Source organism: Miniopterus schreibersii (genome assembly GCF_964146895.1).
Source record: "Miniopterus schreibersii genome assembly, chromosome: 16".
Lineage (NCBI taxonomy): Eukaryota > Metazoa > Chordata > Mammalia > Chiroptera > Miniopteridae > Miniopterus > Miniopterus schreibersii.
In genome coordinates this window covers 4,190,127-4,326,910 of record NC_138116.1, presented here as the reverse complement: position 1 = coordinate 4,326,910, position 136,784 = coordinate 4,190,127, and the positions used below count along the sequence as shown (strand labels likewise).

Sequence of the window (136,784 nt, the reverse complement as noted above, 5' to 3'; positions counted from 1 at the left end):
CTCGGTCCGTAAGAGGAAACCCACGTCCACCAGTTTCTCAGGCCACCCCCCCCCCCCGAGTCTTCCTTGACCCCCTCTCCCTCACTCCCACATCTAATCCGTGAGCATGTCTCAGGTTCACCCGAAACCATCCCGAATCTGCTCATCCCTGGTCTCCACCAAGGAGCCCAGACGCACCATCGGTGGCCTGGGCCCGCCTCCCTCCCCTGTCATCTTGTTGCTCCTGTCCTGTCTCACCTGGGCTCCCCGCACGTTCTCAGCCTCCCTGCCTTAGGCACCTGCCCCCCCTCTCTCTCTGTGCTCCCCCCAATCTGTCCCCCCTCTCACTTCATCTCCCCTCCCCCCCGCCCAGCCTTCGCCCTCAGGTAACGAGGCAATGACAAGTGGAGCAATAACACAAGGCAGTGAGGTGACGGTGACCGTATTTTCTGAGCCTGCTCAAGACAAAGGTCTGAGAAATTCAAGGCGCTGGCAGGGTGACGGCCAACATCTGAGATGCGGGCTGTCGTGAGAGTCCTCGGATGAGTGTCTGAGTGACCGCGGCGCGAATCTAAATGCAGGGACCAGCCAGGGACCAAAGATATTTTGAAATGATGAGGAAGATAATGTTTCTCTCTCAAAAATAATAAAAATGTATACTTGAAAAATCCAAGAAAGCCCGGCCGGCGTGGCTCAGCGGTTGAGTGTTGACCTAGGATCCAGAAGGTCACGGTTCGGTTCCCGGTCAGGGCACAGGCCCGGGTTGCGACCTCGATCCCCCCAGCAGGGGGCGAGCAGGAGGCAGCCGATCAATGACTCTCATCATTGATGTTCCCATCTCTCTCTCTGAAGTCAATAAAAACATATTTTTAAAAATCCAAGAAAAAAAATGTACCAAACAAGCACGATCTAAAAATGAACAAAAGTTTGAGCAAATGATGGAGAACAGAAAACGATAACCTACTTGATTTTGATGTGAGTCTCCTCTCGGTCTCTGTTCAAGGCTTGTGATGTAAGATTCAGAGAGACGCACACCCAAGGCCTCCATCCCGCCGGTTCCCGGGGAGAGCAACGTTCCCGTCACAGTGAAAACGTCGAGGCGCTTTATGCCACCGAGGAGCAGGAAAGGAGAGGGCTCCTCTCCTGGTTCCCTAAGGGGAGTCAGGCGGCCGCTGCGTGAGGGAGACGGAGCCCGGGAAGCTCTCTGGTGACCCCCTGGCACCTGCGTGTCCTGGGGCAGTGCTCCGTGGGGAAGGCAGCGGTTAACTACGCGCTGGCCTCTAAGTTATAGAATATTCAGGGGGGACTGGGCCTGGATCTGAGGGGTGGTCAGCGTCACCCAGAGCTGGACACCGGGACTGTCACTCGGAGACGGACATGATGGCCGTTGGGATGTTGTGTCTCCCCTTTTTGAGAATAGGACGAGGGTATTTGCACCGTTAGCTGCGCCTTGGAAGGTGAACGCGTAAAACTGTTGCTCTCACCCTTCGGTGGCGTCCGGGTAGGTGCCGAAGGCCCGGGTGCCGGGCGCCGCAGGGCTGGGCCGAGTCGGTGTTCCCGCTGCTGCCTCTCGACCCCGCGGCAGCCTCCTCGGCTCTGCTCTGCGACGCTGCGGCTGGGACCCCGCAAACCGTTTTTCCCCTTTGCAGGCTGGCTGCCTGTTGGGGTCTGTGGCTAACGGGACCCGGAGGAACTAGGAGACTGGAGGAAAGAGAAGGGACGTGCTCTTCTTGGCCATGTGGCCTCCACCCCAGAGGCACAGCTCATGCCAATAACCGGGTTTCTGCGGCACAACATCACCATGTGCCTTCAAACGCACCAGCTCTAGTCAGCCAGGGCCCTGAGCAGGGGACTGAGCCCAGCTCCACGTGGCCTCTTCTTCAAGCTTCTGGGGTTGGGCGGACTGTCCCCTTGTTCTGCCAGCCCTGGAAGTGATGGCTTCTTCCCGCCGTTGCGATATCCACGCAACTTCAATGTTCTCTTTCTGCCTTTTTAATCTCCCGACACGCGTTTAGCCCATTCTCTCTATTAAATTCTCTGTTAAAATAACTGATGAGGTTTCTATTTTCCTGACCGGACCTTGGCTCACACTGGCAGACAGCTGTCACTTTTTAGTATAAGCCTCCTATCCAATGGGAATGTTTAACTCTGAGCATGTACCGCCTCTCATTAATCTCTTACAACTCTGTGATATAAACGTCACCAAGTGCAGCGACAGAGTGCCGCGGGGTCATCTGGAAGAACCTCCTTCCGTGTGTCATGGAAGACTTCCTGGAGGAAGTGATGTCTCCGCTGAATTTGAATAATTAATTGGGATTAAGCAGGCAAAGAATGTGGGAGAGGGAGCCAGGCCTAGAGAACAGCACGTTAGAGCAAAGGGGAGGAGGCAACGGGACCTCAAGCTGCACTTTACACTCAAGGAAGAGTTTGGGAGGAGCATCGAGGGTGTGGAGGCCTGAGGCTGGAGGGGTGAGAGGCAGCCAGATCTCGAAGGACCTTGCGACCTTGTTGAAGGGCTGAGACATTTTCCTGAGGACTATGGAGATGGGTAAGGAGGTTTCAGCGGAGGAGGGACACGGTCATATTTGCCGGCAGCAGGCACCCCAATGCCCTTGTGCTGACCTTGAGCACTCTGGCCCTTGCTTTTATCAAGTCCCATCTTCCCCAGGCACTTGCCCAAATCCCAAACCGCCCAGTGTCCCCAGGCACCTGCTCAGAGCGCACCTGTGCTGCTCTCTTCCCCTCGGAAAGCTCCTGAGGACACTAGTTAGTGTGACCGACTAATGCAAAGCGAGGTGCTCACAGACGGAATGGTTCGTCCCTCCTCGGGGTGCTTTCGTTTTCACGGAGACTCAGCAGACAGATATTTACCGAACGGTCCATGACATGCAGGAAACAATGTAAAACTCCGAGGGGTCCTGGCTTGACCTGAATCACTCAGTCTCTGGTGCATGTTGTGGGCAGCAGGTAACTGTCCTCATGGCTGGTTAAACCCCATCAGCATCCATCTCGCCTGCCCCGCGGTGCCCCGGCCCCCCCTCCACTCGGGTGAGCTGAGGCTGTTGCCATCGCCGCCTAAACGGTGTTGCCTCATCGCTGGGGGCTCGAGGGCCGATCGCTGCCTCATGTCCTGTACCCCTAGGTCTTCCCCGTGCCCTGGGGCGCTATCTCCCGCTCTTCGCCACCCTCTGCCCCTCCTCCGATAGCTCATGCTCCACAACCTCCACCCAGGTGGCCTCTTGGGCACCTGGCACTATGCCCGGTGTGAAGGACAGGAGCAGGGGGCATGGGAGAGTGGCCACCATAGAGAAATGGCACGTAGTTTGCACGTCAGTTCAGTGGCCATAGCCCCTCCTTTCAAGAGCGGGGCCTCTCGGCCTGGCTGCCTCTCTTCTCTTCTCTCTCCTGCTGTCCTCTTAGACGGCAGAGGGAAACAGAGAGGAGGCGGGCACAGGAAAGGGGGGAGCCAGAGGAGCAGAGCTCTTTGGCTGGACCCCTCCACAGCGTCCCTCTCACCCCCCGGCATCACCCCTCCGAGTAGGATGCACCGGGACCTCTCCGACCCCCTGGCTCCTCCCAGATCCCTCAGACACCGCAGGAGAGGAGGGTCCTGAAGGAAGAGGCTGAGCCCTGGAGCTGGGAGTCGGAGGCCTAGGCTCCTTCAGCTGATTCATCCGCTCCTCAGCTACGTTCCCTGACCTCATCATTCCCACCTCTAAAATGGGCACGGCCTGGAACCTTTTATCCCCCTAAGATGGTCCATCGCCCCTTCTCCAGACCCCACTTTCCATCCATTAAGAAACACCGACATCTAGTGGTTGCCTGGGGGACCTGCAGCACAGACTCCCGGCCAAGGAGAGGGACTGGCGAAGCAGCTAGAAACAGGGAGACCCCCCCATCCCACACTTCCCTCTGCAATTTCCTTCCCTGTCCCCCTGAAGTACCCTCAGGCCCCTAGACTGCCTGGGAGTTAAGAACCACTGGTGAAACAGCCATGGGTGCTGATTCTTGTTTAAAAAACAGCCCAGAAGCATCCTGGATGGCGAGGGGAGGCCTTGGATAAAACACACCACAGACAATCCACAAAGAAAATCAGAGCAACTGAGTACACGCCCAGATTCCAGCACCACACAGGGGCTCCACCCCCACCGCCACCGCGGGAGGGCCGCAGACAGCGAGATGGACGGAGGCAGCTTCCTGCCAATCACTCATCCGCCAGCCATCCGGGAGCGTGGGCCGCAGGTGCTTACTCAGCACTCCCAGGTGCCCGGCACCACACAGGCAGCTGCCAATGGGGGGGGTGCGCACGCATGTGTGTGCCCTCATGAACGAGGGCTGGGGGCAGGTGTGCACAGGAAGGAGAGGATGGGCACAGCGTGAATCACTGGCAGACATGAGCAGATGAACCATAAGATAATCTAAACTCACGTATTCAACAAATACTTCCCAAACACCCGCTGCGTGCGCCAAGCGCCAGGAGCCGCCTCCCAAGCTGCAGGAGGCTCCCCGCTCCCTGCCACCTGGCAGCTCGCCAGCCAGTTGCCCCCTCACTCCTACCCTCTAACTGATGTACTTTACACAGATGCAAGACAGCTTCCTATCGCCTTCCATCTCTGCATCCCCAGGACCCAGCGCACAGGTGGTGCCTAATGTGTGCTTATTGAAACGGTCAACTCAGCCCAGCCCCCACCCAGAGCGGGAATCCCTTCTATTGCTGTCACTGAGGGTCCCTCACTCCACCTTCCTCGATGCTGCCACTGATGGCTACTCACTATTTCATGTGCTGTTCCTTAATCAGGGCTCTGTGACAAGTGACAGAAACAAAGAGGGGTGAGTGGCCCCCATAACTGTAGAGAAAAAAAAGGTACATTTGGGTGTGGGCAGGACTGGGCTCCAGGACGATGGCACCTGTTTCTCCCCATTTCTCTCATCTGTCTTTCTTAACACCAACCATCACATTCCTGTCGCCTGGGTCTGCTTCTTTCGGTCGCTGGCCTCATCCTGGCTTCCTCTAGGCCGCAGGACGGAGGGAGGTGGCCACAGGCCCCTCCAGGTGTGCATAATCCTAGCTCAAGGTACTAGAGGACTCTCTCTCTCCCTCTCCCCACTGAACATACGCTGCATGAGACCAAGATCTCGGGGATGGCTGTGATGGGGCCCACTCAGATCCCTTGCCCCACCTGGGAACCTTTCCCACAGCCTGGGAGACAGGAAAGGTTGCCCAGGGGACACATGTCGGCCCCTGTAGCCAGGCAGGTGGGGGAAGGACACCATTGGAATCATGCGCAAGGGGGGGTGGGACAGCGGAGTTGCCCAAATGAAGGAGGGTGCATCACCCAAAAGAGGCAGGCAGAGATGCTGTGGAGGTGCAGTGAGTTGAACAGCGTGTCCCAAAACATCGCGTCCACCCAGAACCTCAGAATGTAATCTTATTTGGAAAGAGAGTCTTTGCAAATATAGTTAAGGTAAGGATTGAGCTGATAGCATACTGGGTCAGGGTGGGCCCTAAATCCAATGAGATCGTCCCTCTAAGAGACAGGAAAGGACACACAGACACAGAGGGAAGGAGGCCGTGAGGAGACGGCGGTGACTGGAATGATGCAGCCACAAGCCAAGGGATGCCAGGAGCCTGCAGAGGCTGGAAGGGGCCAGGAAGGATTCTTCCCTCCAGCTTTCGGAGGGAGCGGGGCGTCTGGCCTCCAGAACTGAGAGAGAATCTGTTTCTGTTGTTTTAAACCATCTAGTTTGTGGTCATTTGTTATAGCTGCCTGGGGTTCGGGTGGTTAACTAACAGGAAGCAAGAACAAGAGAGGCCCCCTGTGCCATCCTCTGGGTGGTGGACAGGGCCAGGCAAGGCTGGCAAGCGCCTGCTGAAGAGCCCAGGTCCCTTCCCACAGCCACACACACTGAGTAGGGTTCAGCGGCTGGAGCCACAGGCCAGGCAGCCCGTCCTCAGCTGTGTGTCCCCGGTGCGTACGTGTGTGTGTGACACAGCAGAGACTGAAGGGTCCCAGAGGCTTTCTAGTTTCATGCCCCATCCCACCACCCCAGATGAGTAAACGGAGGCCCAGGGAGGCTCAATAGCCTGCCCCCGTTCAGAGAGTTTAAAGGATTTCTGAAGAAAGGAAGGGATCCTTCAGTAAAATTGATAAATGATTCTATTTCTTTTTTTAAAATCTCATTAATTAGGAAAGACGGGAGCATTTGGTGATCATTGCCGAGAACATCAGAATTGTCAGGAGGCTTCCGGGGAACGTGGAAGCCCTGGGGATACAGCTGCCGTTTTTTTCAGCCTAAAATTATGGCCGGGTCAGGAGGACAATGTAACACCCCACTGGGCCTTCCCGCACCCCGTTTCATTTAGTTGTTGGGAAGTCGGTGCGGCCGCCTGTGGTCTTCTCTGCTCCAGCCTGGAATTTCTATCCTCGAGACACCCCCCTGTCTTTGCTAAGGTTCCCAGAAGCCCCACGTGCCAGCTGCACACCCTCACTGTGGCCTCCCCCTTCCAGCGGGCCAGCGTTGCCCGGGCAGGGATCCTGGGCCAGGAACAGGGCAGCCCCAGGTATGGGGGGGCATGCTCAGGACAGCCCCCAGCCCCGGGAGCAGATGTGAACAGGGTTTATGGAGCCCAGCCCCTGCCTTTGCCCCCGCCCGGCCCGCAGTATCACAGCCCTCCAGGCCCCTCCTAATAGAGATGCAGAACCACAAGCCAGGAGCCACCACAGGCCCATTCGGAGGCTCTGATCTGCCCCCAGCTCCCAGGACTTTGATGTGCTGACTCCTGCCTCCCACCTGGGAAGCTGATGGGGGAGCCCCGCAGATCTGTCCTCTCTCCTCGCTCACAGGCCGGCAGAGTCCAGGCTGCTTTTCAGGCGATTTGGAGACCTCCCTGGGAAACACTTTGAAGCCTCTTCAAAGCCGGAGTCACCAAGTGTCAGCAAGGCCCTGCACCCCTGGGCCACCCCCAATCGCCAAGCCCCACGGACACACGGCCAGCCAAGGCCTAAGGGCCCACACCCCCCGGAGACTGCTGGAGCGACAGCGCAGCTCAGCCCTCAGAGACAAAGCGGGGCTGAGGCCCGTTTCAGGAAAGCACGTCGGTGAGACTTCTGCGGCTGCGGCCAGCTCCCCGTGCCCCCCGCCCCTAGCCACGGCCCCTCCAGAGCAGGAAGGAGAGGTGGTCTTGTCTGTGCAGGGGCTTCTTCCAGGTGACAGTGGGCTTCAAAGGGAACTGCTCCAAGGACTTCCCCAGCCCAGCCGCCCTGGAGCCTGGGGCCAAGGAAACGCGGCTGCTGACCTGACATTGTGGGCAGGTGGCGACCACGTGCTGTGGGAGCCCGGCCTTCCAGCCGAGGGGGAGGCACAGCCTCCGCTCTCCCAGCTCCTCTCCTCTGCTTTAAGCTCGGGCTGCTGAGCCCCTCCCCAGGTGATCTCTGGTTCCTGGGGCCTGGGGAAGGGGCTCAGCTCCTTGATTCCCCCACAGCCAGGCTCAGACTCAGACTCAGGCCTGGTTCCAAACGGGGCCCCTCCCCCTGTGCCTGCCTCATTCCCCCAGATCCTTAGTTAAAAACATGCCAACTGCTCTTTTTCCATTAGCCGGGTAGTTTCACCAGATGCCCGCAGAGCCAGGGCCCCAGGCCTCCTCCTCGCTCCCCACCCCTGCACCCTACAGGTTCCTCCTCCCTGCCTCCCACACCCCACCCCAGACAGCAAAGGCTGGTGCGAGGCTGCTGGGCTAGTCAAGGGGAGGCCCGAGGCGGCCTGGAGCCCTGGAGAGATAACTTGCCCACCTGCCCCCTTAAGAAGCCGAGCCCCCTCCCCACGCTCTGGCCCCGGATTCAGAGTATGGGGCTGAATCTCATCAACAAGAAATTTGAAGCTATTAAAATATAATAAAAGAGAAATTAAATGTAATCGCTCTGTAAATTATAACTAATTGAAACATCAATTGTAATGTTTATGATCTGCACTGGAGTGAGCGAGGCCTTGGAGTCCCAAATGAAAGTTAAATGATGGCGGAAAGTCCTGGAATGCCCTCCCCCACCCCAACCTCTACCCATCCCTCTGGGATGATCTACGGAAAGGACACAAGGAACAGACAAGGAACCAGCGGGCACCGGAGAGGGCTGGAGCCACGGTGGCCCCGCTCAGGACCCAGCTGCTCACCAGGCCCTGGGTCAGAGCACCGTGCTCGGGCCCCGGGCCCCGGCACTGTCTGTCAGTGTGGGGTGCGTCACCCTCCTGGGCAGCCCCACCGAGCCCCACCTGAGCAGATGACCTTCTACACAGTAGCTTGTGGCTGGGACGTTGATGGCAGGTTCCAACCATCATGACCGCGTTTCCAGATTTGTGGAGATCATGGGGGGCTTGCGTGGATCCCGCATCTTACAGTCTCAGGCTGTCCACTGGATCTGAGCTGCTCGACTCTGCCCCCGGCGCCGCCCAGCCTGGCTGGCGAGCACTCCCCGAGCCGGCAAAACGAACGCGGGCCTTCTCGTAACAGCTCGTTCAGTTCCCCAGAAGCCAAAGCTTCTTGGCTTTAGACGCTGGAGGGAGTTCGTCAGCCAGGGGGTCATCTGTCCCCATTGAAGCCTGGAGAAAAGAGCCATGAGAAGCAAAGACTATAAAGCCAATGCCCCCCCCCCACATTCCTGGGTTAAGGAGTGGCAGGGTCCCCCCGGGCTGCATTTGTGGGTCCTGGTTAAATGCCGGGCTTAATGGGTTTATAGGGAAAGCTGTTTTTCAGTGACTAGTAAATGTCTCCCTGGTGACTGCAGCAGAAATCGCTTCAGTGGGACAGTCTCCTTCGCGTGCTCCTGGCCAGCAGGTGGGGAGGGGCTCTGGACGGAGGGACCAGGTCAGGAAGCTGTGGTCCAGGACATCTCTCTGAGGAAGAGGAGGGAAGGAAGGAGAGGCACCTGTCAGCCTGCACGGGGACCACGCTGGGATGACAGTGTCCTGGGAAATTAGGCACCGGCAGCCAGGGCGGAGGTGCCCTTACCTGTGTGGATGCTTTAAGTTGGACTCTTAGGTCATCCAACAAACCCTAACTAGGCAGCTGATAGCAATCAGGTGAAGCCCTGTGTGCCAGGCACTGTGCTAAGTGAAAACAGGTGCTACTGAATGCAAAAAATATTTTTAAACTGTGTGCAACAGACCTCATTACTGTCCCCTCACAAAAGAAGGCACTGTGGTCCCGAGGGTTAAAGAATTCCAGATGAAAGGCACAGAAGGCAAATAAGACACAGTCTCCACCTGGATGAGGCAGATCCAGGGCAGGGCGGGCCAGGCCAAGCTCCAGCCACATCGGTTTTAAGTACATCTTTATTGAATTACAAAGTACATGCATATAATGCACTGACCGTAAGTATAGCTCGGGACGTGTTCACAGAGTGGACAGTGCCACGAGCCAGCTCCCAGGTCAAGAAATAGAACAACCCCCTGGGAACCCGGGAGCCTCCTTTCGTCCTTTCCTGTCACCACCCTTCCAAAGGTGATCATTGTCTGGGCCTCTGTCATCATGTTTTGCCTGAACAACTAGATTTTATCGGGGATGATAAATGCGAAGGGAACCGTATGCATGCAAGAGTCTGGAGGGACGTGCCACGCAGCCGTGGCGTGGAGAGGACTCCAGGAGGAGGTAACGTCTGGCCCGGATTCTGTCGGGTGAACAGGAGTGGAGGCAGGGGGGAAAGGCGTGTGCGTGTGCGTGTGCGAGCTCACCCGAGTGCACTGGTTCCAAATCTCTCTCCTCTGGCTACTGATCTTCTTTCTGTTCTATAAAAAGCGAGTTCACGAAGGACTTGGGGAGCTCAGGGTCTCTCAACCCCCACACTGCTGACATTTTGGCCAGATCATTCGTTGGGGTAGGGCCACCGTGGACACTGTAGCATGCTTAGTGGCATCCCTGGCCTCTACCCACTAGATGTGACACCCAAAACATATCTCCATCCATTTCCCAATGTCCCTGGGGGAGGGGGCAGCCCCGCCCACCACTCATGCAGAACCAGGGGGTTAGCTGATAACATCCAGGTGAGGAAACTGCTTGGGGCGTGATGGGGGACTCTGGCAGAGACTGGCTTAAGTTGTACCTGGAGGCAAGGGGATCAAGTTTAGCTGCCCAGCAACGAGAGGGGACCTTGGAATTCCCTGGGGTGAGCCTCTAGCCAGGGGTAGAATTTGCTCTCTTCCCGGAGATGAGAGGACGCCCCGCTGCTGGGATGGGGTTTCTGCTAAAATGCTCAGCGCCCTGTGCCTGGGCTCCACAGCGGCACCATCCACGGCGCACGGCTGTGAGTGTAAGGAAATCAAGGAGGGGCTGGGGGGAGGGAGGCAATTCAGCCCGAATTGGGAAAGTCCTCCTGTAATTACGAGATTGGAGCATATCCGCTGAGGGGATCAATAATGGGAAATCTAAGTGCCGCTGTTTGCCGAGATTACAGTGTTTGAATCGCTCCATCTCAGATTTTAATTTTCTCTCACTGTCACATCGCCACGCACAGTGCCCGCGGCCCGTCCCCCAGCTTGCGAGGGGCCTGCGGCGAGGCTGGGCCAAGGCGGGCTGGTCCGGGCACACCGACCCTCCGGTGACGCTCCTATTGCTGCGCAGCAAATTGCCACAAACTTAGTGGCCTCAGACAGCACAGTTTATTATCCTGCAGCTTCCCCGGGTCAGGCGTCTGCTCATGGCTCACCGGGGCCTCCGCCCGGGGCCTCGCCAGGCCGCGCTCACGGTGCCGGCTGGGCCCGGGGTCCCCTGAGGCTCAGGGTTCTCTCTCAGACACGCGGTTCTTGGCAGAATCCCTTTCCTCACAGCTGTAGGGTCCGGGCAGCCTGCCCCCTCCAGCCAGCAGGAAGGAGAGTGAATTCCAGGCCCTCTCTCACAAACAGCGCCCCTGATTAGGTCAGGCCCACCAAGATCATTCCTCTTGTGATTAACTTAAACTGTTTAGAGCTCTTAATTACACCTGCAAAATCCCTCGGCCTTTGCCATGTGCTATGTGTTAGAAGCAGTTACAGGTCCCACCTGCACTCGAGGAAAGGGAATTAGGCAGACTTCCCAGACTATGGGAACATAGAGCAAGGCTACCCCCTGTCCAGGGTGCTGACCCACAGGACCAGGCAGGAGTGAGGTCAAGCCAGTCCCTGTTCCCCCCCTCACCCGCTCTGTGTGGGCAGGTAGGATAGCAGTGGTGTGGCATTTAGCTACACACTTCATTTTCATAACGACCTTCCCATCTCCCCTCTCAGTCTTGCTTGTCAGTCTGTGACCATTAAATTCCTCATTAGCAAACGAGATTTGGATGGGCTCATTAAGATGAGGGATGGCCCAAGGTGCTGCTGGCTGGGGGTGAGTTAGAACTCCTTTTCTCCCTCTTAATTAGAAAATAATGCAGCTCCCACTCTGTGCGCCCCTCTCCAGGTCTAATACGAGGCTCAGACAGACCCCTTGGGGTTATTCAGGGGGACAGCTTAAGGGGAGGCCAGGCCACAGTAGACGACAAACAGCATACAGCTGCTGATACACACACACACACACACACACACACACACACACACACACCCCAAAGTCATCCTATCAGGGCCCAGGCTTGTCACTTCATACTGAAGCTCAAACTCTGAATGTGACATTCAAAACCTTGCCCAGCTGTGTCCCAGTCCACCTTTCCAGCCCCCTCTCCTGTCCTCCCCACTTGTCCCCTGCATGCAGGCAATGGCAGATGGCCCGCTGGAACTGGCTCATGCCAACTTGTGGGAGCTGCTTGTTACATAGTCAAAAGCTGACACCACATGGGCAGCTTGAATTTGGCCATGGTGGGGGTATTTACACCACAGGAATTGGAAAATGCTACAATGTAAAAAGTTTTTTGTAAGAAAGCCAAATTTTAAACATTTGCCAGCACACCCCTGTCTAAAGGTCCTAGAGAATGTCACTCACTTATGTAGCTCCCCCTCTTTGAACGTGCTATTCCCTCTGTCAGGTTCTCCTCTGCCTGGTGGAATCCCAGTCATTTGTTGAGGTCCCAGAAAGGAGCCCTGTCTCCTCTTCTGTGTCCTGCACTGTGGGAATCATATGCCCCAACCAGACTTCTACCTTAGGGATCATTCAGCTTCTAAAAATAGAAACCAATTCAAATCAATTACAGAAAAAGGCAGGCATATGGGGGAGGGGGGGAGGGACCTCTAGTGTCCAGGGACAGGAGGTTTAGCTGCTGTCACAGACACTAGGAAGTTGTCCAACAGCTGCTCTTCCTCGGGAGCCACCTGTCTCTGCCCTCTGCTTACACTCACCCATGTGGCTTCCCTGGCAGTGGTGCCCTTGGCCCCTAGTTTGCATGAAATCCCAGACCAATTAGCCACAAACCAGGATCTCTAAGTTCTGATTCCAAACCCAGAGTTGTTCCAGGTTAGTCCAATCATCTGAGGCCATGGGGTGTGGTCACAGGTCATGTAGGGGTGGGAGTCACAGCCACTGCCTCCTCAGCAGGACCCATGGGGCTGGCTCCAGAGGGGTGCTGGGCAGAGCTGGCCTACCGTCCAGGCTGGAGGGCAAGCTCTGTGAGGACAGAAACATGTTCATACATGTTTCCAGACCCCTAGTCCCAGCTCAGAGGAGGTGCTTAATAAATATTTGTAGATTAAATGAATCGTCTCACAGTGTGGGTCCTTCTCTCAGCAACCTGTGACCTTGGTCCCTGAAGAGGGAGGCAAAAGGCTTTGAGGAAGTCACTGAGCATCTTTTCCCTCCAGGTACTAGCTGTGTGACCTTGGGCAAGTAGGTTAACCTCTCTGTTTCTGGGGCCTCATCAGTAAAATGGGGATTGTGATCTTGCCTAATTTGGAGTTGTTGTGAGGATTACAGGAGATGATCTTCGTGGCTTGGCACCTGACACATACTAGGCAGTGGACACAGTGGTAGCTTTTGTCTCTTTTCTATCCTGAAGCCACAGAACAGGGTCCCTCACCGCTCAGCAGCCTTCCTCTCCAGGCTGATGTGACTCCGGTCAGCCACACACAGTGATGCTCTGCGAATCCCACCCAGGCCCCTGCTCCCAGGGGGTTAAACTCAGGGTAGGGCCACTTGGCAATGAGGCAGCCCCTCCTCCCCTGCCCTCGGGGAGGCCTGAGCTGAAGACTTCATCTGCTGTAATTAACGGGCCAACTGCATCAGTCTTGCTCCATTAACAGCAGATCAGCCCGCCAGGCAGGGAAATCAGGAGCAGGAAGGGGAGGGGGAGGTGGACAGGGGCGGGGGTGACCCGGCCGGGGTCCAGCCTGCGGGCCACCACCACCTCCACCCCACCTTCCTTCGCTTCCTGTCCCTCAGCCCCTGCAGCAGACTCCAGAGGCCACAGGCCACATCCAAAGGGAGGAATGACAGGGCCAAGGGATCAGCCCGTGTCACCTGGCCAGGTGCTCAGGGAAGCAGTGGGGCTGTGGAGAAGCGTTCCCTTGGCGGAGCAGGCTGTGGGGAGCAGCCAGACCCCTCCTCCCGGGGAGACCCCCTCCCCTGACACGCAGCCAGGCAGGAGGCTGGTGGGGGCCGCTCTGCCTCGGGCGATGCTGCAGTGTCCCGACAGGGAGCAGGGCGGCTGCCCGGGAGCCTGGGGAGGCTGTGGCCAAGGCTGCTCACCACGGGGCCCCTGCCTTGTTTACAAGCAGGCAGCCGCCTCCCTGTCCTCGGGGCGAGTCTAGATTCGTACAAATTGTCTCCCTGCTCACACCGGAGAAGGAAGCAGGAGGGGCGTGGGAACGCGGGGCTGCGCCCGGCCTCCCACTCCCTGAGCGCGCCCGTGCCCAGGGCAGGTCTGCACACGCACGCGGTGCCTCCCACGCTGGCAGCCCTCGAACCCACGAGCCCGGCTTCCAGGGGCGCAGTCACGAGCTTCTCTTTAATCTCCTCGCCATAGGAGCCATTGCAACACTCCATAATTGCTTTTAGAGGCGTCGATTTAATTGGTAGAGCTTGTCCCGGGCCATGTAACACAGTGAAGCCACCCCTGGCCTGCCTGTTTCTCTGGAAGTACATGCGCGGGCTCACCTGTGCGCGGGCTCACCTGTGCGCGGGATTCGCGCCAGCCAGAGCCCCCCGCCCTCACTGGCTGGCACATTAGCCTGAAGACATTGTCTGGGTTTGAGGGATCAGGGAATGTGGGGGACACTTGGATGATGGACAGGACAGAAGAGAGCCAGCTGGGCCCTGGGGGACTTCTCTGTCTCTGGACCACTAAGGAGACAGACAGGTCACATTAGGTCACAAGGCCACCGGAGTGGAGGTGGGCCCTCAGAGTGGGGGACTGGGTGGACAGGACCTCTTCCGCTCTCTAGGTCCCCGCCTCCACTCTGCTTGGTGCCCCAAGGGTGACGGTCCTGAGCTTGTTGGGTTCAGCCAGTGGGATGCCCCAGCGGGAGATCAGAAGGGCTGAGTGGGACCCCAGAGCCTCCTAAGGCCAGAGCTTCTCTGGACGGAGCAGTTAACAAGGAGCAAAGCACCGCCCCACCCAAAGGCCCCCTACCCCCTCGTGGCAGGCTGTGAGGGTGTCACTTGTTTCATCTTGCCCCCCACCCCCACCCACCACTAACACTGATAACATGAGGGACCTGTCCGCTCTCTCCCCTCCCTCCCGGCCTCCTGCCGGGCAGGGGGAGCCCAGGACCGGGGCACCACTGCTGCCAATAAGGGTCTCCTGTCACTCACACCCAGGACGCTCTCCGAGCCTCATGATTTATGGACTTTAATTTTCCGGGAGCCTCAGTCGTGTCCCTTACTTCCCTCTGGTCTGTCAGGGTGTTTATCTCGCACCCCTCAGCCCGGCCCCCTCCCCTGTTTTTTAATTTGAAGCATCCGTCTGGAGCATCCTGAGACAGGGCGTCTGAGGCCCTGAATGCATTAGGCCGCTGACAGCTCTATTGATTTCCTCTCTCCCGCCGCATAATGCAAGATATGTACAAGCTGATAGGCTGGCCCCTGTCCCTTACTTTGAGGGACTGTGCCCTTTTCCTTTCTCGAACGTCCTCTCACCCTGGCACACCGTTGACAGAGAGGAGGGGTGTTGTCCCTGACACAGGAGGGCTGCTATTCTCGCTGCCCGCCCTGTGCGGTTCTCCTCACTGCAAGGGGCAAGGGAGGGGGACCCATCTCATCAGGAGCAGCGTGGGCACCCTGGCAGCGGCTGATGGGATGAAAGGGGCCATGGAGGGAAGCAGGGGGTCGAGGAGGTGTCATCTCGCCCTGCCTGGGAGAAGACCAGGCAGGCTTTCTGAGGGGTCCCCTCTGCCTGTGTCCCCAAGCTCTGGGGAACTTGCTGAGGACTCCAGCCTACCTTCTCTTCTCCAGGTGGAAACTCCCCAGACCCACTGGCACCTCCGGCCTTGGACTCACGTTCAATCAGCAGTCACAGAGCAAGCTGCTGGGCTAAGCACTTTCTGTGCCTCGTGTCTCCTGGTTTCTCAAAGGCCGCGCAGCCGCAGATGGTTGTGCAGCTGCCCACGGTTGGCACAGAAGGTTGGGAAGGAGATATTAGCACCTCTCCTCAGCAGAGACTGAGGATCGGAGGTGCCGGAGGCTCTATCAAGGTCCCCCAGCCAGACGCAGGATTTGACCCCAAGACGGGCTGTCTCCAGGAACAGTCTTCTTCCCATCCTGCCACAATGCCTCCTCCAGGAAGACCTCCCGGATTGATGCCACCCAGTCTGGTTGCTTCTTTATTCTGGCCCCCCTGGAACAGATACGCTGTGAGTGTTTGCACAGTCAGGCAGGCTGCTCTGTGTGTGCTGGGTGGGTTCTCCCTCTTGTGGGCCAGCATCACTGTTACTTGCTTCTCCTGGGGGATTTCCCTGGGCCCACCCATCCCCAGCCTGGATCGGTCTCCTAGGGCGCCCATCTGATCCCACACATGGCCCTGCGTTACCACTGCCTCCCCCACTGGTCGGGGGGTTCCTGAGAGGGAGACAGAGACTCAGACAGAATCTTCACTCTGCGTCTTCACCACCTACCTGCTCGGGGGCTGGTGCGAAGCCAGAGCAACACAAAGGTGTGGGAAGGACGTGGCTGTGACAAGGGCCACACCTGGCACAGCGCCTGGCCAACAGAGGAGCTCTCTGAAAATGGGTGAATCCGTTTAATCAGCCAATGAGCTGTCTGGGCAGGTGGGCATTTGCTGTCTTACAGACCCCTTAATGGGGGCCAGGGGAGCCACTGCACATTTCCCCCCACTCCTCCCCTCCCCTACTTTCTCCCCCTTCCCCTACCAAAGTCTCCTGCTGGAAAAAGGGGCTCCACCCTGCCAGCCTAGCCCTAACCCCTCAGGGGCACCTGAGGTTCTCCTGCTCTGTGGGGGCTGCAGGAGGGGGTAACCCACCTTCCTTTAGTCTCACCGTCTTGGGTTCCCCCCCAAAAACGCCAGCCCCAGTGCCCACACTCTGCCTTCTTCCCTTCCTCCCCAGCCTTTCCCTTCCCAGTAGCCCAGCTCGGCAAGGAGGACTCCAGACTCTCCCCCTGCTGAAAACCTTCAAGATTTAATAAACAGCTCCCTTCCGAGATGATTAAAGGCCAGCCCTGCCGGTAGCCAAATGCATGGGCCCCTCGGGGGACTCTTGGAGATTAAATGAGATGGTAGATATGAAAGCACCCCGTCAGGTATGAAATGCTATACAAATATTACTTCTAATTTATATAGGCAGCCACAGCCCGAGCTTTGAGAATTCCAGGCAGAAAGGGGCCGCTCGCTGGCCATTTGCAGGCCCGGCCTCGGCGCCGCCCCGTGGCCGCTTTGGGACAGCACACCCAGGGCGCGTGAGGGGGGGTGCTTCCCACGGCTCCCCACATGCCCCGTGCAGCTCCAGCCCTCCGACCCCCTGCTGGGACCCTCCCCCGGGCCCTCGGACAATGGCAGCAGTGATTTCCGCGGCCACCAGTCTCGGCCATCCCAACCCTGCCCCGCACGTCACAGCCCAGTGGCCTGCAGCTGGCGACCTGGGCCGTGCCCTGCCCTGCTCTCGCACCCGGGCTTCACGCCCTGCAGGGTGCGCCCTGCGCCCCTTTGTTTTCCGCGTTGTGGTGTATCAGCGCCACGGGGACCCTTCTGGCAAATGCATCGCCCGGCTCCGCTCACAGAGGCCAGGGCCCCTCGGTCACCAGCCTTCACGGCCACACTGTGACCTTCGACCTTCGGAGCTCACCTTCCCCTGAAAAGGGGGGGGGGCCGGTGTCCCCTGCAGGCTCCTCCCTTCGCTTCTCGGTAGCCACCGTTTATTGTGCAATCCATCCCCCCGGAGAAAGCCTTTGGCACTTGAACAAATTTGCCTCTGTGCTTCGTTGCTCCACGTCTGTGTTCCTTATTGTAGGACGCAAGGGGGTGAACACCTGTCTCCCTGGGGTCTCTGCCAAAAGGAGGCACAGCCCCTCCTGCTGTCCCTGTCCCCTCCTGTAGGGCCTGCAGTGGGAAAAGGCACCAGGCATTCACTCAACAAATATTTCTGTGGACCTACTATGTGGGGGCATGACTTTGTCCAATTTAACCCTCCCTTCTTCCCTCCGTCCCTCCCTCCATCCCTTCCTCCCTCCCCCCCATCTCTCCACCCCATCACTCACTCATTCCTCCATCCCTTCATCAACCAATCCGCCCTTTAGAGAGTGAGCACAGACACTGCATCCAGCTTGAGAATCCTATGGTGTCAGCATTGAGCACCTACTGTGTGTGTGTGTGTGTGTGTGTGTACATATATATATATATATATATATATATATATACATTGCATTTCAAGAACTTGAAATGTGGAAGCCCATTCTCACCTCCAAAGAAAAGTCAGTACAAATGTACGACATTTAACACTGCTCAGTCTGTCGAGAGGTGCGTGAGAGCAGCTCTGCAGGAGTCGGAGGGGAGGGTCATGCCTGAAGGGGACGTGGGAGCTGAGCCCCGGCCGGTGAGCAGGACTTGGTATGAGAGGGACAGCACCGCTCAGACCTGGAGTCAGGAAGCGCCGGGCCCCTTACGAGGCCAATAGATTAGGCTCAAAGGGCGATTGCCTGTGGCGGAATAAAAAAAACGAGAAATGCATCAGCCCGAGATGGAGGAGGGCTGGCACAGCCGGGCGGAGGGTTTGGGAATGTCTCAGCTCAGGACTGAGGCACCCATCATTTTCAGACTGGACCCCAACCTTCAGACAATCTAAAATGTAGCCCCTGCCAAGGAACTTTTCCCACTGTTAACACCCAGATGCGTCCGTAGCTACAGAAACATAGTGTGGCTTCTTTCAAAAGGCTCCCCAGTACAATTGGAGGAGTTCTGGGATCTCCCTGTTGGTTTTTCCTTCCCTGCACCCCAGGGCCCCCCCGGGAAGAGGCTCAGCCCGGGCTTGTCTAACGGAGGGAGATGGGTGGGTCAAGTTCACGGTCAAGTACTCTCTCTTTAAGTGTAATAAACGCACAAGGCGATTACATTCTGTTGTGCGGTTATTAAATTTGTGAGAAACAAATATAATAAAATGCAGACACTTGTAGAGAGGTTAAAAATAAAATAAAAGCAGAGGATGAAAATAAAATCGATAACCACGGCTTTCCCGGAGCCCTCCTGAAGAGACGGTATGTAAGAGTTGAGAGCAATTATGCGCCAAGAAAATAAGATCGGCGTGGGCTGGAGCCAAAGGGCAAAGGGAAGGAGCGCTGCCCTCCCCAAGCTGCCAGCCCACAGTCAAGTACTCAGCACCCTGGGCTCGGGTGCATCTGGGCCTCCTGGGTTTAAGTCCTGGCTTCTCCTCTCCCAGCTCCGACAAGCTCATGGGGCCCGTGGGTATGGGCTAAAATGTTGCTTTTGGAAGCATTTGCTTACTTTTATTGTGCACCAGTTCTTACAAGAATTGGAAGTGGCACGTGGCAAATCTCCCTGAGATGGAAAAGAGGGCCCTGCTCGCTCGTGACAGATTAGATGTCTGTGGAAAAGGAGACCAGAAGGAAACGCGAGGAACCCCCAGAAAGAGGTTCTAAAATATCCATGAGAAGGTCCCTTCATTTAAATGAGAAAAATCTCTGCGTAGACGCCCAATGCACAGGTCGAGTGGTAGTAGTGGATGTAAGTGTTAGGTCTTCAAGCTGCATCTAAAATAAAATCTAGCAAAGCCAAAGGGTTGGGGGTGGAAACGGGAACCGAGTGGAGGAGGGAGGCGGCCCATTACCTTCGTGGAGCTGCACTGTTCATCTCGGCCGCAAGGGGGCAGAAGTGGGAAGGACAAACGCCTACATGATTCTTGACCCTGTGCAGACACCGTCCCCGGTGTTCTCCGGGGGAGGGTTTAACTGCCCGGAAACGGAAGCGTCGTTCTCTTTCGTCCTCTTCGTTTCCAGCCGCTTGCTGTAAGCGCCTGTTTCGCGGTACCCGGGGAATAGGGGGAGAATCTGAGTTAATCCACGGCCGGGTGAAATTTGCGGGCCCCCAGCCTGGGTCGAGGGTGCGAGGAAGGAGGGTGGAGTGCAATGAGGCCGGCATTTCGGGGGGTCGGGGAGGGAAAGCGGGGGTCGCTGTGGGTTCCCGCGCCCTGTTCACTCTAGGTCTGTCCTCCCCGCAGGTGCCCGCCGCACGCTCCCCGCAGCCATGGTGAGTACGGGCCCTGCCTGGGGCCTGCCCCGGGAGGCGCGGGGCCCCGGGGCGGGGGCGGGGGCGCCGTTGCGAGGGTCTCTGTAGGCCCGAGAGGGGCCGGTGGATTTGACCGGCGCCGGAAGATGTCTGACAGGCAGCTCACTCCCCGTTTTCTTTGTATTACAGCCTCGCAAAATTGAGGAAATCAAAGACTTCCTGCTCACCGCGCGGCGGAAGGACGCCAAATGTAAGTGGCCCCTCTGGGGCGCGGGGTGAGGAGCTGGTGGCGGTCGCGTTTGCGTGGAGCGGTCCCCACCCTGGCGCTGCTTCGGGAGCGCCTGCCCCACATGTCAGGCTGGAGGGAGGCCGTTTATTGTTCATTTTGGTTCCCTTGAGCTCATTTTTGTCCCCTTGTGGGTTTGGTTGCTGGAAATCTGGAGACGCGGGTCCCGTAAACCCGGAGTTAGTGCTACAGGTTGGGTTGTGCGCTGAGGACAGACCCTGCTCTCGGGGAGCTTCGTTCACTAAGTAGCTTCACCTGGACCTGCGGTGGTTTCCGGGGCTGTAAATAAAGGGGAAAGAAAGCGACGCACCAGGAACCCGAAACGGCAAGCTTTGGATTGGGGTGCGCCGGCGCCTGGCGCCCGTGGGTGCTCGTTTTTACGCCAGACGTCCGAGGCTGTCCTGCTGTTTCTTTTTTATTGTAGCTGGAGGAGGGTTGGGGGCTTGTGCTTAGTACAAGGTAGATCTTGGGTTCGTGCGTTGTGTTAACCCAGAGGCATCTTTTTCCTGCTCCCTCAAAGCTTCCTTTCCCACTGAGTTGTCACAGAGAGAAAGTGGGGTCACTGTGGGAGTGGGGCAGTGTTGGGCTGAGACCCCGCCCCTCTCTGAGGCTCCGTGTCGGGGTGGGATGAAAGGATGTGGGGGGAGCCTCTCAGTGGGTTCACGGGGGACAGGGAGGGTCCTATCTGTGCCCCTGGGTCCTGAAACAGGCTGCTGCCTTTGATCCTCTGGTAACTTCTATGAAATGGTGACCACCTGTGGGGACAAGCGGCAGCTGTTGGGAATATACAGGCCCGATGACTGTGGGGACCGCAGGTGCCAGTGTGGTTGTGTTGGTATCTGTCATGCAATAAAGAGGAGATGGTCTTCATGTTATTTTTAGTTCAGATCAGGGAATTTGAGGTCGCTGCCTGGTTCAAATCCCAGCTCTATCAGTAGGTAGCTGCCAACAAGTTAAACATGACACCGTTTCCTTGTGTTGAGGGGTGACAGTAGTATGTGTCTCATGGGATTGGTGCAGTCACATCAGATGACCCTTAGAGGCCTTTAGTGCACTGAAGAAATGGCACTAAATCCGTTTGATTCATTTGCGTTTTAATTCTGTTTGGGAGCCTGATTTTAGATTGTCCTATGAAGATAGAGGTTGTACCCTGGACATAATAGGGTGTTCCATAAGTGTTAATATTTTTAATTCTAAAGTGTACGTAACATAAACTTACCGTTTTAAGTGTACATTCTGCTGGTATGAGGTACATTCCCATTGCATCTTCAAAATTTGATCTTGCAAACTGAAACTGTACCATTAAACAGTAACTTCCCATTCTGTCCAACCATAAGTGGAATGCATCATGGTGATGTAGAGTAAACGTCGAGACCCGCATACCTTACAAGTGTTTGTAGGTGTACAGGAGCTGCTAGGGACAGTGCAGCATACTTAGTTTTTTGTTTTGTTTTTTTAAATATGTCTTTATTGATTTCGGGGGGGGAGAGTTGAAACATCAATGATGAGAGAGTAGGGCTGCCTCCTGCACACCCCTACTGGTGATGGAGCCTACAACCTGGGCATGTGCTCTCAACCAGGAATCGAACCTCGATCTCCTGGATCCTAGGTCAATGCTCAACCGCTGAGTCATGCCAGCCGGGTGCATACTTAGCTTTAAGAGGAATGTCAAGGTAGCAAAATAGGGTGGTTTGAATGAATATCCACGTTATGAACCGAGGCAGCCACTGCCATGTGCAGGCCAGAGTCCCCATTCTTCAGCTTCCTGTCCCTTTAGCAGCTGTTGGCAGAAATGGGGTTGTGGGTACAAGTTAACCTTGTGCTGCTGCTGTGATGCACTGAGTGTGTCTGGTCAGGTACGTGGGCTCAGACACTGGAGCCCTTATTTGATCCTTACCATCTGACTTCTGATTGGCTTTCATAGTACAGGGTTCCTGCAAGTGTCTGAGCTGTTTTGAAAGAAGTTGGAATTCGGGGTTTGACGGTCCCTGAAAAGACTGGCCCTCGGAAGCAGTTGTCTTCCAGCAGCTGGAGGAGCTGCAGCCACGTGGAAACACATTGACACTTGTCCGTAACCAGACTCTTGGAAATTTTAAACCGCTGTGGGATTTGAGCTACACTTGGGGCTCTTTATTGAGCGGTGGTCCTGAGAGAGAATTTGGTGGCAGCGAAGAGCCCAGAAGTGGGCTCCGTGTCAATTTTAGGAAACTCATAAACACACACTCACCATGCTTTCCCATCGCCCCAGCATGTGTATCATCTGCAGAGAACAGGTTTCCAGAAGTAGAGTGGTGGCGGGTTCTGATCCCAACAGATATCCCATCTTACCTTATAAACCGGCTTCCATCCCTTCAGAAAATCAGATGGGGACAGAACATTCTAGGATGTGTTCAGTGCACCAGCTGCATTAAAAAGCCAGTAAGGGTAGGCCTCAGGCTCTTGGGTATTAATATATGGGAAAGGCAGATTCCTGACGCTCAGCAGAGGGACAGGATGGGGACAGGCACAGCTGTCCGTGGGTGGGGTCATAAGTGCCACTTTCCGCATATGTGTAAAGTAGGCGGGCTGGTGATGCAATTACTGATTGATTGGTCCCCTTGGTAGCTGTCAAGATCAAGAAGAACAAGGACAACGTGAAGTTCAAAGTGCGGTGCAGCAGGTACCTCTATACCTTGGTCATCACAGACAAAGAGAAGGCCGAGAAGCTGAAGCAGTCCCTGCCCCCAGGTGAGGGACCCTGCACATGGGAGGTGTGCATGTCACCTCGCCATCCCATTTCTTGAATTCTGCCCAAATGGAGGAGAGGCCAGCGGCAAATGTGTCACTGCCTTTCATGCTTCCCTGATGAAGAACAGTAACAGCTCGCTCACTTGGTGCCTAGCTCAGTTCACATTCACCAGGCAGGTACTGGTTTGGATGGTCCCTGTTTCGCAGGCTGGAAACATTGAATACAGTGGGCGGTGAGCATGAGCTAAACAGGGTCCATCCTGGCAGGAGAAGGACCGCACTGTGGAGGAAGCCACCCACAGAGTGCAGAGCGGCTCCAGAGGCCGCCTCCCCACAGTGAAAAGTTAACCAGTACTGCGTGGCTTTGCGAGAATTCCCTGGGACCCATTTATAGAGCTGACAGGTTTTGTTTTTAATCAAACACTAAATATTTTAAGCAAGCCTCCCTGGTGGGCTTAATTTCTGAGCTTTGTGAGCCTCCTTCAGCTTAAGTACAAAATCCAGACAAGCAGCAGTAATTTGCACTGTGTCTTCTGTAACTGACTGGCTTCTGCCTCTTTCGCTCTAGGTTTGGCGGTGAAGGAGCTGAAATGAACCCGACTCGCCGACGTGTATTAAAGTGTTAAAAATTCTTAAAGTGTCTTTGTCTTTGAAGATGGGAAGGAACTGTTCTGGGGTGCTGGCCTCGGGTGGGGTGGGGTGGAGGTCCTGGTGGCAGCCTCCTCGCATCCCTAATCTTGGGCTGTGGTCCCAGTGGACAAAGCCATTCTTGTTTAGCATAAGTTTGAAAATAAGTAGATGGCAGCCCTCAGAAGAGCCAGCTGCTTCATGTCTGCCACACCAAGGCAGGAGGGGAGTTTTATACTGAGACTGTCCCTGAGTGTTGCTTCTGATACAGGAGCTCAGGCAGTGCAAGAGAGATGAATGCAGGTGAAACAACTTGGAGCCGGCCTCAGAGGGGACCTTTAAAGCCGAGAACAAGTGAGTGCTTGTTACCCTGGCAAAGTGGGCCGAGCATTCCAAGGGAGGGAACATCCTGGAAAAAAAGACCTGTCTACAGAATCCAGCTGAGGTTTTAAAGGAGGCACTGGGGTTCCTGCCAGAGGTCCAACCCCGGGCTTCCAGGCAGTGGGGTGGCAGGGGTGTGGATGGAGCGCAGTACTTGAACACGGGCGTAAGGGCCCAAATCCCAGTATGAGGGGCAGTTCAGGTCTCAGCCAGGCTTGATTCCTTGGGGATTAAATCCTGGTTATACCACATGCCAGCCTGCATGATCTTGACACACTACCTCACCTCTGAGCACCCTGACGAGGAAACACTCATTGAGCCTAGAACAAAGCTACTCTTACCGGTGACAAGGCCAGCACAGGTTGTGGGGTCCTGGGCTCTTGGCCGGAAAGTGTCCCAGGCCCAAGGCCGGTTATGTGCTCCGTGGTGGTTGCCAGACTGCCTTTTCCAACACTGCCTCACCTTTCAAATTGTTATGGCAAAATAGCCGTTAATGCCTATTTCAGTGGTTTAATGAAGGGACAAATGAGGTAACACTAAAGATTTAGAAGTGCTCTTGGCACTTAGCAAATCTGGGAGATGGATATGGGGGTTATGTCAGGGTTGACCACAAGGTGGAGACATGCTCAAACAAATGAGCAGTTACCCGGACCCTCACCACACAGTTTACAGGCTGAAGTCCACTCCCAAGTAGCTAAGTGCCTGAGACCCCGTAGATTTTTCTGTAAGAGCTTTAGGGTGCAAAGTAGTTTTTGAATTGGGTCCTGAGGGAGGTGGGTTTTGTTTCCTCTGGGTGGTCAGTGACAGCCCCGGATGGGGCACCTTCTGTGGCTTCAGCCCTCCCCATTCTTTCAGCATTCGGTTTCCAGGAGGGAGGGTGTGGGTGTACCACTTGGGCTTCCTTTGTCCCACACGTTGTCTAGAGACAAGCCCCAGCTCCTAGGAGACACTCTCCATGTCTACAGAAAGCATCCTTTCATGCCAAGATTCTCAGCCCTGAAGTCATTTGGGGCACTTTTTTTTTCCCCCCAGTATATCTATTGATTTCAGGGAGAGAGGAACATCAATGATGAGAGAGTGATCCGCTGCCTCCTGCACACCCCCAACCGGGGATTGAGCCCGCAACCCAGGCATGTGCCCCCCACCGGGAATCGAACTTCAATCTCCTGGATCCTAGGTTGACACTCAACTTCTGAGCCACACCCGGCCAGGCCATTTGAGGCACTGTTTTAAAATTTGCCATGGTTCCAGAGATTATGATTAAGCTGGTCTGAGGCACACGTGTGTTTTAAGCTCTCCGGTGACCAGGGCCAACCCCTGCCTGTTTGAAGTCCACTCAGCTTGGGTGAGCTCATTCTGGTCACAGTGGCCAGTTCGAAAAGGGCAGGGGTGCTGTTCTCACTTCACCTCCCTAACGAGGCCCTGGGAGGTCTGTTCAGCCTCTGCCTCGGCGGCTCACCTGCCTAGGTCAGCAGGCCTCTGGGGAAGCAGCTGGAACACGCTGTCTAGCTGGGTGCAGACCAGCCCAGCAGGTTCGGGTTTTCCACCGCGCCCAAGTGTCGGCACTGATGGCCCCGAGCAAGCGTTTGCAGTTGATGGCTTCCAGTGGGTGCGCAGGCCTTCCCCCTCTCCCACCCACTCCCTCTCCCACCTAGTCCCAGCTCTGGAAAGGCTGCCCTGCCCCCCATTCAAGGTCAATCCGGAGGGCATGACACCCTACCCCTCACCAGGAGGCAGGCCCCTCACACTTGGGGGCCCTGGTCTCGTTTCCTCCTTTCCTTCGTAAGAAAACCCACAGTTCCCAGTTGTGACTAATGTTCCCAGGGAGAAGCTAAGTCCTCATAACTTAACCAGTCCTGTGGGAAGCCTGGCAAGGACCAGCAGCTGTCGCCTTCTGTGCTGTCGACATGGGGGAAGAGGGGACCGATGTCCATGGCACCAGGCTGTGCCCGTCAGGGAGTTCCCAGGGACAGCCCAGGCTGGGGCTGCATGGTCATGCCTGTTATCAGTGCCCACTGAGGCCCCACACAATTGCTCCAAGTCCATTTTCCTCTGCAACCAGCAGTGGCCGCTTCAGAAACCAAAACCCTTACCAGGGCCTGCGGGGCAGTGTGTGATCTGGCTCTTGCCTACCTTTATATTAAAAAATAAAGGTATTTATTATTTTTTTATAAAGGTATTTTTCATAAAGTAAGGCTTTTTGGGGTGTGATTTACAGTGATTTTCACCCTCACTGGTATACAGTTCCATGAATTTTGACAGATACAGCTGTGTAACCACCATTGCAATCGAGTGTTTCCATCGCCCCAGAAAGCCCCTTGCACCCCAGCCACTGATCTGCTCTCTGCAGTTTTCAGTCGTTCCTTCTTGTCACTCCCCTGACTCGGGTTTGCGCTTGCTTGATCCCCCTTCAGTCCCCTTTCCACCACGGTCCCTGATCTCAGTTACTGCCCCTCTGCTCAGCAGCCTCCCTGAGTTCCCCCCTTTCCGGTGGTTGTCCTTCAGCCCTCACCTCATGTCATTCTCCAGGAAACACCCCTGCAACCCGCCCATCCCCCTCCTACAGCCAACAGGGGCCTGTGTGGGATCAAAGGCCCCTCACCTGTTGGACTCCAGACCCCATGCAGACAGGCGCCTGTGTGTTTTAGTCATCACTGTGTCCCCTGGAACACAGGGTGCTCCATCAAAATGTCTCGAATGAAAGAGACCCTATGAGAGAGATGAGTGGCCTCCAGCCTTCTGCGCCCCAGTGCCCCAGCTCTGGGCATGCTCAGATGAGACGGCCCAGTCAAGCTCAGGGAACTGTGACCTAGACTGACAACCACGAGGAGAGACGGTGACACAGGACAGGACTCCTCTCCTGGCCCTGGGTGTCTGACGGCATGGGGCCACTGTGGGCTGTCCACAGGTGTTTGCAGGTGTTTTCAGACTCCAGCATCCACCTAGTTCCTGGAACCAGGAATCTGGGAGTCTCTGCGGGGTCTCCTGTGTCACCAGTGTCTGCCCCTGTCGCTACCACCCCTGAAACTGGCTGCCAGGGCCCAAGCCTCATCCCTTCAGGACCCCTAAACTCCACTCCCCTCTCCCCAACCCCAGGCAGCCCTTTAACCCGCTCTGGACCTGTCCAGCCCCACCCCCACGCCCCACCCCCGCTGGCCCGCTTCCTCTGGTCACACCACAGCTATTTTCAGCTGCAGAGCCCGCCCCTCTCCTGCCTGGGGCCTCTGCAGACCCTCAAAGAACTGGAGAGAAGCGCCTCCGCCTCCGAGACTTTATCAGATCTGCGCTCCCCCTCCGCTTCCTGTGGGCTGACCTTACCCTACTTTTGCTTTTCTCCAAAACATCCCCTAACCTCGCCCTGTGCATCCTTGGGCGTGGACTGTTGCCATCTGCCCGCTGAAGTGCCATTCTCTCCGGGCAAGGGTTTCCCTCTGCTTTTGTTCACGGACTGCACAGTGCTGGCACACAGTAGGTGCTCAGTAAACACGTGCTGCTGATGGCCTCGCGTTCCTTCCCTGGCTCCTCTCCCCTCGGGAGGGCGCGACGGGGGCCCTTCCTCCAGGAGGCCCGCCCTGCTGCGCCTGCCGGGAAGAATCACGCTGCTTTCAGTCCCTAGTGCTCCCCAGGCGACAACTACTGAATGTTGCTCCCTTCTGCCCAAATGTGTCAGTGTACCACCCTCTACAAGCTCGAGGAACGCCGGCCTCGCCTCTCTAGTTCGACGACCGCTAGCTGCACCGGTTCCTTGGGTCGGTGATTTGATAAGCCATTCACGAGAAGCCCGGGGACTTACAGACTATTAAAGACAGATTTGCAGCGTTCCGGGACTGTTTTCACTTCTCCCACCCTTCTCTTCCACGGGGCCAGGACAGATCCCAGACCACAAATGGGTTCTTGGGCTTGCTGCCCCGCAGCCCTGCGCGCCCCAGGGGCGGGGGCCAAGACCGGGGCCGGCCGGGGACCTGGGCGGGGCGAAGCCTGGGGCGGGGCGGGGCGGGGCGGGGCGGGGCCGGGGCGGGGTCTGCGGCGGCGGGCGCGTGCGGGGCCGGGCGGCGGCGGCGGCGGCGGCGGCGGCTACGGCCACGGTGGCCTCGGCGAGCTGGCTCGGTCCGGCCGAGACATGCCGGCCGCCCGCCTGGAGTACACCGCGCCCTGGTGGGTGGTGTGGCTGCACCGGGTCCCGCGCCTCGACCTGCGCCTGCAGCGCGTGGACAGCACCTTCAGCCCCCGCGACGCCAACTACCAGGAGGTGAGTCCGCGCCGCCGCGAGCCGGCCACCCCTTGTCCCCGCGCAGCCTCTCCGACCTCCCTCCTCCGCCGCAGCCCGGCCCTTCACCCCTCTTCCCTTCTCCCCCGGACCCTCAGGCCTCGGCCCTCGGGTTTGGGAACCTCGTGGGCCCGGAAAACTGGAAAGATTGGAGTGGAGCCGGTGGTGGGAGGGGAGGAGGGGCGCGGAAGCTGCCCGCAGGGGTGGGGCTGAGCGCGGGGTGGGAGGGCGCGAGGGCGGGTTGGGGACGTCTGCGCCTGGACCCGGGTCCTTCCTGTGCGCTGGCGGAGGGACTCCCGGAGTTTTCCTTCTTCTGCGGTTTCAGGACAAGCAGTGTCTTCCCGGGGCCGGGCGACCTGGGAGAAGTTTGGGCAGAAACTAACTGGAGCGTCCCCTCCTCCCCCGCGTCTGCCTGCGGGGTGGGAGCCGCTGCCAACACCTCTTCCTGGGCCGCTCCAGGAAGGCGGCTGGGTGGGGGCGGCGGCAGGGGTGCCTTCCCCTGATGCTCTGGAAACCGCAGTGGAAAGAAAGCTGGCCCCGGTCAGCCCGGCCTCGCCAGCGGCCCTGCCCTCCCCCTGCCCCAGCTACAAACACACCCTCTAGACCCTGGATTTTTGGGGTCTTGGCGGGCCACTTCCCTCCTCCTCGCACGTCTGACCTTTCCCTGTTCTGCTGGCCCTGCCCTCTGTGGTCTCTGTACCCCACAGCGGGATGGGTGCTCCCAGCCCAGGCAGAGCTGCGGAATCTCCCAGCCCTCTCAGGTCTGGCCTAGCCCGGGGCACTTCTCTTCGGGGACAAAGATTCTGGCCGGGCTGCCGGGGCAGGGCCCATTTGTTCAGAGCTATGGGCCCTTTTCGGGACTTTGACCCCTGCCGCCTCTGCCTGCGGTGTCAGGTTCTCTGGGCACCAGTTCCCTGTGTGGGGCCAGTCCCGCCCGCTGGAGGCTGAGCCTGGACTCAGCTGCCTGCCTCTTCCTCGCCAGCCAGGCCTTTCTCCCGAAGAGCTGGGGATGGGGATCCTGACCTGCAGAGTGTGCAGGGTAGTTAGTTGACTAGGAATCTAACAATAACTCCTGTGGCCCTCAGGTCCCAGGCCTATAGTGCTGCTCTTTGGGAAGGAGGGAGAATCAGGACCCTCCCTGCCTGGAAAGGGGCAGTTCCTGGGGTTTGCCTGGCTCCCCTCCCTCCTAATCTGTGTTTGCCTGTGGAAGTCAGTGTGCCTGGGAATGCCACTGCCTGGAGACAGCTCCGGGGAGTCTTCTGCAGGCGTGAAGCGAGGCGGATATGATTTCAGAGACAGCTGTGTTGTGTGTGTGTCCCAAACCCTGCACCCAGGATAACCATAGTTTTCTCCTCTTGGCTGGAGGAAATCTAAACTCCTCTCTGGGTCAAGCAGATCTCCAGGTGTCAGGAGGGGGGGGGGGGCACTCCCTCACCCCACAGGCCACCAGAAACAGCACCTGTCTGTCTAGGAGCTGTGGCTAGCACGGCCTGAGCCTGCCCCATCCCCCTTAGTGCTCTGGAAAGGTGGCATTTGAGCCAGAAGGACCCACTCACAGCCCTGCCCCTCTCCTCCCAGGGTTTGGAGCCTGGCACATTGTGCTGGGTATCAGATGACTCCAGAGGGCATCCCCTTCCTGTGGGCCACTGCTTCTGGGCAGCTGGACACCCAGCCCCACCCCCACACTCCTTGTCCCATGTAGGCCTCTTAAGGACACTGAGTGGGAGATGAGTTCGATGTGCTAGGCCAGGATGGGAAGTCTGGCTCTGGGTTATTTAAGGCGGTCCTATTTTGGTAAGTTCCCCTGTTTTCTCCCCACTGTCTCTCCTGGACATCCCCTTTGTTGTGAGCAGCAGCCACAGCCAGTCAGGCAGCAGGCCAGTTAACTCCCTGGACTGGACGCCTTCTGCTGTCTGTCATGTCAGCACCCAGCAAACCTGATGGGAAACAAGCTCTCTGTCAGACCCAGGTGACGCGATGACCAAAGCAGCCAGGGCCTGGGGCTAGGGCTCTGCCATCCGGCTGTCTGAGTCACTGTGTGACTGTGACAGGTGTCTGTACCTCTCTGAGCCTCACTTCCCTCACCTGCAAGTATTAAGTGGGATGTCCCATGTAACATGCTTAGTACATAAAGAGTCCCAGAGCACATAGTAGGACCCAGTGATATAAATCATTACACGGACAGGTGTTGAGGTTCAGCAGTGTGTTCAAGTACGTACCCCACATGGGAAACAGAGGGAAGAAATCTACCAGACCAGAGAAGATTGAAAAACATGCAAAAATTAACAACAACTTGTGGTGCGGGGAGGGGGGTGGTGCGCACCAAAGCCTATGTAGAGATGGGAACGCAGGTGCAGGCCTGGAGGAGTGCTCAGGGGAGGAGATGAGTTGTGTTGTGCAAGGATCTAGAAGGCAAAGGGGCGTCTTAAAAGAGTAGAGGTGACTGAAGAGCAGATCGGTCACCTGGTAAATGGAATATCCTGTGTAAACTCAGTTCCCAAACCTCCCTGAGGAAGCAGGGGCTCCCACTCACTTTCTGGGGCCTTGGGGAGCAATGGAAGCCCCCGATAGAGTGTCCTTCCACTCCTCCACCCCCATGGACTTTCTCAGGTCCTGGGGAGGTCACACTGGACTTAGCAGAGCCAGGTAAGCTGAGCAGGGTGCAGAAGGGAGCCCTGGCCCCTGGGCCCCCAGCTTCACTGCACCGCTGGGAGGTGTCCAGAGGGGAAGCAGCCCAGAACTCCCAGCCTGAGTCTTCCCCCCTTTGACAGGCGAGGAGTGGAGGTGGAGATGATTCCTACCTCGGAGAGGACACAATAAGTTAGTGGCTATAAAGCATGTGGCCCATGCCCGGCTCATCATCGATTGCCACAAGCACTGCTTGGGGAGGAGACCCCGGCTGGCCAGGTGTCCCCTGGACAGAGTTGGGGACAACAGAAAGGGCACCTGGCACCGCCTCCAGCTGTGTCTCCCACTTCACTTTCCTCCTTAAGTTGCCACTGTCACCATTCACTGCCCTCGCTCACGAGGAGCCCAGACACTGGTGAGCGAATGTACTTGAAAGGTACTGATGTCTTAGTGAGCTCCACAGTGCCGTGCAGATGTTCACCACTGCTGCTGTCACCATGCCGGAGCCACGCATGCACTTCCTGTCCTCTTCTGCACCGGTAGTCAGACCGTTCTCTGGGACACGCATAAAGAAGCAGCGATGTTTGTAACTTGATATATTTGGCATGTATATTCATGTCTTAACTTTGGGTGGATCTGCTTATAGACTCCCCAGAGAGTGCCAAGCGTGTGTCCCCAGGCCAGGGGAGGGGCAGAGTTGGGGCTAGACCCAGAGCTACGGGCTCCCCTCACTATCCCTCTTTCCTGACTTGGGGGCAGGTCTCAGGAAGAAAGGCCAGGCAGGGAGCCCCCAGGAAGGATTTGAGAGGAGCCACGGTTGGCATGAGGAAGCGCCATTCATCCAGCCTAAACACTGAGTCATGGTCATCGGACAATCACGATGCACCCCCACCCCCACTCACCCTGGGGGGGGGCAGGGGGAGGGCTGGCTGGGGGAGGCACTTAACCCTTCCCAATCCTGGGCTCCAGCTTCCCTCCCTCTGGCCTCACCCCTAGGTTAGTTCACTCTGTCTCCTAGGGTCTTGGGGTAAAGGGGGCTCAGGCTGTTGCCCCTCCGCTACTAAGCACAGAAGCCCCTTGGCGTCCAGTTCTAGCCTCAGCATTCCCAGAATGCAAATCGGTCCCTGCTGCCCCCAGCCTGGGGCCTGGGTCTCTGCTCTGGGTTTCTCAAACCAGAACTGACCAAAGCCACTTCGATGAGGAGAGCCTGGGACTGAGCCCTGATGTGGGGGCTGTGGGCAAGGTGATGGGGTGGGAAAGGAGGTGGCCGTGGCTGCAGGGCACTGTGGGAGGTGCCGGTGACAGGGTAAATTGTCCTTTCCAGGCTCCGTGAGAGCAAGACTGTGAGCAGAGCTCCTGGCTCCCTCTCCCGTTCCCCCCTCCCGTGCACGTGGGACTCACAGTGCTCCTCAGAGGCAGGAAGATAATTGCCTATTAGAGGGCGGCAGGGACCCAAGGGTGCTGCTGGTTAACCCTCCACTTCCCTCCTCCTCTTCCCCCACCTTCCTTCTTTCGTCTTCCCTTCCCACCTCCTCTCCCAGCCCCTCTGCCCTGTCCCACCCTTGTCCTCCCAGGACCTGGGCGAGTTCCCGAGGTAAACTGCTAACGACGCCCTCCGTGTTTGGGCAGGTTTGGGCTTCCCAGCAAGGCCTCCCCGCTGGATTGCATTTCCGCGACCTAATTGGGACCAGCTGCCCGGCTCGGAGAGGCCCTGCAGCCATGCGCAGGACAGGTTCCCAGGAGGTCAGAGGCCCACGCTGAGCAGGCCCTGGAAGGGCAGGGTGGACCCAGCAGGTGCCCTCGCCCCTGAAAACAGCCCCAGGACTGCAGCCCCAGCCTCTGATTTTCAGAATTGTCCCCTGGTGTTTTTCTCCTGGTTGCCTCCTGCACATGGCTTCTCCCCCCCTTAGACCCAAAGGGCCTGACATCTCGCCCACTCTGCTGATGGCTGCCACCAGCATGGGGGTCCCCAAAACAGCCTCCTGCCCTGACATCCCAGACTGGAGCACTGGGAATTCTGGACCAGGGTCCACTCAGGGCACGTGGGAAGCTGGGTGAGGCTATCACCCCAGGAGCCTGACTTACAGCCAGGTCCAGCCCTGGCTGGCGGCCACCAATCCTGGTGGCATCTGGTGCCCATCTAGCTGCAACAAGAGATTGGAGGGCATGGAGCAGGGCACAGGCCTGACAGAGAGCAGCTCCCTCTGCAGGACCCTGAGGTCCTCGCTGGGCCTGAGACAGCACCTCCTACCCACTTCAGAATCCTGGGCTTTGCTGCTGCCATTGGCATGGTGGGGTCGCTGTCCCGTTCAGGATGTGGTGAGAGGGACTCCATAGGTGCATGTCCTGACATTTCCCCTCCCCTAGCACATGCTGTCTGTTTTCTCTGATGGACCCCGACACCTAGGACTAGGCTCAGAGGAAGCAGATACGCCAGACTGGCCCTCCTGCCTTGTGCGGCTCTGAGCATCTCATCAGACAGGGCCTCGTCTGAGTCTCATCCAGGTGTGTCAGCCACACATCTGGGGGCTGCCCCTCACCTGCTCAGCTGACCGCAGCCCATTCACCGGTTCTCGGGTCCTCCCGACCCAGCCCAGCCCCAGGTCTGGAGCACGAATGGCTGGGCCCTGGTTCCTACACCCATTACCCTGTGGGAGCTCCAGGCCGGAGCAGAGAGCACTTCCCAGCCACTCCCCCCACCCCCCCACGGGGCCAGTGCTGCTGACACCATGCCTCTCCCTCTGCAGTCGCTGCTGTTCCTGGGGCTGGTGGCTGCCGGCTGCCTGGTCCTGAACCTCATCTTCCTCACGGCTTACCTGATCTGTGCATGCTGCTGCAGACGGACCAAGGGGCACAAGTCCTGCTGTGTCACCTGGTCAGCCGTGGTGGCCGGGCTCGTCTGTTGGTGAGTGTCCCCTTGTGCTGGGCCTGACGCTCCACCAGCCCCCAACAAACCCCAAGTGGTTGATTCATCAGCTTTCTGGCCACGTTCTCCTGACTGGGCTCTGAGTACCTCGATCTGAGAGCCTGTCCCTAGGGTGAGTGCTGTCCCTTTCCTTGCCAGGCGACAGGAATCGGGTGCCTGGAGTGGTGATGGGGGCCTCTGTAGTGTGCCCCTTCCCCTGCCCAGCTGTGAGCCTGTCCAGCCTGGCAAGGCCATGCCTGGCAGCCCCACAGGTTGCTCTCTGAGCAGTTTATTGGGTGGCATTCCCAAGCTGAGGGCATTTCTGCTCTCTGAGTCCCTGTCCCCTCCCAGCTGCTGCCTGGAGCCTGTGAGGTCAGAGAAGGCCTGACTCCAGCCCAGATAAATTCCATCTTCTCGCAAGATCAATAGCTCTTACCGCAATCCACGGGGCTTCCTTGCTGCGGATGAAGAAGCGGGCATTTCTAACTGCAGGCAAGAGCCCGCGCTGCCTGGCGTGTCCACACCCACGCTGCCCTGCTGTGACTGGTTGCATTTTTCTTGTTTTTGTACCTGAAGAGGTTTTTCCAAAAGCCTCAGGTCTATCCTGAGACCTCCTGGCAGTGGTCACCCTCAAGGGGTAGAGGCCCTTGTTGCTTAGTGTCCGCTGCATGCAAAAAGCCATAGCAGGAGTGACTCCTGCAGGGGGAGGCAGACAGGACACCGTGGGCCTGGGAGTGAGGACGCTGGGTTCCCATCCCAGGAGGCGCACCTCGTCACTGCAGCTTCCCGGTTAGGGCGCGTTCACCATCCGGTCCTGCCCGCAGTGTCGCAGGGGTGACGAGCGCTGAGCACACAGGTGGGGCCCAGGGCTGGGCGAGACAGGTGGCGGGGCTCAACACGACAACTGTAGATCAGTAAAAATGACTTTGGAGGGTCAGCTCTAATAAGTAATAGTTACCTGCCGCTGAAGGAGAACTCGACACAGGAGTGCAGAGTGCAGGGTGCCCTTGGCATGTTCTGCATGTGACTTGTGCCAGGCAAGAGGGAGCCAGTGGTGAGAAAGACGGGCACCATTTCTGCCTCCTTGCATCTCCCGTGTCCTGGGAAAGGCCCATTGCCAGGCCACACTGACACATGGACTCAGGGTTGGTGCCCTGTACCTTTCACAGGCACTCGAGGTGATTCTGTCCCATGGTCCTTGGACCACTTCCTGAGGAACAGTGAGCTAGGGTCCAGGGCACCTGGAGGGAGGTTTCTATACAGTCTCCTGGGGGACTCCAGCCTGGCTCCTTTGCTGTTTAAAGGAAAAAGGAAAAGCTTACACATACCCCCCCCCCCCAGCCCCAGGATTAATGTTTTGATTGAAAACGCAGGAAGCTTCGTAATGAGTGTTCAGATGGCCCCCACTGGTGGGTCAGAGAAATGCGATAGATGACGGGCGAGATCAGAGATGATTTGTTCAGCCTGGAATGTTGGACTAAAACCAACCAGATGAAACGTCACAGAGATGGGTTTAAAGCTCTAGTTTGGGTTAAAACGGAACAAAAACCAATTCAATGCTGCAGGAGGGAGGAGAGATTGGGCTTTGAGGCAGTTCCCGTGAAGAAGTCCAGGGGTTTGTGGACCACCAGGCCAGCAGGGGGGAGAGGAGGGCTCAGGACATCAGCACCCCCACCCTGCACTCAGAGTTGGTGGACGACCTTGGCTCGGGCACCTCACCCAGGCCACGCTTAAGGGCAATGTTCATCAGTTAGAGTGCAACCTAGAAGACAATGATGTAGACTTGGGGAGCAGAAGAGAAAGGATGACAGGGAGACACATTCAGGTGTCTGACAGGGTGTGTTGCAGAATTGGAGGCTTATTCCTGGCTGCCCCGGAGGACACCCCAGAACCAGTGGGTGCCTGGCTTAAGGAGGTAGGCTTCGGCTCAGTGTAAGAAGGAACTTTCTAAACCTGGAGGTTTTCCATAAGACAGGCTGCCTCATGGGGGCACAGGGACGGAGTGGGAAGGATGGAGAATAGAGGGGGAGTCCCTGACTCTTGGAGATACAAGTGTGGCTTCAGGAGACCTCATTGGTCCCCAAGCCCACCTGTGTCAGTCACCTGGGTAGCTGGCAAAGATACGGGGTCCTGGGCCAACAGTCCTTCAGCCTTCCGAGTCACAGGACTGGAGCAGGAGTATTTCCCTGCTGCCTAAATGCACTGTGCTGTAGAGCTGGGCAGCCAGGCCAGGGACAAGCTCGCTCTGAACCTTCACCTCTGTTCGATAACGGGGGATTTTTAGGGCAGTGAGACTACTCTGTGTGATGCTTAGTGGTGGACACATGTCATACACTTGTCCAAACCCATAGAATGTACAACACCGAGAGCGAACCTAATGTTCATTCTGGACTTTGGGTGATAGTGACGTGTCAGTGTGGGTTCATCGATTATAATAAATGGCCCACACTGGTGGGGCTGTTGACAGTGAGGGAATGGGGGGTGGGGGCAGGAGGTATTCGGGTAATTGAACTTTCCATTCGATTTTGCTGTGAACCTAAACTACTCTTAAAAATAGTACATTAAAAAAGTTCTCTGGTGTCACCTCTAAGTTCATTTGGGGTCTTGCCCATAGTGCTGCCGTGGGCGTTGGTTTCTACGGGAACAGCGAGACCAGCGATGGGGTGTACCAGCTGATCTACTCCCTGGACAACGCGAACCACACCTTCTCTGGGATCGATGTGCTGGTAAGGCTCTGGGCTGCTGGCTGGGCCGGGCGCGGCCCGTGAGGTCAGTGTGATCAGAACAAGGGCCCAAGTCAGATCCCAGCCGGCTTGGCTGGGGGGGGGAGGCTGGACTCCATTTGGGGCTGCAGGTGGTCCTGCCAGGAGCAAACAGGCAGTTTCTGCTCCCCGGGTGGGAGGGGTGGCAGGGGTGTGAGGGCCAAAGGAGGTCCTGGTGGGCTTCAGGGGCCACCGTGGGATCAAATCATATCCACCTTCAGAAGGGCTGACCACTTTCCTACTCGGCCAGGGAGACCTGAACTTGGAAAATGGGCCCCACGGTGTTTCTATGTTCACATTAAGTGCTGTGTGTAGAGTATCGTGGGGTCCAGGAGGTGTCAAGGAGAAAACTCTTCAAAAATAAGTCAGTGCCCCTTGGGGTGGTGAGACTGCCTGGCCCTCGGAGAGGTGTCCTCTGGGCTCTGGCTCCTGGGCGCCGTGGGTTCAGCTGGGGGCTCAGGGTGAAGGATTGTGCTGGGCTGGCCAGAGGAGATGTCGGACTTTTCAGGAACGAAACAGCTACTCTGCTGATCCTTTGGCCCGAGCGACAGAGACTGGGAGGGTGGGGAATCTGGGTTTTCTCAAATGTAGACCTTGGCCCCCAAGTGCACCTCACCTTCGCTGGAAGCACCAGGTGTGTGGGGCTGATTTTTAGGCCACCCCGTGGCAGCCCCGGTGCCCTAGGAGGGCAGCTGTCGGGGAAACTAGTCCTTGGACATCGGGCTGTTCCCCACCCCCTCTGGCCCAGCAGAGGGTGACCTGAACGGGTGGCCTGTTTGTGTCAGAGCCTCAATCGTGAGAGGCAGCCCCCAGCAGAGCCTTTGGACAGTCCTGGCACCCGCTGGAACAGGAGGCTGGAGGAGGAATTGACCTCATTGCCCCTCCGCCCGTAAGCTCCTCTAAGCTTAATCCCCCAGCCCTTTAGGAGGGGCTCTCATTAAAGAGACAGCTAAGCTGTTGATCAGCACCCAGGAGGGCAGGGTACGGTGGCTCTGACCTAGAGAACTTTCTGGGGAGCTGAGGGTCACATACCTGACCAGGGCCCAGCCCTCCTGCAGAGCTTGTCTGTCCACACCTTGTGTCCACTGGGACCCAGCCCTGGGGACTGAGAGCTCTCTGAACACCGGGTTTGGGCAGCTCTGTGGGGTGAGGGAGAAGCGGCCGGGATGGGGAGCTGAGGGCAGCCTCATGGGCTGAATGCAGAGTGGCCAGCGGCAGACCAGGATACACGTGGCCTGCAGGGAGCTCACCCTCTGGGCCCCGCCGCCCTCACGTCTGCCCGGTGGAGAAGGGGCCCCACGGTTACTGCCTCTGGGGTTCTTCTCCCCCTCTCCCGCCATGCACCAGTGTCAGGACTCAGCCCCGAAAGGAGAATGCCCTGCCCAGGGGAGCCCCAGAGCCATGACCTTCACTGGCTGACTTGTGACCATGATGAGGCATGGCCCTTGTCTCCCCGAGGGGTGCAGGAAGAGAGCAAGCCCCAGAGCTGCCCTCATGGGAACATTTGAGTTCCCCATGCCCCTACCCCACGGGGAGGTGAGCTGGGACAAGAGCCCGGGCTGGGCCCACGCACCCGAGTGAGGGATGGACACTCAGGGCCAGGTCTGCACATCCACAGCAGCCCCATGCCTCTAAATGCCCCACATTCCCAAAGGGAAGCATTCTGTGTGTCCCTGGAGGTCCACCCCTCTTCATCTTCACCGTTTCTGGAAAGTGAGGACAGGAACCCCAGGCTTTTGTGGTGACCCAGCCAGCAGGAGCCGCTTCCATCCTGAGGACAACCCCCTCACGCCTCCTCTGGGGTGAAGGCCACATAGCAGATAAATGATGTCAGATAAGATACTGTCGCTGTGAAAAGTGCCTGATAATCTACAAAGTATCCTCCAAATTGGGGTGACTGTGATAATGAGTGTCATTATTGTAATTACTATAATTTTATATACATTACTATAATCACCTTAAAGGAGAGAGGAAGCGGGGGGGGGGGACGGACTTGAGGAACTTGTCAGGTGACACAGAACCACACCAGAGCGAGATGGACCCTCCTGGGTTCCCTTTCCTGGACCAGAAGCCTCACACTTATGCCTCGCTGGAAGGGGGCTGAGGCTCAAGGCTCAAGGCTCAGGCTGGCCTAACCAGGTTCTGAATCAGCTACATGCTCTGATTTGGGGGGGTCATAAAAGGTCATTTGGGAGTGCTGGTGGGTCCTTTCTCTGGATCTAGTGCCCCCCATCTGTGCCCCAATGAAGGGGGCCTGGGCTCCAGTTACTAGGGGATCAGACACACCTCTCACCCCTCGGGGTCTCAGCTTAAAGTAAGGGCCTTGGGTGCTACTGCTCCTGAGAGCTCACTGACTTCAGCTCTCACGTCCTGGGGCCACCGTGATTCCCCCCGGCTCTCACTGGAGCCTGTGGCAGGCCTGTGGGCAGCCCTCAGGTGGGGAAACTGGGGCACGGAGGCTGTATTCCTGTCCCAGTTTGGATGCTAGTACTTCAGAGCAAGAACTAGATCCCAGGTGTCTCGTCTTCGCCTTTCCCTTCAAGGATCTGAGATGGGGCTCCTCCCCCCAAACCTGCCCAGACTCTACCCCTTTGATTCCTAGCGAGTCCACCCTTCTAGAAAACCACACTCATTAAGTAGAGGAGCTTCGTGCCTCCCAGAGGTTGCGTCAGAATCCCATGGAGAGCTTGATAAACCTGGGGTTCTGTGCCCACCCCAGAGGTTCTGATTCTTTTGGTCAGTGGGGCTGAGGATTTGCATTTATAATGAGTTCCCAGCTGCTTACCCTGCTGCTGTTGGTCCAGAATCATATTTCCATCCTAGGGGACAACAGCTTCCACCACCTGCTAACTGGCCTCTAGCCCTGCCCCAGCTTGGGGAGCTGAGCTGCCACCCACGTCCACTGAGCTCGTCTTCCGGGGTGAAGAGCCCTGTTCCACTTCTGGGACATCCCCCCACCCCGTCTCCCTTCCGGGAGCCCTGAACCTCTGTACTGAACCTCTGAAAAACGGGGTGGTGTGGAAAAAGGGGGCGTTGAGAGTAGGTCAGTGTTGTGGTCTTTATTTTTTTTATTCTGTTTCCTACGAGGAGACATCAGGAGGAAAGAGAGGGCCTGGCAGATGTTTCCTGGCTTTTGTTTTTTTCAAGGAGGGATTTAAGAAAACAGAAAAGTTAAAAATGTAGAGCTATGGCCCGGCCCGCATGGCTCAGCGGTTGAGCGTCGACCTATGATCCAGGAGATCACGGTTCAATTCCCGGGTCACGTGCCCGGGTTGTGGGCTTTATCCCCAGTAGGGGCCGTGCAGGAGGCAGCCGATCAATGATTCTCTCATCATTGATGTTTCTATCTCTCGCTCCCTCTCCCTTTCTCTCTCTGAAATCAGTAAAGATTTTTTTTTTTAAATGTAGAGCTATGGATGGGTAAAGTCTCACAGCTCACGTTGACAGATCATTTTTCACAGCCCTTTGCTGTCACGTCTGTGATATAGGAACCTGGAAATACCATACAATACAAGGTTTGCATGTAATGTTAGCATTTAATTACGGTGCCTTAGGATCTATGGCTGCAAACACTTGTCCGTTGATCATATTGAATTCAAAAGGACAGTGTTTCGGAAGGATGTTTAGTTACCGTGTTTACTGCCACGTGGTTTCACACCCCTGCCACGTGAAGCTAAAACTGCCAAATCTCTTAAGTTGTGGGCTACGTCTGCACTCTGCCACCTTGTAGCCTCAACCAGCTTGTGAGAATTAGGAACAAGTCCAAAAACGAACAAGCCGCTGACACTGAAAAAAATAAAACAAAAGGAAACAATGAGGGCTGTTCTCTGTTCTGGAGCCGGGAACTCTCAAGAGCAGCGCAGATGTGAAAGCGCCCAAGGGGAGCCATCTGCTTCTGCGCTGAGCTGCTGTGGGGGGCCCTGCCCCCTCTCCTGTGTCATCTTTACCTTCCTCCCAGGCCTGGGCCTAGCCGCACCCCCCTTCCACTCAGCTGTGCTTGTCTGTTTATCGTGACAGTTTCAGAACATCGCCTCCTCCCCTCCCAGCCAGTGCGGCGCCCGGAGCAGGCCTCGCCCAGGACCGACCTCTGGGCTGTCTGAGCATCTTTCCAATGCCAAGCCCTGCCCGTGTTCCCCCGTGGTAACCAGCCAGCCATTCCGTTGTCCTTCACTCCTACCTTTTTTTGGTTAATCCTCACCTGAGGGTATTTTTTCTGTTGGTTCTAGGGGGGGGGGGGGGGGGGAGAAGGGAGAGGGAGGAAGGGGGGGGGGAGAGAAACATCCATGTGAGAGAGACATCCAGAAATGGGTTGCTTCCCACACGCGCCCTGATCGTAGCCAGGGATCGAAACCTGAAACCCAGGTACCTGCCCTTTACCGGGAATCGAACCCATGACCCTTCAGTCCGAGGGCCGATGCTCTAACCACTGAGCAACCGGCAAGGGCCCCTCTCCACCTTTTAATGGCAAGTTGCTTCCTTTAGGGTCTGCTCAACTCCGGGCTTTTAAGGCCCAGCCAGGGGACTAGAGCCTGTCCGTCCGCCTGCAGGACAGACGTGCGACGGGGCACGAGCACACAGAGAAGGCGCCGGCTTCCCCCAGCGGGGCCTGGCTGTCAGTTCAAAGCCCCCTTGTCCGCCTTCACCCGGCTCGGGAGCCTGAGCTGCCGCCAGCCGGGCAGCGGCCTTTCTCTCGCGAGGCGGTTAGAAATCCCGCGGTGGGAACACACGGCCAGGTAGCAGCAGAGGGACTCTGGCTTAGGCATGTGATTCCTTGCTCGAAGAAAGAATTTGTAATCTAAAAAGTTTTAAGAGAATCTGCAAGGAAGAAACACGGGTATTCATGTGTTTCCCCAGCTGAGTCTGTCTTCAGAGTCAGGGCCTGGATCTTGGAGCCCAGGTCCCGGTTCAGGCCAGATCGGGGCCTGTCCCCTGGATGGAGGGACAAGAGCTGGATGGGTAATGGGGGCCTCTGTCTTCCAGCCTCTGGCTGGGCAGCAGCCTCCTGTGCCCTTCGGGGCTGGGGCCGCGTGTGTGTGAGGTGCCCCCGCTCAAGCCCAGGCCGCCGTCCTCGGCTACTCAGCCCTTCTGCAGTCGGTCCAGGGCGACACCTCTCTGGCTTCCTCCCGCCCCAGGGCCAGATTCCCACCCCCAGCCTCTCCCCAGGTGTCCGGCACCACCCGGAAGATGGAGGAGGACCTGGAGCGGCACCTGGCCAGGCTCAGTGAGATCTTTGCTGCCCAGGGCGATTACCTCCAGACCCTGAAGCTCATGCAGCTGATGGCCCGCAACATCATTGCCCAGCTGTCGGGGGTGCCTGTGTGGACGGAGGTCACAGCCGAGCTGACTGAGCTGGCCGACCAGAGTGGCTATGTGGAGCACTACAGGTGAGGGGCAAGTGGGGGCAGAGCAGGGACAGCAGGGCTGCACCTCTCCCTTCTTTGGAGCCCGCGTCTTGGGGCCCAGGCAGGGAAGTGCCACCACTAGGTCTCCATAAGCCATTAACTGAAGTCAGAGAACATGAGAGCTCCTGGGGACATGTAGACCAGCCTTCTGAGACAGGCGGGCACCGAGGCCCAGGAGAGCCAGTATCCCAGCGCTGGACCTGCCTCAGCCTCCCCACACACTGCGTGGGGCTCCCCGGGGCCAGCATTCTCCCTGGCTGGTGCTGGGTCAAATGAAAGTGGTTTACAGGTTCCTCACCTGCCAAGGTTTCAGGGGCAGGGCACCCTACACCGACACACTCAGCCACAGGGGTGCAGGGGGGCAGGGAGATGATGGCTTCTCCGACTGCACAGAGCCTCCCCTATTGGCAGTCTCATGGCAAGCCCAGAGATGCCCCCAGCTCGAGTGATGGGGCTGCAGCCACCAGCCCCGCCTCGGCCATACTCAGCTGTGCTAACTCATACCCTCTATTTTATGAGGGCCCATTTATGTCTCCCCTCCCTCCCCGTTCCTCAGACCCCATCCCAGGTGAAGACACTGGTCACAGCTCAGCTGACCAGGGACCCCCCTGCCCTCCCCCCACATGCAGGGTCTAGTAGAGGTCACTCTGGGGAGAGCCAGGAAGGGAGGCAGCAGCCTGGGCTCCGGGTGTGTCCTGGCTGAAGGTCAGCTCACACTCATGAAGTGCCCGTCACCGCACCCAGGGCCCGGCACCGAGGAGGTGCGAGGGCGGGACAGATAAATGAATCCTGACCTGCAAGCATCAGCTCTTTGGACCCCCTTCCCCACAATGTGTTGGCTCCTTTTCAAGCCATTTGCAAAGGTCAGGACCTTTAGCCCAACGTTGCACAATTGACTGGGTTTTCTGGATTCATATCCCCTTTATGGGAAAGCCCCACCCAGGCTGAACTGAGCCAGAGACCTCCCTGCCTGGGCTCTCGCCTTTCCCAGGGTAGGAGATGGCAGGGCCCTGCTGACAGGAAACACATGAGGCCCCAGCTCTGGACAGAGCTCCCCATCCCTGCCCTCTGCAGCGCGTCCAGCCCCCAGACTCACGTCCAGCCCCTGCGCTCCCAGGATGTCATGGACATCTGGACTGAAAGGGACCTTGGTTCAACATCCCACCTGCTGGGTGCAACAGTGCCTTTCTCCCAGGTGCCCGATAGAAACTGCCACTTCTAAGGACTGGCTGTGACCCGTGACCCAAAACAGTGGCATCTGATTAGTCCTGTGACAGGAGGGCCATTCATTGCCTGAGCCTTCGAAATCTTTTTGTCATGAGGGGTCAGGGGAGATGGAACGCGGGCGTCCGTTGTGACCCTGTCGTTCTCTCTGAGTGGACCTCGCGGAGGACCATGTACACTTGAGGGCCTAACGTGGGCATTTTGGCAAGAATGAAATGGGTCAGAATTTATATGGCAAAAGGAGCTTATTTTTAAGGTGATTTCATTAAAAATGCGAGGGGAAGGTGGTGCCGACTATTCAGAAGCTATTTCAGTCTGGGTGACTGACAGGGACCCCTAGCACTCCCGTCCCCAACTCCCACCCCTCGTTCAGGGCAGGGCAGCAAAGGCTCCTCCAAGGTTAGCGCCTGTGGCTCCTGAGCACTGCCGATGACCTGTCCCTTGTCCTCACCTCTCCCTGCTTCCTCCCCCTCACTGAGCTGCTCGGGTCTGTCCTTTAGCTAACCAGCCTTAGGCCTGCGTGGGACTGGCCTGCATGGGTCTCCCCCAGACAGCCTCCCCGCCTCAGCTTCCGGACGGTTCTAGAGCATAGCCCCCCAGCCAAGCCAGGATTTTTTAGCACTTTCATACCAGGCCTTCCTAAGTACCGCAGGCCGTGAAAAGCCCGCACCCGCTACCCTCTTGCGGAGGTTTCCCGGATGGGAGTGCAGCTGAGGCGGATGTGGGAGGGGCCGTGGGAGTAGGGCCGAGGCTGCTTCGGAGCCCACGTCTCCGTGGGAAATGCATCCCGGGGTCACCACCCAGCTCCTCTGGGAAAAGGCATCCGTCTGGCAGAGCTGCGTCCGGGAACCCTTACGTCATGAGACGAGGCTACAGGGCGAGGGCTGGAGGCGTGGGGCTGAGGGGTCCCAGGCGGGGAGTCAGAAGTAACCCTAACTTGGTTTCCTGCTGGTGGGGAGAGAGGCAGCAAGGAGAAACCTTTTGGCATGAAAGGTTTCCTGGGGAGTTGGGGATTCCTGGGTCAGGCTCCCCTGCCTTGGGCCACAGTTTTCCAATCCAAATGGGATCCTAACACCAGTTGTTCCCCCGGGTTCCTTCCAGCTCTGACTCTGATTCTAAGAAAACTGGCTCCTTGGTGGCCTTGTCCCATTAGAGGGCGGGCTCTGCACTTTGCCCCAGAGCCCCCAGCTCCTTTTCTGGGCACCGCACCTGCCGTGGGCCTGCCCTGCTCTGTGATCAGGCCCTTTGGGGCCTCCATTCACAAAAGTGGAAAGAACCCAGGAACCCCGTTGTCACTTTCTCCCAGCTCCGTCCCACTTCCTACCCCAAATCCAGACCTGTTACCCCCTTTATGTATCAGGGAAGCAGAAAACCATTGCTGGAGAGGAGGGGTCACCGAATTTATTTGGCTCCTACATCGAGAAAAGTACTGAGCACAAGACTTCCCTTTGGAGACCGGCAGAAGCCCCTTCTCCGCCCCATACCTCCGCTCTGGGCGGCGGGGTAGCGAATGGTCGGTGGGCCTGGAGGCTGCTGTTCTGGCCTCCCCGGTGGGGAGTTTTGCCTGCTCCCCCTGACCGTCCCTCACCCCCCACCCAGGTGGCTTTCCTACCTCCTGCTCTTCATCCTGGACCTGGCCGTCTGCCTCGTCGCCTGCGTGGGACTGGCCAAGCGCTCCAGGTGTCTTCTGGCCTTGTGAGTAGCCCTGCCTGCGGGCCTGGGACAAAGATCTGGGGGAGCATGTGGAGTGGCGGGGCCACCAAGAGAGAGAGATGAGGGCCTGGCCAAGCTCAAGGGATGTGGTGGGGCCACAGCCTGAAGCCACCTTCCACCCTCCTCAGCACCCAGCCAGGAGGGGACAGCAGCCTGGCCTTGTAATCTGGACACTAAGCAATGCCTGAGCATCAGAGCCTCCCACCACCACTAACTGTACCTCCTTAGCTCGCACCCTCTCAGCTCTCTCTGGCCCAGGGACCTATGCCTAGGCACTGGGTTCCTTCTCCCTGTCCCGCAGTCGGCAGGGCCGATGTCAGGGCAGGGACCAGGGAGGGCAAGTTCATGCTGAGAGAAGGGCACTGAAGTTGGTGGGGTGACAGCCGTCATGAGGTCCCCTGCCTGCCAGCCTTTGCCTGGATCCCACCTGGACTGCCTTTCTCCTAGGATGCTGTGCTGTGGGCTACTGGCCGTGATCCTCAGCTGGGCGTCCCTGGCTGCGGACACCACTGCAGCCGTGGTGAGTAGGGGAGGGTTCTGACAAGGACCGTCTGGGGCGGGTGGTACGTCAGTGTGTCTTGCCCAGAGCCCCCGGGGCAGGGTCAGCTTCCAATCTCTGTCCCTAAGCCAGAATCTCAGAACTGGAGGGCATTAGATCTTCCGCACCAGCCCCCTTGCCCTTCAGAGGGGGACACAAGCTCAGAGAAAGGGAGGAGCTTCCCCAAGACCATGGAGCATTTAGAGCCAGAGCCAAATAAGACATCTGGAGCATTTCCCTTTTCCTCCCCACTGCCTGGTCCCACCTGCTTGCTGCTTGTAAGGACATGCACAGATGACCTGGGACTTCTTCGTGGGTTCTAAGAAGTAACTGGGTCTGGCGGGGTTGGCTGGGATCTGGCCTCGGGCTGGAGGAGCCCTCTGGCTTCAGCAGCACACCCTTGGGCACTGGGAATGTGGGGTGTGACATTGAGCTTTCCTCTGTCCCCTTGCCCTTGGACTCACCCAGTCTGCCACATAGCAATTCATGTTTATGGATGTGGTGCCTCAAAGTGTTAAAAACAAAAAAACACAGGGTGGGGGAGCTTCCTGTGTAGGTGTTTTGTCTTTAATAGACCTAAGGTTCGAGTTAAGTTGCGTGCATGAGTCATTCATTCATTCATTCATTTTATTCATTTTATTCATTCATTGCTGGGCTCGGTGGCAGGGGTGCCAGGTGCTGTGCTTGTTCTTGACTGAGTGGGAGCCTGCAGAAGAAAGACTTGTGGGCAGGTGTTTGCAACCCCGTGTGACTAATACAGTGGAGGTGCAGCTAGGGGGATGTCCCTAGCTGATTCAAGGGCCACAGACTAACCCTGTGCCCTGCATCTGTTCTGCCCTAGCTGCCTGGATAGAAAGGAATGGGGCTCCTCCTGGAAGCCCTCTACTCAAACTCATGCCTTGCCCAGTGACCTGGGAGCTGGCAGTTTGCCCCATGGTGCCCAAAGAATGAATGGACCCTGGTGCTGCTTGGCTCCTAGCAGCTTTTGGCAGAGTTTGTCTGGAAGGGAAAGGAGGTGGGCAGCTCCTGTTTGGTTTTCTGCCCCCAGCCATGCAGTGTCCACCTTGGGCAGGAGGGAGAACTGGACAGGCATAAGCTTGCGTCCCAAGGGGGTGCCCTTCAGATACTAAGGCCAGGTTGGATGGCGCATGTCATACTCAAAGGCATGCTGACATCATCGTTGCTGGGAGGGCTGCACATAGTCCAGGAGAGTGGCTGCGGGCCAGAGCTGCCTGGCCCCACCCCTCCTCGGCGACAAGCACAGGAAGCTCAGACACTGCCTCCTGCCGGGAGCCTCTGCCCCTGGAAGCAGCGCAGCATCCCGCGCGCCCCCATAAGCTGCCCTTGGGGAGGCAGCCTCCTCCTGGCTCCTCCTCACCAGGCTCCAGTGTCTGAGGAAACCAGGGCGATTTCATCTCCCAGCTGGGTGCTCCGGAACGCCGGGAGCTGAGAGAAAGGCCATTTCCCTAATTGGTTTAGTCAGGCCCCTGTGTGCCAGCGCCTGTGAATGCGCCTTTGATTCGCAGCAGATCCTGCTGCATTTTAATAGGAAGTGGGGTGAGGAGGAGCCGGGAGGGGGTAGGCAGAGTAGCAAAGGCTACTGTGGGCAGCTTTTTTTTTTTTTTTTTTTGAGAGCTGTGAGTCCAGAGGACTGACACTGCACCCTCCGTCACCCCCCGCCCCCCCCCCCCGCCTTTCCTGTCCCCCAGGGAGGGAAGGGGCCCCAGCAGCTTTGGCTGCACAGCACCACTGACTTGAGGGCAGCTCCCTGGGAACCTGGGCACTCCTTCCCCACAGTGGATTCCTGGGAAGGACACTGACGTTCTCCAGGCCTCACTTTACCGTCTGTAAAATGGGGAGAGTCATAGCCCTTGCCTAGAAGGCTTGTTGGTGGGATGAGATGGGTGGTTAATCCGTGGGAGGCATATAGTAAATGTTCACTAGACAGTAGCCACCATGGGTTACCACATAGTTACTGTCATTATGTGAGGGTCCCAGGCTGACTCCAGACCGTCACCTCTGCTCGCAGGAGCTGCCTGCAGGCTCAGCCCCCAGCTGGGCTGGGCACTGGGTGGCTTTTCCACCCGCCCCGCTGTGCTCGGTGCCCTTTCCCTCCCCACCCTGTCCTCATCTCCACTGGGTGGACGGGGCACACACAGGCTGTGTCCTGGTTGACAGGCAAGGTGAGTCCTCGTGGGAGTGTGAAGAGCAGGCCAGGCCAGAGGGGGGAGGAGGGGACGGACAGGCCACATCTCTAGTGGAGCCTCTGACAGGGCCTCCTGTCCTCATTGGATCCCAAACTTCTTGGGGGTGACCCAGACCAAGACAGTGCCTCCCTCTCTCCCCACTCCCTACCCGGGCTGGCCCCCCTCTCTCTGCCCCTCCAGTGACGGGGTGGGGGAACCCCCGGGCATGCGGGTGCCGTGACTCTGGTGTGCAGTAATGAACCAGTCTGGTTGCTGGTGCATGTTAGTGATTTGTATATAGAGCTGTTCTCCCAGGACCCTGAGCACACGGCCGTGTGTATGTGTGAGCGTAAGTGTGTGTGCACGAGTGTATATGTGCGCAGTGCAGGGTAAGCTCTGGTCCTCTGGCCGACACACACTGGAGCAGGGGTGGCCCCTAGCAGTCGGCCAGCGGACCAGAGCTCACCCTGGCTGCTCTGAGGAGTGGAGGCCCCTTTACCCAGTGCCCACTCTCCCCGTCTTAGGGCACCAGTGACTTCTGCACAGCTCCCGACACCTTCATCCTAAACATCACAGAGGGCCGGCTCAGTAAAGGTAATGGGTTTGTGGGCCTCTGTTATCCGAGCCACCTGGCCCACCAGACTGTGCCTCCGCTTACCTGTTTCAGCCCTGCAGTCCCCCCGTCCCTCCCAAACCCCATGCTTCAGGACCAGCTGGACCTCTGGGCCATTTCTGAGAGCCTGCTTCCTGGGAGAGCTCGGGAGTGGCATGGCCACTGAGGATGGACCAGGGCCCAGTCCCTGGTGAGCTGCCTGACTCCGTCTTTGCCTTGCAGAGGTGACCCGTTACTACCTGTATTGCAATCAGAGCGTCAGCAGCCCCTTCCAGCAGGTATAGCCACCCCACTCAGCCCCTACCCAGCCCGCAGTGCCCTGCGTCAGCATGGTCCCTCTAGACCCCCGGCCCTGGCACCGACCAGGCAGGTGGAGGTGGCCGGTGTCCTTTGCTTCACTGTGATCCTCTGAAGGTGACAGTGCTCTTGGGTAGCATCTTCTAGGTCAGTGTTTCTCACAGGTCAGCGTGTATGATGCCCATGACCCAGGGTGTGGTTATCACGCAGATGCTGTGAAGTAGGTCTGGGGTGGGGCCCAGGCCAGGCCAGTGCTGCTGGTCTGAGGACCACGCTTGGAGTAGCAAGAAGCAAGAGGACCCTGCAGCTCTCAAGGAGCCTGAGGGATGAGGGGAAGATTTCCTGCGGACAGGAAGAGCCATAGTCAGGGATGTGAGTGCAGATGCAGCCAGGGGAGGGGCTGCAGGGGAACAGGTCCTCCACAGCTGGGGGGGGGCGTGGAAGTGCGGGAGTGGAACCTCACAGTGGGGCTGCCGTCTCTCCTGGCCCAGGTGCTGACCGTCTTCCAGCGCTCGCTGACCACCATGCAGATCCAGGTAGCAGGACTGCTGCAGTTTGCTGTGCCCGTCTTCCCCACGGCAGAGGTAAGGCGGTCTCCCCAGCATCCACCCTGGGAGAGGGGGAGCCCCAGGGCTTTGGGGAGCCAGGCTGTGGAGAGGGTTCCCTCCCCACAGTCTGGCTCCTTCCTTTGGCTTTAAAGGCCTCTGTGCACCCGCTGCTGTTTGTGGTTTTATCTGCAAGCCCTGCCCCCGCCGCTCAGTCTCTGCCTCTCTGTCTGTCTTTAGAAGGATCTGCTCAGCATCCAGCTCCTGTTAAACTCCTCAGAGTCCAGCCTTCACCAGCTGACAGCCTTGTTGGATTGCCGAGGGCTGCACAAGGTGCTGGGCTGGCCCTGGGGGCGAGTGGGGGTGGGGACACCCCAGCTGGCCACGTTTTCCCAGAGAAGCCAGGAGAGGCTAGAGGAAAGATTGCCTGGGCATCCCAAGAGATTGCCCAGTGCCTGGGTGCCCCGCAGGCCTGGGGAATGGGGAGGAAGCTGGGCAATGGGAAGGTGGAAGAGGTGCCTGGCTTCTTGATTTTCTCTAGTAGCTGAGACAGGGAGACACAGTGAAAGCACCAGGGACGAGATGGCAGGACTGGGTCAGTTACCTCTAGAACACTGGGGACCCACTGTCCAGACTCCTGGCCATCTGGTCAACCCATCCATCTCCCTGGGTTTCGATCAGACATCCTAATTTCAATGCCAGGGTCACCTCTCCAGGAGTTTGAACTATCAGACACAAATGCAGGGAACACACTGGCAGTATGTGTGCCCCCCTCCCCAAAAGCAATAAGCCAGCGTATGTCAACAGCTTTCACATCCCACGTGGATACAAAGCAGATAGTCGCTAATGCTCATGGCTGCCGCCTATGGAGCACTTGGTTCTATGCTTAGCTTGTTCCATGCACTTTATATTAATATGCCACTTAGTTCTTACATTTATACTATGAAACGCATATCCTTTCGTGGGAAATTTTATAGATAAGTGTGTGTGTGCGTGACTTAGTGAAGATTCCAGGATTGGCGAGTCAAGGCTTGGCTGTTGGGCCCTGGCAGTCTGACTTCAGAGCTGAGAACAGGGGTGTCACCCCTGCCCCCTCTCCCTCCAGCGCCACATCCAGTCCCTCAGGCAGTGCCCGCAGCTATACTCTCAAATGTGCCCTGACCCAGCGCCATCTCAGCCTGTCTCCTGCTGGCCTCTTTCTCTTTCCTGCATGTGCCAGGCTTGTCCCATTTGCCTCACTGCTCAAGGTGCAGTCCATTCCTTCTTGCCGTCCTGGCCTCAGAGTAAATGCCCCTGTCTCTGGCTCCCCCCCAAATCCCCATGACCTGGTCTGTCTTGTTCAGAGCCAACCCTCCCGTGCCTAGCACACAGTAGGTGTTCACAGTGAACCCAAGAAGCCCCACTGTGTTGGGCTCCGGAGCGCGGACCCTTAATGGCTGTACAAGGTGCTGGAGATGTGAAGGGGAGGAGGGTCCAGGCTGAGGGGAGGGGCTTCCAGGGACAAGCTCAGACCTGAGGCTGTGCCCCACTCCCTTCCAACTGCATGTCCCTCTCCTCCAGGACTACCTGGATGCCCTCACTGGCATCTGCTACGATGGCATCGAGGGCTTGCTCTACCTGGGCCTCTTCTCCCTCTTGGCTGCCCTGGCCTTCTCCACTATGATCCGTGCGGGGCTGTTGGCCTGGAAGCACTTCACCACCAGGTGGGCTGCCTGGAGGGGGCTCTTCTCTGACTGAGCCCAGAGCTGACAACCTGAGATAGACAAGAGCAGCAGAGGGCCCAGGCATTCTGTCCCGACAGGCTGCCTGGATTTCTGTGGAAGGTTCCCAGGGAGCCAGGGCAGGAGTGGGTCTGAGGATGGCAACAGCGTCATACCACAGCCTGGCCTCCCTTGCTGGCCCTCTCTTCCTCCACAAGACTTTGTGGTGTGATGTAAATGAGGAGAGCTCTCACTGCTGGGGGGCTGCCCCAGGACAGCAGGAAGCGTAGATTGTGGCACTGTTAGCAGGGCCCTCCAGTCTCACTGAGAAGATAGACAGAAGAAATGGTAGAGCAGACAAGACCCAGGTTAGGGAGGTTCGGTGCACACATGGTCAGCATGGTGGGCTGCCTGGAGGAGATGGATGATGGGCTGAGTGGTCTGTGGGAGGCAAGGCTGAGGACTGTGTTTTAGAGGAAACTCAAGGACACACCTGTGGCCAGAAGGAGGGTCCTGGGAGGAAAGATTGGGAAGCACGCCAGAATCCCACTGCCTTGGAGCCTCCCTCGCCCCTCACGGTGAGCCGTATCCTATGTGTCATTCTAGGGACAGATACTATGACGACATCGATGATGACGACCCCTTCAACCCCCAGGCCCGGCGAATTGCCGCCTACATTCCCCCTCGGGGTCCGCTTCACAGCTTCTGCAGCTACAGCAGCAGCCTGGACAGCCAGACCAGCCTGCAGCCCCCCGCGCAGACTGTCTCCAACGCCCCCGTCTCAGAGTACATGTACGGCAGGCTCCCGGCCTCCCCTCAGCGCCAAGCCCAGGGGGGATGGGTGCGGGTCCAGAGAGCCGAGCGGGGTCCCCTCACAGCAGCCGTGGGACGCTGGCAGGAAGGCCCCCAGGGGCATTTAGTCACGTGACCCCTGCACATCCCCGTGTGCAGAGGGAGAACCCACTGTGGGTGCTGGGCCTCCACAAGCCCTGCAGGGTGGGTCTCCGGGCCGAGAATCTGCATTTCTCCAGGCCGCTCTGCTCCTGGGCCCTGTCCCCATCGGCTGCTTCTTCCCTGGGCCACCCGGAGCGCTCTTCCTGCCCACACTCCTGCTCTATCCATGGTCCGTTCCCATCCCCCCACTCCCGTATGCACACCCATGGGACCCTCCTGTAGAAATCTGAGCCCCTTCCCCATGCCTTCCCCTCCTGAGCTCCTCTCGGCCCCGCAGGAACCAAGCTGTGCTCTTCGGTGGGAACCCACGCTACGAGAACACGCCACTCATCGGAAGAGGCTCCCCTCCTCCCACGGTAACCTGGGCTCCCAAAACGGGTGGGCAGAGGAGTTCTTGAGCCAGGCGTCTGCCGGGGAAGGAGCCTCTGCCTTTACTTGGCAGGACGAGGTGCCTCACCCGCCCTGTCCTGGTAGTTTGGAAGGGACCGTCCAGTTGGCAAACTAGGAGCACTGGCGACCCAGGGACATGGGATCAATGGAGGACCAGGTTGCTCACAGGTGTCCAGCAAGTGCTTTGGGTGAAAACCATAGTGCTGGGCCTGGAGAAGAGAGACGGGACCCAGCCCTGGTTTCCAGGAGGTGTATAATCTACAGGAGGGACACTCAGAAAAGCTACTTTAGTAAGTGCCCCACAGCACTTCGTGACCTGGAAGGAGGAACTGTCCCCACTGCTCTGCGGACCAGGAAAGGTCCTGTGGAGAGTAGATGGCATTGGGCCATACCTTAGAGCAGTGGATCTCGCCCTGGGCGATTATGCCCCCCAAGGGACATTTGGCCACATCTCTTGATATTTTTGGTTGTCATATCTGGAGGTAGTTGCTGCTGGCATCTAGTGGGCGGGGGCCAGGAATGCTGCTAAGCCCCCTACAGCACACATGATGGCTCCTACTATAAAGAATGACCGCCCCCAAGAGTCCCTCATGTTGTGGTTGAGAAACTGCTCTGACCAACCATCTGTCTTTCCCGGCTGAGACCCCCCCTTGCTGTTTTTGTCCAGAGCTCCTCCCCCGCTGTCCTTGATAAACAGCACCTGACCCAGGCTAAGCTCTTGCATCCAGGGTCCTGAGGCCGGGAGACCAAGTGGGTGGAAGCCTGCATTCAGAGTCCGCACCTGTTTTTGTTTTTTTGGTTTTTTATTGATTGTTAAGAGAGAGAGGAAGGGAGAGGGATAGATAGAAACATCGATGAAAGAGAAACAGCTATAGGCTGCCTCCTGCCTGCCCCCTACTGGGGATCAAGCCCACAACCCAGGCTTGTGCCCTGACCAGGAATCAAACCGGTGACCTCTTGGTTCATGGGTCAACGCTCCGCCACTAAGCCACACCAGTCAACCAGCACTTTTGAAACGCCACCTGGCCTCTCTCCAGTTGGAAGCCTCCCCCGTTCCTTTTCCTCACCACCAACTGCTATGGACCCAGGAATGCAGATCGGTTTTAGTATTAATATGAGCACAGATAATTAGGGGAAGGCTGCTGCTGTGAGAAACGAATTACTCAAAGCACCGTGTTGCCAGATAAAAACAATTTTCAGATTACCTTCTGTTTTGAAAGATCCAGGCCACTCTCCCTGCTGTTAGCAGAGACAAAAACTGACCTTATTTGCAAGGCTCAAGGACAGAATCAACCTTCCTCCCAGAATTAAAACCTGCCCAGAAACCCTAATTGCTTTGGCAGAGATGACTGCCCTGCCCCGGGCAAGAACCCCCCCTCGCCCTACCTTCCTACCGTTGCAAGGGGCATGAGGGGACCCAAGAGCCCACAGCATGGAGATGTGGGGACGTGCGCCCCAAATAACACCGCCCAGCTGGCCGGTTTCTGCCCCAGCTCTAACATGGGGTGACCCTGTTCTGACTGTCCCCTCCCCTCTCCCCCGCAGTACTCGCCCAGCATGAGGGCCACCTACCTGTCTGTGGCGGATGAGCCCCTGCGGCACTACCGCAATGAGTTTCCAGCCTAACACTCCAGAGGTTCCTGCCTCCTCCATCTGGTTTGGTTTGTAATGAAGTCACACGAAAGCTGCATTTCTTCAATAGAAGCCAAAGGCCTTTGGGAGCCGTTTGCAGGACTGGAGGCTCCTGATTCCGCAGAGGAGCCGCCGAGGTTTGGGCAGAATCAGCCCGGGCTTGGCCAAGATCCTGACCAAAGCCCCAGGCAGACGGAGGACCCACCACCTGGACCAGCCTCTCCCTCTTCTGGCCTCCTCTCCCCACCAGAAATGACCCCCAGCTGCTCAGCTGTCGGAACTGGGAGCTCACTCCTGCATCCGCCCTCGCCGGTGGGGAATGGCAGTGAGGAGGGGCCAGGTCAGGCTCCAGGGCCCTGTTGCCAGGACTGTGCCTCCTGCGAGCACAGCCCAGAGCCCAAGCAATACTCTCTGACTGTCTTCTGGCTGCACGGATGGGTAGCATTTTCCTGCAGGTGAAGGTGGAAGAGCTGATCAGGAGATGCTTTTAAGGAAGGTGGTGTCCCCAGTGAGACCCGACACTCCAAATCAGTCTCCCAGGGCCTGGTGGCCTCTTTCTGGGCCACAGAGGGAAGGAGCTGGAGAGCTCCTCATATGAGGCTGGTGGCTCCAGGGCCCAGGGACTGCAGCCTGGTGCCTGGTGGCTTCTGCAGTGACACCCAGTGGGAAAGCGGGTGAAAACCTGCCCCGTTCTGCCAGCTCTCCACAGCCCGCCGTCACCTCACCTCCATTCCAGACTCAATGCTGGGAGTTTGTTCACTACCAATAGGACGGTCTCAGGTATTAACAGACACTTTGAAAGCGACTTTAACTCTTTTTTTTCCAGTGTTTTAAATACTTCGATTATCCAAAGACTTGAGCCTCATAGCATATCCAGTTTTTACAATAGATTTGGGGCTCACTCCTTTTCAGATCTTGCTGACACCGGCCCGGTCTTTAAGGATATGGGGTGGGGGAGGGGGGTTTTAAACAAAATAAAGATCAGTGAGACATCCTGTCCTAAGCTGCTGTTGGATGGGAATGTGGGTTCACCCCACGCCGGGGGAGGCCCTTTAAGGGAGGAAGGAAGGGCAAACAGCATGCATGGTCCCGCCCAGGGGAATGGCCCGGTCCTGGGACGGCTTTCCCGTCCCTTTTGTCTTCAAGCAAGCTTGTCAGTAAAGGTTTTAGCAAAGCTGGACAGCTGTGTCTTGATACAAAGAGGCGTCTTCCCTACCTCCCCACCACCCTGTCCCCACCCCGTTGTCCCAGGCCCCCGCACTACCTGCTAGGTGAGAAGGCGCTTGTTAACCAGGAGAAAACAAAGACGCGTCGTTCTGCTCGCCCACAGAGGAGCCAGCGTTAGGGTCTTTGGTGTGGCCAACACTGAAGCCCCCACAGCCTCATGTGCCAATGCTGGGACGGGGTGGCATGGCTTGGGACAAGGACTCTATTTCTGTTTTGGAAGAGCCACCTTCTCATCAAAACACTGACAGCAGAGTAGTTCTCAGCCCCCAGCCAAGCCCCCATGACACAGTGGGGCCCCAGGGCAGCCCCCGCTCTCACCTGCATTAACCTGTGCGAACCAAGCACCACAAACGCACCGTTGTGTGGCCACATCGTGTGCAGATAAAAACTGAGGCGACAAGCTCTTGCTTCTTAATGTTTCCCTGTTGGCGACTAGAGAGTTGTTTTTACTGTGTGTAGACTAAACCATAACCCCTGGGTGTTTCCTGAAGGAGCCAAGGGGGCACACCCCTGCCTGGTACCTGTGCACCTCCCCTGGGGGACAAAATAAACCACTTCTACTAAAATGTGTGCTCAGTGTCTGACTCCCTTGGCTTCAGGAGTAAGGAGGGGATTGAAGGGTCCCTTCTGGCTGGGTTATGTATGGGTCAGAGGCCTTCAAGGCAGATTTCAGTAGCAATTGCAGTGTGAGGATTGAAAGATGTGGCTATGAATGAACGTCACGGGGCCTGTCTCCTAGCTACTTACACTCGGCTAGTCTTTCTCCCAAGTTCCCCGTAAAGGTCATTGCTCTTAATATTGCTAATATAAGTAGCATACATTGGACGCGTGCAGTGTACCAGGGACCATCCCAAGTATTTAAGTGATTTGCTAAACAAACCTCACAATAACTTATGGGGTCACTCATTTTGCAAATAAGCCAACAGAGGCACAGAGAGGGTAGCTCGGAGCGAGTGCCAGAGCCCAGAATGTCAACCCAGAGCCCAAGCTGGGCGCCTCTGCAACACTGTGGGGTGGGGGTGGCGGTCACACAGCAAGCTGCCTCCCCCAGCTACGTTATGGATAGACCTTAAAGACAAGTACTGTATGATTCCACTTCTACAAGGTACCTAGAGTAGTCAAAATCAGAGCCAGAAAGCCAGATTGTGGTTGCCAGGAACTGAGGGAAGGGGAGTGGCGGAGGGGGGACTAGTGTTGGATATACAGTTTCGGTTTTGCAAGATGAAAAGGGTTCTGGAGATGGATAGTGGTGATGGTGTACTAAATGGTGCACTTAAGAAGAGTTTAAGGTGGTAAATTTTGTGTTATGTGTATATACCATACACAAAAAACTTGAAAGGAGGAAAGAGAAGTTGACAGCACTGCGGACAGGTCTGGGGGGTGTCCAGGGCCAGGAGCTGCTCCTAGCAAACAATTTCAGTTGCCAGTTCTGCTGTGATTGGGCGGAGATCTGGGAGACAGCGCAGTTTTTCTGAACTTGATCCCTGTGTATACTCCTAATTCTATGACCTCACGCTGGCTTCCCAGGGCAGCTGAGATGGGCCTGCCAAGGGGTGACGGCTGTTTTGCCAGTGAACAGAGCGGCCTTCAGCGGCAGGCAGCATGCAGGCCTGAGTGAGGGTGGGGGCGGGGAGCCTGTAATAAGTCATTGCAATACTAGGAGAAAGGTGGCTACAGATTTCCTTTCATCTCTTCCCTTTCCCCCCTTTTCTACCCTCTCCACACTTTCCCGCACAGAGAATATGTGGGTGCAGAAGGCCTCAGCCTCCCAGAGCCCTGGGTGGGGGGAGGAGGGTGTCTGATTGTGGTCCCCATTGTCCACTGTGGAGATGATCTGTTTCTACTTCCGGACGCTTTGTCTCCGTCGGATTTGCCCCTGACCACACAGAGCTGGTTCAGCGGGGTTTTCAGAAGTTCCTCCTCCCACCCCCCCACCCCCGTCTGCACCCATCCCTAGGGGCTCAAAGAAGCTGGTGAAAGCAGGCGCCAAAGGGGTGGTGGTGGCAGCAGTCACTTAGGGGCCTGTCTTTGGTTAGTGTGGTTGGGCAAAGTGCCATCTTGGGAATTTTGTTGCCTGGCCCAGTTCAAGGCAGATGGGTAGTGAGAAGTTGGGGAGCTAGGGGGTGGGGATGGGACAGTTGTTTTCTTCCTGTACTTTCACAGTTCCAGAAAACTCTGGGAAGCTGTCCAGGTGTCTTAGCCTCCCTCCCAGGACCCCCCACAAACTGGCAACAGCTGACTTTTGCAAATGCCTCTCTCATTTTCTCCCTGCAGAGGCTGTCAGCTGCAGCCAGACTGATGCACCCTCTGTCCCCCCAAATTCCTTTCTTCCACCACAGACACCCCTCCCTGTCTCACACCATGCTCTCCTTTCCCCTGCAACTCACAACCATTTTTCAAGGCCCAGTTCCAGCCCCACTTCTTGGGCAACGCATCCCTCGTCTGCTCCCACCCAGTCTCTAGCGCCTGCCCTGAGTTTGGGTTAACCCCATCCCCTGCGGTGGGGCAAACAGGGCTGGCATCAGCACGGGGCTGGGCACGCTGCCATTTTATCTCAGCTGACCCTCCCAGTTATCCTAAGTAATTACCATCCCCCCACTTTGCAGAAGAGGAAGGTCGAGCGTTACAAGAGGAAAGTAACTTGCCCAAGGTCATGTGATTAGGAAATGGCCAAGTTAGGATTCAAACCCACATCTTCTAGCCCCAAGTTGATAGGATCTCGCTTCAGGCCTTCCCCCCGAGAGAAGTTCCATTGTATCGATTCATTCATTCCGTGAACCCTCGGTACCTGCTGAGGCCCTGGGCTCTCCAGCCCCTGCTTTCCTTGGTGGCCCTTTGGTCAGACAGGATTCTTACCCGACGGGGCGGGGGAGATGGGCAGCAGAGCGGAGGCTGGGGTTTTCATTCCCACTTAGTGGACGAGGGCCCTGAAGGCGGGGGGCGGTCAAACGACCTGCCAGACCACAAGGAAATCAACAGCAGGGCCCGGGGCTCGGGGCATCGGGGGCACTGACTCCGAACTGGCCTTGTCTGCGGCTCTTGCCCGGCGCCTATCCGCAGACTTGGATGAGCGCCTGCACACGGTCAGCGTCTCCGGTGTTGGGCTAACCTGTTGGTTAACTGCCCCCCTAATTCCCGAGCCCTCCAGAAGAGGGAGCCGGGCACCTCTGCGCTGCAGGCTCCTCGGGACCCGACGTCACGTGCTCCGCGCGCCCCGCCCGGCCGGGGTTGCCAGGCAACGGGGCAACGCCGGGGCTGGGAGCCGTTTCCCGGGCGCTGCAGCCGGCGCCGCGGCCGGAGGAGCCCACCCAGGGTAAGGGCGGGCGCGGGGGGCCGTCCACGGCTGAAGGGGAGAGTGGCGCGGGAAAGCGGGAGCCCCGAGAATAATAATCACCGACAGTGCAAGGAATCCCGGGTGGGGGCGTCCTTCGGGAATCGCTCTGCGGGGTGGGGGGTGCCAGGACTAGCGCGCCTAGGGCGCCCGCCCCGTCTGTCCTCGCTGCCCTCAAGACCCACGAGTTGCAGGACCCTGAAGGTTCGAAACACCTTGCCTCCTGCACCCCTACCTCCTCCCGGTCAGTCGGCCCTGATGCCAGCGGTCTCCTGGAGGGGGCGGGAGACCTCTGAAGGGTTTACAGCTGAATGGGTGGGAAACACAGCCTGGGCTGCGGTGGCAGGAGGGTGGGCAGGTGAGGAGGAGAGCTTGCTGATGAAAATACAGGAAAGGGAACCTGCAGGGACTGAGCACCTACGGGGCGCCAGGGCCTGTAATGCACCATCTCACCTACTCCTCAGGGTTGATCACTGCGTTAGAGCCAGAGGTATCCGGGTCCTGGCTCTGTCTGTCTGGGCTTAACTACTGTGACCTTTGACAAGGTCCTTAATCTCTCCAGGCATCAGTTTCTTCATCTGTAGAATGAGAATTGTGATAACTGTTTTGGCGGCTGTGGCACAAATCAGAGGGTTTCTCAAAGGCCTAACTATGCTGCCTGCTGAGGTCCAGCCTTCTCTCCTCCTCAGGCGGACTCCCAGCCCTTTCCCGGGTGGAGTCATGTGGAGGGAGGAGTTTCCATGGGGGCCCCAGAGAGTGGTGGAGGGTAGAGTCCGATAACCTAGAATGCTGGAACGAAGGAGACTTTGGACAGCCGGGTGGTTGAGTGGGAGACTTTCTAGGGAGGCCTACAGCTCTCAAATCTGTGTGCTGTCAGGTCCGGTGCGGGGCAAAGAACTGAGCCCAACGTAATCACCATTAGTACTTCCTCCTGCCTTGCCATAGGCATTAGCTCAGGAAAAACTGCACCAGTACATAAGGAGGAGCTCTGGAGCCAGGCAGACCAGCTGTACCACTTCCTAGCTGTGTGACAGGGACAAGGCACTCAGGGCACCTCTGAGTGTGGGATTTCCTACAAAGTAAGGTGGAGATTGTATGGTCCACTGCAAAGGGCCATGGCAAGGACTGAGCAAGATAATGCTTAGCACATTGTCATTAATAAATGATGTTTTAAAATGCAGACTCAGCCCGGCCTGCATGCCTCAGTGGTTGAGCATCGACCTATGATCCAGGAGGTCACAGTTTCCTTCCCGGTCAGGGCACAAGGGCACATGCCCGGTTCCAGGCTCAATCAGGGGGCGTGCAGGAGGCAGCCCATCACTGACTCTCTCTCATCATTGACGTTTCTCTCTGAAATCAATAAAAATATATTTTTTTAAAAATTTAGAAAAAAATAAAATGCAGACTCTGGACAAATCTCCTAGTACCCCTGCCCTTAACCAGATTGGGAGCCTGGAGCAGTGTCTGGTGAGGCCCATGGGGCCGGGAAGCAGCCAGGTGGGCCCCTCACCGCACCGCTTCCCTCTGCCCCGCAGCGGCCCGCACCATGGAGATCGTGTACGTGTACGTCAAGAAGCGGAGCGAGTTCGGGAAGCAATGCGACTTCACCGACCGCCAGGCAGAGCTGAACATCGACATCCCGCCCAACCCCGAGCTGGCCGAGCTGTTCGTGGAGCGGAACCCCGTGGACACCGGCATCCAGTGCTCCACCAGCATGTCGGAGCACGAGGTGGGTCCCAACCCAGGCCTGGCCAGGGAAGGTGTGACTTCACCCACCTGGGTGAAATCTGGGTGACTTCACCCACTTGGGAGCCAGTTAGAGTGGCCCAGCGCAGGTGCTGGAAGTGGGGGGCAGGGTCACACCAAGCCCCACCGCGGTGCCCCCCCCCGGCTGGGAGAAGACCGAGCGCCGAGCAGTGTCCAGCCAGGTCAATGTCAATCAAGACGGTCTCTCTCCGGGTGGCTCTGGCCTCTCCTCCAAGACTCTTTCTAGAATAGTTTTAGGCCTTTGGTGCAGGTGGAAGAGGTATTCTGAGGAGGCAGAGTTTTATATCCACAGGGAGCTACCCAGCTGTGAAAAGTCAGGGCTACCCTAGAAAGTCCTGGTCACAGGGGCCTCAGATAAGAGAACTGGGTCATGTCGCTGTTCAAACTCCCGACAAGCTCCCCGCCTACGTGAACCAGGCGGCCAGCTCCTGATTGTGTCGGGAACTGCTGAGAGAAAATTAGATTGACGGCAATAACTCACTTACCGTATCCCAAGTCAACTGAGTGAAAACCACATTTGATTTGATCAAAACACGTGGTGGGTGATTCCGGCAATTCACAGTTCAAGCAAACAGCGCTTCCCATTTTCCCGGGGCTGATTGCTGTCACGGGACCAGGGCAATTTTGTCCACGTGGTAGAGATGGCTGCCACGAAGGCCACACCACGTTAGGGTCTTCTGTCAGCAGCTGTGCCCTGTAAAGGCCTCTAACTCTGGGGAGAGCTTAAAGACGCAGAGGAGGTCGATGACACTCTCATCATTGATGTTCCTATTTCTCTCTCCCTCTCCCTTCCTCTCTCTGAAACCAATTTAAAAAAAAAAACACACAGAAAAAAAGATATTAAAACATTATTTTTTAAAAATGCAAAGGAGAGAGGAATGACTGTTAGTGAGTATGGGATCCCCACTGGGGAGATGGAAAAGTCCGAGAACTACGTAGCAGCGATGATGGCCCCACACTGCGAATCCCTTAACACCACTGGCTTGTACACCTTAAATATTTAAAGTGGCCCTGGCTGGTGTGGCTCAGTTGGTTGGGCGCCGTCCTGAGCACCAAGGGGTCGCTGGTTCAATTCCCGGTCAGGGCACATGCCTGGGTTTCGGGCTCGACCCCCGGTAGGGAGCGTGCAGGAGGCAGCCGATCGACCTTCTGCTCCCTTGTGGATGTTTCTCCCTCTCTCTCCCTTCTTTCCTTTCTCTCTAAAAATCAATTTTAAAATCTTTAAAAATAAATATTTAAAGTGGTAGAATTGATGTGATGTGCATTTTTACCACAATTTTTAAAATGGGGAAAAGTAGAAAGGCGGCAAACTGGTACATTTAAGGGGTAAAACTCCCCCTGTCCCCCCCCCGCGTGCCACGGAGAATGGGGAAGGCAGACCCGCCCCCTTCGCTGCTTCTGTTTCCATTCCCTGGACGGCGCCGGAGGAGGGGCCCGAGGGCCTGCTCGCTTCCTTCTCCTTTGGCACCTCACAGAACAGATGGCGGGGTTCAGACAAGGTCAGAAGGGGGTCTTCCATGGCCGCTGGAAGCTGCCACCTCCACACACTAGCCCTTTCCTGGTTGCCTGTGGCCCCCTGAGGACAGCGACCGCCTTCCTGGTACCCGAAAGCAGCGTGGCTTTGGCCAGAGGACACCCCGTTGGTCCATCCCGAGCGCCGGGGCTCCGGATCCTGGTTTGCAGAAGTGGCGGGACACTCACACCAGGGCCGGGCGCTCTCAGGGGGCTCTCTGTTCAGGCCAACACGGAGCGGTTCGAGATGGAGACCCGGGGTGTCAACCACGTTGAGGGGGGCTGGCCCAAGGACGTGAACCCCCTGGAGCTGGAGCAGACGATCCGCTTCCGGAAGAAGGTGGAGAAAGACGAAAACTACATCAACACCATCATGCAGCTGGGCTTGGTAAGGCGCCCCTCGGCCCAGCGCTCGGACCCATGCCCGGCTCCCGTGGCCGCTCGGGGGAGACCACCAGCTGCTGTAAGGAGCCTTCTCTCTGGCAGCAGGCAGACAGGTCCACCACAGCAGACCAGAGGGGGCGGTGGGGAGGTGTTTTAGGGGGAGTCTGAAAAGTGGCCCCTTTGGGCAAAGAGAACCCCAAAGAAATCCACCCACCAGCTACCTACCAGTAGGGAACATTCTTTTCATTCAGCACGTTGGGGCCGAGCTTCCCACCTGTGCCAGGCGCAGTGGAGATTGTGAAAATGGAGCTCACACACACCCAGCTCCAGAGAGCTTGCAGCCCACCAGAGGGCAAAGACGAATACAGAGATGTCACCGCAGAGCGTAGGAAGGAATGCTGCAAGAGAAGGGCTGACTTGCCATTTTGCCCCATAGTGAGAGAGAGAGTCCATTTCCTGCTGAAGGGATCAGGGAAGGCTTCCTGGAAGAGGTGGCACTTGAGCACAGCCCTCTCCATGATGGACATTTGGAATAACGGGGAGGGCTTTCTGGGTGAAGGAACCAGAGATGGGCGCTGCATATGAGACATGACTACTTCTGTTTGGCTGGAGCAGTTTCTTCACCAAGGGAGCCTTTCTAGACACTCTTTTCCTAATTGCCTCCCCCCATGAAATGTCAATGCCATAGGTGTGCTAAAAAGTAGTCGTATTTTACCACTAAGAACCAATTTCCACCCTATTGGGGGTGATGCTTCCCCACTGAGACTGCGTGGGCTGGACGGTGGGAAAGGACCACTAGACATTGGCTCTCCCAGACTTCATCGCAGCCCCAGCCTGCAGGGCCCTCCCTTTGCTGCTAAGAACCCCACCCCGGCGTGTGCCCCCCAGATCATGGAACACTGCATCAAGCAGAACAACGCCATCGACATCTACCAGGAGTATTTTGATGATGAAGACGCCGTGGAAGTGATGGAAGAGGCCCCTTCAGCTAAAACCATCAATGTTTTCAGGTATTTCTGTGGTTAGGCAGGTGCTGGCCAACTGCCGTCACCTCTGTGGGCGGGCATTTCCAAATATGACTCCTTGCCAGCCCTCTGTGCTCCACGCTTGATGAAAGGCAGAGCAATAAAGCGCCCCGCAGCCAAGTGGTCTCCTGCCCCGGGGGCGGGCCTGGCGGGTGGAAAGGGGGCGCAGAGCCTGGCGAGGGGTGGAGCGAAAATGCAAAGCTGTGCACGGGAAGTAAGTTCAAAGTGCAGAGCACCCGTGATCCAGCCGCACTCTGGGCAGTAGGACCCTTGTCCCTCACCCTCAGGAGGGTGTACCTGGGAGGAACTGGTGAGGACAGCAATTGGAAAAGAGGAATTTATCGCATAGATACACGTGCGTGTGAAATCACTGCGTGTAGAGATTCACTGCAGCCAGGCCCCATTTATAAGGGCACTAATCCCATCATGAGGGCCCCACCCTCATGACCTAATCACATCCCCAAGGCCCCTCCTTAATACCATCACTTTGGAGATTAGGTTTCTACATATGAATTTGGGGCAAGGAGGGGGAGGCACAAACCTTCAGCCCATAGCACACCCCAAGTCCATAGTTCAGGCTCACTCTGTGTTGTACATTTCATGGGTTTTTCCAAAATTGTCATACAGAATATTCTCACTGCCCTAAAAATCACCTGTGTCTCACCTGTTCATTCCTTTCTCCCCAAACCTTTGGCAGTGACTGATTTTTTTACTGTCTCCATGGTTTTGCCTTTCCCAGAATGTCATAGTTGGAGTCATATAGTATCTAGCCTTATCCAGTTGACATCTCTCACTTAGTAATGCTCAGTACTTTTCCCCTGTGTCTTTCCTTTTTAACGCTGAATAATATTCCAGTGTGTGAATGGATCACAGTTTATCCATTCACCTACTAAAGGGCATTTTGGTTGGCTTCAAGTTTTAAGAATTAAGAATAAAGCTGCTGTAAACATCCATGTGCAGGTTTTTGTGCAGACATAAGTTTTCGACTCATTTGGGCAAAGAGCAGGATTGCTAAATTCCCCACGCTCCTGTTTATTTTGATATTAATGGAAAATTGAGCCTCAGGCACAGAACGTTCAGCAAGTGGAAACAGCAGACTGGAATTTAAGATTTTGTTTCCACTGTGTTCATTTTTGTTATTAGCTTTTATTTATGGCTGGTGGGATTGGTTTTTCAATTAAGGGAGTCCTATCAATTTTGTTTTAAAAATAAATTTCTCTGAGTAAATGCTTACGCTTAAATATGTTTGAACATTTTCAAGAAAAGATTCTGTAAATAAGAAATTTGGGGAGCCGTGCACTCCAGCTTTCTGCCCTTCGCTGCCCCCTAAAGGGATCCCCAGGATATCAAGCGGTCAGCCACACACCTGTCCTGGCACCCCGACGGGAACAGAAAGTTGGCAGTGGCTTATTCTTGCTTGAATTTTCAACGGGCACCTGAGGGCATGAGCCATGAATCGTACATCTGGGACCTGGGTAAGAATCAGAAAGCCCAGTAGCCAGGGGAGGCTGAGGGGGAGGACTATAGGGACAGCAGGCGGGGTCCCCCACAGGGAGTAGCCGGGCACCAGGGGAAGCCTCTCATTCCATCCTGTCTTGCCGGTGGAAAGGGAGCTTTATTGCTCTGCCCTTTATCAAGCATGGATGGAATGAGAGGTTCAGATTTGTGATCAGGGCACTCAAGACCAGACCCCACTAAGTCCCAATTCTGCACCCCTGGAGAGCATGTCAGATAGAAAGAATCCCAGCAGGCAGAGGAGGGACCCAAGAGGGAGGGGGGGGCCTCACCTCTGCCCCACCTTTCCAGGTGCTTGTCCTTAATTCACGGCCAGTAGGGCCAGTGTGTCCCCCCAGGAGCACAGACCACTGTGCTCACTCCAGGGGCAAAGCCTGGCAGGCGGGCGTCAGGCTCTCGGACATCCCTTGTTGTCGTTGTGAAAATGGAAGCCACTGTTAGTAGGGTAGGTGCCCAGCGCAGAACCCAGCACTCTGCTCTCTCGAGCAGCTCAAGGTGTTGTGGGGGTGGCCCATCGATACCCCCAGAATACAGGCACGAAAACTGCAGAAGTCAGGGGGCGCTGACTTCATGTAAAAACCTTAGGGTCAAACCTGGGAAATGGACTCAAATTTAATTACACACACACACACACACACACACAAAATTCTGATTCCCCCAAACAAAACCATTAGAAGAGCACCCAGCGCCAGAGGTTGCCGCCTAGAGAAAGGCTTCCAGCTCCCCATCCCATAGAAGGGGTTGAACTGTTTGGCCCTGTCCTTTGCTTTCGAGGAGGCCTGGTGGGATGTATAGAGATTTTTCTGCTTTTTAGAAAACCCCAACAGGCCCGAGACTGTCCTGAAGCCGTCATCGCCTCTTGTCACCTTGGAGTACAACCCCAAAGATTCCCACGTGCTCCTGGGAGGCTGCTACAATGGGCAGATCGGTAAGAGAGACCCTGCCTTTGTAACCGGTCAAGCTCGGAGTCAAGTCAAATACAGGCAACCCTGCAAGTGGGGTCTTCCGGGGAGCACCAGGCAGCTCAAAGAATGACAGTTCTCCGGACAGGAGACTTGATGGAGCTCCAGCCCCACTCCGCTGCCTCCTGGGGCTGCCAGGCCACCAGTTTCCACCAGGAGGACAGGGTGCTATTTCCCAGGGCTGCCATGGGGTGGAGAGTGTAGGGTCTTAAGTAGGGGAAATTAAAATGCAGCAAAGCTCACTGTTCTTACAAGAGGGAGCTGTTTTTGAATCAACCCTTCCTGGATTGCTGCCAGCCTTCATTTGCCTAATTTCCAGAGTTCTGAAAAAGCTGTGATGGATTTGCTAGTTTTCTCATTGCTTTTATGGAGGAAAAGATTTTCAGAGGTCCTTACGCCACTGCTTTTGCTGATTGCACCCCAGAAAACTGAGTCTTTTGATTGCTAGTGAGATTGGAAGAAACCGGCCCACATGGGCTCTGACCACCCCTGCCCGCCCTCCAGCTCTGGTCCTGGCGCAGCCAGCTGCTCACCCCGCCCTGTCTGCACCCCAAGCCAGACTCAGGCATGGAAAGGGCCCCCCGCCCCCCTACCTTCACAGGCTCTGACCCTCCCTTCCTGCGGGAGCAGGGGCCGGATGGCTGGGTAGGCTCTCCTCAGACGGGGGCCAGGCTGCCTCTTGGCGCTGAGGCCCCTGGTCTCCCTCTCAGACCTGCCGCCTCCGTCCTGGGGCATCTGCCAGGTCGGGGAATAGACGTGGCTCCCATACACCTCCCGGCCACATTACCTGAGTGCCAGGGCTCTGACAGATGGCGCAGGACCGCTCTGCCATGTTTTATTCAGGAGCCTGCCTTACACATTATTCATAACCCCTCACGGTGGCTTTCCTCGTGCCCGCTCATGCCAGCCAGGCCCTGGGCTCTGCCGTCCCTAAGGCGACCTCAGCGGTCCCACCCTGGAGCTTGGCTCCCTCCCTCCCAGGCTCCTCCTCAATCTTATTCCCTCTCACCTCCTCCAGGAAGCTTTCCTTGACCACCCTCGTGTGTCCCCCACCAGAGAAATTACATCATGGGCTGTATTTGCAGGTCCCCTTCCTGCCTCCCAGGGACAGTGCTTGTGCTATTTCCAGTGGCTTTTCCAAGGCCCAGGGTGGTGCTGGACATGTGGCAGGGGCTCAGCAGAATGAATGACGCGTGCACCTGGGGGTCTTTCCACAAAGATCATGTGGGGGCTTCAGGGGCTGGCAGGAAACTCAGGCTGGTTTGAACCCATTCTTGACTCTAGGAAACCAATACCTGCCAAACCAAGAGGAGTGGCATCCCTCTACCCCTGCTCCCTACACCAAGAACCAAAGCCTGTGCCCGGTTCACCTCCCCTCATTTTCCTCCCCACCAGCCTGTTGGGACACCCGGAAGGGCAGTTTGGTGGCTGAGCTGTCCACCATTGAGTTCAGCCACCGAGACCCCGTGTATGGCACTATCTGGCTGCAGTCGAAGACGGGCACTGAGTGCTTCTCGGCTTCCACAGACGGGCAGGTACAGAAGCAAACACGTGTCTTCTTCGCCCTCTCTTTGCACACCTCACACGTGGATCCACACTTGATATTTTTCATTCACCTTACCTAGGAGATGATTTCATAGTTCATGAAGCCCTGCCCGGTGCCTATTAAGGACTGCATCGGGGATGCCATAATTTATTGAAGAGGATTTTAATATTTTGTTGTTATAAAAAAATATAGTAAAGAGTGTATTTGTATACACACTATTGCCACATGTGCAGGTACATCGACAGTGGGATTTCTGGATCAAATGTATGTGCACTTATAACATTGCTACGTTATAAGTTTTGCCATAGTGTGAGGAGCCTTTAAGAATACAGATGTTGGGGCCCACACCTGGCGATTCTGATTCAGTAGGTCTGGGGTGAGGGCCCAGCATCTGGATTTTATGACGCTTGCCCATGACTCTGACGACCAGACAGGTTTGGGACTAGACACTAGAGCAGTCATGCTCAAAGCATGTTTGCCCCTGTGGGTTGCTGGTAGCCTCTGTCACACGCCCGTTTCACAGCCATGACTGACGCCATGCAGTTGGAGGAGGTGAGGGAGACATAAGCCAGGAGAGTCACAAGACCTCAGGTCTCACAGTTGCCCGTCTTGCCATCAGGTCATGTGGTGGGATATACGAAAGCTTAGCGAGCCCACCGAGGTAGTGATCATGGACATCACCAGAAAGGAGCAGTTGGAAAATGCCTTGGGGGCCATCTCCCTGGAGTTCGAGTCTACTTTGGTGAGTGTCCCTTCCTCTCCCTCCCCCTACTTCTATCGCCAGGGCAGCTGGGGCCAAGCGCAGGCCGTGGCTGGTGTATCAGGTGCTGCGTTCCCGGGGCTGCTGCTTACCTTGCGCCCTGCTCGGCTCCAAGGAGCATCATCCTGGACCTGGGTGGTCTTTACAGTAACTTTCCAGCAGGGGGCAGAAGAGCTTCTTGAGGAAGGAGGCCATTCTCATTCCCTAATTACGGAATTCGGTAACTGAGAAGGAACCGTAAAGAAATACCAAAGGTGAACAGTAATGTGAATTTGTCAGAGGAGGGAAGCTTCTAGAAGCAGGAACTGAAGACTCCCTCCAAAGTAAAAACAACCCCAGCTTTCTCAGATGGCTCTTGGCTGGGGCTGGTTCCTGGTTTCTGCCTCAACTGAAGCCCAGGCCTGGCTCCCCCTTGGAGCCGTCACTGGTTTGCTTTCCGTTCCTGTGACGTCTTTTCCAGGCCCTGGAGAGGTGGGGGGTGCTCGGGTCTGACCCCCTGCCCTGGGAGTCCTCACCCAGGCTGGTGGGTGAATGCTGATGGGGTGAAGTGAAAGTCAGTTAACCTGGCCCTCAACACTGGGCATGGAGGTCAGGGTGGGAGGACACGGGAAAGCATGGTGTCCTGGAACCGAGGATGTCTAGGCCAAGTGCCGCCACTAGTCCCCACCTCCCCCGTGCCTGTCACTGAGCACACTTGGAGCCAGACACGGGTAACTGTGGTAGGGGATGAGCTTGCGTGATCAGCTGTGACGATCTTGGGAGGTGACGTGGTCATCCCTGGTCGCTTGCCGTGGAGCATGAAGCTAGGGCCGCAGCTGCTGTGCTCCGAGGCCCAGGGGCCGCCCCAGCCCCACCAGGTCTGAGCCGGAGACACGGTGGCCGTCCAGGTCTGGTCTCTCATCCCGCCTACCGCTTGTAGGGGCCTGTAGTTTACTTTGTTACTTTTCCTGGGCCTCTCGAGCTGTGTCTCTTCATTTTCCTTTCACCCCCAGCTTGTAGCCCCGTTATTTTTTTAATTGTAGTAAAAAACACCTGGCATAAAATTTACCATTTTATCCATTTTTAAGTGTACATTTCAGTAGTGTTACATTCACACTGTTGTGCAACGGATCCCCAGAACTTTTTCATCTTGCAGAACTGAAACTCTCCACTCCTATGGCCCCTCCCCCACCCCTCCTTCCTGTCGCCACAAAGTTGACTCCTCCCTGGACCTCACTTAAGTGGACTCAGGGTATTTGGCCCTTTGTGACTGGCTTATTTCACTTAGCACAATGAACTCGGGTGCACAGTGCAGCCCAGTTTTGCAGAGAGTAGCTGGAGCCGGGGGGCTCTTCCAGGCTCAAGTTTTACATCATTCAATCCATTACTTTGTCTGTAAACCGACATTCGGGATCTTGATGACAAAATGCCTCCTGGACACAATGGCGCCGCATGAAGGGGCCCTCAAGAAGGGTGGGGTCCGCTGAAGGTGGGAAGAGTGGGGGCAGCTCCCTAGGAGCAGGTGGGACGCAGCCGAGCAGAGGCTTAACCCGACGGTCCGCCCCGGGGGCCGCTCGCCGTGCCAGCTAAACCCCAGGCTGATGTTTACGGAGCCTTTTACCCCCGTGTCACCCCCTACCAGCCAACCAAGTTCATGGTGGGCACCGAGCAAGGCATCATCATCTCCTGCAACCGCAAGGCCAAGGCGTCGGCCGAGAAGATAGTGTGCACCTTTCCCGGCCACCACGGCCCGGTCTACGCGCTCCAGAGAAACCCGTTCTACCCGAAGAACTTCCTGACCGTGGGCGACTGGACCGCCCGCATCTGGTCGGAGGAGAGCCGAGAGTCGTCCATCATGTGGACCAAGTGAGGGGGGAGCCTGGGGTGGGAGCGGGCCACAGGGGGTGGAGGGGTCAGAGGGGCCCAGCGCAGCCCGGGAGCCACCGGGCCTTTGTGTCCACAAACGCCTGACGGACGCTGGGAAGTGGCCCGCCTCAGCCATTCCGCAAAGGAGCACGCTTCAGGCCGCCGGGGTTGGTGAGAATGACAGCGACCGGTTCGCTTTGGTGACCCTCACGACAACCCTAGGGGAAGGCAGCGTTGCTCTCCGGTCACCTCACTGTTCGTGAGGGAACCGAGCTGCAGGGAGGCAGAGCCGCTTGTGCCCCAGCTGGGGACCACCTTCGTTTCCGCGTTCACATGTTGGGGGGCGCTGGGTTGCTTTCAGCTGAGCTGCTGCGCGAAGGTGCCGGGAGCTGGGGTGCAGTGCAGCCCGGCCTTGCGGGGAGCAGCTGGAGCTGGGGGCTCTTCTAGACGCGTGTTTTACATTGTTCATTCCTGCAAGCAGACATCCAGGATCTGTAGGGCAGAATGCCACGTGGACACGGTTTTTTGAGGAACATCCACGCTACTTTCCAAGCGGCTACGCCAGTTTCCATTCAGCCATCAAAGGTTCCCTGGTCCCCTGTCCGCACCAGCACGTAGCTTTCGCTTTTCCAGCAACAGCCATTATAGCAGGCAGGGCACTGTCTCCTTGCGGTTTGGGTTCGCCTTTCCCTGCTGCTTAGTGATGCTGAGCACCTTTCCGGGGACCTGCCCGCCATCTGTATGTCTCTTTTTGGAGAGATGTCTGCTCAGGTCCTTTGCCCATTTTTAAATTGGGTAACTGGGTTCATTTTGTTTTATTTTGCTATTGAGTCGTATGGGTTTCTTATATGTTTTAGATATTAACCCCTTATTAGATAAGTGGTTTGCAAATACTTTCTCCCATTCCGCAGGTTGTCTTTTTATTTTGCTGACTATCTCCTTTGTTGTGCAGAGGCTTTTTAGTTTGCTGTTGTCCCACTTATTTGTTTTTGCTTTTGTTTCCTATGCTTTTGGTGTCATATCCAAAAATTCCCTGCCGAGACCAATGTCAAGGAACTTTTTCCCTGCGTTTTCTTCTAGGAGTTTTATAGTTTCGGTCATAAATTTAAGTCTTCAATCCACCCATTTCAAGTTGATTTTTGTGCCTGGTGTAAGATAAAGGTTTGATTTCATTCTTTGCTGCAGAAATCTTTGAGAATCTAGATCAAACTGAGTATCAAGTAGAACACTCTCCTGGTCTCAGTATTAGCAGCTTTTCTGGGCACATCCTTCCTCTATCTCCTTCCTGTGAGTCCTGCGCCGGGGCACTGGACCCAGATCCAGCAATACACGCCTGTTCCCTGCAGTTAGCTGTGGAGACATGCTAGGGGCCAGACCATGGGGGGGCCAACCCAGAGCCCTTTAGGCTGCCTCCTGTGAGCTGTGGGTGGGCGAGGTTGGCATGGCTAGAAGGCAGACACAAGGAAGAACTTCCTGGCCAACGATGAGACCCTGCAGCCCAGGAGGGGCTGGGTGAGCAGAGCTGTGGCTCGGCAGCCTCTCTGTCCCTCTGGACCACAGTGGTCCCTGACCAGTGGCCCCGGCTCCCCACAGGTACCACATGGCATACCTCACCGATGGCGCCTGGAGCCCCGTAAGGCCGGCAGTTTTCTTCACCACCAAGATGGACGGGACCCTGGACATCTGGGACTTTGTGTTCAAGCAGTGTGACCCTGCCCTCAGCCTGAAGGTCATGCACGCCCCCTCCCCAGGCATCCAGGCCCTCTGGCCGTGGGGGTGGGGATGAGTGTGAGGATGAAGGGGGGGTGCAAGGTGGAAGATGAAGCTGGGGGTGGGGTCAAAGGGTCCCGACAGCCAGTCTCCAAGTGTGAACTTTATCCCGTGGTCGGGGTCACCGAGGGTGTTTGAATGGGGCCAATTGGCTCAGCCCCCCCAGGAGCCAGGTAGTCAGACAAAGGCTCACTTGGCTCCACTCTCCTTCTCTCTCCTCCACGCGGGTCTGTGGGGCCTCCCAGCAGGTGTGCGACGAGGCCCTCTTCTGCCTCCGGGTGCAGGACAACGGCTGTTTCATCGCCTGTGGCTCGCAGCTGGGGACGACCACACTGCTGGAGGTGTCGCAGGGGCTGTGCACCCTTCAAAGGAATGAGAAGAACACGGCTTCCTCTGTAAGTGCCAGGGCTGAGGGGCACTATAGCCCGTGTCCTGACCTGGCCCCTGCAGAGCAGGCTGGTCCTGAAACACGAATGGCCACTCCCCTCGCCTCCCGGGAAATGGGTGGACATCCTGGGGAGACAGTGTGCTGTCCTGAAACAGGAGCTGTAAATGGGTTGGGGGTGTCTGAATCCTCCCTGGCTTCACCACCAAGTAGCTAAGTGGCCTTGGGCAAGTCTCTCTACTGCTCCAGCTTCAGTTTTCCAGCTGTTGATCAAAGTGGTTTGACTAGTTTCAGACAATATATATTTTTTGCAGCAGAACCTATCAAGTGAAGGCCTAGGAGACTGCCACTAGAGGAGACAGATGGCAGGGGACTGCCTGGGGACGGGGCAATGGCAGGCAGCCCTGGAGGCACACCACGGGGCACGCGATGCTGAAACCCCTCGTGCTGAGACCTGGGAGAGCCTCCTGGCCGTGCCTGGGACTGTCCCACCTTTGAGCTGGCCTCTCACGGGCCCAGGGCCACCGTGTTGTACAAATCCAGGGGGCGTCCCTCACACTGTCATCTTGGACTCCTTAGAATTGAGTAACTTGTGATCCCAGCTCCCACCTTCCGATCCCAGTGCTTAGCCCTCTGTTCTCGCCGTGGCCCCGCGTACACCTCCCTCCCGGGGCGGCTGTGAGTGGAGCCAGGAGAGCCCACTCTGGCCCCTGTGCTGGGAGCCCTGGCTGCCACCCTCTTCCCACGGTCCCCTCCGCCCCTGGTGTCCCAGGTGTTTGAGCGGGAGACCCGGCGCGAGAAGATCCTGGAGGCGAGGCACCGGGAGATGCGGCTGAAGGAGAAGGGCCGCGCCGAGGGCAAGGAGGAGGAGCCCCGGGAGGAGGAGCCCGCCGTCAACCTGGAGGAGCTGGTGGCCAAGGCCGAGGAGGAGTTCTTCGACATCATCTTCTCCGAGCTGAGGAAGAAGGAGGCGGAAGCCCTGAGGAAGAAGCCCACGACCGTACGGGCCTCGGGTGGGGCCCTGTGGGTGGGTGGGGGGCACGCACCTGGCTTCCGCCTGTTTGCTGACCTCCTGGGTGCCCTCGAGCAAGGTGGGCCTGGATCCGTCCATCGGGCAGATGGGAGGCGTTACTGCTTCCTCCAGGGGAATCCTAGGTCCCCAAGTGGACTCGGCCTCCTGAGGGCAGGGGCTGTGCTCCCTGCGTGTAGGGATCCTCCTGTCGCCACCGCCGCGGGCGCCTGGAACATGCTCCTGACCAGCTGAATGAGCATGGGGGCTGAGGGGGGTCAGATAAGAGCGGGCCTGGAGGCCCGTGAGGAGGGGGCTGTGGCATCCTGGGCGGGGAGGACCTTCTGGTGTCAGGGGTGTGACCTGTGCTGCACTCATGTACCCATGCCCTGGCTCTCAAGCACTTTCTTTTTTTTCTTTTTTTAAAATATGTTTTTATTGATTTCAGAGAGAGGAAGTGAGGGATAGAAACATCAATGATGAGAGAGTCATTGATCGGCTGCCTCCCACACGCCCCCTACTGGGGATCGAGCCTGAAATTCCAGGCATGTGCCCTGACTGGGAATCAAACCAGCGACCTCTTGGTGCATGGGACAACACTCAACCAACCGGGTCACACCAGCCAGGCCTGAGCAGCTTTATTTTCACACTTATCTGTGTGATACAGGTGGGGCGGGGTGATCCCTCCACTTATTGCAGAGGCGAGACTGGACCCGTAGCCCAAGGCTCCCCCACGCACCACCTCTGGGCTCCCCGCCCTCTGGAAGGCGATGCCCACGTTGGCCACCTCCCACAGCAGTGCAGTGTGGCTCACAGGCACCATTCTTGGTGCCGGAGGTCCCAGAAGGTGCTCTCCTGGCAGCTTGAGCACGCTAGATGAAGAAGCTGGGCCTCAGGAGGGACTACAGCGCACAGACCTTGGACCCTCCCTGTCTCGCCCCCTCCCCACCTCTGACTCTCCCCTGGTCTCTGCACTTGGCCAGCAATTCTGGGGGCAGAGCTTAGAAAGCACGGCCGGGCCCTTACACCCGTTATCTCCACCCCCAGCCACAGCCCTGTAAGAAATACAGGGGAGTGGACCCAGGGCGCCCAGGAGGAGCTAGCCGAGGTCCCCAGGCAGCAAGCTGCAAAGCAGGACTTGTACCTGAGCCTGTCGGATGCCCCCTGCTGTCCCCATTGCCCACACCCGCTGGCTCTGAGCACCCTCCAGGCCCTCGTGGCCGCGGCTCCGGCACCCAGGCCTCGGCCAGCTGGCTGCTTTGGGCCTCAGGGGGTCGGCTCCCCGGGCTGGGCAGCAGGGGAGGCCCGGCCCCCCCCAACGATTCTCTGCTGTCCTTCTCCGGCAGAAACAAAAGCACAGGGAGGAGGAAGACGGAGAGGGCGAGGGCGAGGGCGAAGAGGAGGCGGAGGGCGAAGCGCGCCCGGGAGAGACTCGCGCCTGAGGTCAGCCCGTCCACAGCGCCCCCACCTGCGCAAGGACGCCTCTGTCTCCCACCTCTCGGCACTGCCCTGCTTTTACAAGTGGGGGGCTGAGCCCTTTCTTAGAGCGTCACTGTGGGGGGGGGCAGGGAAGCTAAGGGGCCCTGACCCAGCCCCCACGCCCCAGAAATCGCCAGCCCACACTGCGTCACTGAGCCAGGTCCCCAGCGACCCCTTGCGGGGAGGGAAGGGGCAGGGCAGGGCTCATCCCTGGCCCAGCCACCGTGGCCAACTCCACCTCAGGTCTGACACAGCCTTGCAGCGGGCCCTGCATGTCCCCTCCAGCTTCTCAAGAGCCTTCCCGTCCGTCAGTTTCCTTCATAAGCTGGCGCAGCCTCCCCTGAGCTCAGCAAGGCCAAGGCGGGGCCTCAGGCAGGCCCGGGGTGGGGGCTCCCTTCCTTCCTGACCCTCCTGAAGTCTGTCCCTTCTCAGCAAGGTCCCCGGGCCTGTTTACCTCCAGGAGGGTGCGAACAGATCCACGAGACTCGAGCTTAGTTATTCTCGTGCCCTGCAACCTTTCTGTGATCTTAATTCTTATAAATTAAATTAATAACAGTGCTGACACTTAGTGTTTGTTTTGCATCCTGCACTGAGAGCTTCTCGTGTTATTCTTTACAGGCCCCCAGAAGGTTTGCCCTCTGATTATCCACAGAGGAAGACCAGGGTCCTGGGAGGGGGGGGCAGGTCACTCCGTCACCCGGGGGCCAGGCCCTGGGCTGCCCTGAAACCGCGACACAGCAGAGCATTCGGTGACCATCGCCAGAAATGTCACAGGCAAGAGGCACTTCAGAGCCAGCCTTGTCCCCGGCCACCATTCATTCTGTGGCTGTCAGGTGGTTCCTTTTAAAAAGGCCTGTGTCAAGAATCTTACTGATTCTTGAAGAGACCCAGGGTCAGCGGTTCTTGTGTCCACATGTCATGTGTCCCTCGCTGTACAGTCTCCTGTGATGGGCTCCTCACTGTATGAGGACACAGGGAGCCCCGGAGATGTCAGAGAGCAACGGTTTCAATGGGGGGCCGATTTTGCCACCATGGACACTCGGCAGTGTCCGGGGACATGTTGGACTGACATGACTGGTTGTAGGAAGCTGCTGGCATCCGGTGGGTAGGAGCCAGGGATGCTGCTCACAGTCCCACCGTGCACAGGACAGGCCCCACGACAAAGAATGAAAGTAAGGAAGGCCGCAGGCAGGGAGCACAGCAAGAAGTGGCCATGACATTGCCCAGGTGACAGTGATGGAGCCTGAGGGTATGGCCACGAGATGACAAGGAGGAGAAATGCCCGCAGAGGTAGAACCTCCAGAATTTGAATGTAGAGGGTAAGGGGAAAGAAGTGAAAATGACTCAGATGTGGGGCTCGAGGGGACAGGGGTGTCATGGGCAAGAGCACAGAAGTCAAGCAGAGAAAAGAATTTGAGAATAAAGATGACTTGTGATGAGCCTCCAGGAAAGATGAGATGGGACCTCTTGCTTAGAAGCTTCTCTTACCGCCCTGGGCCACACTGGGTGGGGTTTGTGCACATGGAGGGACAGGAAAGAAAGGGGAAAATACCTTTAGTCCAACTGGCCAGGGGAGCCTGGGCCTGACTGGAATAGATTAGATTCAGGGCCTGAAATGTAGGTCAGGAGGGCGTTTTCTACCAAACGACACATCTTCAACTTACCCGATGCTCATTGTAGCAGCCTGTTTGCAAACCAGCCAGCCGGGGTGTGCAGCCTCGGGGCAGCCTGGGGTGGAGAGCAGGACAAAACCTTGGGACCCACTCTCCCCCTACCCCAGGAGTGTTTGGTTTCCACCAAGCTTCACTTGCTTTATCTATTTATCAAATCCCAGGCCACGGGCTGGCTTTCTGTGTTGCTTATTAATAACTATAACACAAGCTCTTTGGGGCAGCTGGGGAAGCCAGTCCCAGGGCACCAGCTGGCATTGCGCTCTGCCTCTGGATGCGCTCCAGGCCGTCTGAGACATCCCCCAGGGGAGGAGCGCTCCCTTCCCCAGCTCCTTCCATGGGAAGGGAACCCACGGACTCCCCTCGCCCAGTCTCTGCAGGGGGGGCTGTCCGGCTCAGCTTCAGTGGGGGGCAGGAGAAGACAAGAAAGATGGACCCTCAGAAGCAGGAGGAGCTGCACCATCACCCAGGAAACTAAGGCCCCGAGGGGGCAGGAACACTGGCTCCAGGTAGTGTGGAGAGTTGGATGCAGAGCTGGGACTAGGATCCTGTTTTCCAGGGGCCTCCTGAGGCCAGAAATCTTTCCACTATGCTCCCTAATTGTGCAACTGCTATTGTGCTCACCACAAATGGAGGCTGCAGCCTGACCTACACTTTCTTGCACAGCATTGTGGCTCTTCCTGCAGGCGGGGAGCCAGAGGGCACACAGACCCAGCCGTCTTGACCTAGATTCTGCGTTTCACCATGGGGCCTTGTTAGCCAGCAGGGTACTCTGAGGCGAGCTCTTAGGTGACACATCCCTAGTAATATAGGTGCTCCCTCCACCACTCGGGTGTGCGGCCTGGGCAAAGGGGCCACTGTTTACCCCCTCTGTCATCGGAGACAGGGATCAGACAGGCCGGAGACACCAGGCACAGCCACGGTGCAAGCAGCGCCCATGGAAACACGAGGCAGCCACCCGCCGCCCTGGAGATGCCAAGAGACGGACGGACAGAAGGACAGGCGGGCAGGCTCGCCCGCAGACGGCAGAGGCGCGAGGGGCGGGGAGCGCCGCCGCCCAGCAGGACGCCCCCTAGAGGGCAGTGGGAGAGGGGCCGCGAGCGAGCGAGCGAGGGCGCGCGGGGGGGCGCCCGGAGCTACCAAACCGACACGGCGGCGCCGGGCGGACGCAGGGCCGCGCCGAGGGCCGCAGGGACGCAGCGCCGGGCACTCGCTGGGAAAGCGGCTCAGGCTCGAGAGGCTCCCCGGCGGAGGCGGCCGACGCTCGGCCCCAGCACGGGAGGGGCGGGGGCGCCGGGGGCGCCGGGGGCGGGAGGCTCCGTCGGGGCCCTCCCCTCGCCCCGCCTCCCCGTGGGCGCCCTTGGCCGCGGGCGCGTTGTTGGTTTCGGGTTGTCAGGCAGCGGCGGCACCGGCGAGGCTGCGGGGGACCCGGTGACGGTGGGGGTGCGGCTCGGCCATGCCCGCTATCGCGGCCTGAGCCCCTCCATCCCCGCAGGCATGAAGGACAGTGGGGACTCCAAGGACCAGCAACTCATGGTGAGACTCCCAGCAGCCGCCTCCCCGACCCCACCTGTGGCCCAGACTCCCATCGCACCCCCACAGCACAGCCCTCCCCACGCCGCACCTAAAGAACACTCGGGGTCAGGGAACGTGACTGTCCAGAGCAACTTCCCCCCAGTCCTGGATGTCAAGGAGGAGGGCTTCATGGCCACCCTGCTGAGGCCCCCTCCACACCTTCCTACCAGGGGGCCCCGTGCCCAAAGCTTGTGCAGATGGGTCTCTGGGGGAAGACTTCTCTCCCACCCAGAAACACCAGGGCAGGCTTGATCCACCTGCCCTGAGGAGGGAGATGCCAGTTGCCTGGTGAACCAAGGGGTGCCCCACCCAGTGGAGTCAGGAGTTTAAAGGGCCTCCAGGTGCCAGAGGAGCCGGCATGGGGTTGGGAGTGGCTGGTTATTGGGTTGCAACAAAGATGCTGTCCAAGTCCGGACTCTAAATATTTCAGAGACTGGAAGCTGCTGAGATGGCCCCCGGAGCCCTGGGGTCTGGAGCAGATGAAGAGGTGTGAGGAGGGGCAATAGGGGAGAGAGGGTCAGGTAGAGACTAAAGAATCTCCTGATCATCAGAGGTGCCCGGATCAGAGTGATGAGGGGGAAGGCTCAGTGACCCCAAGGCCACGGCCCCCTCCCTGACTTCTGAGATCTGGGAATGGGCCTTTGTTACCAGCAGGTGGGTGGCAATGTAACTGGAGGGTAATGCCGCCCCCAGACACCCCGCCTCTGTAGGGCGAGCTCACTGCTTCAAAGAGGAGCCTGGGCCCCCGCCCTCAAGCAAGCCCCAGCTCTGGAATGTCCTCTCTGGCTGTGTGGAATGTGTATCTTTGAAAATGGCTTGACTGGCATGTGTGGTGTGCCCCCACCGAGGGGGGGTCTTTCCCTCCCAGCAGTGGAGGTTGGCTGAGGAGTCCGGTGCAGATGCTCTGACAGGTAGTGGAGTCCCTCTGAGAGTGAGGTTACACCCACGCACCCGGCAGGCACTTCCCCTTGGGCAGCAGAAGCGTGGCCGACCCCATTCTTTTGGGGAGGCTCATGCAGAGTGAAGACCCACCGTCTCTCAGTGGCTGGAGAACAGAGAGAGTAGGGGGTGCCGAGGCGCTGTCCTGGGATAGGAATGTGGACACAGGTCTAGGATGAGAGGGGACGTTCCCCGGCCCCCGGCCCCATCCTGCCAGGCTCAGTGCCACACCTTTGGTTGGTTCCCCGTTCACGATGCATAGACAGGCTGCCCCAGTGCCGAGGGCTCCATGTCCAAAGCCCAAGGGAGCTGCAGATGCTTAATTTGGGCATGTGGTTGATGCAGCCCGTAGGAGCAGACAGCTCTCTGCCGCGGGGATCACCCTGAGCCACGGGCTCCTGGGGAAATTCACAGACTCAGACATCGCCCACATTCTTTGGACCTCCTGCCCTTGACCCAGGTGGCTGCCCTAAACCACTGAGTTTTCCTTATGACGAAAGAGGCCTGGGATGGCTGGACAGAGAACCCAGGGGGCTTGCCCAAGTGGAATCCCGGGGTCCTCTCCTTCTCTCTGTGGCCCAGAACAGCCCTCTTTGTCTAATCTCTGGGGTCTGGCCTTCCCTCCCAGGTGGCACTCAGGGTTCGGCCCATCAGCGTGGCAGAACTGGAGGAAGGAGCCACCCTCATCGCCCATAAAGTGGACGAGCAGGTACGCAGGGCTGTGGCTGGGTCAGTTCACACCACATGGGCGCGGGTACCTGCTCACCTGGTAGTGACAGGAAGGGCCCCTGTGGCTCGCTGCACTGTCTCTCCTCTACCCAATGAACTCTTGGCTAACACTGAGTTGGCAATATCTTCTTCCAGGAAGCCTTCCTAGATTGATCCAAGGAGAGCTGAAAGCTTCCTTAGCCTGGGTGAGCCCTGATCCCTAGCCCAGCCCTAAAAATGTCACACACCTTCCATGTGCCCATGACATGGCTCTCCCACCTTAATATGTCTGCTGTGCATATAGCACACATTTATACGGTCTGGAGCCAAAGACTACCCCGGAGTGAGTAGTCACATTTTGCAAAGTCCTGGGTTGCCTGTTTGCTCTCTTGATCCTCATGTCATTGTGATGGGTGAGCAGGGCGAGTCTCACCTCTGTTTACACAGGCAGCAATAAATACTTATCAAGTATCCACAACATGCTGGTGACAGTGCTAAGGGCCGGGAAACTATGGTGAACAGAAAGGACCCTGTCCTCCCTTCGTTACCCTAGATGCCAGTGTGGGCGGACAAGACATTAATCAAAGCCTGAATCACAACAGACGAGCGTTCACGGCCTACGGGCCTGCACAGAAGTGCGTCGTCCTTGTGCTATAGCAGCGAGGGGGGGCTTGGCCCAGGCCCCCCGCGCGTCAGGGAGGAGGCGCCGGAGCTGAACGGGGGGCGGAGTGAGGCCATTGGGCTGTGTGTGAGGGAGAGCTTTCAACCAGAGGGGCCTGCGTGTGCAAGGCCCGGCGGGGAGAGGGACCGCGATGCCCTCGGGTAACTGAGAAGAAACTGAGGGGCCCCAAGCAAGAGACTCAGAGAAAGGGCTGGAGCTGTGGGCTGCGGCTGCGATGTGGGCACGGCCGGGCCCTGCGCCCCGTTGATCACGGCCCGGGGCCAGGACGTGTGCTCCATAGGCACTTGAGGATTCAGGTGCTGGGAGGGAATGGGCACAGTGGTGAGGGCACCGGCGGCAGGTTTGTGCCCAGGTAGGAGCGTCACAGTGGCATGGCCTATGGGGACCTAAGAACGATCACTTGCCTCTGCCCAGTGGCTGCTGCACTTGCTTCTCCTGAGTGCCAGCACTAGCCATGGCAGCGGGACATGCTGGTGGGTCAGGGAAGTTGGGGTGGCCCTGTGCCATGCAAAGAAAGGCACAAGTGGGCATCTGTTGGCCTCGAGCATGGCAGGCTAGACTCGGGAAGCCCAAGGGCCATGGGAAGCAAGCCCGAGGTGGACATCACAGGCTGCAATGCCTGCCTGCCTCGGGGCTCCCCAAGGGGCAGGTGCCCACTCCAGCCTATTCCTTTAGCCCCAGTGGTGGAGCTGTGGGCATGGCAGAGCTGGTGGTACCAGCCTCTTGATTTCCCCTCCCCTGTTCCTTCTCTCGAAGAGTAGCCTTCCTCAAGACCTCGGGGAAAGCAGGGGTGACTGGGAAGATCCCTTCTAAACTGGTTAGGTCAGCAGGGGTGGGAGGAATGCACGTAGCAGTCACGTCGGGTGGGTTCTGCCTTTGGCCAGCTGGGCGGCCTTGGGTAGGCTGCTTCCAAGACCCTCAGTTGCCTCTTCTGCAAGTGGGGACAGTAACCACGATGCCTCCTCCAGAGGGTCTCTGTGGGCTAATGTGTGCACAGTGCCTCCCCAGTGCCTGGCACACAGTAGGAGCCTAATGGATGTATTATCACCCTCTGTTAGAGACGGAGTCCCCAGGGCTGCTGAGAGGAGGCAGTGTGAAGAGCCAGAGAACACGGGAGGGGAAACTTCCTTCCTGGCAAGGCCACTCCCTGTTTGTCCAACTTGTCCCCAAGCATATCAGGTCCTCAGGGCTGGGACAATGATGGCTCTCTCTTGGCTGCTCCTGGCTTCTGGCCGGAATGGGGGCTGATAGATATTAACTGATGCTGATGGAAACACTCTGGTCTGGGGACAGCCCATTGTGTGCCTACACACGGCAAACACTGGCTCCTTTCTGTCCCTGCCAGTGGAGAGGGGGGTCTGACCTGACTGGGCCGAGCCGCACCCCTGAGAAGGCCCATGGCTGGGCGTTCCCGACAGGGCCGCTCCTTTGTCACCCTAGGGATGCGGGAGGGTTGTCTGAGCAGCGTGGGCTCGGGGCTCTGGGCCCTGCAGGGACAGTGCGAGGCTTCTGGTCACAAGCTCCTTCTGTCCCCACTGGGTGCAAAGATGCGCTGCCTCGCCTGCGGTTGGAGATTAGCCACAGCAAATGGCAGGCTGGGGACCTCCGTAAACCCAGCTGTCCCCCATCCTTCTGACCAGTAAGGCCCCAGCAGGCAGGAGGTGAAGACAAAGGAATCCATGGAGCAAAATGGACACCTGGACACCTGACCTCCCTTGCCTGCCACTCTGACCAGTCCCCACCCTATACCTCTGTCCCTCTCCAGTGACCCCCACAGCTTGTCTGTGGTCTTGTCCCAGAGGGAGGCCTGGGTGCAGGTTTGGGCAGCCTCAGTGATGGGCCAGCTGGCCGGATGTAGCTCTGTCCCCTCCTCCTGAGGTCTGGAGCCCGGCGGGCCAGTGGAGTGAGTTGGGAAGGGTCCCAGCACAGCCTTCCTTAGAGTTAGGCACTGTTCTCCTGGGGACATAGGAGACTACAGCAACAAGGCTGGGCAGAGGGGACACTTTCACAGGACAAGTGTCCTTTGGGAACAAAAGACCAGTGTGGCCAGATTCTGGGGAAGCTGGAGTCAGGATTTGGATTTGTAAAAGGGGCTCAGGTACGTTGGCAGGCCGGTGGCCCTAGAGCCCCCATTCAACTCAGGAAGGAATCCCAGTGCCTTCTTTAGAGGTCTGTGGGCCATTGTATGCACAGGCTTACCCCAGCACCTGGCACACAGTAGGGGGTTAACAGATGTTAGTCTGTTTCAAGGGCTGAAATTGGGGAAGGTTTGGGGCCCCAGAGGTAAGTGAAACCAGTCCACCTTTTGCCTTCCTATTGCCTGTGCTCTCAGGCCAGGGGTCCCCACGTGGTCACCACTACCATCTGTGTTCCTGGAAGAGCGTGGTAGGAGCTCTGTCTCCTAGTAGCATCAAGGGTGGGACTAGGCCCTGACACCAGACCTCTCAGGGATGCTGTTGATGACCACAAAGCGGGGATGGGGGGGCCTGAGAGGTCTGGGGAGCCCAGGGCTTCCAGGGTGGGAGCAGAAACTCCAGAACAGCCTCCCTTTCTCCCCTCAACAAGCCCACAGCCTGCTGACCCCCCTCCCAGCTTTCCAGACTGTTTACCTACAGGATTTAAGTCACCTAACAATATGTATAATCCTATAATTAGCCTTTATCTGCCCAAAGCCTAACGGTCACCCTCTGTGCTCCTGGGGTCCTGTTTGAGGAGCCGAGCAAGGGCCTCCTCAGCGTCCTGGCTGGGCCTCCGCTTCTTCATCAGAAGGCAGGAGAGCTGTTGAGTGGATTAGAGGAGATCTGCGCAGGGCAGCTGCAGCCACACAATTGGGAGGCTATTGTGAAAGATAAATAAAGTATAAGGTGACAGATGCTGAATGTCGGGACAGTGAGTGCTTGGGGGGAGCGGCCCATCATTAGCCCACTTTCCTGCCTGAGTGGGTGCTCCCTCCACACCCACCATCTGGATGCTCCTTGTCCCCGTTGTCCCAAAGAGCTGAGCCTGGAAGGGAGTGACCAGGAGAGGATGGGAGTGTCCTCCCCATCCTGCCCCTCGGCCATCACCCCTCGGATCTCCAGCCCCTCCCAGACCCAGGCAACCACTGACCTGCTTTCCATTTCTATAGATTCATCTATTCTGGACATTTCCTATCAATGGAAACACACAATATGTTGTCCCGTGTCTGGCTTCTTTCACTCAGCATCATATTTTCGAGGCTTATCCACATTGTAGCAGGTGCCAGAACCTCTTTCCTTCTTGTGGCTGAATAATACTCCATGCTATGGATACACCATATTTTGTTTGTCCAATTATCGATGGGTGGGCATTTGGGTTGTTTCTGACTTTTTGGCTATGTGAATAATTCTGCTGGGATGCAGGGATTCTTATACTTCGCATGTGGGTGGCAGAGAGGCAGGCATGCTGGTTAACAAGGCAGATTTGTGGGCCTCCTTCTGCAGAGTGTCGGATTCAGTGAATCTGAATGGTGCCTGGGAATCTGCATTCACCAGCTCCCTGGGGCTCTCTGAGGAAGGCGTCTGCAGGCCCATGAGAGATATGGCTCTAGACCATCTTCTCACCCTGGGCCTTAGGGGCCTCAGAGTCCTGCAGGCAAGTGGGGACCTGGCCAGGACATCAGCCAAGTGTGGCTCTGTCCTAAACAGCCAGCAGGGCCTTGGTGGCTTTATGAGCTCATCAGGCTCCTTTCTATTTTGCCTGAAGGCTGCTGACAGGACCCAGGGACACCCTTTCAGGGTCAGAGTCTCTTTCTTGAGCATTCGCAGAGTGACACATTTACAACTAGAAGTATGACCAGCAACAAATTTTCCTTTACAAAGAAAAAACAAACAAAACCCTACAGACAGTCTTCGAGGGCTGATCCCACTTGGAATCAGGTTTTTGTTTGGTTTTGTCTTGTTTTCACCCTGAGAATAAAGGGGCTGTGGGCCTGGCTCCCTGCACTGGGGATGAAGTCTGGGGCCTCCCCAGATTACGATTCTGCTGTGGCTTCCTGAGTAGACTGGGAGTGTTGGTGTAATTTCTTCTCTCAAGGACCTATTGGTCCTCCCTGATTTCCAACCTGGAAGAACTTGAGGCTCAGAGAGGTAACGCAATTTTCTCAGGGTCACACAGCAGTGTTGAGCTTGAACCCCTTTGGTGGTACCTCCTCCCTCAGACATCTTTGTTGCCAGTCTTGGAGACTTGAGGAGGAATAGTCTAGGTCAGAGGTTTTCAACTAGGGTCATGTTGCTCCTCTGGACAACAGGCAATGTCACAACTCAGGGAAGTTATGCTACCTGAGTCCAACTGGCTGGAAAGAAGCCAGTTCAAACTACAGAGCTGCTCAGAGCAGCGGTGGCCCAGGGGGTGTGGCGGGAAGGACTCCTGACACGCTTTCTTCACGATATCTCTCACCTAGGAGATGCTGGGACCAGCCTGGTCCCTAGTGAGGACACAGTTTACAGATTAGCCACTCTCCTGCTGGCCTGAGGCCCCCTACCTCCATAGTGGATCTTGAGTTTCTGGGGTCAAAGTCTGGATTTGTAGAAAAATCAAAATCTGCAGCGAATTAAGAGCAGGTCTGGGAGTGAAGGCAGCAGGGGCGGGTAGAGGTCACGCTGGGGCCTCTGCCAAGTTAGGAGGCCTGGGACTGTGGGCTAGAGCCCCTCGCCCCACCCCAGTGAAGCTGTCCACCTCCCCTGCTCCTGGCCCTGCCCCTACCCTCTCACCAGCCCCAGGAGGCTCCCATGTGAACAATGTCCCCGTTGACACCTCCCAGAGCGTGCTCAGGCATGAAAGTCGGGAAAGACAATGTGCCCCATCTTAAGGCTGAGGGATGGGCTGGCCGAGGGCCCACCTGGGGTTGTGGCCGCCTGCGTTCCCTCTGCAGCGGGCGAGCCTGCCTTGGGAGGTGCAGCACTCACCTGGCCCTGACTGCCCGTCCTCTCTGGGGCAGCCCAGAGCACCCCTGCCCAGCCCTCTGCGGCTTGGCTCCAGCTCACCTGGCCAAGGGCACAAGGATTCCATTGTATGCCAGAGTAGACAGGGAAGGGGTGATGCTCTGGAGGGTGGGATGCGGGCTGGGACTCCGACAGATGGAGACCCAGACAAAGCCCTCTTTAAGAGGGATCACGGCTGCAGCACTGACAATGCACCGATTCAGGAGCCTGGGTATCAAAGGAACCAAATGCCCGGGGCCATGAACTTGGCAGTGCCAGGAGGTCAGTTGGAGGTGATCAGTGGGTTATGGACATCAGTGAATGCCGCCGTCCCTCCCCTGCACCGAAGGTCCCCCCCACACCGAGGGTGCCCCTCAGGCCCTGCCTGCGTCCACACTGGCACTAGCGAGGTGACTGGTACAGCTGGTCAGGTTCCCGCTTTGTCCCGCTGGGACCCGTGCCTGGAGCTTGTTGCTGGGCTTATCTTCAGTTGGGTCTGAAACTTGATCAGGGCTCATGCTGCTGGCTTTAGGGCCCGAGGCAGGAACCGGATCCTGGGAGAGACTCACAGGGCAGCGGCTGGAGCCCGGAGGAGGTGGCTGGGGGCAGGTGGGCACCCCAGGTGGCAGTGCAGGCCCAGAGGGCCTGAACTGCGCTCAGCTTGCTGTGCCCACCCAGCCCTTGGTGAGCTGTGAGGGGGCCCAAGTCAGTGGTCTCAGTCTTTCCCGCACAAAGCCCCAGCCCAGCCTGTCAGGAGCCGTCCCCTCTAGCTGGCTTTCCTGGAATCCCACTGACTGGCTGAGACTTCGGGGTGAGGCTCCCGGGGCCGGGCCTCTGGGGAGCTGCCTCACCCCTCTCTCCTCCCCACTCCATGGAGAATCCCAGGAGGCCGTGCTGGGGCCCAGGGGCCTTAGGCCAGCTTAGGTGCAGTGAGCCCAGGCGTGTACCACTGCAGGAGGCTGGGGGGTAAGGAGGGGTGATATCAGGGCTTACAGAGAATGCTAAGGAGAGTCTGGTGGCAGCCCCAAGACTGCAGCCCTCCCAGGCCTGGGCCTCCTGCTTCCTCGCCCTTGTCACTGAGCCACCAGTGGCTCTTTGCCCCACCCCTGGGCCTGCCAGTGGGTGAGAGGGAGTGTGGGGCTGAGCCAGGGGTAAGGCAGGGGTGGAGGGATGAGGCAGGGGTGCAGGGGTGAGGCAGGGGTGCGGGGGTGAGGCAGGGCAGGCAGGGCAGGGTCCTAGGTGCCTCACAGCTGCAGTGAGATGGTGAGGGACTGCAGGCTTTGGATCAGATCCCAGTTTCGAGTCCTGCTCCCCCATGGCTGGTGTGTGAGCCTGGTCAAGTCTCTTGCTTTGGGCCCATCTCCTCCATAAAGTGAGAGTAGCACGGGCCTCACCGCCTGGCTGTGCAGGACTAACGGAGTCCGCGTACATGATGTACTCAGAGTAGGTCCTGACCCAAAACCCACACTTAATAAATCCCAGCCCGTGTTACTGCTGCTCCTCCTTTGGGGAGGCGCGTGGGGCGTGGTGTTGCATAGAGGTAGGACACTTGAATCTTGGTGGCCTAGGGCACCATGGCACTCTCAGCTCCTTTGGGCATCCAGGGCCAAGTGCCCAGACGGGACACACAGGAGCCGATGGGCGTGGAGCTGGGCCCAGCGCTCGGGCCTGGGGCTGCCCAGCTCTGGGACCTCCTGCAGTACCTGATGTGGTCCCCTGGCTTCTGACCCCTTCCATCCCTTGGCCACATCTTGAGCGAGGAGGGAGGTGAGTGTTGACAGTGTGGGCCTGGGGCTCCTGGGTGACTGCCTGCCTGCCATGGGGACCTTTGCAGATGGTGGTTCTTATGGACCCAATGGAGGACCCTGATGACATCCTGCGGGCACACCGATCCCGAGAGAAGTCCTACCTGTTCGACGTGGCCTTTGATTTTACTGCCACACAAGTGAGAGATGGCTGGGCCTGGGGACACCCTTTGCCCTGCATGTGAGGGAGCCCTCAGAGGACCTGCCACCAGCTCTCAGCCTTCCCTCCACCACCCGCTCCCTGGCTTCCTCCCCGCTGTGGCCCCACGCGTGTAGGTGTGTGCTGGGCTGCGTGACGTGTGCACAGCCTGGGTTTGCATCCAGATGCCACCCTACATGGGTACCCACACGGCACACCTCACAGGTGGCCCCTGTGGGAGCTGGAGGAAGGCGCTTGAAGCCCATCTGGTGTGGGGAAGAGTCTCGGGGAAGCTGACACCCTCCCAGGGACCCCATCTTGCCCATCTGTGGGATGTTCCCAGGAGCAGATGTAATGCGTCCTCCAGGCTGGGGGCCAGCAGCCAGCTGTGGGGGGAGGCAGCTCAGGTGTCCTGAGCTCTCTTCCAGGCTGGCGTCCCCCCGTGGGGTGAAAGTAGAGACACCCATTCTCCACTCCCACCCCCACTTCTCTGCGCCTGTTGGGAGCAATGGGAATGTGCCAGTGGGAATGTGTGCTCTGCCCTGCCGTGTCCCTTGCCCCTCATGGGTCTCCTGTTCCTGGCAGGAGATGGTGTATCAGGCCACCACCAAGAGCCTCATCAAAGGTGTCATCTCGGGCTACAATGCCACTGTCTTTGCCTATGGCCCCACAGGTGAGGAGCCCATACAGCGAGGGGGACTGTAGCTTATGGCCCCCTTGAGGAGCAAGCCCCCCGCCCTCTGTCAGCCAGCCAGTCTGGCCTCAGCTGGGGCAGGACTCAAGGATGTAGCTGATCCAGCCCCCGCACCAGGGCCCTCAGGCCCCAGAAGCCCCACCCCAGCCAAGACACCATCCTCCCAATCCCCACCTCTGTGCCATCTGGGGGTCCCAGCCTTAAGGACACACCCAGGAAACCCTGCCCAGCGAGGTCGCACTCCTGACCCACCCTGCTCACCCACCACCTTGCTGTGCCCAGGCTGCGGGAAAACCTACACCATGCTGGGCACAGACCACGAGCCAGGCATCTATGCTCGGACTCTCAATGACCTCTTCCGCGCCATTGAGGAGACCAGCAACGACATGGAATATGAGGTGTCCATGTCCTACCTGGAGGTGAGCCCTCGCCCCACGCCGGCTTAGACAAGGGGCCCATAGGACTGGGCGGGCCACCTCCCTGGGGCCTTCACCGGGCAGTTTCCCAGGCTGCTCCTCACGGCTGGTCTCCCACACACACTGCTGACCCCACTTTACACAAATCTGAGGCTCAGAGAAGTTAGGCAGCTAGGGCAAGGTCACACAGTAAAGTGAGGGAGCAAAGATTTAAACCCAGGAGCCCTCTCGTCCCACACTCCAAAACAGCCCTGCCGGAGCTCAGCCAAGCCGCCCTCCATCCTCGCCGGTCCATTTTTTAAAGCCGACCCATCCACCCTGCCAGGCTACCTCCGGCCGGTGAGAATTGTACATACACAGACAGGCTTGAACCTGCCGACTTCGCTGCCTGCCCACAGCCCGATGCCCACCTGTGGGAGTGCCACCACCAGGCAATGGGGGTGGGAGCCCGCAGAGGCCAGATGAGGCGAGAGAGCCAGTGGGCTGGACTCCATCTGGCTCCTGGCCGCTCCGCTCCCTTCAGGAGCTGATAATCTCCTGGGTGACAGCTCAGAAGGAGCTGTGAGGCATTACTGCCAGCAGCTGCTCCCACCAGTGTGGTGTCGACACCGCCAGCGAGGCGCACTTGGTGTGGGGGTCGGAGAGAAGCCTAGCGACAGCAAGGCTGGCCATCGGTCAGGTCCTGTCCTCTGCCCAGTGCCCAGCCTGCCTGCAAAGGGAGTCCCACTTGCTTTTGATGTCTTCTGTCCTTGGCCCTGGCAGCTCCGTGTTTCCCTGTGGATGCCGATGCCTCCCCGCCCCCACCCCGCAGAAAGGAAGGGGTCTGAACTCCTGTCCCTTTCTCGATCAGGAGGCATGGGGAACCTGGCCCTCTCCTGGATCTCCTGCCCTTAGTCTCCTGTTAACACCTCACCCACCTATCCCATCAGATCTACAATGAGATGATCCGGGATCTGCTGAACCCCGCCCTTGGGTACCTGGAGCTGAGGGAAGACTCCAAAGGGGTGATCCAGGTGGCTGGCATCACCGAGGTGTCCACCATCAATGCCAAAGAGGCGAGTCCAACACAGCCGGCCAGTCAGTGGGGACGGAGACTGACCCCTGAGGGGGCAGGAGGGGGCAGAGGACTGACAGACAACCAGCCTCCTCGTGTACACACAGCCCCTGCTTTCCCCAGGGCCCCTCCACACACAGAGGCCGGCCCACCTCTCCTGGGCTTTTTCCCAGCCTGTGGGAGCATCCCCACTGGTCCCCAAGAGTGGCCTCCCTCCCACCCGCCCAGATCATGCAGCTGCTGATGAAGGGGAACCGGCAGAGGACCCAGGAGCCCACGGCCGCCAACCGGACGTCCTCCCGCTCGCACGCGGTGCTCCAGGTGTCTGTGCGCCAGCGCAGCCGCGTCAAGAACATCCTGCAGGAGGTGCGGCAGGGCCGCCTGTTCATGGTCGACCTGGCCGGCTCGGAGCGCGCGTCCCAGGTGGGGCCGGCTCCCCTGGGGCGGGGGAGGGTGTGTGTGTGGTGCCGGGACGTGGCCTCCCAGATAAGAACGGTGGTTTTGTGGGGGGGAAGCAGAGGGCAAGGATGCCAGCCTCCCAGCTCCCTCACTGGAGGACTCTGGGCAGAGCCCAGGAGAGGGCCCTGCCAACCACCTCAAGGAGCAAAGTTCTGTCCCCAATTCTCACAGCACTTGTCCCCCACCACTGAGCCCTGCTTGCCTGGCTCTGCAGCTCTGGGCTGGCAGCACCATCTGTAGGTGCAGGCTCAGGACCCCCTCTTGTGGGCAAACAGAGGTTTCATGGCCACCTGAATGATGAGGCTGGGTGACATCACTGTTAACACCGAAGCCAGTGCAACAGACAGGACAGTGGCCAGGGAGAACTAACAGGGTTTTGTGCTTGAACAAGTGGGGCTGGGTTTGAACAGGGTGGGGTTTGAGAAACACCCCTCCCTTCCATAAGACCCGAGAGCTTCCCAGAGGGGCGCAGTGGAGCCGCCAGTGTGGGGGGAGGGAAGTGTACCTTTGCGCCATCTTGAAGACCGAAGGAAAGGAGAGAAATCCACCCTCCAACACACACACCCCGGGGCTGAGGGGGAGGTTTATAACCCAGGATCCCCAGGACATTGGTGGTGAGGCCCGTCCCCTGCCCCGTAAGCACGCAGTCCTGCTCCCTGCTTGCCCCCAGACCCAGAACCGGGGGCAGCGCATGAAAGAGGGGGCCCACATCAACCGCTCCCTGCTGGCCCTGGGCAACTGCATCAACGCGCTGAGTGACAAGAGCTCCAACAAGTACATCAACTACCGTGACAGCAAGCTCACCCGGCTCCTGAAGGTACCGGCTGGAGCCCGCCAGGCACTGGGCACCAGGGGAAGGCTGCCAGATTGAGCAAATACAATACAGGGTGCCAGGTAGATTTGAATTTCAGATAAACGAGTGATTTTTTTTTAAGTATAAGTATGTCCCCAAGTATTGCATTGTATTTTATCTGGGACTCTCACCAAAGAGTGGGCAGGAGGGAGGAAAAGTTAACTGCCCCTCCTCCCCCAGCAAAGGAGGGGGTGCCACAGGCCAAATCCAGTCTTCGCACAGAGGTCTCCATTCCTCACTCCACCCAAAACAACAGTGCCACCAGCAGTCGGAAAGGGGGGCCTGGGAGGCCAGAGTGATGGAGGGAGGAGGGAAGGCCCCCTCTGGCTCCCAGGCAGCCGTGACTTCTTCCTCTGTGCCGGGAGGGAAAAGGAGAGCCCAGAGCCCCTGGCCCGGGTACTTGAAGTTTCCAAATGAGAACCTTGGAGAAGAAAGTGGAAGTGGCAGTAGGGGGGTGGGAGAGGAGGAAATCTCCATCCAGGGATCCATGTGCTGCCCAGCTCCAGGACCTGAGAGAGAGGGAGAGGGAGAGGGAGAGGGGACTGTACACTGCAAGGGAGCCTGGACGCCTGGCAAGCACAGGGCCAGGGAGGCAGTTCCTGGCTGACCACAGGCCCGCCCTCCCCCCTAACCCTCCTCCCGTCCAGGATTCCCTGGGGGGGAACAGCCGCACCGTGATGATCGCCCACATCAGCCCAGCGAGCAGCGCCTTCGAGGAGTCCCGGAACACCCTGACCTACGCCGGCCGAGCCAAGAACATCAAGACCAGGGTGAGGGCCCCTGGTCTGTCCCCCCAGAGCACACCTTCCTGGGCCAGATGGATTCCAGACCCTGCCCCTCCTCCCGCCCTCTCTGGAACCAGCTACCATTGCACGGGCCTCATTTCCCCATCGGATGCCACCCCGTCCCCGTGTCCTCTCCTTGCACCTTCAACACCTGCTTGCCTGCCAGGAAGCCCACAGCTGCTGAGGGTCCCCTCCTTCATGTTCAAGGTCTGGCTCCCCCAGCCAGCCCCCTCCCCCTCCCCCTTTTCATCTTTGGATGCTCATGAGCCGGTTACGCTCCAAAGGCCCTGGCGATAGCCCTGCGCTGGGCCCTTTAACAGCCTCACGTGCTCCCCAGGTGCGCAGGGGCGGCACCGCCACGGCCCCCGGCGCAGGACAGTGAGGCTCAGGGACCTTACGTGACTTCCCCGCTGGGCAGGGATGGCCTGAGGCTGTCCCGCTGTGGCTTAGGGAGCCTGTTTCAGCCTGTGGGGGTGGGCAGGCGGATAGGGGTCAGAGAGGCACATTCTCGCCTCAGTACAGTCTGGGGAGGAGCCGCGTCCTTGAAACGGGATAGTTCAGAATATTATTAACAGCAGGTAAAGATGCCAACAGTCGGCGGGCTGCGGGGGTTCCATGGAGCTCTTTGGAGACTGTAAGCGAGACTCTGAAGGATGGGAGAACATTCCAGAAGGGGGGAGCCGCAAGAGTAGACGTTCCGAAAGCAGGAAGGAGATGGTGTTTGGTGGAGGCAGGGGGAGCCAGATGGTTCCTCGACTATCACAGAATGTTCACAACAGAGCAGTGAGTCAAAAGGAAATCCTGCAGCTGAGCATCGATCTAGGATCCAGGAGACCGCAGTTCAATCCCCGGTCAGGGCACATGCCCGGGTTGTGGGCTCGCTCCCCAGTCGGGGGCGTGCAGGAGGCAGCCGATCCATGACTCTCTCATCATTGATGTTTCTATCTCTCTCTCTCCCTCTCCCTTCCTCTCTCTGAAATCAATAAAAACATATTTAAAAAAGGAAATCCAGACAGACAGTGGTGGGCCATCAACACCAGGTGAAGGGATTAGGACGTTCCCTGAGCAGTAGGGAACCACTGAAGGTTCAGCAGGGGAAACCGCATTTTAGGAGCGTGGCTCTGTCAGAGGCATGTAGTGTGACAGGTTGTAGGATTGGAAGCAAGAAGGCCATTACTGTCATCAGAAAGACTGGGGGTGGGGGAAGAAAGAAAGGAAGACCCCGCAGGCAGGCCGGGCACCTGGGTGACTGTACCTGCTCTGCCCTGTCCCGTGCTCCCGCAGGTGAAGCAGAACCTTCTCAGTGTCTCCTACCACATCGCCCAGTACACCAGCATCATCGCCGACCTGCGGGGCGAGATCCAGCGGCTCAAGTGCAAGATTGATGAGCAGGGGGGGCGAGGCCAGGCCCGGGGACGGCTGGAGCGGGGTGACATTCGCTACATCCAAGGTGTGTGCATGGGTTTGTGTTAATGGAAGCCCGTCTCCCGCAGCCCTTCCAGGCTGTCTCAAATTGCTCTGGGGTCAGGCAGTGCTGGGTTCAAAATCAGACTCTAGCTGAGTAGCCTTGGGCTAGTCACTCAGCCACTCTGAGCCTTCAACTGTAAAATGGAATCGTGATCTCTGAAGATTAGGTGGGATCACATGAGTGAGAGACACGTGAGCATTTAGCTGTGTAGGACATCACCCCCCGGGCTGCAGGGTAGGGCTCTAAGGCCATGCCCAGCATCACCAGAAGGGGTACATTCTGCATTCCCTTGTAGACTTGTGAATTTGCAGGGATTGTTTTCCAAACCGATGGCAGTAAAGTGTCTAAGGGGCACCTTTTTATAGCTGACACAGGTGCTGTAAGGGCTGGCGGAAGCCCGGTCCATACAGAGGGGCTGGGGATCACCTTTGGGCCACAGCCTCAAGACTCAACGTGGAAGTGTAGTGTGGGAGGAGGTAGTAATCCAGGAGGTCTTCCTAGAGGAGGTGGTTGGACAAAAAGTGGTTTGAGAAGAAAGGGAGCCTGAAGCTTCCCTCTTTACTGAGCTCCCCCACACCCCATCTGATGGGCAGCCGAGGTCCAACAGCAGAGCGGGCAGGCCGAGCAGGCCGACATGGGACAGCTGCGGGAGCAGCTCATCAGCGCTTTCCAGGAGCAGATGGACGTTCGGAGACGCCTGCTGGAGCTGGAGAACCACGCCATGGAGGTCCAGATCGACACCTCCCGCCACCTGCTCACCATCGCCGGGTAAGCGGCCCCTGGGCCTGGGACAGAGGAGCTGGGAGCGGCGGCAGCTCATCGTGTCCTGTTCCCTGCGGCCTGAATCCCACGTCTCCTCTTGGGGATGGGGCTGCGGCAGCTGGGAGCACGAGAAGTCACGCAGGGCACTCAAGTGGAGGGAGGAGCAGCGGAAGGAATCTTACTCCAAGGACGACAGTGAGAAGGACTCTGACACCGGTGATGACCAGCCGGACATCGTGGAGCCACCGGAGGTGGCCTCAGCCCGGGAGAGCATCGCCGCCCTGGTGGGCGAGCAGAAGAAGCTGCGCAAGCAGAAGGTGCCCGGGGTCTGGGGGCACCATGAGGGGCTGGGGTTGAGTAGTAGTTTGTGGTCCGAGCAGTCAGAAGGTGGGCACAGAGGGCCCATGCGGGAGCAGCCCCTGGTTGCGAGGCCTGAGATACAGCTTCGAGGGTGGGGCCTCGGGATGGAGCTTCAGCCGCGAGCCCAGGAGTCCAGAGGCAGGAGGGGAGGGGACAGGAGCGGCCCCCTGCCCGCTGCCTGGGCTGATCCCCCACCCACCCGCAGCTGGCGCTGGAGCAGCGCTGCCGGGAGCTCAGCGCGCGGGGCCGCGGCCTGGAGGAGACGCTGCCGGGGCGCATCGGCTCCGAGCAGCAGCGCGAGGTGCTGAGCCTGCTGTGCCGCGTGCACGAGCTCGAGGTGGAGAACACGGAGATGCAGTCGCATGCGCTGCTCCGGGACGGGGCGCTCCGCCACCGCCGCGAGGCCGTGCGCCGCCTGGAGCAGCACCGCACCCTGTGTGACGAGATCATCCAGGGCCAGCGGCAGATCATCGACGGTAGGTCCGGCGCCTCTGAGCCACGCACGGGTCCCATCGACCCGCAGAGGGTCCGAGGGCACGCCTGAGCCCTGCCCCTCCTCCAGCAGACTACAACCTGGCCGTCCCCCAACACCTGGAGGAACTCTACGAGGTGTACCTGCGGGAGCTGGAGGAGGGCAGCCTGGAGCAGGCCACCATCATGGACAGGGTGGCCTCCAGAGCCCTGCAGGTGGGCACCAGAGCATGTTGGGGGGGGGGGCTGATGCCCAAGGCAATGCCTGCAGGGAGCTGGGATGGCCATGGGACCCGGCTGGCCGACACCCAGGAGCTGACTCCCTTTCCTCTATCCTGCCCCAAGCCTTGCCAAGCCAGAGTCAGTTCGCTGCCACGGGGGATGCCTGACAGCCACAGCTTAGCCCTCAGGACCCAGAACACTGCCCTCTGGGGCTCCCAGCCCACCTTGCAGCCCTGGTCTTCCTATGTGTCTTTCCCACCCTGCGCTGTTACCTGGCCCAGGACCAAGCCTTCTGACTGTCCACCCCTGCCCCCCTCCCCAGGACAGCTCCTTCCCCAGAATCACCCCAGTGGGAACCACGCTGACCCCCGAGGCTGAGCTGGAGAGCGTGAAAACGCTGAGCTCTGAAGCCCAGCGCGTGCAGAACAGCATCCTCCCTCCCCTCAGCACGGAGAGGTGAGACCAGGGACCACTTCCCACCAGCCCTGCCTGCCTGGGCCACCATGAGATGCCAACCCAGATTGAGGCTTCCTGGGGAAGATGGAACAGGAGCAAAAGGGGGGAGGTGGCACAGGTCTGGAGCCAGGACTCCTGGGTTCTCTCCCCCCTTCACAGAAATAGCTCTCCCTGGCATGGGGGTGGGACCTCTGTGGGACCAGCTTGATTACCAGATGCCCATCTTCTTCTGCCAGCCTCAGTGAAGCCAACCCCATGTTCAAGGCCAGTCCACGGGCGTGGCAGGTGAAAAGCTCTTCTGTGCCCACTCCACCCCCCATCCAGATCGGCAGCCTGGTGACCCAGGAGGTGAGCTCTGAGCACCTACTGGCCCCAGAGGCTCCTCTGCTGAGCGTGGAGCACCAGGGTGCACACCCAGCTGTCAGGATGAAGCCTCTCCAGAATGCCCACCCCCACCCCCGATGCCCTGCTGTCTCTGCTGATGGGCGTGGGGTCTCCACTGTGTTCAATGCCTTTCTCTTCAAGACCACTTTGTCCCGCAGGCCCCCACTCAGGACATCCTGGTGAGCCTGAGCAGCCGAATCAACTCTTCCCCGGACAGCAGCGAGAATCTGTCAGAGATCCCCTTGTCCCACAAAGGTGTGTCCCCAGCCCGAGCCTGGCACCACTCACTGCTCAGATCATCCAGCCTCAAGTCCTTTCCTCCCTCTGCACTGCCGAACGCACCCATGCACCAGGTGCTGCCCATTGTATGAAGGAGGCACAAGTGCCCAGAGCGGGTTAACCATCAGGGACACACAGAGCTGGGGCACAGCCAGAAATCAGAATGGGGAACATATGGCACTTGGGGTCATGCCCCCCTTCCCACTCAGTAATAACTGCAATAGCAAATGCAGATCAAATCCGAACCCCTTGCCATACACTGAGCCCATTGTCTCAGTTAAAGCTCAGTCACCTGTGGGGTTCGTGTTACCACCTCCAGTTTACAGATGAAAGTGAGGCTCCGAAATGTGCCCCAGGTTTCCTAAATGGCAAGCAAGTGGGGGTACTGGGATTGAACCCCAAACATTCTGGCTCCTACCCATTTCTGCCTTGGCCCAAGAGGGGTGTTGGAGGTGCAGGAGGGAAAGGAATATGAGGCCTTGACCCCAGGTTGGGCGCTCCCTGTGTCCCCCTGCAGAGCGGAAAGAGATCCTGACTGCCACCAAGTACATCTCTGTGAAGGCTGCCCGGAGACGCTCGAGGGCCCTGGGAACCGAGGGGCGCCACCTGCTGGCACCTGCGATGGAGCGCAGCAGCCTGTCCCTGCACTCGCTTAGCGAGGCTGACGACTCGCGGCCACCGGGCCCACTAGCCTGCAAGCGGCCGCCCAGCCCCACGCTGCAGCACGCTGCCAGCGAGGACAACCTGTCCAGCAGCACGGGCGATGCCCCTTCCCAGGTGGTCGGGCATCGTGGCGATGGCCCTGGGCCCTGGCTGCGTGGCCAGAAGAAAAGCCTGGGCAAGAAACGGGAGGAGTCGCTGGAGGCAAAGAGGAGGAAGCGGAGGTCCCGATCTTTCGAGGTCACAGGGCAAAGGGTGAGGCCAGGGGTGGGGCCCTTCTTTGTGGGTGGGGGCCTGAGGGCTGGGTTCCTCCAGAGGTTCTGAGGCATCTGCACCAGCCCCGCACCATCCTCCACGCCTCTGTCCCCCAGGCTGGCACAGTAGCTGGGGGCAGATCCCTGTAGCACATCCGGGGGCAGCTCACGCCTCACCTCACTGTTCTCCAACTGACACAGCTTGCCCGCCCCAAGACACACCTCCTGGGACCCCGTCCCCTGGAGAGCACCTCAGACCACAGGATGCCAGTGTGTGGGCACCCACCCCCTGGTATCCGGCATCTGGGAAAGGTGACGCTGCCTTTGGCCAAGGTTAAACTCCCTCCAAGCCAGAACACAGGTCAGTACCAGCAAGAAGGGGTGGGGAAGGGGAGCCCTTGGCCTGCCAAGGGAGGAGGTAGGTTGAGCCATCTGCCTCTATGGCTGCCCCTGGCTGGAAACAGGGTTCTTGCAGAATACTGTGGGACTGGCATCCTGGGGTTGTGCCCCTAGGGAGTTCAAGACCACTGGGTGATCAGAGAGGGGAGGGGGAGGCATTCCTAACCCCTGCTTCTGGCCCTTCTCCTGTTTCAGGCCCTGGGGTTTCCTCCCCGCTCGCTGTTCCCTCCAATCCAGCTGGTGTCTCCCGACGGGCTACCCGTGGGCCCCGCCTGCCCCACGGCGCAAGCACCCATGGCAAAGACGGACGCTTCCGGCATAACTGAGGGGCCCTGCCTGGAACCGGCCCTCCTGCCCCCAAAACTGAATGGGGTGTAGTGGGAAATGGGAGATGGAAGCTGGGCAGATGGGGGTGGCCTGGAAGCAGGAGCTCAGGATCTCAGAAGGCCGGGGCTCCTGACACCCAGGAATTATGAGGGTGTCTGCCCAACCCTTCCACGTGTGCAGTGCCATCGGGGAAGGGAGGTGAGCCCAGGGGGCACAGCCAGGATGACAGGGCTCCTTGGCCTCCCAGCCTTGGACAGAACCCTGTTGCCAAAACTCTGCACAGACCAGACTCGGCCTTGGAAGTGGGGGGAGGGAGTTGTTAGTGGGACAGGGCTTTTGGGCCCATGCCTGGGGCAAGGGCATCTTGAATGGTGGGGAAGTGGCCAGCAGATATTTCTCATACTATGGGTGGGGTGGGGGAGGGAAGGAATATGGTTTCCTTACTTGGCGGTGACTTCCTTTTTAACAGTAAAATCCCATTTGGTTCTTGACAGTGGTGTTGGAAACTAGGCCTTGTCTGGAACCGGGTGGCCGTGACTGAACTCCCTCGCCCCTCCCCCCCAACACCCTATGTCACTCTGGCTGGTAGCACAGTGCCAACCTACAAACACTTGGGGGAAAGGGGTGTTTCTGTAGACCCCGAGGCCCCTCCCAGGTGTCATGTCCTGTCACATCTGTCCAGGCTCCCTCCCAGATTTGGGGTGGCCAAGACCACATAAAGCCTCACAACCTGAAATGGTTACCCCAGGGAAATCCAGGCTCAGAAATTGCCCAGCTAAGCCCCTCAGCTTCAAGGTAAGAAGACTCCTGGGACTGCAGTAGCCCAGGCTTCCCCCTAGCCTGATCATTCAGATGCTCTTATCTGCCCAGTTCCACGTAGGGGTGGGGAGCCTGGGGAAAAGCTAATGAAACACAGGGAACCCCTAGATCTGTGGGACACCCCCCCCTTGGGCTGACTTTTCCTGGGGGCTGGGTGGTGTAATCATCCTTGCGTCTCCGAGCATCGGTTTATTCAGCCAAAAACACCTTCCAGTGAGCTTTGAAATCAGCTTCTGAAACCAGGCATCTGGTCTACCACTCACCGGGGCTCTATCCGACGTCACCAGCACCCGGTGACTCCGGGGTCCAGTGTAGGCACCCCCCCCTTGCAGCGCCCCTCCCAGTCCCTTCGGGCCACCCATGCCAGGCCTTTATTCCCCAATCGGGAAGCGTCGCGCCCCCTGGCCACCGGGGGTCCGGATGAGGGTGTGGTAGACGGGCTTGACGATGAGGTGGAGGTGCAGCGCGTTCTCCACCAGGAACTCGGAGTTGCGCCGCTGCAGGTCTGCGTGCGCCAGGAAGTCGCCCGCCTCCTCGCTGCTCTGGTGGAAGCTGTAGGCGTGGCGGACCAGCAGGCGGCCGTGCAGCCGCGCCCCCACCAGCACCGTCTTCTGGAAGCTCACGCCGGCCGCGTCGCCGCCGCTGCTGGCGGGCGTGACCACGAGCCGCGGCCGGCCGTCCTCGGGGCGCGCGGGGGGCAGGGCGGCGCCCGGCGCGTCCGCGTACACGGGCCGCAGGCTCACCGGCAGCCAGCGCGGCGAGAAGAGCACGTTCCACGTGACGCGGCGGCCCGAGTCGTGTCCGCTGGGGCCCAGCTGGGTCTGGAAGCTGGTGCTGCGGTCGTCGCGGGCTGGGTTGTTGATGACCCACGGGGCGCCCCAGGCGGGCGCGAGGTAGTTGCGGGGCAGGAAGGCGCTGCCGTTGACGTCGAAGAATTTCGCGTAGTGCAGCGGCGAGGCGGCGTGGAACTGGTAGGCCTGCAGCAGCAGGTCGGCCACCGCCTGGCCGTGGCGCGCCAGGGCGGCCGAGCGCGCCTGCAGCTGGAACAGCTGCGCCGGCGGGATCATGGGGTAGCGGATCGCGCGCAGCACCCGCTCGGCCACCGCGGCCGGCGGCCGCGCGCGGCCCAGCCACGCCTCCAGGGCGTGGAACAGCTCCAGCTCGTCCTGCAGCACCAGGTCCGAGCGCGGCAGGAGCTGCGCCAGCAGCTCGGGGCTCACGGCGCCCCACTCGGCGCTCCCCGCCACCGCCGACAGGTTCCAGGCCAGGAACTGCAGGCAGCTCTGGCGCAGCGCCTCGTCGCCCGTGCTCTCCGCGTAGAGGTACCAGCCCACCGCCGGGCCCGCGCCCCCCGCCAGGTGCGCGCGCATGTAGTCGGCCACGCCCCGCTGCAGCGAGGCCACGCCGTACCTGGTGGCCAGCCTGTGCAGCGGGATGGCCTGGGCCAGCAGCACCGTCAGCTCGCCGCAGTAGAGGTACCTGCGAAAGAGGTGCCGATGTGGGGCGGGGGCGGAGCGGACCACCTCCGCCCACCCGCCCGGCCTGCTGCGCTTTCTGAGTCCAGGGGGGACCTGGCCGTAGGTGGGGAGCTTTGTGATCAGGGGCACGAACAGAGCGGGAGGTCCCGAGGCTTCCTGTCTTTTCCTCTCACGCCTTTTCTGCTTCCCAGCCTCCTCTTCCCATTTCTCGTGGAGAAATAGAAATAGCACGTATTTATTGAGCATCTATTAGATGCTCAAATGTCGAGCTCTATGCTAGAACAAGACAGACGTGGCTCCTACGGTTGTGGGTTCACAGTCAAGTCCTATCGCCTACTTTCTATGAATGGACAAGCCATTGAGCTTGACTCCTCACTCAACCTTATGTTAAACTCCTAGGACGGGGAATCACACCCGCCCCTCAGGGTTCTGGTGACAATTGGAGAGTGAGTGATACTTGCTACAAAGTAGGTGGTCACACAGGCTAATTCCCATTCTCCCCTCCCCCCTTTTTCCTTGCAGTCTTGGTTTTCTCACCGTGTCTTTCGCCTCTCATCTGTTATCACTCTTGCTCGCTTTCTCTGTCTCCATCTGCTGCCGACCCTCTGCTTGCCCTTCCTGCCAGTCCCCACTGGCACACACTCAATGGGGATGTGGCAGTGACATCCAGATACCAGCCCCTCAACCAGCATTGCAGCTCCGCATGTTTGCCACTGGGAATAAAATGTGTTTCCCAGGCTTCCTCTTAGTGAGTATGGCCATATGACTAAATTCCAGCCAGTGAGACGTCAGCAGAGGTGCAGTATGGGATTGAGGGGAAGGCTGGTTAAGTAGAACCACCTGGGGTGCGGGAAGACCCTTTTTGTCCTGTGTTGTCCCTCGTCCTGTTGCCTAGAACTTGGGCGTGATGGCTGGAATCCTGGCAACCGTCTTGTCTAAGCCATTAATGCAGGGTTACTTTCTCAGACTACAGTGTGAATGGCACCCCTTGTGCTGTGCACTGGCAGGAGGCAGGAGGGGGAGAGAGCTGGCTAACTTTTTCAGCTCCCTCGCCCTGTGGTTTCAAACCTGGCTAGACAACAAGCCATATGGAGGCTTTAAAAATTAAAAAATGACTGCTGAACCCCAGACCTGAAGCGAGCAATCCAGGGTGGAGCCCAGGATTTTTTTTTTTTAAAAAAAAGCTCCCCTGGCCAGATTTGGAAACAGCTCTGAGGGCATTTGGTAACTGACATCAAACCGCTGAGCCATAGGCAGGGGCAGGGATGGAGGAGGTAGTGGTATCCTCACCCTAGTGACATCCAGGAGGTGGACATGATGACCTCTAAGGGGCCAGGGCTTCCGTGAGTCTGTGAGTGGAGGAGCCTGGAGCTTGGGAAGGGATGAAGTCCCCCCGCAACCCTTCCCCTCCCCACCTGATGAATTTGTCAAAGACAGCGGCACAATCCCTGGGCTCCTGCAGCACCACCTCGCTCTGGTTACTCAGCAGCTCCCGGAACAGCTCACTGTGCAGTCCCAGCAGCAGGCGGTGGGCGTGGAAGACTCGGACCTCATCGGTGCCCGCAGCCTGCACCCGCAGAACCACGTCGCTGGCATTGCCCTGCCGCAGCAGCTCCTGCAGGCGCTGGAGCAGCATCTGGGAGTGGTTGATGGAGGTGCCCGCTGCCTCGCCACCGACATCGGCTCTCTGGGCTGCAGCAGGAGGGAACACAGAACAGTCTAAGAGGACACCTGGGCCAGAGGCCATGATCTAGGGGTGCAGAGGGACCACCTGGAGATGTGTGTGCCTGGATATGGGCCTGAGGAGGCTGTGCACACACCTGTTTGTGCCCAGGAAGTGCATGGATTCCAGTGTGTACACGTAGCACATCCTGATGGGGGAAGTTGTAAACCTGACCTGAGCAGACCCTGAGAGGATGCTCTTGGAAGGGAGATGGATTCCTAGCAGATCAAGAGAGAGGTCAGGAACCAGTGTGGGATAAGATGCCCAGAACTGGTTTCCATGATGCCAGACCCCTAGGCAAAGGTAGAACCCCTCACTGTCCCGCTAACCCTTCGGAGGGGTTATCAGAAGCGATACATTCACTAACAAATATTTATTGAGCGCCTACTATGTGCCAGACACTCTCCTAGGAGCTTGGAATATGGCGGTGATCCAAACAAGCCAGGTCCTTATGCTCACAAAAGTTCACAAGAAGTACACAGACAAGCGCTCTAGTTTTAGAATATGATAAACAAGGGAGGTGAGAGCAGCGGGAGTGGGGCTGCTTTAGGTCCAGGAGCCAGGGGTGGGCTTGCTGGGGAGGAGAGAAGGAGCCAACTGCAGCTGAGCATCCAGGCTCAGAGCCAGCCCTGCTGAAAAGGCCGGGCTGGGAGAGCTGGGAGCCAGAGGGCTAGGGGGCTGTGGGCTACGGGAGGGGCAGCGCGGAGCCTAAGTGGAGGCTGCGGGCTTGGGGGGAGCTGTTTCCAGGCCCAGCTGCCCTCCTGGACCCCCCTCTGTGAGACAGAGTCCACGCTCAGTGGCTGACCTGCCGGGGACCAGAGAAAGTACAGAGGCTGAGCAGGTGTTGGCATGGGACGCTTGTGGTAGCTCCATGCTGGGCCCTTCTGTCCTGTTTCCAGGGATGCCAGAGGGTCAGGCGGGGACATGCACTCAGTTAGAGAAAACTCAGTAACAGAAAATGCTGCCAGCAGCTTCCCCAGGCCGGGAGGGATGTGAGGAGCCTCAGAGAGGCAAGGAGGGCGGCTGACTGCAGTAGATGGGCACCCCCCACCCCACCACTCCCCCCACAAACCCGCAGCCCGTATGAGCTATTGTAGAGGAGGCTCACAGGAGAGCAGAGCGTCTGTGTGTAAGGAAGGGGGAGGTGGAGGGAGAAAGGGAGGGTGAGAGAGGAGGGGGTAATTGGCCAGCCCCGCCTCCCCAAGCTGCCACTTTGAAGGACCTGAATGCTGATGGTATCCCATGGGCCTCTGACTGGGGCCAGCGGCCTGCGACAATGGGCAGTGGGAGGGTCTTCTTGTCATGAGGACCCTGGCCCTCAGCCGGCCCCTCCCCTCTGAGGCAGGCTGCCCTCCCCCAAGACTGAATGGATTCCGTGCTCCTCCTGCCTCGGAGCAGCTAAGGAGAAGAATCCTGCCCCCCCACCCTGTCCCCCAACCCCACCCCACCCACTGCCCACTCACCTGCCCGAGCAGCCAGGCCCACCAAGGTCAGGATGGCCCAGAAGCTGCCCCAGGACCCAGGCTTGGTGCAGCCCAGCCTCAGCATCTTTGTGCCCCTCCCCCGAGTCCACAGGAGGGACAGCGAAGCCCAGACCACTGCTCTTACATCCCTCCTCTTTATATAGGACCGAGTACAAGGGGATGGCACCCCCCTTCCTGGCCAGCCTCCCTCCCCCCACCCAGCCTCAGCCATGGATTGGTGGAAACTGGCCCCAGCTGTTGCCCAGGCAACCTCTTAAGCCCGAGAGTGGCAGCCCCAGGGGCTATTGTGCTGCTCTGGGCCTCTGAGCGGGACAGATCCGGCGCCCTCCCCCCCATCTCCTACCACCCAGCAGAGCTAGTCCTTCCTCTCCTGGGAAGTTTTAGGCTCTCCAAAGGGCATGCAAGGGGCTCCAGGCACTGACAGCACTGGCCCAGAGGGTCCCCAGCCCCCTCCCCCAAGTTCCAGGCACAGCCACTGCCCTGGCACTGAGCACTTGGCAGCATCCTGGCTGCAGTACCCTGGTGAGCAGGCTGCAGAGAAGGGCCTGGGAGGGGAGGGGACAAGACAGCTCAGGCTTCCACCCTCCCCCTCTCCCTTCAGCTCTCCAGCGAGGAGGGCAAGGGTCTCAAGTAGGGGCCCATAGGTAACTGGGGTCATTTTCATGGTTTTTGTGGAAGAATGTTCCTGGCACACTCTAGGAAGGGTGATGGGCTGTGACTATCGCCCTCCAGCCCCGCCAAAAAAAAGATGAGCCCAGATGGCAGTGCTGGGTGTAAGGCAGATGCTCCATACCCCATGCACCACTGGACACGGGGACTGGGGATGCTGAGGTGCACACCCGTCTCCCTGTCACCCCTTCCTTTAATTCACTTCCCAAGTAGCTTCAGGTTTCAAGGTTCACCTTGTAAGACTTCTCTTACAAGCTTCTGTTCAACTTTCAACTATAATATTTCCCTTCCGAGAGTTACAAGGAGACACCCAGCAGACCTGGCACCCCACCCTGACCATAGGGGAAACTGAGGCAGGGAGCTAGGACACCATCTCCCATGGGTTAGTGCAGAGGAGTGCTCTTGTAAAAATAAAGGAACAGAGAAGGGGGGGCTCTGGAACCTGGGGAAGTGGGTGGGTAGGTAGATGGGTGGGGTTGAGACCTCACCTTTTTAGGGAGTTAGTAGGGCTTGGCTCAGTCTTGATGAAGTGGGTGGGGGGTTCCCCAGAGATCCATCGCAGAGTTTCTTCCGAGGCCAGGCTCTGGAGGTGGGTCGGAGCCTGCCCTCCCTTGCTCTCTGGATCCCAGGGACCAGCTCGATGCATTGATTTCTGCCCCTGGCTGGCACAGAAAGCCCGACAGCTCCACCCCCTCTCTGGTGCCACGGAGCAGGAATTAGGCCTGGCACCTGCCTCGTCCGGGCTGGCAAGAGATGGAGCTGCCCAGCGCAGTGGAAACCCCTTCCGGCTGCCCCGACCTTCACGCCTGGTTCCCCTTGTCCAGATCCACCATCCCTCGCCCACTGGCTGCCCGCCTGCCCTTCCCGTGGGCTGCACCCCCTCCCCAGCCCAGCCCAGCCCAGCAAGACAGAGCCTCAGTGTGATGGGTCGGGGCCTCTGAGGGCATTTGATTTCCATGCATAGTACTTTTCAATGGACATGGTATTGATTAGAAAAAGACGATGATAGGAGAACCCACTACTCAGAAAACGGTATTTTGGCAAGCATGCTTCCTGACTCCGGCAGTCTTTCTAGAGGTATATTCTTTCTAGGAGTGTAGCCCACCTGCACCAGTATTTTCAAAGCATCCTGGATGGTTGTGGGGTACAGCCAGGTACATCTAGAGTTAGATGGATGGCATCTCAAATGTGCAAGGATTGGAGAGGCCCCAGGTTACCACGGAGACCGGGAGGGTCCCTTCTGATTCCCGTCCCTGGGAGGCCCCATCTCCTACTATTTCTACCTTCCGTTATCCCCAAAGCTCCTCCAATGATTTTGAGACTGGCTTTCTAGGAATAGGTGTTCTCTGTTCTTTTTTTAGTTTGAGGGTTGCTAGAGTGTGTGGTGTGCGCACGTGCGTGTGTGCGTGCGTGCGTGTGCGTGTGTGCACGCCTGTGTGTGCGTGTGCATGTGCATGTGTGTGTGTGCGTGTGTGTGTGTGTGTGTGTGTGTGTTCGAACGTCTTGGAGCAGGGGGAGGAAGGAAGCCATTTGCCCTGTACGGTTCTGGAGACAGAGGACTTGAAATGCTCTGCTTTATTTTGCCCTGAGGATCTGGAAGCTCCATGAATCCTCGAGTGCAGGCCTGCTGAGCTCATAGCCTAGAACAAGTGCCACAGAAGACGGTTCCGTCCTGCCCAGGTCAGAGTGTTTATAACCTACGTGACTTGGTCTCACGGCCGGGAACAGGCAGAGCCAGGACACAAATGCCACTTTTCTGCTCGACATCTCTTCCCACAACCCCAGGCTGTCCTTTCTGGGAAGCTTTACAGGTTACCATAACGACCCTGAGGGGCAAGGACGCTCTGGGGCTGTTAAAGCAACGGAAGATTCTTGCAGGCTCCAGGCAGTGTGGAGTTTCTGACCTGTAGGGTGGGGGACCAGGTGCTGGGCTGCGGTCATACCCACCTGGGAGGGCGGCTCCAGACCTGGCCCCTCCCAGACCACAACCTCCCTAGCATCTGTGACATCTCCCTTCCTGGGCTAGGGTTTCCTTGGACACTGAGCTTAGGTCCCAGGCCCCATGGACTCAGCAAGGCCTACTAATAACATTCAAGAAGGACTCTTTCCCTGAAGTCGCTCACACACTATTAAAGCTTCCCCGGAACCCAGGCTGTCCCATTAAGGTGGCACGTTCATTTTCCTGCCTCAGCACCCCCCATCACGCTGTTCCCCCAACTGGAATGCCCTTCCCCATCTGAGTGGCCTGAGCCTAGCTGCAAGGTTCTCTGAGCCTTGGTTTCCTCTTGTGTGAAGTGGAGATAACCAAAGTTAGTGTGTGGGGCTGCCATGAGGGTGACAAGTGTAGGGACAGAGTAGGTGCTCAGGAAGTGTTGGCAGAGCGCTTCACACATGGCTGGCCTTTCAAACTGGACTGTAAGCAGCGCCTGCTCACCCAGAGCCTCATGGTGCGGGGAGGTGGTGGCCTGGGGAATCATCCATGCTTGCTGGGAATTTACTGCATTCTGGGGCTGGGGTCCTGGACACTCTCCCTGGGGGCCTGAGTGGGTAGTTTCTACTTTGGTCCCACTGTGCCAACCAGGGGACCCAGCCAAAGCCAGTGCATTCTCAGAGGCCTGCAGGGTCAGGATATGGCCACCAGGGGGAAGTAAGATTCCTGTGATTGCTGCAGGAGTGGCTGTGGAGGTGGGGGGGGGGGGGGGGGGGGGGGGTTGCTCCAGCCCCAGATGTGGGATCCAACGTAGGGAACCTGGAAGCCAGGCAGCTATGTTGCCAGAAGGCTAGTGAGCGTGGGAAGCGATTTCAGATTGGGCCTCAGCTCTCCTCCAAGTCAGTCTAGGCACTGTGGGATGCCTACTGTGGGCTGCACTGGTCACTCTTCCCCGAGGTGCGGGGCTGGCCAGGCGCAGATTCCAGCCGCTCCAGGGCACACACACCGGCTGGTGTTTGTTTGCCAGTGACTGATATTTCTTGAGAGATGGTCCATTTCACCAGGGCCAGGAAAACAACAGCTGCTCAGACTTCTGATGGTCACAGCTCCCACTGCACAGGGCTTCCAGACACCCTTCCAGGCCAGCAGGCCCTGGGTACCTCCTCCTGGTCCCACCACACGCAGCAGCTGCAGGACTGACCCCTTCAAGCCTGCCCCATGAGGTTTCTCTCCAGATCTGGGCCCTGCCCATGGCGACCTCGTCTCTCCCCCCCCCCCCCCCGCAGCACTAGTTTCCACCCCCCTATCCCCCCACCTCTCTGCAGACCTGCCCTCCTCTCTTTGATGCTGGTAGAGTCAGTTCCCCAAATCCTTCTGCCTTTCCCCAAAGTCGCCCCCCCAGGGTGTGATGTCCCTGGCTGAGCCCCGGTCAGTTCCCAGAGTGTCCTGGAGCACCAGAGCCCCGACCCTGCCCTCTCCCCAAGGTCTCCCTCCCGGCCCATGCACCCTGCCCTGCCCGTGCACCCTCAGGGGCCCGGGTGTGCTCCGGCTGCTCTCACTATATAGGCTTCTTCCCCTGAGGCCCAGCCCCACCCTTTCCTTCCTCCTCCCTCCTCCCACCACCCTACCTCTCTGCCACGACAGGCTCAGTGCAGCTGGAAAAACTGCAGGGCAAACAACTGCTTGGAGAGCTGGCGATGCTGAGGGGGACCCACAGGGACACCCAGGAAAAGCCACAAGGTGACCCTGAATTCAGGACCCAGGAGCATGAGGCTAGAGGGACAAGAGACAGGTAAAGTATCTGGAACTGGGTAGGAGGTAAATCAGATGGAAGGACAGGTACGGAACCCAGAGGCCCGGGCTGGGGAGCTTGAAGCTGATAATGACTGGGCCATGAGATGGGGGAACTAGGTTCAGCAGGGGGCAGGGGGATGGTGGGGGGCGCTTCAGCAGGAAATCAAAACTAGAAGATTAAACCTAAAGGCCTAAAGTGTGGGCTGAGGGCTGCAGGGAGGTCAACTTACCCCTCTGGACTCAGTTTCCCCATTGGTCAACCAGGGCCATTCTAGCTCCAGTAGTGCTCACCTAGGAAGAGGGATGCTCTTCAGCCTAGAAGAGAGGAGACCCTAGTAGAACCATCTCTCCTTGGAGAGGGGCCACTGTTGAGTAGAGCCAGGCAGCTGCTGTGGGTCACGGTGGGTCAGGATCACCCAGGGTACTTACGCAAATCACAGCTGCTCCAGGCCCTCTGCAGACCCTCCCGCTCAGACTGGTGGGAGCAAGGCTCAGGGGGGAATCTGAAGACCCACCAGAAGTGATGTGGTGGAGAAATCATCTCCATAGCACCAAGAAATGCCACGGAGAGGTTCTTCCCATCACTGGGGAAGCCAGGCCTCTGAGGGGTGGGGGGTGGGCTTGGCAACAGAGATTGTCATTGGCTGGGCCTGATCAGAGGGTCTGCACAAAGCAGGGGTGAATCATGACCTCAGGGTCAGGGCCAGGGTCAGGGTGGGGCTGCTACCAGGCCAGGCTGGAAGGAGACCAAATGCTCTAAGCCCAGCCCTTCCGCCCTTCCTAGCTGGCCAGCCACGAGCGACCATGCTGCCCACACCCAATGGCAGTGGGCCGAGCCAGGAGCTTGAAGGCCATTGGCCAGAGACCACAGAGAGGTCCCCGTGTGTGGCCGGTGTCATCCCTATGATCTACTACAGCGTCCTGCTGGGCCTGGGGCTGCCTGGTGAGTGGACAGCTGGGGGCTGGGGTCTTGGGGAAATAGGGGTCCTCCTTTGATGGAAGCCAATCCTCTATGTTGACCCCTGGGACCCAGGATCATAGACCCCCCTCCCCCCCCCAGGCTCCCCTTGCCTTTATGGAGGTGATCTGGGTCACTGGAGAACAAAGCATAGTGGGGAGTAAATGTGAGGGGCCAGAACTTGGGGGACTCAAGCTAAACCCAAGGTTTCACCAAAGCAGACAGCTCCCTTGTACCCCCAGCAGTGGTCACGCTCCCAGGACTGAGTTCACGCAGGACTCGGGCGAAAGCTCCCTGCCTCATCCACTGCCTCAGAGCAGACCTGGGGGGGGGGGGGGGGGGAGATGCAGGAAAGGACAGGTGGCCTCGCCTTGGGGAATTCCCCTCCCCTGCCTGTCTCCAGGGAAGCCTGTGTGGTCAGTGCGGGCGGGACCGAGTGCGGGTGGACAGGGCAGGGCTGATCTGGTTAGCTGTCTGACAAGATGAGCTTTAAGAAGAATCTGGAAAGAGAAAGAGAAGCCAGAACAGGCAGGTGGGGGACATGAGGATATCGCCTCGGACAGCAAGGCCTAACGCCTCCGATCTCTCCCCCCGTGGCCTCGGTCACTGTCAGTCAACCTCCTGACCACGGTGGCCCTGGCCCGCCTTGCCGCCAGGACCAGGAAGCCGTCTTACTGCTACCTTCTGGCGCTCACGGCCTCGGACATCGTCACCCAGGTGGTCATCGTGTTCGTGGGCTTCCTCCTGCAGAGGGCAGTGCCGGTGCCCCGGGCGGTGGTGCACACGGCTCACATCCTCGAGTTCGCCGCCATCCACGCGTCAGTCTGGATCGCCGTCCTGCTCACGGCTGACCGGTACAGCGCCCTGTGCCACCCCCTGCACCATCGCGCGGCGTCCTCCCCAGGCCGGACCCGCCGCGACATTGCCATCGTCCTGGGTGCTGCCCTGCTCACTGGCATCCCCTTCTACTGGTGGCTGGATGTGTGGAGGGACCCGGACCCGCCCAGCGCCCTGGACGAGGCCCTCAAGTGGGCTCACTGCCTCACGGTCTACTTCATCCCCTGCGGCGTCTTCCTGGTCACTAACTCGGCCATCGTCTGCCGCCTGCGGAGGAGGGGCCCGAGCGGGCTGCACACCCGGCTGGGCAAGAGCACGGCCATCCTCCTGGGGCTCACCACGCTCTTCACCTTCCTCTGGGCCCCCCGCATCTTTGTCATGCTCTACCACCTCTACGTGGCCCCCGTCCACCGGGACTGGAGGGTCCACCTGGCCTTGGACGTGGCCAACATGGTAGCCATGCTCCACACAGTCGTCAACTTTGGCCTCTACTGCTTTGTCAGCAAGACTTTCCGGGCCACCATCCGAGAGGTCATCCACGATGCCCACCTGCCCTGCATCCTGGGGTCACAGCCAGGGGGCACGGTGGTGGAGCCCGTGCTGAAGCCTCCAGGATTCCCCGAAGGGACAGAGTTGTAGAGGTGGGGCCCAGTCATCGAGCTTGAGGTGGCTCAGGGCCAGAGGTGCTGGGCCTTTGTGGTTGTGCCCACAAAACTTTGTCCATACCCTTTGCAATCTGAGGGCAGAGGGAGAGGCTCCCTCCTTCAGGTGTGCCCCCTCCAAGTAGAGGGAGGACAATTTATCCAACTCTGGCGTTGCTTTCCCAGAAATTCCTGTTTCCTGGGACAAGGACAGGACTCTGCCAGGCACAGGCTAATAATGGCAGCTGCCATGGGCATTCCTTTGTGAGGGACAGTTCACCTGGCACATGAGAAAGGCAAAATTAATGTTGGTTGAATGAATGAATGAACAAGTGAATGAGTGAATGAAAAGATAGATGAATGCAGGATGGATGGATGGATGGATGGATGGATGGATGGATGGATATGACTTGTCTCCAGCCCACCCTGTTTCCTGGGGCCCACCTCTCATTCCCTCCCCTGGCGTCAGTGAAAGGAAAGGTGTCTCCAGGATTCCTGGGCTGGGGAACCAAGTGTGTGAGGCGGAGCCCCGGGAGGGGACAGCGTGGGGCAGGGGGTGGGCTTAAAGCAGATGCCCCAGCTCCAAGGAGACACGACCCCTTGGGCTGCGGTCATTCTGCTTTGATTCCACTTAACTCCCTGCCCTGGAGCCAGGACAGGCTCAGGGACTGCAGGCTTCCCGGGGCTTCTGGCGTCATTGTTGCCAGGACTGTGTGAGAAGGAAATGCCCTCTCAGCCCAGGGCGGGGGAGGGGAGCGCAGGAAGGGAGGCCTCTCCCCGCCCAGAGCCCACTTCACCTAGAGAAAGGCCTCGCCTCGGGCACGGGGAGGGGGGAGATGGCTCCCTGATCTGAGACGGCCCCGCGCGGCTCAGTGCAGCCCCCCAGCCTCTCCAGCCCCTCTCCTGGAGCGGCAGCTGGGAGAGGCTAGCAGATGGACCTCCCACCTGCTCCGGGCGCTGGGTAAACACATTAGGCGCCTGCTTTCTGCTTCCCGGTCAGGCTGAGCTGACCTTTCCCCTGAGCCGCGGGAGGTGCAGGCCGGGCCCCCACCAGCACCCATCCCCTTAATGGGGTCACACAGGTGAAAGAGCCAGATGTGTGCTGGGCATACAGTCAGTGCCCAATAAATGCTTGTCCTTCCCTTTTCCTCTCTCCTACCCAGAGCAGGGCGTTCAGGAAGGGACTCTCAGCCACTCCCAGAAGGAGGAAAAGGCAGGTCCCCAATCCTTTACCCACAATTCTAAACATCAAAACGCTCTGAAAACCAGAACATTCTTCCTGACTTTGCCATTAACACGTTTAGTGGCAAAATCCATCCTGAACCCATGGGAGACGATGAACAGCTGACTGCGTGGTTCCAGGCGGCAGCCCCGCACTTGCTAGAATCGAGACCTAACACCAAATAGGCAGCACATGACCTTCTCTATTCTGAAAAATTCTGAATTCTGAGACAGCTGGCCCCAGGAGTTCAGAGGAAGGATCAGGGACCTGGAAGTCTCGCCATTCCTGCCACTCCGTGGTCTCGGCTGGCCCCGAGTGGATTGGGGACATGGGGGTCCCCTGCGGGCACACGGGTGTGCCCGTGGGTGGAGTTGATGCACTAGGGCTTCATTCCTTTTGAAGGACTGAGGAGGAGGTGCAGGTGCAGGCACCCCTGAGGGAGAGGGGCCCTTGGAAGGTGAGATGACGTCCAGCCCCCAGCCTAGCCCCAGGGTCCAAGCCTGCCCTGCAGAAGGAGGCCCTGGGAGGAAAGGTGCCCTTCGGATGGAGAACCAAACAGAACACAGCTGGGGAGGGGCCTGCCTCCCACCCTGAGTAAAATCCACAGGGCCCTGAAGGAGAGACGCTCGTAATCAGGGAGGCACTGGGGAAGCTTCTGGAAACGTGGGGAGGCGGTGGAGGCAGGTGGAGCTTCCCACAGGTGGGGGCTTTGAGCCACGAGGAGCCGGGCGTTAATATGAACGGCACCTCACCTGTTTCCTGAGTGTTGTAACCATTTTGTTGACCGTAGTCTTGGACTTAGCAGATTTGGGAACCAATAACATATTTTCCTAATAAGTTGCATTAGGAAGCGGTTCGTTTTTAACATTCTGGTAACCTCTGATGAAATGAAGAGATTGTCACTTTGATAAGTATGTCACTGAAATGTAAATTAAAAGCATTATTAAAACTGCTCCTGTTTCTCTCGTGCATTTTTATTGTTAAACTCCCGATGGTTTCTAGAGAAGGAGGCTTGAGAAAGGAGACCCCCTCTCTCCTCCAGCCCATCTGCTGAAATACTTGGCTAACAGAAACCCTTCGGGAAATTCTGCTTCTTTCTCACTCTGTCCAATCTGCTAGCGGATGTTCTATCACCAAGTCTTTGTTAATATTTAAGGGCAGTTATTTTTCAAGCATCTTTCACTCATGTCTTCCCAAGTCTAGATATGATTTTTTCTGGTTTGGAAGTTGTTTGGCAAACTGTTTTCTGGTCTCTATATCTGTGTGTACTGGTTTTCCAGGGCTGCCATAACAAAATACCACAGACTGGGGGCTTAAGCAACGGAAATTTATTTTCTTATACTTCTGGAGGCTGGAAGTTGAAGATCAAGATGTCAGCAGGTTTGGTTTCTTTCGAGGCCTGTCTCCATGGCTTGCAGGTGCTGTCTTCTTCCTGTGTCCTCTGTGGCCTTTCCTCCCTGGGGGCGTATCCCTGGTGTCTCCATGTGTCCAAGTTTCCTCTTTTTATAAGCACACCAGTCGGATTGGACTAGCGCCCACTCTAGCTGCTTCATTTTAACTGAATTGCCTCTTTAAATTCACATTCTGAGGCACGGGGGTTATTTTAGAGAGAAGTGCTAGTGCCTGGGTACGAGTTTTTGATGGAGGTAACTCTTCTCTTAGCTCTAAGTGACATGTTCCTCTACCTTTCTCTTCTTTGTGGTTGGCGTAGAGAGATTTAGAGCCAGTCTTGTCTTTAAATGTGATCTCTCCTTTCTTCTTGGAAGATGTCGAAACTCTGGGACGATTTCCAGGGCTCGTCCTCTCTCCCTTGACCGGGCCACTACCTCTTCCCACCGGTGTTTTTCCCCTGAGGGGCTTCAGTTTTTCCCCTTTTTCTTTTTGTCAAAAAAAAAGATGCAGGCTGGTTGGGTAAAAAAACCCTATAGCTGTCCACCTCCTCCCAAGGGTGATGGGAGGGCACACGATGGGCTCAGGGAGACAGGCGTCTGGACAATCGGCTGGAGTCGCCCAAATGGAGGGACCACACCTTCTGAATGAAACATTGAGCCCTTTGGTCAGCCAGGTTACAGACGTGCTGGAAGTGATAACAGGACAGTCTTTGGCATGGGGGTGTCTTGGGAATCTTGGCCCCCCCACGCCCGCCTCCTTTGTCATGGGGAAGCTTGAGCGGCTCCGACAGCAGGGGGCGCTGCAGGATGGACAGAAGGGACTGGGAGCCGCTGGCCGGCTTTAAGGGAAGATCCAAGTTTCTGCAAAGACACGGTCTGCCCGGGGCCCACAGCCCCCTGGAGCAGCTGGGTGGGAGCGCTCAGCTGTTCCCTTTGTCACCTCCTCCACCCCGAAGCCACGAAGCTGCGTCCATCTGCCAGGCTGTGGCTGTAGTTTTCTCAGCTCATTCTGGTGGCTGGAGAGGTTTCCCGTGTGTGGCACTGTGTGAAGGGCCCTTTCATGGCCTTCCTCCCTCCACCCTCCCCGGCAGGTCCAGCTGCCCCTCCCACTGGCCTCAGGTCCCGCTGGCCTGCTTTCCCCGCAGAGGAGCTTGGCCTTTCTGGGCTCAGAGCCCCGGGAGCCTCGGTCAGCGCCTCTGGGGTCCCACTCGCCCCGCTCCAGTCCAGGTCCACCTGATCCACCCCCTGGCCAGCGGGTCCTGTTCACAGCAGCCACCTGGGCATCCTGCCCTCTGAGGGAGCTAGAGCCTTGGCAGCGGCCCTACACGACAGGGATGGAGGTAAAGGGACCAGGAAGGCGAAGGAGGGAGGCTGCCACACCCCACAGTGAGTCACGAGCAGAACAGAGACCCAGGACCAGGGGCCCTCCACGCCTGCCATTGCCCTGGAGATGTCCCTGGAGCTGCTGCCATTGAGTTTGTCCCTCTGGTCACAAGAGGGACAGTCTTTTGCCTGCCCCACCTTTGTCTCCTCTGCTCCCCCTCCCCTTTACCCCCCCCCCAGCTCTCCCCTGACCTTGCCAACCTGCAACCTGCAGCCTGGGGAATGGGGGAGAGGATCAGGGTGGCAGGCCTAGTCCTGGCCATTTGGGAGAAGAGAAGGTGGGGGCCTAATCCCAGGCACCCTGAGACTCCCACCTCCTCTAGTCTGAGGCCTGCTCCAGCCTTCATACCTCTATTTAAGAAACCTGGAAAGGGGAACCCCCTGGGGAAAGGTGCGCCACCTGCCTCCAGGCCCTCACCTTCCTGAGAAAGGAGAGCTGGGCCCCCCTCTAGTTCTTTCTGAAGAAAGAGGGTTAGGGCCTGACTTAGACTCGCAACTGCCATGAGATTCGAACAACAGAGCCCCACCTGCCCTCCTTTCCCTCCGCTTCTGGGCAGGTGTGGGGGTGGGGAGGGCACAGTTGGTCTCCTCCCCACTGGTCATCCCCCCACAGGAACCCCAGGGCCCCATCCTCCTGGCCTGGTGTGAGGAGCAGGGGTTGCCAGGCCTCCTCCCTCCCAGCCTGTCCTCTATCGCAGCTGGAGGTGAAAGAGTTAAGGAAGTCTGTGGTGTTTCTTCCCCGGCTCCTCCTAGGTGTATATTTAGCAGGCAGGGCAAGGCAGAAGGAGAGGAATGCCAGGATGCCCTGGCACCTCGCTTCTGATTTGCCACACCTCTCGTGGGCGGGTGGGGGCGGGCGCCACGAGGGGGCCGACGCTGGGAGAGCACCTAACACAGGGAAGCCTTGGGGCGCCCCTGAGTTGGCTTTGAATGGAAGGCTGGGGTTCCAGAGAGGACTTGGAGGCCTGGAGTGGAGGGCATCGCTCTTTTTTCATGGGAGAAGGGCCGAGTGACCCAGCCTTCCAGGGACGTGGGTGGGCTGTGGAGAACAGAGCAGGGCTTGCCAGTGATGGCGATGGGCAGAGCCCTGCTGCCACCTGCCAGGATGGCTGCGCTGCTCCCCCCTCTTCATGCCTCCTCTGGTCCTCGCCTCAGACCTCCCACCTCAAGCCTTCCTACCTTTCTAGAGCTCTGGGCTCTTACCCAGCGCCTCCACCTTCTCCGACACCTTAGACGCCAGTGTGGGAATGATCTGAGCCCGCCCACGTGAGGACCAGCAGAGGCCCCTGGGCACGCTTGCCCTACGGGGTCAGCTCCCATCACCCGCGCCGGGCAGGCGGGGGAGAGCTTTCGAGAACACAGGGAAGTCTCGGGGGGCCCAACGTGAGGCTGCTGTAGGGAGTGAACCAGAATTGGGGTGGCTGTGTGATTGGTTAGAGGGGCATGGTTGGCTCGCCCTGCTTGGCCCTAACGGGAGCAAGACTGAGGATCAGGGAAGCTGTCAGACTTGTCAGGTCCTGGCCACCTGGGGTCAGTCGCCACCGGGGTTACCTGGGCCTCCTGGGCCAGCTGTTGGAGACTGAGATCTGACCTCCCACACACCTGACTCACAGGGCTGGTTTCCGAACGTGAAGCGTCAGAGCTCCACCTGAACAGAGGGTCCAGCCGTTGGCCGCCTGTATCTTCGGCCTCTCACCAGCAGCCTGTGCGTGTCATTCCAGTGCTTCAGGCAAGCAAACCAGGAGTCAGAGAGGCTGCTGGCTTAGCTGAGTCACAGAGCCCGGACACACACCCCTCCTTGCCGCCTTCCGAAGGCGAGGTTCCTGCCTCCTTGCCTCCAGCTCCTACTAGTGCTTTGAGCCTGCTGTCAAGAGATATTTATTAAGTGAATGAATACTAGCCCTGGCCGGTGTGGTTCAGTGGTTGGGTGGTCAGCCCACGCACAAAAAGTTGCAGGTTTGATTCACGGTCAAGGGCAGGTGCCTGGGTTACAGGTTAGATCCCCTGCCCTAGTTGGGGCGCCTGCGGGAGGCAATCAATCAATGTATCTCTCTCACATCGATGTTTCTCTCTCTCTCTCCCTCTCTCCCTCCCTCCTTCCCTTCCACTCTCTCTAAAAAAATCAATGGAAAAAATATCCTCAGATGAGAAGTAACGAAAAAAAGGGAAAAAAAAGAATGAATACTAGTTTTTACGATGTTCGTGAGGGGAACCAGGTAAAAACACAAGAAGTGAGTGCAGGATCCCGGCTGACGGGACGGCTACAACCAGAGCTGCCAAGGTCTGGGCTCCCTCCTCTCTGCCACGCTGTGACCACCTCTGTGCTCTTTGGTTGGAAACCGAAACCCCGGCCTGAGACTGTCTAGACCAGTGGGACTGGGAGGGAACTGGCCTCTGGAGGGCAGGAGCAGTCTGCCTGAGGGCCTACGACCCCACTGTTTCTCCACTGAGAAAATCAGGAAAATCAGCGCACGGGGACTTCTGGTCCAGCCTCGCTGAGCGAGGGGCCACAGCCAAGGGCAGGGGACGCTTCCTCCCAGGAGCTGGCCTGGGGGCAGCCGAGTGGGGAAAGGCAGAATTCTAAGGTGGCCCTGTGACCCCTGGCCCTGTCCTCCCGAGTAACTCTGGGGTTAGATTACAGTGACAGGGATTTTCCGTGTTGGGAGAGCCGCACCTCGGGGAGGGGTCAGGTGACCTGGCCGCCCGCGTGTCCCGTACTGTCCCGTGGCCCTGGGCCCCTGCAAGCCCTGGCGAGTGGTAATCCTACACTCCCCATTGTGGGCCACATTCTTCTGAGCCCAAGAGAGGCCCGGATTAAGGCCGGCTCCCCTGGGTGACACCGGTCGGGTGGGTGTAGGAGGCTCCTTGCTCCCGTGGAAGGAAACGGGAACTCGCTTCAGAGTGTGGGTGCTGCGTCAGTGCCCCCTGGCCTCAGCTGGAGGGTCACACCTAGGAAGGAGAGAGGTTTCGGGTGAGCCGCGGGTGTGCTTGTTGATTTTCCCAAGGGCTTGGTTCTGCTCCCTGATGAGTAAACTCCTCCAGGGGTCATGAAGGAGAGGCGTGGCCGCAACCTGGTAGAGAGGTCTCGAACCCAGAGCCCGGGGACCAGCTCGTCCGCCTGCTCACTTCACACAAGGCTGTGCCTCAGGAGTCGGAGCCCCGGCAGGGAGGTGACTGGCCCATCTGCCCCCAGTACTGCCGGAGACGGGGGTGGGCAGGGCCTCCAGTGGCCCTCAGACATCTCACTGGGTCCCCAGCCTTCAGCCTTCCTCTCCCTTCTTTTGTTCAGAAAGGCGTCCAGCAGAGGGCTTGGTGCTTGAAAAATCTAAGGGGGGGGGGGAGCCTAATGTGGGCGGGACAGACGGCGGAGGAGGGAGAAAGCAGAGGTCTGAGGATGCTAAGAGGAAGGAGCCTGGGGAAAAGGGGAGCAGTAGCCTGTTCGGAAGCCAGAGGGGCGGAGAGAAGACAGGATGGGACCACGCAAAAAGAAACAGGTCTGTAAGAGCAGCCTCTGGTTCGGCAGAGCTGCCAGGAGCCAGATCAGATTTGGCGAAGGGCACGCTCAGTTTTCATTAGACTCCATTGTGGACGACCGCTGCTTATGGGGAGGAGGGAGCCTTGGCCCTCGGGCCTCTGCCTCCTCTCCAGGGTTCCAGCAGCAGGTCCCACCCCTCCCCACCCCACCGCCTCTCTCCTCCAGGCTTGTCCCCTCCTCTTCTGGACACAGCCCTGACCCTGTCACTGCATGAAGCCATCCAGGAGTGTCCCCCTGCCCCAGGATGAAGTCCTGACTCCTCCACATGGCAGCCCTTCACAGCCTGGCTCCTGGCCTCTGGGCCCTGGCTTTCCCCATGTCACCTCCCAGCAGTGCTCCAGCCAAGCTGTCCTGCTGACCGTCGGATTCCCAGCACCTTCTCGGTGCCTGACAAGTGGGCGTTTTTATCCGTGCCCTTGGTGAATACGTTCCGGATGCACAAATACTTGGTTTCCTCTTGGCTTGGAAACTCCGAGTAGGGTGGACATTACATCCAAGCACACCGACCAGGCCCCTGCTGGTCTGGTCCGGTCCAGCATATGGGCCCTGAGGAACTGGAAGGCTGCCTGGGCCCTTACCTCCCACACCCTGTTGCCTGCAGAGAACCCCATGCGTAGCCTTCCGTGGGGTCCCAGGGAAAAGGAAAAGCCACAGGCCCTGCGGATAGCTTCACAAGGGAGCTTTGGACTAAGCTGTTTGACTACCCGGAGAGGCGGGAGACCAAGGCTGAAGGGGGGCCACCCAGGGTAGGGGTGGGGTTGGGGAGTGCACAAGGGTAGATCTGCTCCAAGGAGCCCAGGGCAGAGGCCTGCAGCTAAGAAAACATTTTCAGTGGTTTTTGCTTTGGCCACCTACATTCCTGAGTCACTGAAGGGGAGAAGGCCCTGGGTGGAGGGAGAGGTGGCTCCCCACCTGGACTTGCCACAAGGAACAGGCTTTGGAAGGAGTTAGACACATTATGGAAAGTGCTGGGAGTGTGTTAAAGGCAGACCCTCAAGGAAGCTGGGAGCCAACGGACAGGCCCAGGCGGGAGTGCGGAGGTGTAGTGGTGAGGCCAAGCCAGAGGGGTTGCAGGAGGCCCAATGGGCAGGGCCTCCACTCCTCTCTCCATTGCCCTCCCCAATGGCCAGCCGTCTGCGGGGGGACAAACCAGGAGCTACCCCTCTGGGTTGGCACCATCTGGGTGGCCAGGAGGTGAGCCAGGGAATGCCAGGGGAGCTGCCAAGTCCTGAAATCACTGTGCCCAGGCCTGCCCTTCCCTAAGAGCGGATATGAAGGAGGGGTGAGGCAAGAAGCTGAGGAGGCTGGAGATCTCTGGGGTTCCCTTCAGGGCGTGAGACCTGTGTACGAAGTGGGGGGTGTTGGGGAGCTACAGCAGTAAGTGCCTGTGCCTCCCCCATATTCCCCTTCCTCTTCTGCCAGCTGGATTTAGAAGACAATGAGGCGCTGGGAAATGGCAGAGCCCTGAGATAAAAAAGAGCCTGAGTCCCTGAATCACCATGTGGAGGAAAACCACTGGCCGGCCGAGAACGCCTGCTTTGCTGTGTTATATGAGTAAGAAACACCTCCAAGGCAGTTGAACCATTGCACAGTGTGGGGCGTATTTGTTACCGCTGCTTAGCCTGCCCTTTATAATATATATCCCTCTACTTGGCCGTCAACCTGAATCGAGTTGCACAAGGTGCTGACTGAACTGATGAAGCCCCCCTGTATCCACTCTGCCCGCTGGCTCCTGTCCCTGTCTTGGTTCACACTGTCTGCTTGCTCCGAAGTCTGGCTGACTCAGCTGGCTCGGGACACTATCCATCTGCTGTCATTGAGCACCTGGCTCACAGAAAAATGTGCATTTATTCCTCCCAAACATAGGGCTCCTTTTCTCAGCAAAGGCAGTGCAGCAATATATTTGGAAAAGTGAGCTGCTAGTCAGCACACGCTCCTGGTTACTTTGGGGCGCAGCCAGGGAGCACAGGTCTTTAGCCCCAGCTCTCTAAGCAAGAGCCTCCAGGGGCTGGGAAAAAGGTGCAGGGGGGTGGAGGGTAATGGAGAGGGAATGGAAACCAGAAGGAGGTGACAATTCTCTCAGAAAGCAATTAAGCATCTCTTGGTGGCCTCAGGGACAATCTCAACTTTTTGTACTTTCCCCCAGGGAGGCTGAGGCAGGGGAAGAAAGAATCCGTAGCTGTGTTGAGAAGCTCTCAGCAGAAACAAAGCCCCGTCGGGTACCAGCAATAGCACAGGGAGCCCTGGAATGGACATAGTGGGGCCCAAGATACAAGGAAGCCCCTCCCCACTGTCCACTGCTGAAGGACAGCTCCAGACCCCAGCCCGGCAGTACAGCCTAGGACAGGCCCAGGCTCTGCTGTGGCTCACAGATGCCGTGGCCCAGCTCTCCGTGGGGTCAGATGCCCGGAGGTCACAAAATTACACAGCATCCGTGCTTCAAAGGGCTCTAGGATGCCTCTGCCTCAGCAAATTTGCTTTTTGTTTGAGTCTGGAAATAACGGCACAGACTCCCCAGGGCCTAGGAATCCAGCCACTGGCTCCTCCTGGCTTTTGTCTGGGAGCAAGACCCAGCCAGATGCACAGGGCAGCTTGGAGGTTAGACGACAACAGCCTGACCCGCTGCCCCCTAGATGCCGAGACCCCACTCAGAGAGGTCAGCGAGGGTCACTGGGCCTTTCCATACCTCACGCTGCTCACGGGAGTGGCCTGAATCCTCCATGGACAGCTAAGGGGGCATCTCTGCTTGCAATCCGGGCTGCTCTTAGCACTAACTCCGATGAGCTAAGGAGCCAGGAGAAGGTGCATCTCATGCAAGATGCATGTAGAAATTTCTGCTGATAAGATTTCCCAACTTCCCCAGTTCCTTCACTGTGGCTCACTACCCTCCCTGAGCACAGTTTTTTCCAACAGTTACGCCAGGCCTGGTCCCTCTGGTTGTCACTTATAGATGACTTCTCTCATTAGTCCCCTCTCCGAATCCATCTGAGTCCTTTCCAAGCCTAGTTTGCAAACACGTCTGGTCCGATCCCTACCTCCAAGTCCCCATTTCTCCCAGGGGGACCAGGGAGCCCGGGTTTGACAGGTGCAGTGACCCAGTGCACACGGTGCTGGGTGGCCACAGGCAATGCCAGAGACCGAGGTCTCCCCAGGACTGGCAGCTCGGGTGGCTCCCCGGGGCAGAAATAGCCTGAGCCTGCTGCTCTTTCCTTCCTGAGAGTGACTCAGCAAGAAGCCGGCAGACAGAAATACAAATCTAGACGTGGATCTTGCAGAGGGGAGAGTGGGCAAGGGCAAGGCCTTCGTCTGTGTGTGGACAGAAACAGGCTAGCCACAAGGCCGGGCGCTGAAAAGACGCCGAACCTCACTCAGAGTAAGTGAAGTCAAGTGAAATCGACACCCAGACCCCATTTTCCACCGAGCAGATTGGCAAGAATCAACGGTTTGACAGCTGCCTAAGCTGGCCGGGGTGGAGAAGGCACCGTCAGGCTTTGCAAGCAGAATTGCAAACCCACACAGCCTCCCTGGAGGGCAATTTGGCAATATCTGCGAAATGCACAAATTTTTCGACCCAGCAATTCCACTTCTAGGAAGTAGCTTCCAGCTGTGCACGCACATTTGAGGAATGGCCTAGGTGGCTTTGTTTACGAGAATGACAAGGCATTGGGGGTGCCCCCTATCAGGGACGGCTAACCCCACACTTACGGTATGCCCACTGGCAGGGACAAAGAACCAGAACCAGAGAGGTATGGCCATGGAAACGCGTCCCAGACGCACTGCAAAGCGGAAAAATGAAAGAAAGAGCAACGCAGCGCTGTGCGGCTGGCCGGTTTCAGTTCTCCGCCAAAGCATGGGCTGGCGGGCTACCCTTTGGGTAAAAGGGGTTGGAGACGAGCAGTCCGTCTGCTTGTCTGGCTGTGGGTGCGAAAGGCTCTCTCGGGAAGGAGACCCAAGTCATTGGTTTCATGGGTGACACAGGAGCGAGCCTTTTCTTTGTGCACCTTTCCGCAACTTTACATTTTTGAACTGTGTGATTGTACTGCTTTTTTTTTTTTTTTTAATTTTATTATTGTTTAAAATATTACAGATGTCCCTTTTTCTCCCCAATGACCCGTTCCACCCCGTTCCTTCCCCCTCCCCAGTCCCTCTCCCCACCATTGTCCATGTCCTTGGGTTGTGCATATATGCACATAAATTCTTTGGTTACTCTCTCCCCCTCCCCCCATCCACCCTCCTCCATCCCTCTGACATTCGTCAGTCTCATCTAAGCTTCCATGTCATTGAATCTATTCTGTTCATCAGTTTATTAAGCTCTTTAGATTCCACGTATAAGCGAGATCATGTGATGTTTGTCTTTCGCTGCCTGGCTTATTCCACTTAGCATAATATTCTCCAGGTCCATCCACACTGTCCCAAAGGGTACGAGATCCTTCTTCTTTACAGCTGCGTAGTATCCCCTGGTGTGAATGTCCCACAGCTTTTTTATCCACTCAGCTACTGATGGGCACTTGGGCTGTTTCCAGATCTTAGCTATTGGAAACTGTGCTGCTATGAATATACTGCTTTTTTTTTTTTTTTTGGTTAATCCTCACGTGAGGATATTTTTCCCATTGCTTTTCAGAGAGCATGGAAGGGAAGGAGGATGGGGGTGGAGAGAGAAGCATCCATGTGAGAGAGACACGTCGGCTGGTTCCTCCCGCAGGCCGTTGAGCCGGCATCGGCATCCAGGTTTCCTGGCTCGTCCTCACATCCTTTCGCTACCTCCATCTGTGGCTGGAGAGTCCTGGGGGCCGGGGGCCCTGACATCCTCCTTTGCACCAAGAACATGACCCAGGCCGCAGTGCACATTGGATCAGGCACCAGCCGGGACGTCGGCAAATCTGGGCCAGCTGCACCCTACCTTCGCTATTTTGGGGAAGTTGTTTATTGGGCCGACTCGGTCGCCCCACCTGTAAAGCAAGGACAGTAAATAATACCACTCACGGCGGAGGGCTGTTGTCAGGGTTTAGTGAGCTAAGTAGCGAGAAAACGGTAGACAGAGGAACAGCCAGCCCCGGCTTCCCGCGCCCAGAGCCGCCCTCCGAAGGCTGCCTCCCTCCAGGGGTGGTGCACAAATCAGAAGAAAGGGGGCTCGCGCTCCCCAGGCCTGCCGGGCTTTCGCTCCGACGGCCCTTCCTCTCTCACCCCTGCTCTGTGGCTCCTTCCTGCTCCTGCACAGAGGAGACGTGACATTCTGCATCGAGATCCAGGCCAGCCGGCCAGCAGGGAAGGGGACATATGTGCCTCTCCCAGCAGGGGTCCAATTCAGCCCCTTCTCACTCTCCTGTGACTCTGCTAAAATACCCAAGATTGCTTTTCCTTGGGAATGACAACCAACTAGAAATAGACAGTGGAGGGGGAAAGGCGAGTAAATGACAGTGTTCCCTCTTTTCCCCCCCACTAAATAGGTTTGAACACTAAGCCTTTGCCCAGATAGTATCTTTTTTCTTTTGTCTTTTAATAGGATAGAAGTTTATTTCTCTCGCAGACAGTGGTCTGGAGGTGGGCCGTCGTGCCTGCCAGGGGTCTCGGCTCCACCGGGTCTTTAGAGAGCGGGGTGGGGTCCGGGGCCTGCACCGCCATTCCCTGTGGAGCAGGAATTCACCTCGTCTCATTCTGTGATTGCTGGGTCTGAATCCATCGCCCTCCAGTTCCCTGGTTTCTAGAACAGACACGGCTGGGGCTCAGCACCAACGCCGGGAGCAGAGTGAGGTGGAGTGGGTCCCGCCGGTCCCCCCAGTGCCCTCTCCCCACCGGCCCCCTCCTGGACCTGGGGGCCTCGCTGGCCCTCGGCCCTCCGCGCCCAGGCCCCTCTTCCAGCTGCAGACTCGGGCCAACGAACTTGACGCCCTCGGCCCCACCTGGCCCCCGCGCTGCTGAGCGGCCCCTCCCGCGGAACTGCTGCGGGACTCGGATGACCACGCACAGAGACCCTGGAAAGCCACAGCCCACGCGGTCCCGAGCGGCTTCTTTAGGGAATGGAACGGGGTAAGTGGGGGAGGGGGCGTGAGGACATCTTCATCTTCAAACAACTCCGATTTGTTTCAAAAATTTTAGTAAGCGTGAATTTCTTTTGTGATTATAAAAAAAAGGTCCCTGTTCACAGTGACTACACGTTAAGGAAATAATGTAGTTCATGTCCTTCAAGAAGTGTCCAGCCCTGCTAGGCTACCTGTGACCTGTGTGGGGGCCACTCGGCCAAGCGAGGACACTTCCAGTCTGAGGGAGGCAATGAGACCAGCCAGGATGGGGACCTGGGTTCCAGGGAGGTGGGAGAAGAAGGCAGACTCCACACTGGCCGCATATGGCTCCTCCCTCCTCCCGCCAAGCCCCGGGGTATGTGACATATGTTTCTCCCTGGCTATCTGGCCGACCAGGCAGCGGCCGGAGCCCTGGTGCCAGGGGGAGGGACGCTAGGATAGAACAGAGTCAGCACAGAACGCATTTTAAAAAAATCAATCATTGGAAAAAAATAAAATAAAACAAAAAATCAATCGGGGCCGCAGCCCAGCAGAGGGCCAGCGTGCAGCTGGGGTTCTGGGTGTGCCGACCGCTCAGCAGGCGCTCGGGCCGGCCTGGGCCAACTGTGTTCAGTGCCCAAGGGCACAGCGGGGGCTGGCACACCTTCCCCGGGCAGTGGGCGGAGAGGAAGAGTGGGGCCGTGCGCATTGCTCTTGCTTGTACGCCATTTGAAGCTCCTCGCACGTGTGGGTGCTGACTCCCCATGTGGCCCGAGTCTGGCCAGGACCAGCCCTCACAGCCCCTCCCAGGTCTGGGGAAGAGGCTGGGGTGCGGTTTATGGAGAACCCAAGATACCCCAGGAGCAAAGAAAGGGACCACATAAGGAAACCGCTGTTGTTCCTTATGGGGGTGTCCCCACTGACTGGGGCAGGGGTAGGAGGCAGGTCCCAGGATGTCTCCCTGGAAGAGGGAGAGAGGCAGGGGTGGCAGGGACCCCAGGCCCCTCTAGCTAGCCTCATAAGCCAAGTCACTGTAACAGGTGAGCTCACCTTACAGTGGCTCTCAGCCCCTCAGGAATCCGCCTGCTGCCCCGGGCTCCGCAGTCACTTTTGGGTGTGTGGGGGGAATTCCTCGAGTACTGGGAACAAGTTCCATCCTGTCCTCCTGAGCCACCAGGGACCTGGGGGACCCAAGGGACAGAGGGAAAAGGTGTTCTCTGCTGGGGGCTGCAGCTGCTCCGTGGCCAGCGGGACTCAGGGCAGGAGTAAAGGATACCCAGGCCCTGAGTCAGCACCACTTCCGACCCCAACCCATTCTCTTCGCGAGCAAGGCCAGCCAGCCGCCAGGTCGGGAGAAGCACCAGCACACCCCTCCAGCGGGCTATCTCGTACGCAAGCCCGAGCCTCTTCCCTCCTCTGTCAGCGGAGTCAGAAATCATCGGGCACAGAGACCAGCCTGAGCACTCCCCCTAGTTTAGGGGTCAGCAGTTTCTGAGAATGGTCAGATAGCAAAGATGTTCAGCCTCCTGGCCTGTGGGCTCCATCACTGCTACTCAACTCTGCCATCGTAGCATGAGAGCGGACAGACAATACGTCAACAAATGGGCGCGGCTGTGTTCTAGTAAAACTTTATTTATAAAAACAGGAGGCCGGCCGGGAGCGGCCTTGCTAGGGCTGGCCTGAGCAGCCCTCAGGATCGGGCATCCTCGCTAAAATCCTCTGGAGCTGCAGTAGCCATACCAGGCTCCCCAAGAGCCCGGCTGTCCACCACTGCGGACAGGAGGGGAGTTTCTATGGGGGGAGATGAAGCAGATGTTTGCTGAACTGAGCACCGCCACCCCACCCCGGTAAGCGACTCCACCTTTGGCCAATGTAATTAAACCTGAACAGATACCTCCCCGGTGAACACATATTCGTGGCCACTTAGAGGTGAACAAGGAATGATCCATCTCCCAGAGGGCATGTGAGTCTAGAGAGCGGTCTGGAGGCCCGGGGAGGGGCCACAGGGCCTCCATCAGGGTCCAGGAGCAGAGATGTTTTTATTCTTAGTCACGTCACCTTGGGCTTAGGATCAGGCCACAGTGAGAAAAACTAGGTTCAAGTCTCAGAGCTGCTGCCACTTAGTAACTGAATGACCTTGAGCAAGTTACATAATCTCTCCAAGCTTTAGTTTCCTTGTTTTACAAAATGGAAATAAAAATAGCACTCAGTTCCTGGAGCCCTAAGGTTTAGATCAGATAACTCATAAAAAGCACTTAACACAAGACCTGATATAAATGGGCAAGACCAGACCTGCGACTGGGACTGGTTGGCTTACTCACCAGGCACCTTTCACGTGCCAGACCTGTTGCTGGGAACTGCTAAGTTAGATCTTCAATACTCATAAGAACCCTCTGAGGTACCCCGTGTTACAGGTGGGGAGACTAAGACTCCAAGAAGCAAGAACTTGCTCAGGGCCCACAGATTTGCTTTTGTCAAAAGGGAGCAATAAGTGTTGAATATACAAGATATACAAGAAGGAAAGGATGGGAGCGGGAGAGGAAGCTTGGGAAACTCCGCAGACGGGTGACAGGGCAGAGAGGCAGCCCCTCGGAATGACTTTTCACTTTCTGGAGAGGAAGAGTTCAGTTGCCTGCGCCACCATGAGCTCAGCAGGGGGCCCGCCTCTTGCACAGCTGCCAGTCTTTACCAGGAAACTGACCGTTCTGGGCAGAAAGATTCTTTGGAGGTTGTTGGGTGAACATCCCATGCCCCCATGTACTGGATTGAATGGTGTCTCTCATAAATTCACGTCCACCCAGAACCTCAGAATGTGACCTTATTTGGAAATAGGGTCTTTACAGATATCATTAAGGTCAGGATTGAGATGAGATCACACTGGATTAAGATGGGCCCTCAATTAAATGAGAGTGTCCCTATAAGAACCAGAAAAAGATACATGGTGACACAGAGAGGAAGGCCATGGGAAGATGGGGACAGAAACCTCAGTGAGGCATCTACCAGCTAAGGACTGTGGGGAGCCCCCAGAAGCAAGGAGACAGGATTCTCCCTCAGGGCCCTCAGCAGGAACCAACCCTGCCGACACCCTGATTGTGGACTTCTGGCCTCCAGAACTGTGAGAGGATAAATGTCTGTTCTTTGAAGCCACCCAGTTTGTGGTCATTTGTCACAGCAGCCACAGGAAATGAATGCACCCCGTGAACTTTCAAGGCTGGTGTCCGGGACACTCTGAGGACCCCACGACGCTGTAGGATGAGAGAACGGGCAGGGAAAGGCCTCAGGAAGGGAGAAATCAGCCAGTGGGCCTGGGTTAAGGGAAGCCACTGCCGGGAGCCAGGAATCCGGGAAAGTCAGGAAATAAATAGGAGGGTGAGACTGGCCGGGCAACACTCCGTCTCCTCTAGGCCTGAGAACTGCAAAGAGATGGGCTTGCTGGTGAGTTTCTTATTAAAGAGAGGTCGCCAAGTCAATGAAAGGACCGTGTGGTCGGCTCCCCTCCCCCACTTCTGGATGCCCTCCCACCCCCGCACCCGGGCGGTCCGCAAAGCCATCCGCCCGCCGGGGCAGAGGTGTGGTCAGGGCGTGGGAGCAAAGCCAGGCCGGATGGTGGCCACCTACAGGTCTCTATATCGTGCCACTGCCCCACTGAGAGGCTGAGTCCGTCCCCCTGCACCCTTGTGCCCAGGCTGCCTTACGACTTTGACCAGCGGAATACGACCGAAGTGACGCTGAACCTTATCTGCACCAGGCCCTTGAGAGGCTGGCCATCCCTACCTGCTCTTGGAGTCAAGAGCGGCCGCTTAAGAAGCTGGGGCCACACGGCTAGAGAGAGAGCCCTGGGCTGCCGTCTTGGACATCCGGCCCCGTCGGGCCTCCAGATGACCACAGCCCCAGCGGCTCTCTGACTGCAGCTGCATGGAGACCCCAGCCCATCGCTGAGGAAGAGCTGGCCAGCTGGGCCCTGTCAACCCACAGAACCATGACAGATAAAAATGAATGACCACGTTAAGCACTAAATTTGGGGTCCTTAGTTTACACCGCCCTCAATGACAGGAATCCAATGAAAGATTTATCCCTTACCCAATCGTATTTACTGATTACTCTGGGGCAACAAGGACCTTCAAAGTCCACAGTCCCTCATTGACTACCCCACGGTCTCCCAGGTAACCAGCCTTGGTTGCCGAGCACAGTTGCTGGGAGGTGCTGCTCCTTCTGGGGTTGGTAGGAAATCTTTAAATTAAAATCAACACATATCTGTAAAACAGCTAGGATGCTCATGGCGCTCTGGGCAACTCAAAGAAACATATGATGCCTTTTATTTGAATAGTGTTTAAACAGCTTAGCAAGCACTCCAACACATTGAACCTCATCTCACCCATGACAACCACAAAAGGCAGCGGGCAGGCATGGTTCCCTCTGTTATGGAGCAGGAAACTGCACAGGTGTGGCAGAGCCAGGGCTAGAAGCCAGGGCACCTGGCTACCCATCCACAGGCCTCCTTCATACTCACACTGTATCCCTATTGCCCCCAAACCATCCGAGATAGCAGTTTGGGGCTTGATCAGGCCCATTTTCTCAGGTTGAAGGAACAGAGAATTGGGGAAGAGAAACCATCCACAGGTGCTAAGTACATACTGTAGCTATGGGCCCTGAAGTCGCCTTCCTGACTTCAGGTGTGGCTCTGCCCTTAGTTCTAGCAACGTGGCGGTTACATCCCTTGCTGAGCTTCAGTCTCTGCATCTGTAAAGGGGGACACACTACTGCAGAGAACTGTCATGAATCTGGGGGGAGGGGAGGGCTCTTGTGGCTGCCTGGAATGGTAGAGCACAGTGGAGGTGACCCTCGGTGATTTTGAATGCCTTGTTCTCCAGGAGGTGGTCTGGCCTCCCCCCTGGCTGCCATGCTGTGAGGAAGCCCAACTAACCACATGGGGAGGCCACATGGGGAGGCCCTGAGACCACAGGAAGAGAGAAAGATATTTGCGCAGTCCCCAGCTGCTTCAGCTCTAGGCTGTTCCAGCACCACCCACTGTCTGAGTGCAACTGTATGACAGACTAGAAGCCAGAACCACCCAGCCAAGCCCTTCCCGGATTCCTCATTCAAAGAAACCACTAGAGATAAGAAAACAGTGAGTGCTATTTGAAGTGACTAAGTTTTGGGCTCATTTGTTGCACAGCAATAGGTAACTGGAACAGTTGGTTGGGAGGTTTAGTGGATTGAATGGTGTCTCCCCCTACCCTTGCAAAAGAAACATTCACCTGGAACCCCAGAATGTGAACCCCAGAGATGGAGTGATAGAAGGCCACAGGCCGAGGAATGCCTGGAGCTACCAGAAGCTATAAAAAACAAGGAAGGATTCTCTCCCTTGAACCGTCAGAGGGAGAGTGACCCTGCTGACAGCTTGACTTTGGACTTCTAGCCTCCTGAACTGTGAATAAATTACACCACCAGAATAAATGTCTGGTGCTGTAAGCCCCCCACTTTGCGGTGCCGCAGCTCTAGCAAATGCATACAGCATGCTTACATCTCTTCTTGGATTTCATCTTCCCGACTACCCTGTCCGTTGCTCTATGTTACTATGTGTGGTGGCCAGCCTCCAAAGTGGCCTCTCCGTTCCCACCTCCCGGAGTTCCCTCCATGAATATGGCTGACCTGTCACCCACAGGATATTGTAGAAATAACAGCGTGTACCTTCCATGGCTTAGTCACCGTGTTTCAGTTCAGTCTTGCTCTCTTTTGGAACACTTCCACAGGGCAAAGCCCACAACCATGTCCCGAGGCCACTCCAACAGCCTGTGGAGAGTCCGCGTGGTGAGGAACTGAGGGCTCCCGCCAACAACCAGCTCCACGTGAGGGCACCGTCTTGGAAGCAGATCCTCCAGCCCCAGTCCAGCCTTTAGATGACCACAGCCCTGGCCAACATTGTGGCTGCAGCCTCATGAGAGACTCCAAGCCGGACCTCCCAGTTAATCCACTCCTTGATTCCTCACCCACAGAAACTGTGTGTCATGGTGTTTATTGCTTTGTACCACCAAATGTCATGATTTGTCACACAGCACTAGCTAGCCAATACATTTTCTCCTATCCCAACAGAGGCAGCATACATAGTAGTTACGAGTGCAAGTTCTGGGGTCAACTCTCACTTACTAGCTAATGACCTTGAACAAGTCACTGCCGCCTCTCTGAGTTCCCTCATTTATCCTTACTTATTTAAGAACACTGTGTCCACTTTATAGACTATTGGGAGGAGCAAAGGCGTTAATATGTAACATATACAGTCCCTGACACATAGTAAACGTTACAGAGGTGAGGAGAGATCTCCATGGCTACCCAGTCAGCTAGAGTGCTGAACTCAGATGACTCCCTGTACAGTGCTCCTGGTTTAACTGAACAATTTCACTTCCATCATCCCACCCCAGGACGTGCAGTTGTGAAGCACTGTCAACAACTGGCTTCGAACACTGAGCTGGGGAGGGGAGGCAGCCAACTGGGTCAGACTGTGGCCCTTGCCCTGAGAACTCTCCAGGGCAGGGGTGTGGGACAGACACAAACAGCCGACAGCAGGCTAGGCATCCCCTGAGGGGTCTTTTCTGGGTCACTTGTCATTGCCCAAGCGGGTCCAAGGACAGGGAATGAGCTTTCCAGCCCCGGTTAGGAAATGGCCAGGGTAGCGGGACATCTGTTTTGAAATGCAATACGGTATTAGGGCGAAAGGGGTGTCGGGAGTAAACTTTACTGCACACACAGGCTGCTTTAGTTTAAGCAGATCAAAATGACCTTGGACAAACAGAGGTTGGGGAGCCCCGGGTCCCCTACAAGTGTCCACTCCCCTTTTTTCTCTGAGTCTGGGCATAGGCCCCACATCTGATAGCAGGAGGCAGCGAATGGTCGCAGTGAGAGAGGCAATGGAAAAAGGTGCAGAAATAAGAAAAGGGGGTGGCATCTGGACTTAACCTTTGTTTTTGGTTTGTTTTTTAATCTTCTTGTTGTTGTTGTGAATTGATTTTAGAGAGAGAGGAAGGGGGATTCATTGATTGATTCTTGTATGTGATGTGCCCTGACCTGGGATCAAACGCACAACCTTGGGGTATGGAGAGCTACCTGCCCAGGGCTTGAATTTTACCTTTGAACGAGCAATATCACCTATGAAAATTGCATGCAAAGAACCTCCAGGTGTGCTTGTCACAGTCTCATGATGCCCCAGGGCCAGGTGTAGCCCTGGTGAAACACCAAGGAAGGTTCCTGGGTGTGGTGTTTCCTAAACTGTCACTCAACAGGGGCAGAACGCCCATCCCGAAATATGCCTCTTTAGCATAAGGATGATTTTGAGCTGATTATTTTGAAAACCGGCCAACTCTGGAGAAGCTCAAAAACAGCCACAGTTACCCTTTTGTAAGGGAAATTCACACTTACAAAGAAAACCTCCGTTCCTAAGGGTGTCTCCCTCTCCGTACCTGGAGGAGACAGATGACTCTAAAAATCCCCAGAACCCTATCCTGGGAGAAGGCGCCGACCTGCGTCTGCATGACAAAACCAACTCGTTTCTCCCACTTTCCCTGGCCACCTGCCCTAGACGGCCGTCCCCACACCTGTCCTGTTATCTTTATCAACGACGGTGTCTCAGCCTGAATTCGTTACTTGCTTTCCTCCGGGTGCCTCTTGTGTACACAAAAAGGATACATGTTGATAAACATCCGTTTGCTTTTCTCTTGTTAATGTATCTTCTGTGACAGAGGTCCCAGCACAGCACTTAGAGGGGAGATGAAATATTATTCTGCCCCCTGCCCCCACCACCTTGACGAAAATGCCCCACCCAGGCACCCAAGGGCTCACGTCCCGGTCTGCTGATGGGATTGTCCTCTGGAGCCTTAGTGTCTAGAAAGAGGAGCTGGGGTATAAAGGGGCGAGACGGGACACTGAATGGGAAAAATTCGGTAACCTCCTCTGACCTCCGGGAGGTCAAGGGGTCTGCCCCAGAAAACGTTCCTGAGGCTTGTCTTTGGGACTTGGCCACACTTTCTTCTTGCCCTCCTCCTGCGATAAGATAAGAATCCAGGGCCTTCAAATCACGTGGGTCTGCGGGGGGGCAGTTAGACAGACAGGACAGAGCGAGGGCCATGGGCCAGGTACAGAAGGTCACCAGGGCAGAAAGCCTGCGTGCCTAGCAACAGGCGAAACTGGCAAAGCAAGGACCTCGCGCCCAGGGTAAGGGTCCTCCCCTAGCATATCGCTGGCCACGCGGCTCAGAGCCCCCTGACCTCTCATGTCGCCGGTCATGCGGTTCGGACGCTCCCCTGACCTTTCCTCCCCCGGCATGTCGCTAGTCATGCGGTAGACCCCCTTGGAGGAGGAACGAGGGACCGAAGAGGGGCCTCAGAGGCTCCAGGAGGCCTTCTGCACCACCGCTCCCTTAAGCATGAACCCTTAGAGATAACGTCTAGGCCTCAGGGGCTTAGCTCCAGGCCCAGAAAAGCAGCTAAACCAGACGAGCGAAGCCCTGGCTGACCTCAGGCCCAGCTGCATTGGCTAATGACCCCCTGCCCTGGTGCCCTGGCTGACCTCAGGGTCAGCTGCACCGACTAATGCCCCCCTGCCTGGTGCCCACCTATCTGGGAGACAGACGCTGAAAGAGCACCCCAGGAGGGCTGGTGAATATTCTATTGAGACGCTTCCCTGAGACCTTCCCTAAAATCCCCACCCTTAAAAGCCCTCCAGCAGCGCAGGTCTTGGGCTTCCCCTCCCCCTCCCCTCCCCCCCTTGGGGGTACCTTTACCTCTCTCTCCCCTAAGCTCCAAGGGCCTGTCTTTTGCCTCTACAACTTGTTTCCTGAGTCCATTTCTTCTACAGCTTGCTTCTTCTACCCCTGGGACCTTCTAAATAAACTTTCTCTTATAGTTTGAGTGAATTCTTTCCTAGCCAGAACTCAGGTACCGAGGCTGCTGAACCGAGGTCCGGTCTGGCTCCACTGGTCTAACCCCTGGTGCCATTCTCGCCTCCAGCAGGCCAGCCACTGCTTCTCACTGCAGTGCGCCCTGCCCCCCGGGGCTCCACACTCCCCTTTCCTCTCCCGCTGGTCTCCCCATGCACTCCCCAGGAGGGCACCCATCTAACCAGCCGGCCCTCAGGCTCTCCAACCACCAAGCCTCTGACCGGCTGCTACCTCCTCAGCCCACAGTTCTGCCCATCACATTCCCCTCCTGTGAAGTGAAGTGTCTGCTTGTATTTAAAATAGGTTTGCATTTCAACTTTATTTGCTACAACCATCCCCTGGGGCACTTGTTCAGCTAGAGTCTGGGTTGGCTTCAGAAACCTGTAGTATTAATAAATTCCTGGGAATTGTGCTGGTGGTGAGCCCTGAGCTGCAAGGAACCGTGCCCCGACTGGGATGATCTCAGACAGCGGGAGGATACCCGGGAAAGGGCAGGAGGGCGAGACAAAGGAGACACCTGATAGTCACTCTGTGATCCTTTCATCGAGGTGGGTGTGGGGAGGCACAGAGAAAGCTGCAAGGGTCTGGGCCCCGGAAACACTCCCCTCGTGGATGATCTGCTCTGTGCTCGGTCCCTTCTCACCCTCCAAAGTCCTCCATCCCCTGAGAAGCAGGGCGAGTGCCCAGGGGCTGTGATGACCGAATCCTTCACGGGCATCCACCTGCACCCCGTTTGTGTGTTGCCTCCGTTTCTTCTCCCTCTCCTCGCAGTTGGCCCCGGTGGCCACGTCCTCTGCACACACTGCAGCCCTCCACCGGCTGCTACAGCACAGTAAGAAGCTAGGAAACTTCCAGGCAAGCGGGATGGGGAAACTGAGACAGATCGTTAAACAGCAGTTGGCAGCCACCCAGTAAATCCCGTCCTCCCTACACCAAGGACACTTAAGGGTAAATGGTTTGCACTTCTCCCAACCAGAGGGTAGATGGCTTAAATCACCCCACTCGGGGAGACAGACAGGGGAAATCCAATTAGTGCCATTTGCCAACCACACCCAAGGAAAGGTAAATTAAGAGAATATATCTCATTTTGGGATAGCTGCATAAAGCTGATGAATATTTTATTGATCTTCTCCTAAGACCTCCCCTAAACACTCTGGCTTTAAAACCCCTGAAAATGAATGTCCCAGCACTCCCTCCAGGGAGCACGCCCCTGCCGTTTCCTTCCCCCTCTCCTTCCCCCACAGGAGAGTGTCCCCTAACCTCCAAGGGACCCCATGAGACTTGCAGCCAGGGGAGCAATGGGCAGCGGCAGCTTGTCCTGGGCCTGTCTCCAAGGCCCCCTTCTCTCTGACGTCTCAGTGAGCCAAAGCAGCCCAGCCTGGGCTCTCCTGTTGCTTCTACGCCCTTCCTTGTTTCACTGTCCTAAGTGTATATTTTTGCTGCACTCAGTAAATTCTTGTTTTCTTTGCTACACTTTGTCTCTTGATTGAAATCTTTTCCTCATGGAGACAAGAACTGAGGTCTTATCTCATCGGTAAACATTGCCAGACACCAGCATAGTTCCCCCCAGCGGCCCTCAGATCTGTGGTTTCAGGTAATCTCCCAGCAATCACATGTGGCCAGGATCATGACCCCATTTTACAGATAAGCAAGTTCTGTGCTCTTTGGACAACTCTGGTGCTCCTTCCAGCTCTGAGACTCTAGTGCCATGACTGGAAGTTAGGATACCAGGCTTAGCCTCGAGGTCCATCACCATGTGACCTTGGGTGGCCTCCAGTTCCCTCAGGGGGATACTAAAGCCGACCTCCCCATCTCGGGGTTTCTCTGAGGGCTGTCCAAAGACAGGGTGGGTCGGCTATGACTCTCATCTTTTGTCACTTAAGCTCAGTCTTGACACTTTATTGCTTACGGTGCAGAATCAAATCACACAGTCTCAATTAAAAAGAAAATGGCCCTCAGCAGAAACCCATCCCTGGATTTAACTGGGGGCACTATGCCAGTGTGCCTGCGAATGGGTCAATGTAGAGGGTGGGTCTGAAGACAAACCTAAAACTGAAGAAAAAGACCGCATGAGTGGCAGCAAGAATGCAGGCTGTTGCATCCGAGGGCTGAAGTAGAGGCTGTTTCTGGCCAGGTCCCACTTTAGCATAACCACAGCTGCCATTAAGACCCTCAACTACGCCATCCGCGGTTCTGAACTTAGCTGAAGATGAACTCCGCCTTGTCATCAGAGAGGAGGCCAGCGTGGAAACCGAAGGGGCTAAGATTTCAGCTGCTGCCTGGCGTCCGGAGTGCAGAGTCCCAGAATAGCACGCGGTTCCCGGCAGCTCGGGTGGCTCTGCAGCTGGGCTTCCGGCGAGGGCCTCAGCCCCCAGCCTCGGGGAACAGCTGGGCCGGGACGCCGCCCAGCAGCCAGCTGGCCCGGCCTGTCCTGCCTGAGGCGCCATCTCTGGTGAGTGTGGGCATGTTGGGCTCTCGTGGCACCCTGGCTCTCCCCCATCACCTCGGGGTCCTGGCTACGTTTGAGAGTCAAGGGCACCCTCAAATCCCAGGCGAGGGGGTGGGTCTTCCAAATGCTGTGGAGTGAGCTATGCTGGTGTCCGCAAGGCAGGTGGAGGGTTGAGTGCCCCTGGGGGGGGGGGGCAGGCTGCAGAGTGTGCAGAGAGGACTGGACCACAGGGGCCAGAGGCTGGGGGGGGGGGGGCAGAGAGGGGGACACACAGCCCCGCCAGGGCGTTGTCTTAGGGCTGGCTCTGAAGGTGAAGGGCTTGCTGGGAGAAGGGACATAGCTGAGAAGGGAGGTTGCCTGCTTGACACCTGGTCTGCTCTGTTGCCAACGTCCTCTTGCACAGATCCTTCATCTATTTATCCCCTTGCAGATATTTATTGAGGCCCTACTATGGGCAAGGCACCAAGGGCACACAAAGGTAGATTGTGTACACATCTTTCCCTCAAAGAGCCTATGGGGACATAAGACTTGTACCTAAACAAACATTAAGAAGGCCGGACACGTAAGAGCTACGCCAGAGATGAGCAAGCCCTTTGGGGCATAGCGCAGTGACGTGCAAGTCCAGCGGAGTTCAAACAAATGGGCTCTAACCCACGGTGAGTCACTCCGCCTTTACAAACCTCAGTTTGTAAACATGTAAAATGGAGATAAGAATATCTGCCTAATTGAACTCATTGGGTTGTAAAGATCAAATATATGAAAAAGACACAATGAAAATTGAACAGTGCTCTGCAGAGGTAAGCTATTGTGGGCATTGCATTATCAGACCAGCCAGCGTTGCTCCGGACTTCTTGTCCTGAGATTCTGGGAGCCAGAGGCCATCAGGGCTCAGGACAGCCGCAAGGCCAAGCTTAGACCCTTCCTTCCCCTTACAGAAGGCTGATGGCCTCTCAGTCCTCGGCCAGTCATCCCACTGGCCACTTTTTTTGCATAAAGCACTATCATAAGAGCTGCAGGGAAGGGTTAGCATAACATCTAGTCTATCCTCCGTGGAAGTAAGGAGGCCAGACATCTATGCACAAGTTGTAAATAGCAGTGCAGAGTAGAGCTGGGAGGGGGCTCTTGCAGAGCAGAGGGAGACGAAGGCTATGGGGTGGGGTCACCAGCAAAAGCTCCTGGGAGGAGCAGAGGGTTTTAAAGGGGAACTGACTCAGAGAGGCCGAAAGGGGAGAGCGTCCTGGATTGAGAGTGGGGGTAACAGGAGTGAAGCCACAGGAAGGCAAGTGCGATGGCCTGACTCAGAGTTGTCCTCTCGGGCTGGAGTGGCCACTTCTTGCGAGGAAGAGAAGAGAGATGAGGCCGGAGCCCAGCGTGAGTGCAGGTTGCAGGGACCTTGAATGCCGGGCGAGGGAGTCTGGTCTTTTCACTTAAAGGCGGCGGTAGCCAGCGACGTCAGAAACGTCCCACAATGCATGGGGGTTTGCAGGGCTAGAGGTGCGGTAGGAGGTACGCCCACCCCTGAAATGTCCTCAGATCTGGGCTAACACTCTACCTGAAGGTAAGGGGCCTACATGCTGCACTGTTTGAACATTTTTTTTCTTTAGAAGGGGTAGGTGAGCTGTGGGGCCTAAATCCTGGACCCTCAGCTTCGACCCTGGTTCCTAGATTCACTCCGTCTGCTGGTGGAGGCTGTCCAGACCCGGGCAGCTCAGAAAATCCAGCCTTCTCCTTCACAGGGGTTGGTCAGTGGTCACTGAGCCATGGATGGGGGGTGGGGTGGATGGGCTCAGCATCTGGTGACATTCCAGTGGGCTCCGCCCAAGGCCCACTTCTGGGTACATTTCCAGAGAAATGGTCCATGGGCAGCCAGTGGTGGCGAATGAGTATTTAACTCACTTGCCCCCTGCCCTTTGGCTTCCTGCCTGTTAAGGGGCCATCTTGGTACCTGGGTCCTCTCGAAAAACCAGGTGGCACCTGCTGCTCCAAGCAGGTAGTCCCAGGAGCCCAAGAGAAAAGAATGCATAGCCAGACACAGCAGCCTGGGCAGTAACCAGTTAATACGGGGGCAAGCAGAGGGCGAATGCAAAATCTGTTTACCAGAGATTCCAGGCACCTACCTGTCAGGGAGCCAAGAGCCCCACCCTCAGCTCAGCAGGGAACTATTTTCACTCCACTGGGCCCAGACTGCCTGACCAAGGGCGCTCCACCCCCTGGCGAGTGGGCCTCCTGCTGAGGGGGGAATGTCCCCCCTCCCCAAAGATTCTGCAACCTGGAACTGCACTCCAGGACTCCTGCTCCCCAGGTAAAAGGGAAGTCCCTCTACGGAGCCACTGCACTCCAGGCCTGCCCCTCCAGGGCCCCAAGCAAGGCCCCTACTCTGGACTCTGAATGCAGGGCTCTGCTGGCCCAGGGAGGCCACTTCTCCAACAGGCACTGGGGCTTGTGTGCATCCCAGGAAGGCCTGGTGCTGGTGGCCAGGGCAGGTGCGGGTGGGTGCTGCACCGATTTCGAGGCCACTGGTGTGAGGGGTAATCAGCAATGGGTCACCCTCCAGGGGCTGTATCAACTCCTGCTGCCATTGTTTGGACCATAGAACAATGGATCTGCCACGTGCCAGGCTCTGGGCCAGACGCCAGGCACAACAAGATGTGAGACATGTCCCTGCTCTTGAGAAGGGCACAGTCTAATTGGGGAGGCAATAATTTAGAAGGCTGATTAAGATACACTGGGATCAATGATAAATAAACAAATGCAGAACAGGCTGTGGGTCGACAGGGCAGCTCACATGGTTCTTTCTGGGGAAGTTGAGGACAGCTTTGCAGAGGAGGGCCACTGGGGCTGAGGCAGGGCATATTTTTAAAATTTTTGGTCCAAGAAATTTTGGGGGGTGGGAGGGAAATGATGTTGGAAGAAGAGGAACAGAGAGGCGAAGGCC

The 136,784-nt window shown here is 57.6% G+C and overlaps 6 protein-coding genes across 8 annotated transcripts; 5 read left to right on the top strand and 1 right to left on the bottom strand.

The window, feature by feature from the left end:
- Window positions 1-19,220: 19,220 nt before the first annotated feature.
- Window positions 19,221-23,197, top strand: RPL38 (ribosomal protein L38; the record flags this gene model as incomplete). Its single annotated transcript, XM_081161992.1, has 5 exons — window positions 19,221-19,333; window positions 19,529-19,574; window positions 19,743-19,803; window positions 22,444-22,566; window positions 23,135-23,197. 5 exons carry the CDS (start codon window positions 19,221-19,223, stop codon window positions 23,158-23,160), a joined length of 369 nt encoding a protein of 122 aa, XP_081018118.1. The 3' UTR covers window positions 23,161-23,197.
- Window positions 23,198-27,596: 4,399 nt separating this feature from the next.
- TTYH2 (tweety family member 2) lies at window positions 27,597-55,127 on the top strand. Of its 2 annotated transcripts, XM_081160878.1 has the most exons (14): window positions 27,597-27,823; window positions 33,217-33,374; window positions 35,989-36,100; window positions 41,300-41,520; window positions 44,362-44,457; window positions 44,923-44,995; window positions 47,724-47,793; window positions 48,035-48,090; window positions 48,601-48,693; window positions 48,895-48,987; window positions 50,215-50,357; window positions 50,961-51,146; window positions 51,586-51,664; window positions 53,244-55,127. In XM_081160878.1, exons 1-14 carry the CDS (start codon window positions 27,695-27,697, stop codon window positions 53,322-53,324), a joined length of 1,590 nt encoding a protein of 529 aa, XP_081017004.1. In that variant the 5' UTR covers window positions 27,597-27,694; the 3' UTR covers window positions 53,325-55,127. The 2 variants fall into 2 exon arrangements, with proteins under 2 accessions (XP_081017004.1, XP_081017005.1); XM_081160879.1 differs by lacking the exons at window positions 27,597-27,823; window positions 33,217-33,374 and having other exon boundaries at window positions 36,013-36,100; window positions 41,269-41,520.
- A 2,666-nt stretch (window positions 55,128-57,793) lies between these two features.
- DNAI2 (dynein axonemal intermediate chain 2) lies at window positions 57,794-74,411 on the top strand. The gene is made up of 13 exons (XM_081161747.1): window positions 57,794-57,870; window positions 59,424-59,617; window positions 61,394-61,555; window positions 62,440-62,561; window positions 63,909-64,051; window positions 64,906-65,019; window positions 66,449-66,588; window positions 67,219-67,341; window positions 68,981-69,204; window positions 70,798-70,933; window positions 71,223-71,369; window positions 72,132-72,359; window positions 73,715-74,411. Exons 2-13 carry the CDS (start codon window positions 59,435-59,437, stop codon window positions 73,808-73,810), a joined length of 1,818 nt encoding a protein of 605 aa, XP_081017873.1. The 5' UTR covers window positions 57,794-57,870; window positions 59,424-59,434; the 3' UTR covers window positions 73,811-74,411.
- A 2,498-nt stretch (window positions 74,412-76,909) lies between these two features.
- Window positions 76,910-97,100, top strand: KIF19 (kinesin family member 19). Its single transcript, XM_081161714.1, has 20 exons — window positions 76,910-77,053; window positions 78,660-78,740; window positions 86,196-86,306; window positions 86,891-86,978; window positions 87,282-87,418; window positions 88,345-88,470; window positions 88,698-88,892; window positions 89,599-89,745; window positions 90,429-90,551; window positions 91,851-92,016; window positions 92,628-92,802; window positions 92,915-93,113; window positions 93,362-93,632; window positions 93,722-93,843; window positions 94,172-94,305; window positions 94,542-94,653; window positions 94,848-94,944; window positions 95,486-95,883; window positions 96,084-96,243; window positions 96,477-97,100. Exons 1-20 carry the CDS (start codon window positions 77,015-77,017, stop codon window positions 96,605-96,607), a joined length of 3,012 nt encoding a protein of 1,003 aa, XP_081017840.1. The 5' UTR covers window positions 76,910-77,014; the 3' UTR covers window positions 96,608-97,100.
- A 483-nt stretch (window positions 97,101-97,583) lies between these two features.
- BTBD17 (BTB domain containing 17) lies at window positions 97,584-103,451 on the bottom strand. Of its 2 annotated transcripts, none has more exons than XM_081161960.1 (3): window positions 102,092-102,242; window positions 100,321-100,597; window positions 97,584-98,906 (listed from the first exon to the last, which is right to left on the bottom strand). In XM_081161960.1, exons 1-3 carry the CDS (start codon window positions 102,174-102,176, stop codon window positions 97,799-97,801), a joined length of 1,470 nt encoding a protein of 489 aa, XP_081018086.1. In that variant the 5' UTR covers window positions 102,177-102,242; the 3' UTR covers window positions 97,584-97,798. The 2 variants fall into 2 exon arrangements, with proteins under 2 accessions (XP_081018086.1, XP_081018087.1); XM_081161961.1 differs by lacking the exon at window positions 102,092-102,242 and adding an exon at window positions 103,270-103,451 and having other exon boundaries at window positions 97,611-98,906.
- Window positions 103,452-106,359: 2,908 nt separating this feature from the next.
- Window positions 106,360-111,115, top strand: GPR142 (G protein-coupled receptor 142). Its single transcript, XM_081161778.1, has 3 exons — window positions 106,360-106,503; window positions 107,290-107,448; window positions 108,077-111,115. The coding sequence occupies exons 1-3, from the start codon at window positions 106,479-106,481 to the stop codon at window positions 108,937-108,939; spliced, it is 1,047 nt and encodes a 348-aa protein (XP_081017904.1). The 5' UTR covers window positions 106,360-106,478; the 3' UTR covers window positions 108,940-111,115.
- The last annotated feature ends 25,669 nt before the right edge of the window (window positions 111,116-136,784 follow it).

Bases quoted from the DNA above. Each gene is read 5' to 3' on its own strand.
- TTYH2 (XM_081160878.1), top strand. From the start codon at position 27,695: ATGCCGGCCGCCCGCCTGGAGTACACCGCGCCCTGGTGGGTGGTGTGG. The intron at 44,996-47,723 runs GTGAGTAGGGGA...TCCCCGTCTTAG, and splicing joins CGGACACCACTGCAGCCGTG to GGCACCAGTGACTTCTGCAC. The intron at 51,665-53,243 runs GTAACCTGGGCT...TCTCCCCCGCAG, and splicing joins GAGGCTCCCCTCCTCCCACG to TACTCGCCCAGCATGAGGGC.
- DNAI2 (XM_081161747.1), top strand. From the start codon at position 59,435: ATGGAGATCGTGTACGTGTACGTCAAGAAGCGGAGCGAGTTCGGGAAG. The intron at 61,556-62,439 runs GTAAGGCGCCCC...TGTGCCCCCCAG, and splicing joins CCATCATGCAGCTGGGCTTG to ATCATGGAACACTGCATCAA. The intron at 64,052-64,905 runs GTAAGAATCAGA...TCTGCTTTTTAG, and splicing joins ATCGTACATCTGGGACCTGG to AAAACCCCAACAGGCCCGAG.
- KIF19 (XM_081161714.1), top strand. From the start codon at position 77,015: ATGAAGGACAGTGGGGACTCCAAGGACCAGCAACTCATG. The intron at 87,419-88,344 runs GTGAGCCCTCGC...CTATCCCATCAG, and splicing joins TGTCCATGTCCTACCTGGAG to ATCTACAATGAGATGATCCG. The intron at 88,471-88,697 runs GCGAGTCCAACA...CCACCCGCCCAG, and splicing joins CCACCATCAATGCCAAAGAG to ATCATGCAGCTGCTGATGAA.
- BTBD17 (XM_081161960.1), bottom strand. From the start codon at position 102,176: ATGCTGAGGCTGGGCTGCACCAAGCCTGGGTCCTGGGGCAGCTTCTGG. The intron at 100,598-102,091 runs GTGAGTGGGCAG...CTCCTGCTGCAG, and splicing joins GGGCCTGGCTGCTCGGGCAG to CCCAGAGAGCCGATGTCGGT. The intron at 98,907-100,320 runs GTGGGGAGGGGA...CCTCTTTCGCAG, and splicing joins GTCTTTGACAAATTCATCAG to GTACCTCTACTGCGGCGAGC.
- GPR142 (XM_081161778.1), top strand. From the start codon at position 106,479: ATGAGGCTAGAGGGACAAGAGACAG. The intron at 106,504-107,289 runs GTAAAGTATCTG...CGCCCTTCCTAG, and splicing joins GCTAGAGGGACAAGAGACAG to CTGGCCAGCCACGAGCGACC. The intron at 107,449-108,076 runs GTGAGTGGACAG...GGTCACTGTCAG, and splicing joins GCTGGGCCTGGGGCTGCCTG to TCAACCTCCTGACCACGGTG.